The following is a 123,030-nucleotide window of genomic DNA, read 5'->3' as shown; positions in this document are numbered from 1 at the left end:
TGATGTAAATGCACATGTAACATATGTGGGTGTATTTACGACATGTAATGTCCAAAACATATCTATTTTATTCAAGAAACAGGCTTGATAACTGACATGACAATCATTTTTTTGCCCCATCCCTCCCTACATTCACGTACTGCACTCGTGTACATAATCTGCTAATGCTACTTTTACATAAATAAAAGGATTTAACTACTTTTTCCACCACCGCAATTACAGCAGAAGTATCAAAATGAAAAGCAATTATTATCATGATCCCCACCTGTAGTAATGATGACGCACAGCATTGGTATTTCACACTAAAGCTGGATAACAAGTTGTTTTTTGCAGCTGTGCTTTATTGTTAGTGCCTTATTCCTGAAAGTAACTGCATCTGTTTCATCCACACATTATCACATACATGCTGAAAGCCTCTTCTGTATCCCCACAGAGGGACATACTGAAGCTCAGCGAGCAAAAGATGTTCATTAATCTTTCAAGTGCATTTCCTGCTGACAGGCATGTAGCGTCAGAGACAGGTTGACAGACAGTTATAGCTTGGAGCGAGAGTTCAGTCCCCAAATCACAGTTCAATATTTAAAAGTAAGTGCTATAAATAAAATGCTTTAACCCGCAGGTCGTCCCACTTGAGTTTTTTTTAAATAATTCACTCAATATGGACTAGAGCGGTATCTCACACAAGGTTGTTGATTATACCAGCACAGCACTGAACCTTTCACATGATCTTTTCCATGAATTATCTATTGGTGGCCATCAGAATGAATAAAGTCTGAGATTTAATATTAAGATTAGGATTTTTAAGATTTAACATGCAGCATGCATATAGTGTCTTCTTTTAATCTGGACCCTGCATAGCTGCAAATCAGTGACCCAAATCTTGGTCCGTTTTATGAGCTCGACATTAAAGCTCGGCTGCACAATCGCTAAAATTTTTAGGCACCAGGTCAGACGGAAACTCACCCTTTCTGACGCTTTTTCAAAAACTCATCCTGGGAGAGGCTTTAATGTATCTCTGACCTTGTCATAATGCAGCACACTTACGAAAAATTCACAGCGATAGCCAATTTCAATCTAGGTCAATCAACACTTGACACACTGTCATATATCAATTATTTAAATACATCTGCATATCAATTACAACCAATTCTAATGCAAATGTAGCATAGTTTCACTTGTGTTTAATAGCATGTGGGTACATCTACAGATGAGCTTTAAAATACGGGCGACACTATTCAGTTTACTATCATAGAGGAGTAAAGATACTACTACTCAAAACGATTAATTAAAAACTTGACAACTAATTGATTAATCATTGCAGCTGGACTTTGAACAACCTTTTACTCGTCTGAATAAACACTTTCAAATCCGTGGCAGTTTCTATTTCTGGCAGGCACAGCAGCCTGTATTGTATCTGAAAATATTCTGACTGATCACAAAACATAAAATGAGATATTTGACAAGTTACATAACAGTAAATGTGACATCATAATTGGAGATATTTTGTGCAGTTATGAGTTTAGCATTGCAAAAATTAGTGTGTGGGAATCAAGAAGCAGCTTCAATGACAACAATGTGTATAATGGTTTAAGCCACTATCTTTTTATTAAATACAACATATTAGTGACATGTAGGAGATATACAACATGGAAAGCATTTACTTGGCTCCTTCATCCAGCTTGGGATCTGAAAAAAAAGTAAAGAGACAACCATTAGTGATAGTTGTTGATGACTGAATCCCCTAAAGTGAGACATACTGCGGCTGTACAATACCCTTGATATGAGAATTTACATGTAGACATGGGCTACAGCGATATACAGCAGCTAGCTAGATGTAGGTTCATCAAAAATGCAGTGAAGCTCAGAAATAAAGGCTTCCTGAACCAATTTCAAACAGAATGAGAAAATCATCTGGCTTTGATACATGTCACTATATATAGACACAGACAAAGCCCCAAATCACAGTGCATCTCTGCAGTGGCAAGGGATAAATATTTATGAGAGGGGAACTGTGTGAGAGCAAAGAATAACTTCAAAGCACACACAATCTTTTAATTATCATTCCGACTGTGTGGCACATCAAACGTCACAACTTTCCTTTGATGTGATGGACAATTTCTGTCCAATGTCTTGTTTTAGACATTTGCAGCTCTCAGCTTGGACTAAAACAATCAAGAAATAAAGTGTCTGTGTCACTGTGTCCTTCAAAAGCTCCTTTGTACATCAGTAAACCAAGGCCGCTGTTAAACCCTTGCTCATTGCTCTGGCAATGCTATGTTTAAAAATTAAATCAGTGATTCCTATACTCATATTTTCTAAGCAATGATCAGTAAGTTAAATGGAATTTTGTACGTGTTCCTGCCACTAACTATATGTAACAATTAGGCAGAAAACACACAAAGTACACAATGAAAACCAGCATAAGCTCAAACTAACCTGTGAACTTGAAGTCGGGGAACTTGACGAGGTCTCCTCCTCCATATAGCCTCTGCAGTTTGGTGACCTCTTCAGACACGTTCTTCTGGTATTCAGGACCTGCGTCCACGAGGCCACCTGAGGTCCTGGGAGAGCCGAGGCATCAAATATCATCACATGTTCGAGAGATGAGTGTGATGGCAGTGAGTGGAGGAGATGCCATGAATACAATGCAAACAACGTAGACTGAAATAACATTTAATGCTACAGAAGCCAGACAGTAGCTTCAAACAGCTTTCAAGGGCATACAGTTAATATGTCACTGGTGACTGAACTTCTATCTGGACTCTGATCTAAACTCAGCTGCCTAAACAAAGCAGGGACATTTAATGTGGGTGTATGACAGTAGTTGTGTATGATCCACTCACTTGCTCTTGTTGCTGTAGTCGCGGATCTTGTCCAGGAAGAGTTTCTGGACGGGGTCGAGCTCCTTGGCCCGCTGGAAGAGGATAGCAGACATGCCGATGTTCCTGCGCAGGGTGACGCTCACTGCGGAGCGCAGCATGGAGGACAGCAGGGATAGCCGGTGAAGTGCCATCTGAAGGAGCAAGGAGCCGTGTTGTCAGGACAATACACTGTGACTCTGTCTCCAGATCACACTTAAGTCAATAGGAAATGCGTAGTCTGGAATTGCGTTAGGAGGAAGTAGCTGATAATTCACAACTAGCTGGGGTTTGGAAACTTAATCCTGTATAATAAAATGCTAAATCATTTTAGTGTATCGAAACTTGAAGGACTCCGTCACCTACTAACCTTACAACATCACTAATATGGACGTGCTGCTGGTTAGCTGGAGCAAATTAATGCAGGCGCTAGCTAGCTTTCAAGTTAATACAACTTAGCTGCTGTCATCAACAACGCTTGCTTAGCTTAATGACATTGAGTTAGCTACATAATACACAGTTGCAGCATAACAAGCAATTTTGGAAAGCATAATGTAATTGTCAGTTTACTTCAATAAAGTCAAGACAGCTAGAATGTTTCATTGCAGCTTGCTAAGCTACATGTTTACAACTGCTATCGCTAACATGCTAAGCTACCTTTAGCTGACGCGACACAGCCTTCTAACTGTGTCCTCCGTCGTTTATTGAGCTACAATAAATTATTTCAACGTGTCACTCATTACAGAAATGAACATGCCTCTGTTAGTATGCACCGTTGTGACAGACAGAGCTAAGTTAAATGTTTGATAGCGTTTCTTTCAACAACGCAGTACTCACCTTGGATTTGACACTTTAGCAGAGGATCCAAATGTGGAGGACCGCGGTGGATTGTGGGATTGTGGAGGGGTGAAAAGGAGGCGTTCGCGGACGTCAAAATGGCGGCTCCTTTGCGCAGCGCTGCGCAGATTTAGGTTGACCTCACATAACACCAAACTGTCCTTAATCTACTACAGCAGCAAATCCTGTAAATGTATTTGAACAGGAAAAATGTTTTTTATGTTGTGTCATTATCTGTGGCTGTGTAATAATCACGACAGAGCAGAAGGCCCTCGTTGAGCTAAAGAATTTTATTTATTTATTTATGTATATTTTTTTACTTTTAACTACACTGTCATTGCAGTTTTCCTGGACTTACACTTTTTTAATATTACTTGAAAAAAAGGCACAAGTAGCTTTACAGATGTAGCTAAACATTCTCACTTGTTAGTCATTTTATATTTTAATTAACACCATTGTTAATTTGACTTTGGTTTTATTTCATTTAATAAAAGCATATATCATGTTGGTGTGACTGTGGACCAAAAACATTTTGTTGGGCTTCACTTTATTGCAGAATAATTCAACCTTTAGCGAGACGAGCCGGGTTCATCTGTGTCAGGAAGCCCTGTCAGCTCTACTCTGCTGTTCTCTGCCTCAGTCTGACCTCTGACCTCTTTTACATAAAGGGAAGAAAAAGAAAATTCCCCTTCAGAGTCAATTTTCACAATATTATCACCTGCCTGATATTAAAGACCATACATAGACACCGGTTATGAAAATATAATATGATGTGTTGTGATTTAAACGTCATAAAAACACAAAGACGCAGCATCTGTATGTACATTCAAAACTTTATTATGGAATACAGTGTAGAAAGCGTTTTCCCAGTCAATGCAAATGGCCTGCACAATATTACACAGTGGAAAACAAAACCAATATATAATCCACAGAAAAAGATAGAAAGAAAATCCTGCTTCCTCTTCTACTCTACTGCCCTCTGTTGGGCTTCTAATGAGCACCCTCTGAAAACCAAGGACCCACCCCACTGCAGCCTCCATATGTACACTTCACCCACCATTCCCTCGAAGATCTTACTCGCCATTAGCTCTAATAACAGAGTGAGAGGTCACGCCGTCTTTCTTTCGATGGTGGCAAACCTTGAGCCGACTGTATGAAGATGAACGGGGGGGTTCTTAACGTTTACCTCGATCCCTGCTTTCACGTCCCCCGCCTGCCTCTCAGCTCTCCCTCGATGGTGAACGCCTATCATCTATATACAGACTACCGTGCTCTGCCTCTGAGGAGTCAAGTGTGCGTTGATGGCAGAGAGGTGAGCAGCATGCCTGAGGGGAAGTGAAGGCAAAGGAGGGAGAGGGAAGGGAGGTGCTGTGGGGGGAGTGAAAATCCATTATATATATACAGACTGCCTGCCTGGCTGACTATCCATCCGGAACTGCAAGTCATTTCCTCTCTACCTCGCCCTCCTTCCTCCTCCTCCTCCTCCTCCTCCCAGTGCTCCACCTGTTCCATCAGCAGACGGCAAAATGATTACAAAAAATAGACAGCGTCGGCTTACAACTGGACGAAACACCAGACTGAAAATGACAAAACACATACAGGCAGAGATAATCCTAACCCATCCCCCCATACTGGATTCCTCCTATTTTTCACGTTCCCCTTCCCGCTCCCTTTAACCTTCAAGCCCACGACATGCCCTTTTAAAAAAAAAACAAAAAAAAAAAATACACAGTGACATGGATTGAACAAAGAAGCAAAAATGAAAGGGGATGATTTATAACACAATATATCTCAGTGAATAATATACAAACAGAGATGAAGCCAGCCCCCCTCCTGTAAGCTTCAGGAACGTAGCGTGGTTTTTAAAAATAAAAAAAAATGAATACAAGAAATGAGGAACACACTTAATTTCCAAAAATCACAGATCTTTTTTTTAAATGTGTATTTTACATGATATCAAAGCAGAGCCCGTTCATCTAGATTTATATATATTTTTCATCATTGTTTGAAGTCACGTGATCACGAGAAGATACTAAATGTACAATCTTGCTAGAATGACAATCTATACGTGAGAAAAGGATCTCGAGAGAGAGCAGCGGTAAGATCTTGACTTTTTTTTTTTTTTCTGTTTTTCCGAATCCTTGTTGTTGTCATTGTTGTCATGCACTACATAGGAACAGCTAAAGACTTCAGCATTACTTCAGTAACATTACACGCAATTTAAAAAAAGGACTTTACATCGGTTTTGACTTCTCTTCTTTTTTTTTTTTTCTCCGTTTTCATTCTTTTTTGAAAAACAAAACTGGAAACGAAAGAGGAAAAAAAAAATTAAAAACAGCTCATTCAGAATACATAATTACTACCGTCATCGTCAACATATTCGTTATCGTCAGCGTCTCCAGATATCCTTAAGAGCCTTGTGTGACTTAGCACAGCCCAGCTGTCGTAAGAATGCGTAAAGAAAAGAGGATGGAGGGAGGGATGATGGAGGAGGAGGAGGAGGAGGAGGATGGGGGGAGGGAGGGGAGGCTCACTTATACTCCAGTGTAGACTGTAGAGTGAGTGCAGTAGTGGTGCATCTTGTGGGGAAACGCTGGGCATCATTTATAAAAATCGTGCTGCTTGATTTAAGCCGTCATTTCGTTCTATAATCACTACAATATGAAGAATCAAATGATTTGAGATGATTTCTGATGATTCCAGTTTTTGTAAATGAGGCCCAGGTGAGCGTGTGCCAAAAAAATCCTACTGATCAGTGGTCAGATTTGCCTGCACAAGTCCACACCTTAAAACCATCCCAAGCCAAAAAAACCCAAGTATACACTGGCCCTGAATCAGTGTGGAGAGAGCACGCTTCTTCCCCCAGAGAGTGGGTTTGTTTCGATGCACTGGGCGGGGCCTTCTTTCCATACGTCAGCAGGCCCAGATGGAGCAAACGTATAAAAACACCTTCCTTTAACTAAAAGGCGTCCTGCTCCGATAAAGTGAACAAACTTGGTGCAAACTGGCCTCAGCCGCAGCGTCCGCCCAGGCATAAAAACCCTGGCTACAGTCGCTCTGTACGCTTGAGACCGACTATTTCAGTCACGCAAATCGTCTAAGCCACACTGCCTTTTGGAGACGTGGGACTCGTCTGGGAAGAGGAGGAGGAGGAGGAGGAGGGAGGAGGGAGAGGAGAGGAGAGGAGAGGAGAGGAGGTGCTTGATGTGTGGGGGAGGAGATGTTTGTGTGTGTTTATGCGTGTGGACGTGAGACATTCTCCTCAGTTCTGCATCTGCTCAAAGAACTTGTAGGTCGGGTTCTCGTAGCCGTTCTGCTGCATCTTGGACAGGTGGCGCTCCTCGGGGGTGACCGCAGCGTCCACCTGGAGGGGAGCCAGAGAGGGGGGAGGGGGAGGGTTACATCGGCACGCACGAATGTAAAGACAATCGACATTTTAAGACCTTTTGAATGCTTCCTCAAGTGATTTTTAATTGGATGCGGAAAGGCAGGAAATGAATCCTTTTATTATTTGTAAACAGATGCAGAGTGCAGAGTGTACAGTCAAATCCATACATACATATACATATATATAGCCTGATACAACAGATTGTACTCACACGTGCATGCATGTGCACAGCATCACCCCCCCCACACACCAGACTGCGTGCCGTATAGAACAGCTTGTCCACACACACACACACACACACAAACGCACAGGTCAGTCGTTTCTCACCTCGATGACTCCGTGGTGGATGGAGGTGTACTGCTTCTTCCTCAGCATCACCAAGGTGATGACGATCACGGTCGCTATGACGACGCCTCCGACCATCAGGCCGATGATGGCGCCCTTGTTGGAGCCCACATCCTCGGCGAAGAAGACCTGTGGGAGGCGAGGGACAGACAGTGGTCGGGCGACCTGTCAGTCACATGGACACGACCAATCGCAGCCAGCGGGGTGGTTTTTAATACATGGACAGTAGAAATGCGGCGCCAAGGTCTTTTCTGAGTGTATGAGTGTAGCGTTCAGCACAGCGGGGCAGACAGCTAACTGTGCTTAGAAATACTTTGCATGTCTCTTGCATGTCCAGTGAGCTCCAGTAGCTGCGACTACCACTGCTGGAATGTAACTGAGTACATTAACTCAGGTACAAATTTTAGGTACTTGTACTCTACATGAGTATTTTCTTTTCATGCCATTTTCTACTTGAGCTCCACTATATTTCAGAGGGGAATATTGTAATATGCAACATTTACCTGACAGCTTTAGTTACTCGTTACTTTACTGATTACAGTTGTAAATATGAAGTTTGTAAAATATGATGTTTTGTGATGCATTCAACTATCCAGCAGTTTTTTTAATCAATTTGTCAATTTACAGAAAATGAATTTTCAGTTAATTTGATGATGGTTTAAGTCTTTTTTAATTTTAAAACTTCGAAAATGTGATAATTTCCTGCTTTTCCTTTGAATGATTTGATCATTTGAATGTATTTGTAATAATTTTGCTATTAAAAGAAATAATAATTTTGAAAACAAAACAAACAAAATTTTAATTTATACTACTCCTGGGACTAAATAAGCATTGTGAAGGTGTCAGCGTGGGCCCTGAGTGACAGTATTTCTTACTAATTTTTAAGAATTGTAACAAACCATATGAAAATAATCATTACTGAGCTCCACCTCAACGTACTACAACTGTAAAATCCTGCTTCTGACATTAACGCATGACTCATAATAGACTGCTGTAGTCATGATTCCTAAAAGCCAGAAATCAGTTAGCATTTTTGGTCTTCTGGTTCCCTCGTCTCAAAGTCTGTGGGTTTTTTTTTAATTGATTCTCACTTAAATGCCTGAAACACAGTCCGTGGTTACCACAGGCTGAACATATTCACATGTTTTGTTCTATGACATAAAGTACATCATTAAATGTTCCATTATTTCATTATAAAGCACTTAAGTGTCTTATAAACAGCAGTTGCTAACAAGCAGCTAAATGGTAGTCAGGCACATTAAATGTCACCAACTCACTAGTCCGTCTTTACAGGTGGACTTTAGTTTCAAAGTATTCCAACTCTAACTTTACACCTGTTGATCAGTTCATAGAAAACGTGTGCAGTAATTGTGTAGTAAGACGCTGAGTGGTGGTGACAAAAATCATCTGTGAAGATAATGTTGCCGAATAAAACGTGTGAGTATCATAAACGTGTGTTCGTCACAGAGATTATTTTCGGCGATAATCCAAAATCCAATTGAAAAATCCCAAAGGCTTTTTGATGCTAACTTGCGGCTTAGCCTACAAAAATACGTCATCCTGACACCACTCTATAGTCTGATGACTGTACTATACTCGCATCATGTTCAATGCAGTACTAGGAGTATTAGCACTTTTACTGTGTCAAAGGATCTGAATACTTCCTCCATCACTGTCACTAACTCGGGGGGAGATTACTTGTGACATTCAGAGTTCCATCCCATTTATTTCCGCTTCCTTCCACTTTTCATTTGCTTAAATCACTTTGCAGTGCATGCTGTGTGTAATTTTTTTTTGTGTCATTTTTTGAAATAAAATCATTACAGAGTGAAATCTAGCGTGAAAATTACCACTTTGCTTCTGGGGGATAAAAAAGATGTGAAACAGAAACACGCATTAAAATAACTGTGGGGGGACTTCTGAGGGGTTATTTTTACTGGTGGTGATTTTAATTTCTTCCTGTGGCTGTCAGGTGATTTACAGGAAGGGGAGCAGAACATAAGGCAACAGTGATGCAGCATGACTCAGCTGCAAAACAATAAGATTAGGAAAAAAAAAAAATAAATCACAAAAAGCAAATGAAAGCTTCCTCCCTCTGTCACAGATTATGCTTCTCTGTCGAACAGAACAAAAAAAAGTGGAGGCAAATGGCTTCTGAAGGGAGGAAAACAACTCGTGATATCCACCTGTGCTGACTGGGGATAACGGGACAGAACCGCAGTCAGCTGGCACCGACTTCAAAACAGCACTAAACTGCAGATAATCTAACAGAAATGCGTGCTGACATCTCGCCGCTGCTACCCCTGCTGGTGTCAAACACTGCACAGAGTGGGGACTTAATTTGGGGCTGCTGAGCCTCCTCCAGAATAATCCTACAGAAAGCTGATTGGGGTTACCGTGAATATCAAATCAAGGAGTTAAGTTGAGGAGACCGCCGACACTCCGACTGCTCATTGTGAATGCAAGAAATGTGATATGTAATAAAATGTAGGGATTAAGAGATTAAAGCCTTTAGGTGAGAGGAATAAGGTACGCGGATTTGGATTTGACTGAGGATGGATTGAGGTTTTTGTGCTGGCATTACAATGCGGGATGAGATTAATGAATGAACGAATGCTGAAGTGGGTCAGAAAGCCGCGGAATGTCGAGCACAATAACCTGTGGCCGACCAGGAAAACACTTACAGACACAGACAGCACGCAACTTCACTCTGATCGGAGGACGGAGGAATTCAGAGAAGTGTGACGCACGCATTATCGCGGCCGTCTCCATGGACACCTGTCTCCATGGTGACAACCTTGGGAGTTTACCAAGAGGACAGAGTGGAGACATGGGCCTGACTGCGCGTGTGTGTGTGTGTGTGTGTGTGTGTGCTTGTGGATATGAGAGGGCAGAGTGCAAACTCCCATGTGTCAGTAAATGCATCTTTCTGTGTGTGTGTGCATGTTTGTGTCTATTTATGTATGAATCTGTGAATTTTAAATGAGTCTGCTTGTGTCAGAGTGAGCTGCTGCGTGCGTGTGTGTGTGTGTGTGTGTGTGTGTGTGTGTGTGTGTGTGTGTGTGTGTGTCTGTTTGTTTACCAATTTCTGGTGGTGAACTTCATATTCAGTGCTCTGTCTGTCCTCTGTCTCCATTCGCAGCTCAGGCATAGCTTCCATCTTCATTCCAGTCACTGGCAGGGGAAGGAAAAGTACCATCTATTATGGATGGTGACACTCAGCCGCTTTTTCTTTATCTCACAGACACACACACTCTTGCTGGACTCAAACTCGCCCACACAAGCCGGACAGACAGCGGAGAGTTGGCAGTAACAGTGGTATGAACTGAATATGGCACATATATATAGCACAGTAAGCATAGAGCCTGCAGCGGTGTCACAAGTCTCCTGACAAACACAACTGGCTCCTTCATGGAGGTCAAGTAGAGTTGGCTGTGTGCAAATAGAGTCCAGAAATACTGTCTTGACTTCACCACAAGAATCTACTTTAAAACGATCTTGTGATGGATTTTAAGGGAACAGACCTAACCTGAACAAATGTTAGTTTTTAGCCTGGAAGCTTCTTTAACAATCATTGTTGAACTTCAGTTATAATCTATAATAGATTACGACACATACTATTACCTATATATGCTTATATACTGTATGTTTTCATGACAATGCCTCCTAGCAAAGCAGATACTATCATTTACTGTCCAAATCAAACTACACATGTGGTGAGCACTCTCTTACAGAGCGCCCTTTATTTTGGGTTTATAAGTTACTAGTGAGTAAAAAATAAATGACTAATTATATAGAGCAGTAATAAGCCACCTATTAAGAACAACTTTTAGGTTGCCAGAGGGGGAAAAACACTATTTGCTGTTGAGCTGTAATAAATGCCAATAAGTCACTAATAAAGAGGAAATTTGCTTCCAATTCTGCACTCACACGTCTAAATAAAGTAATTATTAAATCTTAATGAATTTATCATGTTATTGTAAGCCATTTGCTAAAGTTATCAGCAATTATGACAGTCAATAAAAGATTTTTTACAACCTGGCAACAAAAAAGGTTTCACTGTGAGAGAGTGAGTAATGAATAAAGCTATTAGTTACAACTTGTACACCCTTAAAAGTTGATTCAAACATTTAACTCAGCCGTGTCCATAAAGCTAAATCTGACTGTGCGTTTATGATTAAACCAGCTGTTTAACTTTTATTGCCCTGTGGCTCATGTGTGGCCACCAAACCAAAGCTATAGGACCTCCAGTATTACCACCAGAGGGTGCATTGTTTCATATCAAGAACCATCTTTACACATAAATGAGCAAACAGTGATAATAGACCTGGAAGAAGGAGTCCTTACACTTTAGAGTTAGTAGCCTAGCAACAGACTAATATCTGCAGGCCATAGACCCCATCCATCTGGTTTCATAAATATATTAAAATATGCAATATTGGCACAGTTGTATAACAATAGCACCAACCTGGCCGTGTGGGAATGCCTCTGTCAAGACTGGGGCGAGAGTCCACTGGTTCAACTGGAGAGAGAGAGAGAGAGAGAGAGAGAGAGAGAGAGAGAGAATATTTTTATTTTAAGCACAAAACTGTGAAAAATGTGTTTGATCCTACAAAACAAAAATTAGATCTCTCATTCAGGGTTCATACAGCTTTTTAAAAATTCAAGCACTTTTCAAGCACTTTTCAGGTATCTAAACCAAAGGATTCTACACTCTCAAAGCCTTTATAATCACATCTGCATTGTTACTATAAATGCAATTGCGAAAAATACAGATTTTTGGGATTACATGATGTACATGTACATGGATGAAACAACTCTGGTAATGAAAATCAATATTTTTTCAGGGATTATCTTCAAATCCAGGCGAATTCCTTACCTTGAAAATACAACGATTAAAAATAAGCATTTCGAGAACCTTGTTCAGACCCTGCATGTTGCATTACAGCCTCAACTGTGAATCAAAGTGTAAGTGCTTCAGTAAGTACCCTGGTTCTCAGTGTTGGGCTGGTTGAAGCTCTCGGGGTGGACGAAGCCGACTCCCCCCAGGCCCAGCGTGTCCTCCTGGGGCAGCACGTCGGTCTGGTCGTCTCCCAGCTCCAGGTCGGGCATCAGGGCGTCGTTGCCGTAGCTCATTCTCACGTCCGTCTGCAGGTTGGCCAGCTGCTGGGCCATCTCCGCCTGCTCCCTCTGCAGGAGCTCTGGACGGAGACAACGAGGGAGGAGAGAGGTCAGAGGAGACGAGACGAAGGGAGAGGGAAGGGGACTCCCTTTATCTTTGCTTTGAATTATTTTTAACATTTCTTTCATAAAAAATATTGCTATAATAACTTCTTTGGATCTTTTTTGGATGGAATCTTTAAAGTTGCTAATGTGTTTATATTTGTGCTTGAAAAAAAAAAAGATCCCACACAATGTCGGCGAGGACAGACGGCCTCCAAGAAATGTTGTTTCGCTCTAATTTTGTAATAGACCTGGCACCCAGCAGTGACTGAATGGTGCCTTCTCTTCTGTGTATATTTGTTCCTGTGTGTGTGTGTGTGTGTGTTTTGCCGTGCAGCACAGAATGTGACAGTCTCCGAGACAGAGACACAGATGGCTGCGTGACGCATGCAACTCCAATAAACCCAAAAACCCACAGAAACCTCACAAAACGCAGGGGCTGGGAGGGGTGGAGGGAGGGAGGGAGGGGATTTATCTTCCCTACAAACAGTTTCATTTGACTCTGAGCGGAAGAATTAGGCCAAATGGCTCCAAAACCTTATCAACCAAAAAAAATAAATAAATTACATTTTTCGGCAGGCTGGAATTTAGAGCATTCAATCTCCCTGTTACATGCAGCACAATCAGGACAGTGTGTCTTCCCTCGTATCGCTCTCATGTCAGGGTCAGCAGGAAAGGCATCCAGAGCTCAGATTTACAGGATGTGGTTCGTGTCATTCTGTCAGATTTTTACCTGTTAACTGCTCTTTCAGCCAAAAACTCCTCTCTATGTTTCTCGGTTTAACTTCTGTAGTTATCTGACTGTATCCTGGAAGTTTTAAAGTCTCTAGTGTTTTACTTTCAGTGTCTACTATAAACTGGATTCTATGTTTGCGCTCAAATTAAGTCACCAAATGGCACCGGGTGAATTTTTAACTCACCAACTTGGTCCTGGATGTCGTCGGCCACACCGGGCACCTTGTAGAGGAGTCCCAGAGACTGGTTCATGCGCTCCTCGATGACGCGCAGGTGGGTCAGCACCTTTAACACATACAAACTGCATCAGCTTCTTCAGAAAAACAAAAAAAATTCATAATGTTACAAGAGTTAGCATAATGCGTCCGATGCTACCTGAGGTCTGATCTGCGCAGCCTTCTTGGGATCCACCATGCGGACGTGCTCGAAGTGTTTGAGGGTGTGCTGCCTGTCCTTCTGCTCGGCGCGCACGTACTTCTTCAACAGGCTGAAGACATGGCGAGGCTACAGGAGACACACAGAGAGGACAAGATGACACTGATGGTTAAGAGCAGAGGACAGGATTCGCATGGTGGGGTTTCAAGCCGAAGCCAACATTTGCATGATGCTGATCCAAATCCCCAAATCGGTCTGTGACAGTGACTGTGTTTACACTAACAGGACAATATAGGGGTCATGTAAACAGCTCATTCTGTATCAGGCTGCATTCCGACTGCAGCATTTTCCATTTTTTTTCCAGAGTTTGCGAGGAGAAACATACCTACTCTAAAACATTATGAAAGGCTTGGATATCAGAATGTTGTTGGATACGCGCAGCTATCACATCACTGACTCTTTCAAATAGGAATCATTTTAATTAACACTCGAGTAGAAACACTATTTTTCCGAATTAAAGGCAATAACCAAAATAATCTGTGCACGTACATTTTGTGTTTTTCTCCAATTCTATTCTCTTCTCCTCTGAGAAGATGAGGTTAATTCATATATTCAGAATGTTTATCAAACCTCACACATCCGTCAAATGCTTCAGAATGACGGTGCATTAGAGTTTAAGGACTGAGTTTAATGTGTGTATGAGTTTGGTGGCGTTTGATTTATTGTATTAATTAATTGGAAAAGTACAAGTCCAGCCAAGTTTCCTCCAAGGAGGAGAAAAACTGTGTTTTTATAGGTTGGAATCCAACACATTTGATCTGATTTAAAAGCATCTACTGTATGAAGGGCTCCATTAGCTGAGTGTATTTATACAGTGACAAAACGATTAAAATGCCTTTATTGTCACAGAATGTTAGGCCTTCGCCAGGGAGACGAGACTAGTCTACGGTCGACGTCCAACCGTGAAAATGACGGCATTTTAAAGGTTTAAAAGAGCTTGCTGTGGAGTGTTCTTGTGACTTTTATCTCTACATGCATCTCCAACTCAATTTGAGTCCAGAAAGCCCTCCTATCCTTAAAGTTTTTCGTGTTTTGCAGCAGATGAGCAGGTCAGATTAAGAGAATCATGAAAATATCTCACTTCAAATAAAAACAGAACAAGTATCTTGATGAGTAGCTGACGATCTTAAAAACACCAGCGACAAGGTTGGAAATGGCGGGACAAAGTTTAAAAAGTGCTGATAATCACAAGGGGAGAGACTTTGATAACGATTGTTTCGCTGCTGAACTGTTCGACATCGTACCCTGGGTGGGTCCTGCTGCAGCGCGGTCAGGTAGCTCTCCAGAGCCAGGCGGCGGCGGTCGTTGAGCAGAGCCTCCACCCGGGCCATGTGGGTCTCCACCAGCTGCTGCCGCTCGCTTGCCGCCTCCTGCTCCAGCGCCTCCACCTTCTCCTGGAAACGCTGCATGCACACATGCGCAAACATCCACGTTAATATCAACTAAAGGGGTTGAGGTGTTTCTGTACACATGTCCAGCGGGTCTCACCTGGATGACAGCTTTCTTGTCAGCCCGTGGAAGATTCTTGGCTTCCCTCTCAGCCTCCTCCCACTCTCTCATCACCTGAGCACAGGAAAAGGAAGGCAAACATTAATTATACCTGTCAATCTGCGTTATCGCTCCATATGTTTTAACACAGTCTGATTTTACACTTGAGTGAAACGTGTCAGCGCTCTTTGCGGCGCGGACGTGATGTTTGCGCGGCTGTCAGAAAGGAAGCTAATCTGACATTTTACAAGGCTATGAAACGTGTGGGCTGCAGGAGGGAATATCACATCCTTCCCGTCTGAGTATATAAATCCTTTCAGATTGAGAATGTTGATATGAGGGAGTTTCTGCTTTTCTAAAATCACAGGGGGGTTTACATGCTGGGTCAAAGTGAAGCATGACACAAATCAACAGATTCCATTCCCCTTTTTCTAGTTACATCTTCCTCTGAGAGATGACTGTACATCCTGCCTCAGTTCCGTCCTCCTTGAGTCACTCGGTGGCTTCTTTAATGCAACCGAGGACCTTACCAAAGACAATATTTCTGAGGGTGAAGCCAACTGTGTGAAATCGGACGACGCTGCGCCTGTAGCTACCCGTGCACAACAAACAGAGCTATCCAGAGAGGCGCACAAAAAACAAAAAACAAAAAACGGTGACGTTGCTGCGGACCATCTGGCTCTCTTCCGGAGAGCGAGCCCCTTGATTAAAGAATACAATTAAAGTTGAATTGGCTCGGTCGGCTCACCCGGGAGGGATTAACAAACACCTATTCGTTTTACTTGACACACCTCCGTTCTATTCATAGACATATCTTTGTCCTTCGCCTGCTCCCAAAGAAAATCCTGCTTTCTGTTCTCCCTGCTGATCAGCTTTCAGTCTGCTGAATTAACAGTAAAAGCATAAAATCATCCTTCCTCATTCATTTCCTTCGCCTCTTTCCATCAGTACCTGGGACATCCTCTCGCGGTGCTTGGCCTCCAGGCTCTCTTTGGCCTTCTGGAAGTGGGCGTGCTCGTTCTCGTCGGCGGGCGTCTCCAGGTAGTGGTCCACGGCGTCAGGGGAGCTAGGCGTGGCTGTGGGTACTGTAGAGAGAGGGGGGGAGGAAAAAAAAGGAGGCAGGGATGTGAAAAGACTTTCACTGCAGCAGCTTTTCATTTAGCTTATCTAGGACTGGCTGTGCTGCAGAGGCCCAGACAAAGACAAAAGGTCCAAAATGGGTTAATAGGGTTAGTGTTAGATCAGGAAAGAAAGAACACAAGATAGAAGCGGTAGCTGGAAGCCAGCACCCTCCAAAAGCAAACAAGTGAATGCCTCAGATGACCCTCAGTCCTTTGTGAAAGAGAGACAAAAACCGCTCTCTCATTTCTATAACTTTATTCAGCGCTGCTCTCGTGCATAAACACTGGCGCTGGAATATATCCTGTGGGCTCAAAAAGCAGACTGAACTGCGGTCGACTCAGCAGCGAGAAATATAAATGGGCCGCCAACTGCATGAAACCTGGGTTTAATCGGTGGAAAGTTGATTATCTTTCACAAGAGCTCTATCAAAAGTGGTCTGCGGTGCGCGTGTGAATCTGTGTGTGACGGCTGTGCATCATGTGAAATTGGTTATGTCGGATGAGAGCGCATGACTGCACCAGACAGAAAAACAACGGGGAGATGTTTTTTTTCCTTTGACCTGAGCTGAGTGTTTTGTTAGCCTCTGTTCCTTAAAATCACTCAAAAAGGATCAGTTCACCCAACATATGAGGCATTTTCCTGGTGATCACAGTCTTGGTGTTATTTACCCAGTTCAGAGATCTCTGAGATTTCTGCTTCCAACCAATATAACGGAGGTGAAGGGGATTTAGCAAGCGGTGCTCACAAAATTGAAAATCCTGATTAAAAAACGTGTGTTCTTGTTGCTGTGGATCATCCACAGAACACACTGAACCCTTTTCAAAGGGGCTATTTCTGCATGGTTGGATTAAATGAGAGGTAAGTGAGAATGTTCTTGTTTTGTAATTGGGTGAACTGATCCTGTACACTCCACTGCAAAGTGGTAATCCACTAATTCCTTGTTTAGATTTTCCCCTTTTCTTCCCCCACTGTTGTGTTTCTAGACTGTACATTTTTTCAAAAACTGAAGCACTGTGACATTTCTTCTTTTGTTATTCCGTTTGCTACCTGATCTCTTTCTCTCTTGTATCCAAGTTCCCCCAAGTGCATTAAAACAGCCTGAGGAGATAAAAATGCTGTATACATAAGCATATATACTACTTCTAGCTAAAAATCCCACAATGCAATGCCATAATTGTCTAAATTATAGTTAGGAGACACTTCAGCTGTCACTGTGCAATTTATTGATACGGCATAAGTGTTTTCTTTTCCTGTTTTTAAAGGCTTCACCACAGTTAAGTGATGCAATTTACTTAATGATACTTGCCTCTACCCACTTAGTCATCATATTACTGATGATTATTTATGAAAAATCCCATTGTGCTAATATTAAGTACCATTCCCTTCAATACTGTCGCACTATCGTCACTGAGATATATAAGATATGGGGGTATATGGTAGATTTTTTATGGAGATTTAAAAATACAGAGGCAAACGATATAAATACCAGGCTGTTATTTTAAGGCCATATTGCCCAGCACTGGTGCAAAGTGATGGAACTAAGGTTACTGTTTTGATACCATGTGTTTAAATGATACGATATCAGCATTCAGTAGTATCAAAAGCACCGTAGCTATAAAAGAAACAGATACAAAACCAGATTTTCAACCCAAGGCTGCACAGATATTAACATTATTACAAATGTGTTGCTATTTGTGGTCAGTCAGTGTTTCTGTGCCTGTTTATGTAATTATCATATGCTTGATATTTGCAAAAAGCTGCTTTAAACAATAGAACAGTTGTGAATCATTGTTAGTTAACCACACATGCGAGTGCAGTGTGTGTCCGTGTGTGTGTGTGTGTGTGTGTGTGTGTGTGTGCTGGCTCGGGGGATAAAAAAGACACTGCAGCACTTTCTCACCTCCACTATGCTCAGCAGAGCAGAAATCCCATCCCGAAAACACACACATGCACATGCACGCTCACACCTAAAACACACACACTCACACACACACACACTCACTCTGGATAAAATTAGATCAAAATATAGGGAGATGGAGATAGCAGGACTCCATTTTGCTGCGGGGCATATCATGCACTTCGTGACTCAGACGCACACACATTTGCACACACACACACACACACACACACCGAGCAAGGTCGCTGAACCTTACACAACACTAAAATCATCATCGGAGCTGAACACTTAAACTGCCTTCCTCTCCTCATCTGTAACGCACAACACCCCCCTCCCCTCTCTGCACACACACACACACACACACACACACACACACACACACACACACACACACACACACACACACACACACACACACACACACACACACACACACACACACACACACACACACACACACACACACACACACACACACACACACACACACACACACCTGGCAATAAAAACACAGGAGTTACTATTTGAAATCTAATCAGTTCAGTTTGTGACTGGATGATTGCGTCAAACTCAACAGGAAGTGGCGAGAAATGTTGTTTCTTTAAAGTCTAATGGCCACACGTAGTGACAAGGTGAGAGAACCGTCGAGCAAACTCCCCGTCCTCCGTGTTGCCACTGAAAATCAATCATCACAGCGTGATGTAGCAGGCAGGTGTGCGCCGAGAGCGTGTAATGATGTATTGATGAGCTTTTTCCCTACCGCTACCTTGGAAACGTTTCTTATTTTCACAAACCGCAGCACGGCAATTTAACATTAACCACAGCTGATTTCCTCGAGGAAGGAGTGATGTAAGCAAGGCGGCGACACGTCAGGGATGTGAAGGGAGGGTGTGCAGCCAGGTGAGGATTACTGCTACATAATATCTGCCTGGTTGATTTTACAGCTCATATTCATGTTAAAGTAATATGCGAGATGATGCCCATGAGGTGACTGCAATCATAGACGTTACAGTAGTTATCATACCTGCTCTTAACACTGTAAACCTGGCAATGTAAAGAGTGTACTCAGCCTTGAAGGCAAGTCTTCTGTATGCAGCTGTGGTTATCAGGGCATGCTGTGCAGTTTTTTGGTGCCATGTTTCACTACTAATGTGGATAGGAATCAGTCAATTTTAGGGTTTTAGTTATTTTCTTGATTAATTATCAGTAGTTGGTCTATTAAATGTCAGAAAAATGGTGGAAAATGTTCATCAGATAACGTCCTTAAATGTCTTGTTTTGTCCACAGCCCAAATATATTCAGTTCACTGTCATAGAGGAGTAAAGAAAACCAGGAAATATTCATGTTTAAGAAGCTGGAATCAAAGAATTTTGACTTTTCTTTCTTAAGAACTTAAACCGACTGATAGGTTATGAAAGCAGCTGTAAAAGTTGAGGACCAAACAATCCATCCTCGCAGCTCTAAGAAGTTTTACCTAATCTGGCAATCAGAAATATCAAACTCTAGGAGACTCCTTTACTCAATATTCAGAAAAAGCTTTTCATCGCTGTGGTTTTAACACAGCGACTGCTAAAACACCTCTGCAAGCTCTTTACAGCTTTCGAAACACAACTAGGTACAGTTTGGCTCAAGGGAACATGTGTTTCGCAAAACATCATATAGCTTTCTTACACGCTACGAGGATTCCACCTACAAAGCGTCAAACTGAGCGTGAATGCAGAGGGGAAAGTGAGACAATCAGGTTGGTGGCTTTACGAATCCACGAGGGATTACAAGAAAAGGTACAGTCTGTTTTTAGTGCAAACATTTATTTGTCTGACAGACGCACACAGAGGCGGTGAGTGAATAAGTAAAGGTTAGCCAGGAAAGGGAGCCGACAGGTCTGGAAGAGAAGCACACCAAGTGAGCAGCTGTTAAGGTCTGGCGGCGAGTGGAAAGACGGCCAGTAAACGTGAGGGTTAGAGACAAACCAGAGATTGAAACGACCGGCATTCAGAGCAGCGAGCTGCCGGTCGAGGTCAGGACTTACTGACGCTGCTGCAGACAGACAGGCAGTACTCCTCTGACTCAAAGTTATTCCTGTTGCCTCCGCAGCCGCCGTAGATAAACTGAGCACAGCGGCCCTCCTGGCGGTCAAAGTACCAGCGGGGCAGCATGGCCCGGCACGGACCGGTCTCCGCGTTGGCCCAGCACACATCTTGGAGAACACACACATATACACACTTGTCACAACACTCTTTAGCTCACCATAATCCCTTTCAGAGCGTCATCTTTTTGTGGCGCGTTCACCTATAAAACATGCCACTTCAATTCAGAGACACATTAAAATCAAAGACCTGATGTTACAGAACAGGGCAGCGGAATTTAGGAGCAATTTAACAACTGAAATGAAGAAACAAGGCTGGAACAACCAATCCCGCTTCTAATGGGACGTGGCTAATAGAAGCTCTGAGATGACAAATGAGCACAATAGGAAAAATGACGGCAGGAAATTAATTGTCGAGGAACGCGAGGTTCAGTTGTGTCTAGCAAAGCGTGAAAAATGGAGAGGAAAACATGTTCCGATGTTGTACCGCCGAGCTTGTTCCAAATTAATCTGAATGTGAAGAAACCTGTCGTCTGATTTTTTTCTTTAAAGCCTTAAATTTAAAACCATTCCAGAGCTTTTTCAAGGACCTCAAGGCAGCCTGATAAGTCTATATGTAAGATGAAGACCAAAACTCGTCTCGTGTTCCTCACCTCTGACAACCTCTTCCACCGACTCAGTGGTGGTGGTGGTGGTGGTGGTCGTCATGGCAACGTTGGTGGTGGGCTCGTCGTCGCCGTCGTCGAGCGTGTCGATGATGTGGTCGTCGTCGTCGTCTCCCTCCTCATCCTCCTCATCCTCCTCTTCCTCCTCCTCCACCGCCTCCTCGTCCTCCTCGCCGTCTCCGTCCTGGTCGTTGTCCAGCACGTCCTCCTCCTCCTCCTCCTCCTCCTCCTCTTCCTCGTTGTCTTCCTCGGGCACCTCCTCCTCTTCCTCCTCCTCCTCTACCACAGATGGCCTGGTTTCCTCTTGCTGCTCCGCTGGCTCAGGCTCCCGCACCATACTGAGAGAGGAGGAAAGGGAGGGGGGGGATGGAGGTAAGGGAGGGACAGGGTAAAGAGACATATGGAGAGAACATGAGCGATCGGGGGAAGGAAAGGTGACAGAGAAAGAGGGATGATGAAATGAGGAAGGCAGGGAGGATGAATGGGAGGGAGGGGAGGAAAGAGACTTTAAATTAGAACCAACCTGCAGTTTGCTTCCAAGGAGAGAAATTTGATCCTCACGGCAATGTTGAAAATGAAAGTGGCAGTATCTATGATCATCTGAGCGCTGATGTATTACTCTGCTGCCGCTGTGCCCTCATTTATCTGTGTGCGTGTGAATGTATGTTTGTGTGTGTGTGCGTGCGTACCTGTTGTCAGAGTAGTCGGTCTCCGCTCCACCCCACCAGACATCAGAATCATCGGCGTCCTGCTCGGCGCTGTCGGCGTCGCGCTCGGCCTCGGCGGGACAGCACACGAACTCCACGCCTCGGAAACGGTCGATGCCGCACGGCAGCAGCATGCCGTAGTCGTGGAGGTTCATGGCGCGGTCTCCGCAGGACTACGGAGACACAGAATACGTCAGTAGCTGGCTCTGATAAGTCTATCACTATGTTTCCACGGAAAGTACCCAGAACTTTTAGTCCCGGGAACTTGTTTTCAAGGAACTAAAAGGCTTGTTGTTGTCTGCATTTGCACATTTTGTTCTTGAATAACAACTCATTCAAAGAAATGGTGCAATAAAATGCTGCAAGTGCCCGCCCAATCAGAAATGTTCATCGCTGCAAGCCCCACCCTCACAGTTGCTGTACTTTTGGAAAGTAGTACCCCCCGCAGGGACTTTTTGGAGGGTTAAACAACACCCCTGGAACTTCATCTAGACCCTGATCCCTGCGGTGGAAACACACCGACTTCCTCCAAAGGTTCCTAGTCCCTGGGGAAAGTTCCTGCAGTGGAAACGGTGCTTATATGTGAGTGTGTGTGTGTGTGTGTGTGTGTACTCACCTCCTTGGCTACAGTGTGCCAGTGCAGGTGGCTCTCGCACTGGTTCATGCGCTCCTGGTGCAGGAACTTGCACTTGTCAGGCACGAGCAGGGCGTCGCTCACAAATTCTCCCACTGCAGCAAAAAAATAATATTCATATTTATAATTCATACACAATGGGCAGCTTCGGCGCGGCTTTCTGACGGCCCGAAGACACGCTTTAACCGACGCTGACAACTCCCATTAAGCAGAGCTGACTCCAGCTCTTGTAACCACAGCGAGATCCGGTCTTTTCATGTGTCTATTGCTTTTCCTAGAAATGCTTCACATAAGAGCTAAAACTGCAAATCAGTAGTAAAAAAAAAAACTATAGGGGACTCACCCAGGCAGCGGTAGGGCACCACAATGTGCATGTGACTGCGACACTGCTTGCGTCCCTTCTTGCACCAGCTCTGGATGCTGACTGGCTGGTTGGCCTCCACCACATTGGTAATCTGGAGCTCTGGGTACACCTGCACACACAGAATTAAATATTATAACAGTGTCGCATAGTCACAAGCATCTGAAAAGCTCTTAATAGTTTGTTTGAGACAGCTTTTCACCCTCTTCGTTTACATATTCTGCTCTGCTACTTCTGTAAATTTGTATTTTCTCCAAGATATTTCCATCTTTACATTACCGCGGTGTTCCCTGACGCCGGTTCCGCTCGGCGGACTCGGCTGTGTTTACCTCTATGTTCCTCTCAGCCATGCATGACATCTGCCTCTGCACAATATATTCCGAGTCGACGTGTCGTCCCTCCCCAAGTACCTCTTCCCCTCATTCTTTTTCATGACACCCCCTCTTCTGTTTTCTCTCCCTTCAAGCCTCTCCGAATGCAGATAATAATTCCCCCTCGGTTTCCTTGTCACTCTCACGTTTGCCAAAAATCGGCTTTTCCATTCAGCTCCGGGCAGGGAAAATCCTCACAGTTCTTCGTATCTCTGCTTTGGATTTTGATATAATAAGTTCAAAATGTTAAAACGTGTAAAGCTGGGACTTGTTTGTTATCACTGGATGTATTATCAGTGGTAACAACAGAAAGATAGCTTATCTTCCTTCGAGTCTCTCTTACATGCTTTTTCAGAGCAATCTTATTATGCATCACCTCTTATCAGACAACTTTTCAGACATAGTGCATTTGTTCAGCGAAAGCCTGCTGAAATATTCCCCCACAGACGTGTGGTGTTGCGGTTGACGACTACAGTAGCTGAAAGATCGCAGTTTCAGTCGCCACAACAGTTAATTCATGACCGTCAGCCATGAGTGGCGTCTTCAGAGCCTCGGTTTTTCTTTGGCCAAACAACGAGGTCACTGTGTGTCTTCCTGCCTTTGGTTTGGTAGCTTCACGCCGCCTAATTAAAAGCCGTCCAGAGCTTTTAAAATGAAGTCACAAGGACTTAAGCAGCTTGTTTACTGAGCGGAGTTTTGGCTTCGTGTCATCCTGCCAAATTGGGGGATTTTGGTGCGTAAAAACAAATCTGTTCGCAGACTCTGTAACCCACTCACTTTGCTGAGCTCTCATATTATCTCAAACGAGCGAGAACAAACTGTTCCGTCTGCCCTCTAATATCCACAGTAGTTTTCTTTTTGCTGAGTTGCTTGATTGCAGAGAGGAGAGTGGAACTTTTACTCCGGGGAACGTGATTTTAAGGAACTAAATGTTCTACCGACCCAAGAAGATGAGGCAAATTAGTCTATGAAAAGCTGTCTTTACATCATTTTAGCGCATGAGTATCCTGCAATGATGAAGTCCATAGATGTATGCTCTCTTCTGTAACTCCATATTGATGTGTCAAAGCGCAATAAATAAACTGGTTCGAGGGGGCAGATTTGATAAAATGGTTCCTGAAACAAAATACTGTGAGTACCCAACCAATAAGAAATGTTCAGCTGCAAGTTCCTGTACTTTTGAAAGTACCACCCCCTCAAGCAGGGACTTTTTGGGACTTTCAATCCACAGTCAATCGGTGGAAACACACTTAATGCCTCCAAAAGGTTCCTAGTCGTTGGGGAATGCTCCTGCGGTGAAAACTCAAATTTTGAGGTTTTTTTTTTGCCAAAATAAAATTGTGAAACTTCTAGAAAATAAAAAAAAAACCACAATCCAATTTTGCTTGCTGTGCACTCCCCCTAAAGTGTTCTCAATAAAGTATCTGCGCTGCTACCTGCTCAATCATTCTAATTTGCACCAAGAGTGTCAGCTTAACGGCTGAAATGTAAATTATCCGACCCAAAAATCCAACTAAAATGTCACAACTATAAAAATTTATCACCCGGGCTTATTGCTCTCTCAGAACAAAATAAACACTGGGTAATTACAGTTTAAGGATTCAATATATCACAGGACACGTAGCCAAATGAGAGCCGTTTGAGGGTATGACAGGCACTAAAAATGATGGTTACAAATGGTCAATAACCTAACTACCCCTACATTCTCTATCTATATATCTATACCCCTTTAGGCAGATTTAGTAGAATACACAATTATGATTCATATCGGCTCGAAAGGGTGGATTAATACGACTGTGTAATATCAGATTTAATTGATTCTACAGGGGAAATAAACAGTTGTACATATAAAAACACCCACACACTCCCCACACTTTACCTCCTGGCAGTACTCCAGGATGCCCTCCTTGGTGCCGATGCAGCTCTTGGTGCCCGAGGGGTCCGGCTCCCACTTGCCGCTCTGCACGTTGATGTGCATGTTGAGTTTGCCGCAAAACATGGCCACCTGGGGCTCCGCCAGCAGACCCATGGAAACGTCTGTAGGCACCTAGGAGTGAGGACACAGACGAGAGAGGGAGATTTAATGAGATATACCACTCATGTTAAACCTCCTTGAGCGCTGAACGCTGAAAAATGCAAGACGGATGCAATTAAATTTTATTGCTTAGATAGAGAGGGGGAGAGGAGAGGAGATTAGCGCGTTAGATGAAGAGTAAGATGAGAGGAGCGGAGGGAGGAGAAGACGAGGAGAGCCGAAGACGAGGTGCTGGCGATCCTCGCCCGATCTCTTCGACATTTCAGGTTCGATCTGCGCTTTCCTATCATCAAACTCTTAACCACTGCAGTGCTAGCATCATGCTCGATGCCTCTGCTCATATCTGGCGTTGGGAGTTGTCAAAGATCTTGTTGGAGAAATGCTGGAAAAACACTGTGATGGACACAAAAATCAATAGCTTCAGAGGAATAAATTGCCTCAAACAACAGGCCTGGAGCAATCCAATACACCCTCTGTTGTCTATGATGTTCATGCACAAGAACACACACCCACTCAGCTGCCCTGCGCAACACCATTTATGGGAATAGTGTACATCTCCGGGTCCATGCAGGCTTTTTAAAAAAGAGTGCTTCCAGGACAGTATAGTGTTTATGTAACCTCTGTTGATTTGTTTTTGGTTCATTTCTCTCTGTTAGTGCAGCACACAGTGAGCAGGTTGGCTGAAGGGAAGGAGAGAGTGTGTGTGTGTGTGTGTGTGTGTGTGTGTGTGTGTGTGTGCAAACATGCGAGTGTGTGTGTGAGACACAGAAAGTCGGCCTCTGGCATGAATATATTAATTTCTGTGTTAATTTACGCTCCTGTGTTGGTTTCTGCCTCTGCGTGTGTGTGTGTGTGTGTGTGTGTGTGTGTGTGTGTGTGTGTGTGTGTGTGTGTGTGTGTGTGTGTGTGTGTGTGTGTGCGCCACTGCTGTCTGCCTGCATAAGGAGGTTTTGTGCTGAACTTCCCTCAGGAGAGGAGGTGCAGACAAACCACTGAATGTCTGCATTGTACTGGCAAATGAGCGAGAACAAAATGGGAGGGAAAAGGAGGGGGGGGCAGAGAAGGAGACAGAGGGAGGGAGGAGAGGGACTGTTGCCATTGTGTGCTCCCTAATCTTGTTAATGGTTTTGAAGGCCCTGGCAGGCAAACAAATGCTGTTTTGTGAGATGGATAGCATATTTTTTCCTCCAGACTTGAAGCAGCCGGGGGGCATGAAGGCCTCCCTCCAATATGAGAATAGCTGCTGGGGGCCATCGGCTTGGATGCATATGAAGCTCAAAGCCTGAATCGATTTAGCAGGCGTCTACCTGCTCTATCAGTGGAAAGATGAACTTTATCAGCTTCTATTATTCACCATTTATACACATCAGCCGTATTTATACACTCGGTGGAAGAATAGGAAGAAGGCTCAGATCTGCAGAACAGGAGCTGCAGGTTCACATAAATCAACACCTGTGTGATTAATTCAGATGTGATGTGTTTATTGGGTGTTTCTTTATGCTCTGCGTTATATTTCAGAGTCATATTTTGTCTAGCCTCCAGAGGTGAGAGGTAGAGGTTGTGACAGATGCAAAATATTAATAAGATTCACAAACAAAGAATATATTGCGGGGATATCGTGCTGGATTGCCGGTGCGATCACCTGTGCATCATCCGATACTATTCCTGTCTTATAGATTCACACCTGAGACCGGCAGACATCACAATGTATTCCAGGTGATAACTTTGGATCTATACGAAATCGACTAACGCAACAGCCAATCACTCATTTGGTCGCGTTTCCCTCGATTCAGGGTGTCCACAGACATTACATTTTGAGACCTTTTCCAGTTCATTTCTCACCAAATTTAAGATGACTTGTGTTTTTCTTATTGATGCACAGTAAAAAGGTAAGTGGCCCTGCGTGTGCAGAATAAGGGTTTTTGTGGGAATACGGTTATCAGAGTGAGTTATGTTTATCTGCACCGGATAAGTGCTGATATGTGGTAAATAGACAGCATTAGGTTCAGTGTTATGTTTAAATTTGTAACATCAGAATTGTGGGCCTTAATGCAGAGGAGCTCGACTCATTTTGACAAAAGAGAAATACAAAGATGAATAAATGAGATTAGATTCAATGTTTGCACGGACTATTTAATGACTTTTAAGGCCTAATATTTATGAAATGGAATTCACCCTGTTGAAAGATTTTCTATTACTGAGCAGAGTTTTAAAATGTCTTGATGTCACCGTTCCATTGATACATTACATATTTGTCTAGGTTTATTCATATGACTTTTCCTTCTAACTTATTCATTTATTCAACATTGAAGACTGTCAGTGAGCAGATTCCTCCTGCTTACTTCAGCCTTTAAGAATGTCACCAGAAAATAACTCCAAAATGTGTTTCGAGTTTATTTTGCAAAACAGCCCTGGAGTTCATGAACTGGAGTCACACCTCTGCTGTTGAGAAATACACTCACTCAGGATGAGGGTGTGTTGGTTTATTTTCAACTATATGAGAGTTCATCAAGGTTTACATCTGCTAATGCTTCTGATTTTGTATTGTGGTCATCAGATATGGCTATTTATCTACTACTAGAGCTGCAAAACTAATTGATCAACTGGTTTGAGGGGTTTTGAGAAAAGAAAAGTTAAAATGATCTGATTCCAGATTCTTAAACGTGACTAATTTCTGGTTTTTTTACTCCTTTATGACAATAAACCTAATATCTTTAAGTTGTGGACAAAACAAGATATTTGAGGACATCGTTTTAGGCTCTGGGAAACACTGATTGACCAAACAACTAATTAATTCATTGACAAAACTATCAACAGCTTGCTTACATCCACTAACAGATGTAAGGAAGCCTTGTATCCGTATCATTTGGTCTATGTTAATGTGTCTCCTGGGGGCAGTTATCTTTCACTCTGAACTAATTTCCACTTAAAGAAAAGTCAGTCACCTAAACGTTTGACTGTAGTTTGGAGCCACGAGGATCATTCTCTCTCTCTCATCATTTCTGCTTCTCAATGAATAGCCATCATAACGGTGTTAAAATGTGTTCCTGGAGGTCCGACACCAACCGACCAACTGTCAGATGGGGGGTAGAAGCGGCACACAGACAGATCGGCGTAACCTGATTCCAGCGGTCAAATATGCACCTGCAAAGTTCACATCCGTCACAGGCCGACACGGTGAGCCGCAAGCTGTAGTGGCACGGAAATGAGTAAATCCCTCACGCACACGCACACGCACACACACAGAGTAGGTAAAATCCCCTCTTGCCCCCTCCTCAGCTCCAACACATGGCAACTTAACACTGGTGGTCATCAGTCTTGACACTGAGCCATCTGCACCACACAGGGTTATTTAGGGGGTTTTTGCCGCTCGATTCCCACACGGCCATCTGTGAGTGAGCAGCGCTAACGGGGGCATAGATCAAATCCCATCCTGCTCATTAAACCGAAGGCAAACGGAGAGCAGAAAGTTTTCAAATAATCTTTTAAAAAGTCGTTTTTGCATGCGAGCTATCTTTTAATTAACTTACTTTCTGGGTGCCCAGTTTCATTTTGACCTTATCTGCGCACCCTCTGGCCTCTCCCTGTCGCTTATTGAAAGAGATAACCGAGCTTCCCCTCTGCTCGAGGCACAGGTAGGCAAATCAGTGCCAAGTGCTCGCTGACATTCAAATTCTTTGTGTCATCCTCTTTTGGCTGGCAAATCATATCCTCGCCAAATCGCTCTGCCTTCTCCTTCCTGCCTCTCAGCCTCTCCACCGCTATCTCTCCACTGCTCTGTCTTCTGCTGAAGGAGAAGGAGGAGGAGGAGGAGGAGGAGGAGGAAGAGGAGGAGAAGGAGGTGGTGGAGGGGGAGGATCAGCCAAGCCTTCGCTGCAAGCTTATAAATCAGGGTCCCAGGATGATGGCGAAGGCTAGAGCGCGAGGAGAAAGTGAGAGAAAGAACAATAACCACAATGGCCGAGAGACGGAGAGAGATTGGAGAACAGATGAATTGGACAATAAGCCTTCGGGCGCGAGCAAGAAGGTCAAGCGCTCTGTAAAACAGAAAGGATGTGGGGACGCAGGGTGAGAGGCGGAGAGGGAGGCTGGAGGAAATCAGGCGGGGCAGAGTGGAGAAAGGATGGGGAATTCTGCTGTCGGGCAGAGGTAGTTTAGAGAAAAGGAATGACTGCATCTTTTCTCGGTTAAGTTCAGCGCCGGTTGCCATGAAATTATGAAAGATCTTCCAGACAAACAGCACCGCTGCCGATTATAGTGCGCGCAGGAAATAATCACAGCACTTCCCTTCTGCGTCTTCAAACGGCTGGAGAAATAAGGGATTGCATTCAATTTGCATTCTGCAAATCCTCCCCGTAAAAGAAGAGATAATGACAGCGAGAGTAAGAGGGTTGTTTTTTTGTTTTCTCCTGGCGGGGCTGGGAATCCACAACCAGGCGAGCAACAGATGGACTGGAAGAAAGGCAGACCGACAAATGGTGAGACACATCAGCAGCCGAGTGTTAGACAAATCTATATTATAGCAGGAGACGGCAGGCTTCCCTCATCTCCTTCCCTCTCCCCTCTCTCCATCTTTATCCGATCTCAGCTCTGGTTCACAGCGCTGCCAGTCTGCCAGCCTGGCCGTCCCGCAGGGAGGGGAGGGAGCGATAATCTGGGCACTGAGGATTAGGACGGCAGCCTGGTCAGGAGAAATATCCCCCTTTGGTCTCAATCTGGCATGATAGCCATCACCGTATCGACAGCGAATAAGCCAGGGGGAAAGGAGGCTGATGCTTTATGAGATTGACCCCGAGAAAGATAGCTGAATTAAAGTCAGCAGAAACCCTGCTCACATACTGCTTGGCGTGCTAATTCCCCCTCCCTCCCTCCCAACAGAAATTACAAGTGATGCAACTGAAGCAGTGATCCATCAAAAATGCTTCCCAGCTTCTTGCGGCTTTTTATTATCCACGCCGTCTGACGAAACGCTTCTATAGGCGGGAGCCGCGGACCAAACAGCTGCAGTCGAGGGAAGCTAGCAAACAAATTCCACAATAAAACAGAAAACATTCAGCCTTGTGTCCAAAATCGAGTCAGTCACGGAAAGAAAACACAGACCTAAGCTTCCAGGCCTGCTGACGCATATGGGACCACAAAATTAAATTGCACATAGACCATGTCTGAGTTGTTAAAGCTGGGCATGCAATGTTGGTTTATAAACTATACAAAGCAGTCAACATCGCCATAATAATTTGAGGATGAATGGAATTTGTTTTACCCGGAGGGCGGCACATAAGGAAGGAAAACACAAACGGACAGAGCAACAATCTAATAATGTAATACAACAACAATACAAGTTTGTGCAGCGATTAAAGGGAGATTATTTGCGAGGGCAATTTGATAGAGTGCTTTGCTACCCTAAGGAGGTTTGTGATGAGGGCGACGAGTTCGCTGCGGCGTTTCGCGTGAACTGTGCATGTGCGTTTAATGTTACACCACGAGTCGAAATCAAGGCTCCCGTCTGAGACAGGTGACCCATTTCCACAGCTGGAAACCACAACCTGCATCACATCCAGGCGAACCGAAGATATGACAGGCTGTCAAATGTTCTGCCTTGAAAATCAACTACACACATGTAGAGAAGGAAAGGTTCACTCAGATATGAAAATTGAGTCATTATATACATGCAGACGGAAAGTTGGGTGAAGCTTCATAGTTCACAGAACATTTCTGGAGCTTTACAGCACCGTGGGGCGTTGCAGCAAAAACTGAAGTAGCCGGGGACATGTTTCAAAACTTGAAAAAATGAAATAAAATGGCTCCATACAGCTCACCGGGCTTAATCCAACTCTTCGAAAGCCCTTAGATCCCAATTTGATTTGAAAAGATGCTATTTACACCTATTTTAGAACAAAATCTTCACTGTAGCTGCTACGCTAAAAGCGTTAGCGCAGCCCCTGTATGTAGTGGGTGTAAATAACGCCTTATCAAAATCAATTTGGGATCTTGGGGCTTCTGGAGACTTGGATTACGCTGAATGAGCTGTATGGGGCCGTTTCATGTTATGGGGTTTTTGTGGGTTGTTTGTTTTAAGTTTTCAAGTTCAACTTCAATCAAGTCCCCATGCTGCAGAATACTGCAGAATGCTTGCAAATGTTTTGTGGATCATGGACCTTTGTGTGTCTGACATGACTTTTGCAGGAAAGTATAATTACTACAATAAAATCCTCATTATCCCTCATTAAAATTTCCAGCTTTTCATCAGCATCATTTCCTTTCACAAGTGCTGGACACACGTTGTCTCCTACTTCCCTGTAAAGTCATCCTCAGCGTATATGCAGTGGAGGCCACAAATCCAGGCAAAAGTTCATTTTTAGTTCATTTATTTTTAAGATTAAAGATTAATTTATTAATTTTATTTTTTAATTGTTAATTAATTTTGCAACAGCGTTGTATAATGAGAAGAACTTTGTAATCCCTACATGCTACTCATAAAAAAATAAGTTATACAGATATGGAAGTCATGATAAACCAAACTATGTTTTCTATTTGAAGTGTGGATGAGTTAAGGAAGTGTTTTTCAACCCCGTTCCCGGGGACCCCCTGCCCTGCATGTTTCAGATGTTTCCCTGCTCCGACAAACCTGATTTGAATGATCAGCACGTCATCAAGCTCTGCTGAAGCCTGATAAGGACCCATTCATTTGAATCAGTGTGTTGGAGCAGGGAAACAGGCAGGGAAGGTGGGGCACCCAAGACCAGGATCGAAAAACACTGAGTTAAGGGCTTGATCAATAGAGAAAATCCTCAACCCAAGTCAAAATAATCTGGCTAATGGCCATCAGTCTTAAATGTTGGTTTGTTTACAACCTGTCTGATTGTCTGACTGCAACCAAGGTACCATGTCGTCATAACAGACAGAAAAGACTCCACATTAGGCTTGCAACTATCCATTACGTTTCATTAGAGATTAATCTGTCAGTCATTTTCACAATGATCTGATTAATCCAAAAAAAAGTGACCAACCAAAAGTCCAAAACACAAAGACTGTTCAGAGAACCGGCAAATACTTACTGGAACCAGCAAATGTTTGACATTTTGCTTGAAAACGATGAATTGATTATTGAAATAGCTGTCAACATTAATCAACTAATGGCTGCAGCTCTGCTCCACAGAAAGACCTCTCTTTGTTTGACTTTCAGCTCTTCTTTCTATGCAACTGCACAGCCCCTCTACATGTGTGGCTCTTTGTGAGACATAATAACTCCTCTTCCCCGTCATGGAAAATTGCCTAACCATTCCCATCCCAGAGTCATTGTGTAAAGGGACCGACACATTTGAGCGAACCCGCTTGTGGCTGGCACATTCGCAGATGTGATCTGTGGCACTAAAAAAGCAAAGAAAACGGCAGGAAAAGGTTTATCACCCATTAAATGTAAATGAGGATTGTCAGAAAGAGAAATATTGCGTCACACTTACAAACTGAAAACACACACGCACATGCGCGCATCCTCTCACTCACACACGGTTTAATGTGTTTGAGTGCACAGTAAGCACACACACACACACACGCAATCTTTGAAGTGTCCCCATGGGCGCTGGTCCTGCGGTGCTATTAATTGTACAGTCTTATCTGAGTGGCCCAGGCCTGCCATGGAGAGTTGGGTGAAGGTGGTGGAGGAGGGGGCGACGAGGGGGGAGGGTGTTTAAGATCAGCTCTCATCCCAGGGGGAGACTCCCTGGTGAGCAAGATGTGTCGCAGGAGCTCCACACACACACACACACACACACACACTCTCTCTCTCTCTGCTGGCACACATCTTTAACAGGAATCTGTGGCTACGTCCGGCTAGTCGCTAACAAGACAAGGCTTTATTGTCCAGGCTGAGGACACAATGCACCACGCCCAAGATACTGTCAACTGGTGACGGCTGACAATGGCTCCCAAGAGAGGAAAAAAAGGCATCTCTTTGCGAGAGGCAGTAACACAATGCAAATAAGGGTCTTAAAGAGTTATCCGGGGTAGCCTTTAAACATTTATGACCGGGATAACGTGTTATGCAATACAATAAACTTAGATTGCTTCCGCTTTGAGTCGTTAATCAATCACTCGCGGTGGAATCGAGCAGAAGCGCGGCTGACTGCGGGTTGTTTACAAGATGCATCACTGTGGGAATTTGTTTGCTTTAGCTCGGGAGGATGTGTGACGGCTGAATTAGATAAGACTGGCGAGGTGACAGAGAGGCTCGACGCTCGCGGCGGTGGCGACGCACACCCACACACACACACACACACACACACACAGACACACACACAGACACACTCTGGAGTCACCTTGGCAAGCAGACGTGGCTGTTACTTAAACCCCTCAGATCATCTTTGACTGGACTTTAAGTGTGGGTGCTAAATTATCCTGCTCCGGTGTGTGTGTGTGTGTGTGTGTGTGTGTGTGTGATGCTATCTGAGCCTGATGTTTGGGAAGCAGATCCAGTGGCTAGTGCGTTTCACTGATTACAGAGCAGACGGACCCTCTTCCCTCCCCCTCACACTCCCCCGCTGGCCGAACGTTCAATTACAGACCTGATGTAAAACCAGACGGAATGCCTTCATCAAATAAATAAATAAATACCGGGGCGAACGCAAGCTCTGAACCAAATGTGTGATGGAAAAAATGAGCTCCTGAGAGGTGGGACTGGTTGTCTGGCTCGTCCTCCTGCAGGCTGAAGTGAAGTCTGGGAGGTGGAACAGGTTATGATGAAACCCGAGCACCTGAAGAACCTTAGACTACATTGCATCATGTTCATTCGGGCATAAATCAATAGATCTGAGTCAGTGTGGGATAAATATTGATCTCCTGGATTATCGGGCATAAGAAGTTCAAAGTAACCCATTGCATTATTTCAGACTGTAAACATGCTGATTTGCCTCACATCTAAGATCAACCACGCCCGCCTGGTGCTGGCTCTCTTCGTGCTTGTCCCAGCAGTCCTCCCCTTCAAAAGTTTTCACGGAGTCAGGGAGGAAAAAAAAAAAGAAGTTTGTTTGAAGCATTATCTTCATTCATATGCAATGCGATTAAGCTTTGTCTCGGGGGGTTCCTCGGGAATTAGCATCGCAGACAAATCTGTTCCAAATCTGATTAGAAGTGTGTAAGAGAAATAGTTCTGACTTCTGCACACTTAATTCGTCTAGACGTGATGGAGGGACTCTTGGTTTCCTTAGTTATAATCGCCATGGAGATGGAGCCAGCTCTCAACCCTTGGGGGAACTGCCTGTTATAACCTCCCTCTGAGCGACACCCATTATCCAAGTCACCTGGGAGCAGGAATTTCATCATCGGGTCGGTTTGCTGACGCAAAGGAAGTGTGTGTGTGTGCAGGTGTTCCGAGTACCATAAGAATTCAGATTAAGCCGGTGTAATGGCCGACTCGTTCGGTACCAGACTGCTAAACTGACTCTGACCTCACTAGTGTTCGGCTTAGAGGCACCCTGCAGAGGACCGCCAACACACACAGATGGACGTGCACGCACACTGAGGAGGCACTCAGTGATCACACCATGAACTGTGGCCGCTCAGATCAGAATTTGGGAAAATCTGTTTACGATCGCACCTAAAAATATGTTGATGGCTGTTTTTGCCAAAACTGAAAAGATGCATCACTGTCCCTTGTCATGAGATAGCTGACTGATGATTGAGTCAGAGCCGATCCGTGATACGAGCTTGTTCTTTTAATGATGCTGATCTACAGTGAGGGGAGGAACGCAGCTGAAAACCTTGATGGATGAGTGAGATCAAATATTATTCCGCTTATTTTCCTGCAACTATTCCCGCCGTCTTCTGAAGATTTCTCTACCTCCAATACCCCCCCGCTTTACATCCTGTTACATCATCTTATGTTTGCAATGGGCTATGTCACAAAAACAAAAAAAATCCAGATAGAGTGCCACAGGAGTGAGTCCTTAAACATAGACATACGTTGGCGTTTGTGCAGTTCCAGTTCCCTTTTCTTAAAGTCAGTGGGTTTTTTTTTAAAGGGTTTTTTGGTTTGATGACTAAAATAAAGGCTGTGGTGGTCAGAAATCATGAAAGTGGAGATTACCACACTGGACAAAACATGCAAGTATCATAAACTTCCGCTTGCCACAGAGATTATTTTCTGCAATAATCCAAAATCCATCTGAAAAATCCTATTGGCTTTTTGTTGAGAGAACCAGAGCGATACTAACTTCCAGGTTTGCTTACAACAACACAACGTCCCTGGAGAACTCTATACTTGGCTAACCTTTTGTTGGGTGCGTACATGTCAACCCTTCCCCCATCCATGCATCTGTAGCAACAGCCTCTTCATTCTCTAATTGTAAGTGTGTCCTTTTACCCAACAGGAAACAATGAAAAGCGTTTGCTATCAGACAAAAATGCTGGAAAAAAAGCACAAAATAAACGACTCGCTTCAACTTAGCTATTTCCCCTAATGTGCTAACCACCATCAATCTCAGAAGAGGCTAAATGAAGCTGAAAGCAGCAATTTTCTGTCCTTGAAAAGACTCCATTTAAAAAAAAAAGGCAGAAATTAAATATGTATAAACTAGAAGCCAAATAACCATGTTTAAAGCGAAAAATATGATTGCGAGTCGAGGGAACGCCTAATCAGCGTCATTGTGAATCAGGGCCCCGGGGTGTTGATGGGTGTGTATGACTGGAATTATCATCAGTGGTTATGAGCACCGCCTCCACAGGACCGGCAGGTAAACTGGGAACACAGTCAGTATTTCCACCAGGATACTCATCAGCAACAAAGAGTAATTAGTCACTTACACTTGCTGTATTGAGAGGGTCCTACTTACCTACTTCAACATTAGTTTATTCATTAGTATTACTAAAATAATACAGTTTTGATTAATATTGGCTTAACAAGAAGACAACACGGTATTTCACACACACACACACACACACACACCTAGTTCTGCATCAAGCCTTTCCACTTCACAAACACAGGAAGTCCGCCTGTATCATGGCGACCAAACAGGAAACGGATCCAAAAATAGCAGGGCACGGTCAAGAATACCGGTCCATTTTCTGACGCAAATCTCCATCTCGCCCTCTCTCATTTACACCCACCCACCCACACACGCACTTATGCACACACACACACACACACACACACACACACACACACACACACACACGCACTCACACAACTTGGCATTTTAAACGAGTGTTCCAATTTCACACTTGGACTCCGAGAGGACTTGTCATCTACAATTGATGGTGTGTCGCCCGACACGAAGAGGTACTAGTTTCATAAACCCTCTGAACTGTGAATCTCAAGCCGAGGGCATGCAGCACATCAGTAACATACCGTATGGATGACACAGCGTTTTGGAGAAAAAAAGAAAAATGTGAGAAATCGCTCTGGTGGAAAATGGTAAAAGGAGGGAGAAAGGGAGGAATGGGTGTGAAGAACGACGGGAATAACACACAGCAGCCTAATTATAGTCCAAGTGCCAGGCACCTGGGGAAGACTCCAGTGCTATGGCAACCCTGAACACCCAGGACGATGAGGGGAGAGGAGACTGGGATGAGAGAAGTGAGAGGACGAGGTGATGAGATCATTTCTGAAATGGAGGAAAACAAGGGCCCTCATGGGCATTTCTGTGTGCTGGTGGAGTTGGTTAAACGAAAGAACTTCACCATCGAGGAGAAACTTTCTCAAAAAGAGCCCACATCTTTAAAGTAATGAGTCAGCAACCTCAGCAGGAATCAAAGATGTGCTGGGGCAAAGCGATTCTTGGTGTGAATCCATTTAATAAAAAAAATAAGAGTGCTGAGAAGATGAAAATATGAGAACGAAGGAAGTTAGTAAAAGGAAAAGGAGAGAACAGAGAGTCCAGCTCCACTGTGGTTCCAGGAAATATCTCTAAGGTTCATTAGGAGGAATTGGTTTGTACTGGTTCTGATGGAAAGATTGTGCTTTGAGCTTTGAGCTGTCACATTAAACTGCTGCAATAATATAAAGAATTCTAAATTAAATGTGTTTCTTTCAATTTAATTCAGCTCCAGCTGAAAACCAAGCAGATATTTAATCCAAAAACATCAAGGGACACACTTTTTTTTCCCCTCCCACTTCTGTGGTGCGTTTCTGAACTTTTCGTGGCTTTCTGACCTTTTGGTCACAAACCTCGACAGCCTCTGGCAACGTGTCTGGAGTTGGCAGTGGTCACTGAAAGTTGCATTAGAAGTACGCGCTCTTCATGAACTCTGCCTTACAAATTTAAACTAATACATTCATGAATTAAATATTAATTTATGGGAGATTTTTTTTATTAATTCAAAGTAGAAATATGTGCATGACAAATTTCTGACGCCTGCATACAACCTCTCTGGGCACTAATATAATTCTAATCTAATTCTTTTTTTATTTTTAATGTGAATGTGTTGTAATGGATAGCATAGGACTTGAGTCTGATTTCTAAATCCTGTCTGAATACACCCACTGTTTGGGGGATATTTCAGCCTGATATGATGATGATATGACATTTGTTGAGGTCTTTTTCCAAACAAACAGGTTTTTGTTAGAGGTCGGAGCATCTCTGCAGCACTACAGAACTTCATTACAATGCTGGTTTCTCACTCGTTTTACTTAGGAGAGATCGCAGATAGGATACACGGAGGGAAAAGGGGGCAGACATGCAACAAAGATCTGCTTGCAAACTCAATCTGGGATGTTGCGACTATATTGTATTCTCCTTAGCTACTAAACTGAAAATAGAGATGCATTTCTAACCCACTTTCGAGTACGCTTTTATAGGACAGAGGTATCAAATATGCTGCGTGCCACTCTGGTTTCATGGAGTCATCTCAAGGCCAGCCGCTTCATATCAGCCTTAATGCACTTCACCCTGAAATAAATATCAAAACTGGCACAGAGGTGCGGGCAGAACCTTTTCTCTCTTATAAGTGAGAGCTTAGAGGTGAGCCCGCCTTTCTTTGGTTCATTACACGACTCCAGTCTGGGATCCAACACAGAGCGGCCTGTTGAATGGGCTGCATCATTAAGTCAGATGCCTCTGAGGCGAGGCCGAGTCAGGATGCGTGTATAATATAATATACTGATTTCAACACCATCCACACCATCTACACATACACAGTTAAATTTATATACCGACTCATCCATCACACACTGACAGCATTGCATCTGTAAGGCCAAATCCATGATTAACACCTGATTGTATTGGCCTTGGTCAGATTATGACAGGCTGGGTCATATCTCAGGTCAGATGGAAGGTCAGTCACACACACACATACACACACAAACACAACACACCACAGCCTTGACTGGGACACCTGACACTTATGGAGACATATAGAGATGAGATGTACGTGAAAACTGTGTGTGCGGCTTCCTCGGTGATGAAGCGAAAGCTTGATGTGCCGCTGCCGCTGAGTAATTGCGCAGGTCAGAGCGACTTGTTTTCTCGGCTTATTATTCAGATTCTCTACCAACAGCTGCTTACTCAGCAGCAGCGGAAATGAAGTGTGTGTCTTCGTGGCGCACTGCTGATATTTACAGATGGAAATGACGCTCCGATGGTGATGAATGGTGCTGCCTGGTGCGAGATTCGCTCTAATATGAGAAGTGGGAGGGATAATGTTGGTTTCCCTGAAGACCGCCAGGCGGTAACGCCAGGGGTGTGTACATGTTTGACCTAATGGAGCTAATTACGAGCCAGTCATGAAGAGGTGAGCGTGCTGAAGAGGCTTTTCCTGGGACTGACTCGCAACTTCAAAGTAGCGAGTTGGAACATTCTGTACACAAGCTGTATCATTCACATTTTGTCTTGGCATGATTAATGCAACCAGACTTCAACTCTGCAGAAAACCATGTAGAAGCCATCTTTTACAACTTGGCAGTACTGTATCTGTACAGAACCGGTTTGCTCTTCATGGCAGTCAGAAAATTAGGCTTTTAAGGCTCAAAAATACTTTTACATAGCTTAATCTGTCTCAAATGATGTAACCGTAACTGCTCACGTTCATCCATGCATCCTTTATGTTGGCATGAATGCTCAGCAATACGTACACTAAAGGGCAGCTCAGAGTCAAGACCATTAAATACACCACAAATTGTGGACAGAGTATTATCTTCACCAGTATTACCAATGAGAGAAACCGACACAGAACATCGTTTCAAGTGCTTTCGGAAGACGCATTGTTCAAACCTCTTTCTCATGTCCTATGGTCGTCTTGCTTTAACTATTCGCCACACTATCCTGCACGATGGTACCGCTGTGTCGTCTGCATCCATACACATTCAGAAAATGGCCACAATATGGATGAAATGGTCACAGAGTAGAGACGGGGCTTCATCTGTATCCCTGTACGTATCTAACGTTGAGCACAAATGAGCCTTCGATCTGATCCCCAAACTGGCTAAAGAATAATTCTCACAGCAGTGGCTGAGTACCCTGTATGCCTGCTCAGTGGCCAGCATTTTTTCCTCTCAGTAAAGCATCTCAGCACAGACCTGCACCATAAATCAGAATGTTCTCTTCAGTCAACGTGCGAGGAAACCGTTTCTCCTGCCATCAGATACTTGTTGAATCTAATCAAACCTTCTGGCATCCAACCGTATCTCATTCAGAGACCTGGTTGCAAAACACAAAGCATGCCTTTGAGCGATGCACTGGTCTGTTACCACTGAAATCAGCACTACCAGATTCCTCGCATGCTTTCAAAGGGGGGATGCTACCTTTCAGTAGGAAAACACACAAAGAAGACTCAGGATTGAGGGAATTATGCAAAAATGGCCACAGAAATAGAGGCAAAGACTATTAGATAAAACTATTTTCAATGTTCATGAACAGCTTCCCATCACTACCAGGGAACTCTGAAGTGGTCTGAAGTGTCATTAGGTGGACAGAGAAGGGAAGCAGTGGACATGCAGCTCCAAAAAGACAGCAAACACATCAGTGTCATCCCTGTTTCCAGGGACCATGACAACAGAAACAACAGTATCAAAAGGTCAGGAATTCTTTTCTCCAGGACAGACAGAGGGGGATACAGAGGGGAACATTAATTGGGAGCGCTGCGGTGTCATTGTTGTTGTTGACACAACCAAGATGGACAATATGTGCCGTTTGAACAGGGGACGTTTCAACACTGGTTGGACATGAAGGTTAAGACAAAGGACGTAAGAGAAAAACAGGAAGTGCTGGAGACTAACTGCTTTCATGTCTCATTATGAAGAGGACATCCAGTCCTGCCACATGACAATATCCACTGTTTACAGAGAGGCACATAGAGAGCAAGCTAATATCACTACACTGACTGGCACGACCCGAACCCATTTTCTCATTTCTATGGCAGCTTTTTCATTTAAAAGACGAATCATGTGGTCAGAATGTCAATGACAAATTCTGAGAGCTGAAGGTGAAGAGTATGAATTGCTCATTTTGTCCAACCAACAGTCCAAAGCCGAAGTACACTCACTCTACAACGAGACACTGCGGGGAAAAGAGAATCTAGAATCTGAAACCAGCATGTCTGGCAGCTCTGAGTGCTTTTAAACTTGATTGTTTGTTAATAATCGAATGAGTGATCGGTCAACATGACGTTCCATGTATCAGAGGAGAGAGCGAGAAAGCTCAGCTGGTATGGGTTTATCAATACTGGAGAAAATGAGTATTGAAACCGTTTCGATGACAGATATATAGAGATTTTGACAACGCTGATGTCCAGTGCAGCCACTCGAGTTAGATATAGAAAAAGAGACAACAAACACAGCAGCAAACATCTGGTTTTTGGTGTCAAGTCTCTCAGAATCAGAGCAAAGGCGTCTGTTACCAGGTCAGCCCAACAGTCAACAATCAGAAATAAATCCACAGATTGAGAAACTGAATTATTCACCGACATTAGCCTCTGCTGACCTGAATACAGCACAGCCATAAGACGTGCTGCAGTCTGATTATGAGCTTTCTCACACCGGACAACGCTGGATTCTGCAAAATGGAAATTACAAACTGAAGCAGAAGTTTGGGGCGAGGCAGTCGAAAGTGGGCCCAGTAAAAAGTAAAATAAGAAAATGGAAAGCGAGAGGAGATATATTAGTGTCGGCTGGATTTTCTCCTTCAAAGAAATGAAACTGCAGCGTGAGCAGCGGAGAAGGTGCCAGAGAGAAACACTGGCAGTGCCAATAGGGATAATGGCATTAAACTCACTAATAAGGGGAGAGGGCTGGTCCGCCCCAGGCTGAAAGACTGCAGTATGCACACAAACAGACTGCCTGCGCCCATCCAAGAGCCATTTCCCAAGGATTTACAAATACACAAAGGCTGGTATCCAACTCCCACGCTCCACACCGCGGGCCCGTCAGGAAAAGCAGCTTCCTGGAGCCGTGTGTTCAAAAGAGTGTGTGTGTGCAGTGGCGAAAGGCTATAAACAGGCCCGAACAAGATCAAAAAACTTGCAACATCTAATTTTTAAGTCTGATTTAATCTTCCTTATATTACTCCCGAAACTTTTAAACAAAGTGTTCCATTGCATTTCATCACTTGTGCCTTTGATGCTTGTAATGTAAATACTGGAGTCCAAGGGTAAAGAGTGCCTTAAGTAAGCTAAGCGACGGATTATGAACAAAGCCAACGCTGTGCTTGATGAGGAGCCCAAACTATTCATTCCAAGCACTCTGATTATAGGCTGCGTGAGGGAGACAATGAAGGTCAGCTTCCACGTTTCACCTGATTCATCCGAGGAAAAAAAATAAAACAGGAGGCCTTCAAGGGGGTATGATCGCAATCGTTTGGCAGTGTGGATCTATTACGAGTAACACCTTTATCATAAACCAGCTGTAATTGCTTACAGCCAGGAATCCCACAAGAAAACACTGAACTGTAGCTGCTCCCTGACCACAACTGCAGGTCCCATCTGAAACAATGTGGCACCCGGCGGTCACACAGGAATGTGTCATTTCTCTCACAACAAAGCCACACTGTGAATATTTGAGGCAGCGCAGCCCACACCGACCTCCCCTCAGCAGCTCGACCTTAAGTGCTAAAATCATCCGTTATAATGGGTGAAACAAAAAAAAAAAACCCATGCGTCAAGTATTTCACTAGTGTTGGGAATTTTCCAGACGCAAAAAAAAATTGCAGCCTTCCACGAAAAGAGGAACTGAAGCACTGCCTAGATAATTACACAGTGATGTTATGACATCTGAATGTATCTATGCGCGTTAAAATGGCTGAATTTGGTGACATAAGGGGGATTTGAGTCATTTGAGTGACATGTCAGCACAGGACTAAATGGCGTGTTAAAAATAGATGGGCTATTTTTTGCAGTGTGTATCAACAAAGCGATATTCTTGGCTTGAAAAATGGATGAGCAGTGATTATGTGACGCTGTTAAGACATTGTTAAAGGACAGCGTGTATTCCTAACGTGGCTATTATCACGTTAACTCTGCCATAAATGAGGAAAAAAGGCAGCAAAGGCAGTCATAGCTCCTGTTGGGCTTCCCAGTTTCCCGACCCCTCGATAAATGCTGCAGTGCACCGCCGCCATCTTACTTCTCTATTCTCCTCTCTCCTCCTGGCTGAATTATGACGGAGAGCGATGATCGTGTTTGTTTTGCGAGGGATGGTGTCATCTTCACGGCTTCTTTCACTTGACCACAACAGAATGAGCCACCGGGTCTTCATTAATAAGCAACACAACGTTTTCTTAATATATTTGGGCTTATTTTCATTCCCAAAAACACGCCCACTCCCTTAAAACCAGCCCTGGGGATATGGAAAATGGGACTTTTATTCCCCGTAATGACTTTAGCTAGATTGAATTAGCCCGGATGACCGGTTAAAAACGCGTGTTGCGTTCAGGACCATTATCCCGCAGAATTACTGACGGTAAATCATTTGTTGACAAGCGCAGCTCGGTTGAAACGTTGAAATCAAGCAAAGGAGGCAAGTTGCTTCTGGGTTTTTACACAAAGGGAAAAGAAACACTGTGGGTGTAGCTTTAAATCAAGGGTGTCGGGACGTTCTCCCCATTGTCACACAGTCTCAATAAATCAGTTGCAACAGCCTTTTAAAGGGAGACTTTACCCGAGAGAAGGCATTACGGAGCATCGGAACAGGCTCGTTTATCAAATATGCGGTTATTAATCTGTATCTCGTGCTTCTGGGGGTGATTAATTACAAAACAAACGACGACTAATATTTAAAGAATGCCGTAATGGTTGTGTAATGTACAAAAATGTGTGTAGTGTCTGATTTAGAAATACCCAAGTGTTCACAATCAGGGTCAAGATGGCGAGGTTTTTTACACAAGACTTCCGGTTAAAACCTTCAAGATAAAACGACAGGCGAAAGACCTTGCTCTTTTTTTTCAGTTTTCACTTTGCTACGTAGCAATGTGGGAATTATACTGGCTTCAATTACTCGTGAAAATAACATTTTTGCTTTTATATAAGTCATTTTCGCATTATTAAGACCTTTATAGAATTGAGATGTAAATGGTTAACGTTAAATTCAAAGTAACACACGCAACAGACGATTTAAACAACAAACTTAACGCTGTTATATACAATTCCACTGCTTAATTTGATTTAATTCAGGTGACCTGCTTTTTTAAATCCCCCCTTCAAACACATTCTTAGCTTTAGCTCTGAAGCTGCAACCGATTAGCTTCCGGTCTCCTCGCGGCTAACGCCAGCTAGCTTGACTCAACAATATGGTGGAAAATACTACAAATTCTCGCACTTAAAAAAAGGGATTTTTCTTACCTCGGCAGCCAGGGCCGACGCCGCCACGGCCAGCAGCAGCAAAGCTACTCGGTCCCCCATGTCGTTTCGCTGACACGACGCTCCTGAAGGCAGCGTTTCACCGAACGGTTTGACGTTTGCGTACGGGCGAGAAGCGGAGTGTGTTCGGCGCCGGTGACTCCCGTTGTCTGATGGAGAGCGATACCGAGGCTGCACAGCTGCTCAGCGCCGGATCACCTGACCACAGCGGAGTGGGATTAACGCACACACACGCGCACGCTCTCTCTCTCTCTCTCACACACACACACTCAGTCTACCACGTTATCTCCCTGACACACACGTTTTTATCTCCTGTGCGCACTCACACGCACGCAGCCTCCATCAACACGCCTGTTTTTTACGCACCAAACATTCCCACAGTCAACGTTATTGATCATTCATGTGAAGAAATGGAGAGGAGACGTCACCGTTCATACTCAACAGCATCTTTTAATTTACAACACAGCCACTAAAAAAACAACGTGGAAACACTTGAAATCATTTATTAACAGTTAAATCCCTTCCATCAATCAGAGACATCCATCACATGAATCAGCCACAGCACTGTGAGCTCAGTTTCAACCTTAATCAGCCTGAAACTGCGATTCAAAAGATGGATGCTTCATCATTTTCATGAATTTTGCAAAAAAAAAAAAAGGAAAAGATTTACAATTAAAAAAACAAACATTTTAATAAAATCCACTTTGGGTCAAATGAACACGACCCCCCAGTTCAGTTTCACACTCATAGTTTCAAGTAAGGCAATTAAGAACAGTTCACTACCAACAGCACAGTCCTTTCAAGTCATCGATGCCATTAAAGGCGCACTATGTGGTTTTGGAGAAGGTATTCAAACATATTAACAATATTAATGAGGTGAGAATACAAACTCAGGATTATTTATTTTTTCTGGAATTGAATAAACAAGCTGTTCTCAGAGGGAAAGAGAGGCTAGAGAGGTGGCGGGGTCTGCCAAATATAAACAAAGTCAAACGGTATGAAATTGTTTTGTCCTTTAAGGTGGGTTGTTTATTTAGTTTACTCAGTCATAAAAACAAAGAGATTGTTTATTTAGACATTAGAAATGAGTCAATTGAATCTGATTTAAGTTTCTTCCCCAAAACTACATACAGCACCTTTAATGTCAGTGTTATTATGCATTATATTCAAGTCTTTGCGTCCACACATGACAGGTCCAGACCTGACTTGTTTTAATCCTCAACTCCCACCTCAGTCACTGACATAAATCAAGTTTTTAAAAATTGTTGGGGGACAAAAAAATAGATAACTTTCACTAAGTCTATCTCCATTGTGTCCTGGAAAGACTTCTGTCCTCCGGTGGTGTGAGGTGAGACAGCCATCCATGCTGACAAAAGTGGTCTTCACCTGCATCAAAGCGGCGCCGTCCCTTTGATGTGCACAGCCGGGGACGGCTAAAGATATCGGTTATTAGCGGGCGGGAAAAGTACCAGCTGCGGGGCTAGCATGGCTGCTAACAGGTGAGTCCGTCAGAACGTGGACGTGTCGGGCTGGTTCTCCTGCCAAACATCGTGTTAAATGTTATTTTATTTCCCCACCATTAGGTCCAGATTCAGACAGCAGAAATGCAGTGACATTTACACCCCTGCAGGCATGTCGCTGGAAACTCAGGCCTGCTGAACAATATTGCACTGGGCCACCCTTCTTGTGAAAAATATGGAGATTTCTGTGAGCCCCTTAAACTGTCTTTAACCCTGTTAGCAACAGCACTGCTTTAAAGGTCTGGAAAGCCACGCCAAGAGTTTCCTTTGAGCTGGCCGATGATCTGTGCCGCGGGGATTCACTTGCGAGCACAACCCGGGTAAGGAGGAGGCGGGGAGTAGTTGGCCGGCCGAGGCTGAGTTGGGGTGTAAGGCGGCGGGTGCAGCGCGGGAGGGTACATCTCGTAGTCGTAGGTGTATGGAGGCGGAGGACCTGAGTTCAAGAGAAAAGGCAGAAATGAAGAGGCGTGAGTTCAGATGGGAGGTCGAAGTCATTTCTTTCCTCCATTATTACAAACATGTTAGAATGTGAATGAGGCCCATTTAAGCTCAGGGAAACCTGGCCCCATTTCACAAGAGGGTTTGATAGGACAGCTGCGCCCTCTAGTGGTCGAGCTGAGACGCTGCACCCCCCCTGCAGAGAGGGACCAGCACTGTAGATCAAAAAATATGGCAGCAAAAAGTCCTTTTGTTGACCACAATGCATCAGTCTCACCAGGGGAACTTACATTATTCACTGAAACATCAAAGCGGCGGAGATGAAAAGAAAAGATGAATGGAGTTAGTCAGGCCTGGCTCCAAACCAAAGGGTTGCATCAGCTAAACCTCACATTTATGACACTATTATTATTAATAATAAGGCTCAGCCTGACAGGTAGCAGAGGGAGCTTTATTTTGAAATGTCCAGTGTTGACCTGAAACGAGATGCTTTTCAAAAATTAGACTTTGCAAACCGATGAAAAGGCTACTTGATAAATAATTTACATTTTCAGAACACTGTTACGTAAATACAGCGATTTGTGGGAAGCAAATACGTTGTTGAGATGAATATGTTCGTCTGGTATGCCTGACGGATTGATCCTTTATCTGACCCAAAAAAACACAAGAGCTTTATAGAATTGAGATGTTAGTTAGTTAGTTGCATTAAAAATCGACACATCACTTTCTGATCAAACCATCTATAAATACAGATCGACTCCGCTTTGTGGCAAGTTGACCGGGAAAATAAAAGCACAACTCCTCCTCGCATCCTTTGTCAAGACTGAAAGTAATTCATATCACTGCAGCGACATGCATATGCATCCATACTGCATCGCTTTGTGTGTTTGAGCGTCATGTTTATGAAACATGATCAGAGCTGCAGGAGAGAGCGAAGACTGCCGGTCCAGTGTAGCATGAAGGCGATACACCAAGGAGAATGAAACGTGATGAATAAATGATGATCCCCCAGAAAAAAAAACCCAGCATTCCTGTGGCTGGAGAGTGTCACAGAGTACAGAGTCACAGAGTCTGATGTGCAGACGATGTCTCCCGCGAGTACAATGTAGGCACAGGGTGGAACAGAAAAAAAATATCATGCTTGTGTAGGAGGCAGTAGGTAACAGATATCATGCTTATTTATGTGAATTTCTGTGTGTAAGATCATTGAGCTCATGGTTAAGTTGAGATGGCTGCACAGAAATAGCTCTCTTTGTGTTGCAAGTGAGGAATAGTGCTCAAGGCCAAGGTGGGCCATGCAACATAGTACGGCAATTCATCTTTTATAGCTGCCGTTTTCTTTTCATGTGGTTTCCTAAGGACAGGAGATGAGGCATCACTGTGGAAGTGTGTAACAGATCACTAGTAGTTAATCATTATGTAGACGATGATGATAATATGGGAGCCACTGATTAGTAATACTATGTGAAGTCCTAACTAAAGCTTTATTCATCAGTAATTTATAGATCAGTGAGAAATTATTACAAGGTAAAGCTTAATAAAAGCATTGTGGAAAGGATGCCAGGTATGGAAAGTTGTACCCTGTAATGCTTCACTAACATTAATGAATTATTAATGTATAAAATATCAGTGATAGAAATAATTTATATTGTGAAAAATAGCTTCGGCTGACTATATCATTAATAAAAAATGTGTGTGATAAGTTGGTACCGCTTTCTAATAAGTCACACTTGTCAGACTTACTCAAAAAGGGTTTTTAAAGTAAGTATATTAAATGTATTATAGGGTTATGATTAAGAGCAGTGGATTTTTCCAGACGATCATTGCCCAAACCACCTTTTGACCATTCAGCCACAGCAGCCGGCCCACCCAGGGAGGTGAGGACAGAGATCCAGGAAGGGTGCCAGTGTCTGGTCGCAGGAAAATTAACTGAACAAAATGGGTCTAATGCTGGACGAGCAACAGGAAATCAGAGATGGTTGTGCCCGCATGTTTACAGAGACCTGTCTCCACCGCACCATCCTGGATCACACTTTTGCACTCTACAGGTGGAGCGTGTTCCGAGGCCGATACGGTGCAGGACTCTGGCAGGACGAGGAGGTGGATTCTGTTTTTACATCATTGATGCTTGATGCTAAAACACAGTCAAAGTGGACGAGCAGAGTTTACCTCATGTTGAAGTTTTGATTTGAAGATGCCGACCATATTATCATCACCATCCTGTTGCTGCCGTTTACATTTATCCAGACGCAAATTAATGTGTGTATGATCCCTGGAGACCCACCTGGGTAACCCTGGGTCACAGTGTTGATGTAGGAGGTGCTGAAGACACCGACCCGCGCTCCCCGCCCGTTCTTCATGCACATACACACGCACAGGAACAAGGCCGCCACCGCCCCCATCAGGAACACCACGCCGAAAACGATACCGGAGATGGCAGTGCCTCTGGAACACACACAGACACACACACACACATACAAACAAACTGTGAGCCACCCAGTCAAGTGTGATGAGAGGCAGCTGTCTCAAACAGACATGCTACCAGTACTTCTTAGTCGCTGCCATGGAGATGGACTGCAGCATCTGATGTAAGCGAGCGGCGTGATGTGTGCATGTGCAAAAGTGTGTGACGATGTGACAGCTCGTGTGCACATTGGTGTGTGTCACTGCAGAGGAGTTTGTCAACTGGCACCAGAGGAAAACACTCATCATTAGCAGGTTTGTTGCGTCTTCATAGTCAGCGTTAGTCAGGATGTCAGATTCAGCCCAGGCTTCTTTCATGAGCAGCAAATCCTGACTTTGACTAAGTCATTCACCAGTTTACGTTAACAATATTAATACAAATATACAATTTTACAACCAGAGATTATAAATACACACATTATTCAAACGTATGTAAAAAAAGGCTATCCTATCTTAAAGGAAACAGAAGTCTGAGAACTGGGTGAAAGTGTTGAGGCAGCTGTGCTGAATCAAGCCAGGCAGAGGTCATAGGTCAGATCCTTTGAAGGGTCCTCTGGCATGCTAGAAGACAGCTGGTGTGCAAGTTAGTTGTTCTCTCTCATTTGAATCTTACCGCCGGACCCAGAACTGCAACAAACCAAAGGCTGTGTGTGCAAATAATAAAAGGAAATATTCATGTTTAATGGTGGTTGGTGCAAAATCACACTATCTGGTCAGAAGTCTGGCTGTACAGATGATTTTCACCAAAATGTGTCATGTGTTCTGTTGCTTCTGACAGTAAATCACACAACACAATGGGTTGTTTTGACATTTCTGTGTTGTTAAGACAACAGCGAAAGTATAAAAAATGTGATTTTCAGATCCCTGCAAATCCAAGGCTGGACAGCTGCACTGAGGCCTCGAGTCAGTCACGGTTTTGTCTTCACAAAGGACAAACAGATTTGTCAATGATGATGATGATTTAGACACAAAAAAGGGCTAGAACAGAACCAATAACAGGTGACACTTCATCACTTCTGAATGTGCAAAAGGATTAAATAAGGTTAGTTTTAGCATGGACTCCATGGCTCATGTGGCCCAGGACTAGAGAATAAGTGCATATTGAACCAGCTGCTTGGACACATGTACACCCACTTGCAGATCTAGATGGCCATGTAACTTGCCTCAGCCTTATTTATAAAAGTTTACCCTGTGGTAATCACATATCAAGCCTTTTCAAAAACAATAAAGAAAAGGTCACATTTTGATGACCTGTAATGTCAGCAAATAGCGGCAGGGTTGTGCGGCGGTCATTCCATGGCCCATTTGCTTATATATAATAAGACATATATAATTTCAGTGGGTTTTAAACTGGCGCACAAGACCGAACTTAGTGATTATAGGAAAAACTTTCCGTTACACAAAAGATGTCCACTGTGTTCCCCTTGTAGCATTTAGCCACACTACTAGCACGCCGGTGACCAACACATCCTTCTTTGCCTCTGATCTGCAGGCCATCTCTAGCATGCTGATCCAACAGCAACTGTCCGCCACATTGAGTAAATACACATGAAACACTACGTTACACACTACATGGAGTTTTTGCTCATTCACGCTGCTAGTCTGACCACCAGCTTGGCTTGTCCAGTCTGGATCGCTAGCTGCACAGCTAACTGAGCTAACGACAGCTACACTCCCACTAGTCTATTCTCTTTAATGTGCTTGTTCTTGTGTCCGGGCGCTAACTTACGAGAGGACGTCCCCCACGTAGGCGTAGTAGGAGCAGCAGAAGGGTGGCGTTCCATCGCAGCAGTACTCTATGCAGCCTTCACACTGGGCTTCGCTGCCACCTGCAACACACATCCACACATGCACACACTGTAAGAATCTGCTACTGGAGGGTGTTAAATTTTGCGGAAACAAAGATCACTTGAAAGTCCCCTGAGTGAGTGCTGGTACATAGAGTAGAAAACAGAAAAAGCCTGCGACAAAAACACTTTTTTTCAAGTTAAAGAGGGTTATTAAGAAAGAATCCTCAGCACTTGTATATTCGAAGCTGTTAAGAAGTCAGAAGTGTCCACTTATAAATAAAGAAGCCCTTCAAAGAAACTATTAAGTCACGTTTCGTTATCTGGGGAAACTTTTTTTTTTACCCGTCCCTTAGATGATGAAAAAAAAAAAATACCTTGAAAGCTATAATGAAAGCTTTCATGAACGAACCTCAAAGCACACATCCCTCAACCAGCAGCCTCTATTTATACCTTCAAAGACTGATTTAAAGGCACGAAGACAGTCGATTTATTATGAGCTCAGAGAACTGGAGAAGCACTCGCCTGTTTTAAAAAAGAAGCAAATCAATACCTGTGGAGCGTCGGGGGAAATGAGGAAGTTAAAGAAAAAAGATCTCTGCGGTGAACTTGAACAGGGACGTGGGGGTTCTGATCCAATAAACTCAGTCACCCCTGCGGGTCTGTACGGCGACATTGGAGATTTTTTAATCAGGAGCCAAAATAAAACCACTGGGAGGTTTAAATAAGTCTCCATCTACAGCAGCGGCAGGACGCTTTCTAATTGTCTTTCAATCAGAGATTTGTAAAGACGACAAGGTCCCGTTTGTGGGGATTTGATCCTGTCTTGAATTCACGAGTACAAATGGACTCAGAGTGGACATATTATACAAAACAAAGATTACATGGCAACGAGCGACCGCTGCCGTGTAAAAAGCCATGCACGCAGCATTTCGCTGAGTTAATAGCAGACATGCTTGATTTGTTTTCCCACAACCAGTCAGCACACATGGCCGAGCAGCTGAATCCAACATTATGACGGACGAGCGTTTGTCACAGCCTGAAAAATGAGTAATTTTCTTATAATAGCATGGCATTATTGATGAGCTTGGACCATATTTAGTCGCCAGGATTGCTTGCTGGAATCTGCTGACATAATAGCTGCTTTTTTTATGAAAGTTTGCATCCATCTGTTGATTAGTTTGTCTTGTCAGAAGGATAGTTGGATGACGGGATTTGGATAAAACTTGGCAGACAGATTCGGATCAAAAGGGATTTTGGTGGCCATTGATTTACGCTTTCATACCATTATGACAATTGTTAGAGATTTGAGCTGAAACAATCTGTCTATTAAATGATGAGTCAAGCCGCAGAAAAATGAACCGGCTTTAAAAATCGGTTAATCATCAAGCAAAAATGACAAACATTCACTGGCTCCAGCTTCTCAGATTAATCAGTGATGAAAATAATCATTAGTGCCACCCTAAGGGGGCCAGACGGACCCAACTGATATAAGAGAACTAGTCCTTTGAGGACAACAATGTAAACATCTTGGTCAGAGAAGACAGATGGTTTGGAAGAGGAGTAAAGGAATCCATCTATGTCACCTCCTCTTTGAACAGAGGAGGTGGCCTAAGACATTACTTGTCACCCACCTACAATGCTGTACTGAGTTCTCTCCCCAGACAGCTTGACAACCATTCACACCTGGGCTCACCTAGCCCTAGCAACCCACATGAAGACCGGTTTGATCAAAGATCCACAAGTGGCCCTAAAGACTCTGAAACTCAGAGCTCACACGTGTCCTTAACGACTCTGTAAGGACACTCCCACACAGAGTTTAAAGGCCTGCAACGTGACAAAGGCTGACTGTTGCGTCGTCTCAGGCGTCTGCCTGTGTCTCCACCATAAAGCTGGCATGAAACCAAACGCAAAGACCACAGCCGACGTCCGACTACCTGCGATTGTGTGAGAGGCAATACTCATGCACTAATTCAGACGCTCACTGAAGGCCCAAACATGGCCGACATCTAATGATCGCCTGGCGTGTGAGGTTCCTAACAGAAATATTTTCTCCAGGAGATCTTTGCAGGATTATCAAATAATTGAAAGTATGTCTTTATGTCTAAAAAGGGGCATTCCAATTTAACATACGAGGGTGAGTTTATTCCTCATGAGGGGACTTTATTATGAAAGAGCTTGGTAAAAACCACCTCCATGGCACTCAATGGTTTGTGGACCACCATTTTGAAGTCTCGGTTATGGCAATGTGGTTGTCGCCATCTTGGTTTTTTGGGGTCAGAAGTGACCATATTTGGACAAGAGGGTGGAGCTGAGGAGGATACTGACTATCACAAGGAAGCCACACCTTAAAGCAATGGGACCATAATCTACAGAATGAACTTCATGCTGTATTGAAGAAGACTTGTTACTAGAGATTGAGACCATAAAGTCATTGGGAGAAGGTTTAACGAGATAATAAATCAAGTAAAAAGTAGGGTCATTTTTTCATAAGCTTACATACAATCAGACTTCTTTTTGCAACCAATGGAGTAGCCCCTTAATGGCCATCAGAAAGAATGCAGTATTAAAAAGGGACGTCAGCATCTGCTTCACTTTTCAGACCTGGAAGCTCCATCCATATTTTATACAGTTAAAGGTCAATGCATTTACCAGGCAGCACTGCACTCTGGGACCTGTAGTTCCATTGTATCTCGTGTTTTGGGAGCTCGATGGAGGATGCTCTAAAACCTTGCCCAGAGATGGAGAGCGTGAAAACTGTGCGCCCGTGCTGCTGAATCGTGAGCCGCAGTGATCCAACGACTGAATTAATTACTTTTCGAGTGGGAGGTCATTGAAACAGGAGACAGGACGACTGCCGTGTGTTTGCGTGGGGGTCGTACGAAGACGATTCGAAGGGCCAACGTTTAACCACTCATGCACCAGCACGACCGTGTCACATGCAACATGCTTATTCCTGCCGCGAGCACACTGGATCTATTACACGCTTTTGTGTGTGTGTGATTAATGTGGTTCATTACACAAACCCCCACCTCTTCCTGCTCAGCCATATTCAAAAAAAAAAAAAAAAAAAGGCATTGTACACACAGCTGCGCTCCTCTGTGTACTCGTCTCAACCTGCTGCCACGACACAAGCCTTTTTGCACTGGAAGGCTTCTCACCACCACCTCGTGAGCTGACAATATTTCGAGCTGTTTCACAATCTGGAGAGCGTCAACGCGCGCTTCAAATGAGGGACACGCTGCAAAGAAAACAAGCTCTGTGCATATGTGTCAGTGTTTGCCGAGGATCTGCCTTCTCTCAGCAGTCACACACACTCAAATGATGTGTGCCCGGAGGCGTGTGTGCACATTTCCAGACATGGTGTCCACATAGAGGCTGAAAACTTGACACGGAAAACAAGTGATTTTCCAAAAAGTGGAGGAAAGTGAGTGTGCACACATTTTTCTGCACTTTCAACAGAGAAAACATGCTTTTTTGGGGGGTCCAAGCCAGCTCTGATGGATGCTTCCTCCATGATGGAGGTCAGAGAGTGAACACTACACCCCTGCATGTCAGCGCTGTGTAAATGCCTACAAGGAGGCAGACTTCTGGTGTTGCTCCGTCTGTCTGGGTGGTCCTCGGAGGTCCTGGCTCCTGTCTCTCCACACGCTTGGAGACAATGGCACCATGTCCTTCACCCCCACCCCCTTTTTTCTCTCTCTCTCACACCACCACCACCACCACCACCACCCTCTCTGGTCCTCTCCCCTGCCCCCCTCCACAGCACTGTACCACAAACTTGACTCAGATTTGTAAAGTTTGCAGCAGTGTTCAGGTTTGGTTTGTGTATTTGGAGGCTTTCAAACTGACTTTTAAGGAGTTTCTTGACTTTGTGAGAGTTGCTCTCTCCTGTTCTGAGGCTGCAGGAGTCACATCAGTAATAAAACATGACTGTGTGGTAAATAATGGACAGGGCTACGCGGACAGAAAACTCACCGGTGAGTAAACAGAGCAGCAGTGAGCTCCTCAGCAGTTTCCACCTCACCGCCTGCGTCCTCCACCTCCTCCCCCAGAGGGTTTCCATGAGCCCGCGGTCCCTGTGAGCCCTCTCTGCGGGCTGCTCGTGTGTCCTGACTCGGGGACAGAAGACGGCAGACTGCGCTCCTCTCCGGGGCTGGAACAAGTCACCTCCTCGGCTCTTCTTCCAGGAGCATTGCTGTGACCTCCTCCCCCCCCGGCCCACTACTGAACTCAGCCAACTGGTCTCCGTGACTTGGGCTCGTCTTCACATTGCCGTCAGCAGCAGTGGAGCTCCGGGTTCCTCCACGTGTGAGCCTCCTCTGAGCCGCTGCTCCGTCCTGTTCCCACACCTCCGACTGCCCGCTGGGCTTTTTATTCCCCTCCCCTCCCCTCCCCTCCCCCGCCCCGCCAGGCCCCGACTGCTCAGATTACCCGTCAGAGTTTACTCTGAGGGGAGAGAGAGAGAGGGAGAGGGGGAGACTGTGAGAGAGAGGGAGACAGAGAGGGGGAGAGGAAGAGAGAAAGGGGGAGACAGAGAGAGAGGGGGGAGAGAGACAAGGAGAAAGAGAGAGGGGGAGGGAGAGAGAGAGAGCAGTGTGAAGTGAGACACATTTGAAGAAAAGGCTTCTGGTCAATATTTTCAAAATAAGACTTTAATTGAGTCCTGTATGGTTAGTATTATTATTTGTATGTATCTCTAACCCATAATTATTATATTTTTTCATCTCATTTTCTAATATAAATCATATTAACAGGCCTATTTTGTTTATCTACCTCATATCTTTTTGCTTGAAAATATGTTTGTTGTATTCCTGTTATTTATATTATGTGGATTCAGTGGTTGCTCACACACTCGTGTGTTTCCTGTAAGTGTGTTGTCTTTGTTTTTTCTTCAAACAACAAATATTAAAACTAGTGTTTATGGCGATAATAGGTAGTTTGGGGAAATAATTCAGAATTCAGAAAATCTGAAAAATAATATTTACAATATTGATACGGTAATAATACAAACTCAGAAATATTTATTTTTTCCATAACTGAATAAACAAGATGTTCTTGGAGGAAAATAAGGTCCCCAGAACAGAAAGGTAGCAGGGTCCGCCACATATAAACAAAGTAAAACAGTATGAAATTGTGTTGTCCTTTAAGATCAGTTTGTTTATTCAGTCATGGAAACAAAGAGAGGTTATTTAGTGTGTTTAAGCATGAAAATCAATCAATGAAGACTTTTCTCTTCAGATTAAAATACCTTAATCTACATAGTGCACCTTTGACATGATTTTAAAAAAAAGTTTTCATTATTAAAAGCACACTGTTCAATTTTCTGAATCTTTCAGTATGACGTACATGTATGCCTATTGTTTCCTTAATAATGCTCTCAATATGGTACGTTTAGAGAGGACAGCTCACCCTAAACCAAAAATAAATCTTAACTGTAGTTATTTATCCATCCAGATTGTTTCTGGGTTTTGAAATTATTGGCCATAGAGATGTCTCAGTGACTTGCTCAAGGGGCTTTCCCTTTCTTTTCCCATTCTCCTCTTGTGCACTGATTGGCTAAGCTGATGGGCTTCAGATTCAACACGCTCAGTCGGCTGAAAACCCACCGACAAGGGGCCGACCAGTGCCAACAGTGCGGGAAGTCCTGCAAAAACTAACACCAGCAGCCACAACAGTTTTGGAGATGTGCTTTTATTTTGAAGGCTGAATTACCATACTTCAGGGCTTATTCTTGTTGTGTTTGTCAAACTCATTAAGACAAAACGCCTGTACACAGGCTTAACCCTAACCCTCCTATGTCCATGTCCACTGCTCTACGTGCTGCCGTCATATCACGACCTTTACTGCGATGAAAGAGGAGTCGGACTGAAATGACCCGATGTGACTCAGGGCTATTTTCAGGAACCAAAACAACATGAATCGCTCTGCTTTCTTGTTTGGTTTAATGTTTCCCGGAGCCACTGTGTCAGAGATCTGGTAACCTGAAAACATTAACACTAATGCAACACACAGCTTTTAGCCTTTGTGAAAAACAGGACACACGCCTGATGAGACTGGAGAGATTCTTTGTTGTTTTGATGTCACAAAGTTCTTCTTATCTCTGGTGAGGAGGGGCACAGACAAATAATCTAACCCCGACCTAGAGGGCCATACCCAACAGTAAATGGACCAGAGAGGGCACTGAAGGGGCAATATAGGGGGAAGACAACATCTAAAGTAAATGAATAAATAAAGCTTTGATTTACCTTTGAAACTGATGCTCTCACAACCTTGGCCGGGTTTCCAACTGGGCAAAGAGCGATAGGCTACTGCAACTTGGCACCAGGCTTATCAAACCCAGATGGATACCATCATTAAAGACTGCATGGATTCACTAAGTCATTACTTTTAGATACTAAGTCATTATTTCGAGATACAAACTGAATATTTTGAGATACTAAGTAATTATTAAGTGATACTGATTAACTGTTTTGAGATAATGTCATTATACGATAGGAAACAATATACTTTATTGTCCCCGTAAGGAAATTTGTCTTGGACTCGTACTCTTTGAGATACTAACTAATTTTTTTGAGCTACCAACTAAATATTCTGAGATACTTAGTCATTGTTAAGAGTTATTGTTATTGTTTTAAGATACTAACTCTTTTGAGATACTGAGTAATAATATAGAGATACTATGTAATAATTTTGAGAAAGTTTCTCATTGTAATGCCTCACAGGATCTTTGTTTTTTTTTCATCACATGGGCAGAAGTGGGCTTCCATACAGACGACACCCTTGCACCTATAGAGAAAAGGGGCAGCAGCAGACCACCAACCCCCACACCCCTCCCTCTGTGCTGGGAATACTTGGGATCAAAAAGGCGACTTGTGCTAACATGTAGGGACTTAACTACAGTCATTAAACTGATGATTAAAGAGCTAAATTACAATTCGGAAAAGGCCGGTGGTAGGCTGTGAACTTTAGTAACCATTACAGTTCACCATCCAAAAATGGTGTGCATTAAAGAATAGTATGTAAACTTGCTCTGATGATGATTTTGCAACCATACTTGATTTTAAGTTAAATAAGTACCAACCAGAGAGCAGCAATGTAAACACTCAGGATGCTTGGAGTCCTGACTGGACAATTACAATGGATTCTCTTGATATGATTTAATTATGAGATTTTATTGGTAGATTACACAAATGTGCGTAGGCATAATCAATATTTTGCTTGGACATTTATTGCACAAACACATTGAAGCTTTTGGTCACAATGGATTTAGACCTTTCAAACAGGAACACTGCTTCTTGTGGAGTTTGAAAACTGGATGAAATTTGCCACAATTCAAACAAACTTTTATGGGAAACCAAGGGTGGCAAAAGGAGGAAGATAATTCGGTCTCAGGAAATGCCACCCACATTGAGCAGCGATGATTCATAATGCCTTCCAGATGTTCCTTTTAAGCTGCAATCATGTGACGTTGAGAGATGGAAACACAAGCAGGTAAAAAAGTCGGCATGCAATTAGGCGTACATATTAATGAAGACATTTTCCTCACCTATTGTGTGTTTTTCTTTGTCAAATGTTAAAAATAAAAAAGACTCGGTATAGCCTACATTCGCGCCTACAGCAGTTGTTTAGATTTACAGAGTCTGCTGACACATTATGCTATTACGCAGATTACAGAGATGGCCAATCTTCTTCTTAACCATCTATAATTACAGGATAATGATTTCCTTTGTGCTGCAGTGGGAGCCAACAAGGCAGGAGATCATCTTCCTCGGGGCCCAACAGGAAGTGCCGCGCAGGCTTCAGCTTTTAGTGACAGTGCTGAGATATTTTTCCAGCCCCAGCTGGGGTCCAGAAAGTTCAGGGGCGATGCCCGACCACAGGGAATTTAAAACGAAGCTACAAAAGTGTCAAAGAGAAGAAAGCAGGGATGCATTTAGATAAAAATAAAACTCTGGCGTTCGAAAGGTAATTTGTGTGCTGTCCGGGAGGTTTCTATGTGTCTTTTGGAAGCAGAGGGACTCTTAAGTACATAAAGCCAGTCTTTTGAAAGAAAATCAAATATCACCTGGATGGGACAATTATATGACATTTTCTCAGGAGTTAATTGAGCGAGATATGAAGCGTCCATAGTGCAAAACGATAGAGATAAAACCCAGACCTCTATACACTCTCCTCTCTCCCCCACAGATTTCAATAGCTGTGCACTGCCACTGCTGTTTGTATCTAAGGAAAACACAGCACATATAGTCTAGACCGACATAAAAACTACATTAAAAGGGTTCATAAAGTTGGATCAATGTAACAAAAGGACATTAGAATCTGGCCCCATTGATTTGGGTGAGGAATGACAGGCTAATACCTCACAGTCTGGTGTGAGTCTGGCTGCAAGACATACGAGCAGAGCACAATTTAAAATGCAATTTTAGACTCAGGGCTGGTTTACAAACCTGGCAAACAGACTACCCCATAATCCTGAGACAGTATAGGGGCCCCGAAAAAAGTGATTATGAGCCCACAAGTTCAGTTTTACCCTCTAGCAGTTTGACACAGCTCTGACTGGAGTGCCCTTTTCATGAAATGTTGAGAGGTTGTGGAGGGACTTGGCATCCAAACTGTATGACATGCTGAAATACTCCCATCTAGTGGATGAAACCTGAATTAAAAGAATTGTGTTTACATTTTGGGTAGGTGCAGCACATCATTCCAAAACTATGCTAAGCTATCAAACAGCGTCCCCTAAACTCCCTCATAATTTTTGTTTTTGTGTGTATGAGTTCTTGTTTTGCTGTCTTTGAGAGGACCAGTTTCATACCATCTTTGTGAGGACATCTCTACATTGTGAGGACATTTTGGCCTGTCCTCACTATTTTTTTCCTTTTTTCAATTTAAAGGCAGCCGGAGGATTTACAAGAGACAATTACAGGGACTTTACGTCACCCCTGACTTGATAACTACATCTAGCAAACAAAAAACAATAGAAAATATTTGGCCTCAAATCAATTTCCATTAGATTAATCATCGTGTCCTCACTAATTAAAAGGACATTTCAGACATGTTTCTATGGTTAAAGTTAGAAACATCTTACATTAGTCATATGGTAAGGGTTGGTAGGCATTTTACTATGACGGTTAAGAGTTAAGGGTAGGGGCTAGTGAATGCATTTTATGAATGAGGGTCCTCGGTATAGAAAGTGTGCGTTAGTGTGAGTGGGCCTCTCTTAACTTTGTTCACCACAGTGTCTCATTAGATGTGCAGCTGTAGCTGAAGCCATTCACTGCTTTACCTTGAAAGCCATACTACTACTGTTGCCTAAGAAGTACATTGTGCTCTGGAAATAACCATCCTCATTGTGACATCGTGCTGTCAGAGAGGGGTTACCAAGAGACGATATCATGTACAAACACTCCTATGTGGTGTATGGATGGTTTAATGTTTCTCATTACCTGTTCCGTAGCATATCATACACTCCTGGTGTTGATTGATTTTCTGGATAAAAGCAGAAGTGTTAATCAGAGATAAGCTTTCAACTTGTGCATGGATGAAGCTTTTTCTGTTAGACTGATCAACAAATGTAAGTTGGCTACGAGATATGAATGTAGATTAGTGATACTGATATTTGGCAACCCTGGATATGTTCACAAACAGAATTTCAGTGGGTTATGACTGGATTTCCTACCAAAGAAAAGCTAGACAGATGGTGAAATTTGTTTGGCGTAGGTGGTGGTGTCCTGTATTACCCTTGAGCGCCAAAGAATATGTCAGACGTCTGTAAATATTCAAGTCCTGTAGACACTGTTAAGGCAATTGGTAGATTCACATAAAGGATTTAAAATGTGTGTGTGTGTTTGTTTGTGTGTGTGTGTGTGCATGTGTGTGCGCGCAATTCACTGCGCATTCCAACATCAAACAAACAAACCACTCTAGAGACATTAGCTGCACAAGTCAATGTGATACTTTATTCATGAACCTAGGACCATATATATATATATCAATATAACACTGTATAAATACTCTATATATTCTACTCCCTTCTGTGATCTCAATAACAAATAAAAAATAATATTAAAAAAAAAGCCACATGATTATATTTAACAGGCTGTACAAAAATAAATAATGTTTGGATATTCTGTACAAAAGGAAAAGACTTGATAGAAAAAAACAAGGTGCCTTCGCAGAAGGCAGGAGAGACTTACTTATGAAGTAGTAGCAGGAGACAAGTCCCTCTTTAGGTCTCCACACACGCACACACACACACTCACGCATGCACTCGCACACTCTCACACTCCTCTTTGGTCTTTGAAGAGTTCCCTCGTTGAAGGTTGTGTAGATGAGGGTAAGATATGGCTAAAGGATTAAGTACTGTGTACTGAGGCATTTAGAGACATCTGGGTGTTACAATGTGCCGCTGGCAAAAAAACAAAGATGAAGTGCTACAGGTTTGTGATAAATAAACGTAGACTGGCAAGTTTTAACATAAACACTCTGACTATAAGCTATGTTATTTTCCATACCTGATGGGGTGAGCAAGTAGAATATGAGCTATTCTCTTTCATTTGTTTCTTTATATACTCTGCAATAACCTCCCCCACCCCAACCCTTACATGTTGGTCCAGCCCAGCTTGGACAAACATCATATACATGCATTAAAAAAAATTTGACACACACAGTCTCACACTCACACACACAAAAGCATGACATTGGCACGGTAAGCAGCACGCTCCTTTCGGAAATCAGGAATGTCCATGCTTTCTTCCCCTAATGGGAGGCAAAATGTGCCACTGCTGCACTGAGGCCAGACAGGCAGCAAGCTGCTATCAGTCTTTATTGCTGCAACTTGGTGGCTTTGCCGCTGTGGTCCAACGTCTGGCTTCAAGATGGATGGAGGGAATGGATAAAAATTGGCCTTTACAGCCACAGTCGCTGTGGACCCATTGACATGTGGGACTGTCAGATGACCTGGAACCCCCTTTTTTGCAGCGATCTTGCTCTGGATGTAAACATTCATCAGCCTCTACTTGTCCATGGGAGAAAAGAGGCAATGAAGATCAGAGTCTTTTTCTGAAGTCTTTCTGAAAGCTGGTTGTATCAAAGGAGGTTAGATTGTGAAAGCAGTCCTTAACAGGCACCCTGATTGCACAGTTCCAGCAGGGGTCGCGGCCGGTCTTTGGGGTCACAGCTGTCATGGGTTAGTGTGCGCCCATCATGGCCGATGCAGCGCAGTTGGCGTTTGCGGAAGCCTCGGCCACAGGTTTTGGAGCATACCGACCATTCTCCAAGAAGCCAGGAGGGACATTGCTGAGTGGCGCAGGACCGAGAGGCCAAGGGGCGCAGCTCCTCAGGGCAATCTCTGGAGGGACGACCCTGGGGATCTAGACACACCACCTCTCTCTGCTGCGTACCCCCTCCACAGGTCTGGGAGCATGGCCCCCACTCCCTCAGGGTCCACTCAGCTCCACCCACCTCTCGGATGGCATTGATGGACTGGCGGCGGCCCCCGTTACTGTTGGATCCTGAAGCAGCATTGTTGGGTCTAGGTGCAAAGTAGCTGTACTTTACCCGGGGCCTTGGGGCTTCCCCCACAGAAAGCACCTGGATGGTGAGGGGCTCAGGAAGTGGGGCAAAGCTTCGGATGCGCTCCAGGGTGGCAGAGGAGCCGCTGTATCGCAATAGTGCCCCTCGCAAGGCGATGTCGGTCTCCATGGTCATCAGTTTGTATTCACCGTTTAACAGATAGCTTCCATCCTGGCGACGCACTGCCAGGTAGCTGTTATCATGGCGACCATTGCCTGGGGCACGTTGCTTGACGTCCACATGGGTGGCACCAGCAGGGATAGTTACAACATCCTGGTACCCAGGCCTGAAACAGAAACAGACGGAGGTCAGACTCAGCCATTACAATTATTTTGGCATATATGTAGTGAGGTTCAAGAAGATATTAACAAAAAAGGCTGTTGGATGCTTACCTGGCACGCTCCAGTGAGCCAGACACTTTCTTGCAGGTAGAACCATCTCCACCACACACACCGCATTTATCAAAGCGCCGGCTAGAGCCGATGATACGATCGCATCCAGCCTTGACACACTGGCCTTGAACACACACTGTGGTGGAGTCTGGGCTGCAGGGTGTGCCATCAGCCACCTGGGGGCAGCAGAGAAACACAAATGGAACTTTTAGATTTATGTCTAGTAAAGCTGTTACATAAGCGTCTGAGTCAAAGAGTAAAAAAGTAAAAGTCTTTCTCCCAGCAAGACTGTAGCCTAGGGGCTGAGAGAAATTACAATAACTGAACCTTCAACTTGCAGGTCTACACATGTAAGAGGACTGCTATGAGATAAAATAAGATCCCCAGGGTGTTTTATCACCATTCTAAAACAAAGTAATAAGAAGAGTTTATTAATCAAATCTAGCATCTAGCAACTCTCACCTTGGATTTGAGGACAAAGAAGTATCCAGTCCCCTTGGCCCGGCACACCAGCTTGCAGCGGTCTTTGGGTGAAACTCCAGCATACTTGGGCACCCACTCGACACCCTCGCCTGAACCCAGCGACACTTGGGCTGACATATCGTTGTGGGCCAGGCACTGTTCCTCACGGAATGACAGACCTGAGAAAGAGAGACAGAGAGATCAGATTTACTGCTTGGTCAGCCTGACCCGCATCGCTAACTTTCACACTAATGTGCAAGGTACATCAAAACCTGACTTCTAGACTCAAGCTAAAGAATAGACTTCCAAGAAAGTGTTAAGAACATTTCTCAAATCTTATCTGAGATGAATTATTTTCTAAACAAATATCTCTTACCATTAGTATCAGGGCAGGTCTCAGTGTTACAGGAGCGATACTGGATCCTCTTTCCCTCACAGTACTTGCCCCCGTTCTTAGGCAAAGGGTTGTCACAGGAACGAAACGAATACTGCACTCCTCCACCACAGGTCCTAGAGCAGTCACCCCAGGGACCCCACACTCCCCAGCCACCATTGACAGGAGTCTGAAAGCACAAGAGACATGACAGTTATAATTTTGAACTGGGTTGGAGTTAGCTGATCGATTCAAAGGTTAGGAGATGAATCATTAAATATGCAGGCTAAATAGAACAGGCACAAGACTTTGCTGTGTATTATGCCGCAATATTTTAACTACCTTATGATTATGCAAGTTTTTTGGGTGTTTTCAAGTGTAATTGGGTTGGGACTTGTTCCTACCTGGTGTTTGGCTGCTTGGCTCTTGGTGAGACATTGTCCAGCTAGGCAGTAGCTGTCGTGTCCGCATGATGTTCCATCAGCCCAGGGAAAATTCTTAGTCTGGCACACCAGCAAACCATTGGATGTAGTCACAGTGCACCACAGAGCTGCACATGTGGTACTCAGATCCGGGCAGTGCTGGGAGTCCTCGCCAAAGGTCAGTCGACACTGATGGTCAGCATCATAGACCGTCCCAGGCAGTGGCTGGGGCAGTGGCTGAGGTTTCACCGGTTTATCCAGCAGGCACTGACCATGGCCATTGTCCAGGAAGGTGGTGACCATGAGGGCGGAGCAAGGGGACCAAGGCTGCTGCTGGTCCAGGTTGGATAGGGTGGAGGCCATCATGTGGGAGCCCCAGTGGGCACCGTTGACGCCGGAGCACAGCTGTGCATCATCATGAGGCATGTTGAAGACGTGGCCTGCAGGACAAAGATGAAATAAGAGTTCTTTGAGCACTTCTAATCCAAGTGACATATAAAATGCATTTCAAAGGTTTATTACACACAGGAACATGGATTTTTCTCTACTTACCGAGTTCATGTGCCACAGTAAATGCTGCTTGCAGCCCATCATCCTCAATAATAGAGCAGCTTCTGTCAGGGTCGCACACTGTGCCAACATCAGCCATGCCCAAAGTGTCACATGAGTGGGCACCACACAGGTCCTAAACAGGAAGAGAGAGAATAAAGTTAATATTAGAATACTTTTGAATGCTGCGTCTCTTCCTCTTTTTCCATCTCTAACAAACTTCCTCTTCTTCCACTTCAACTTACCGTCCTGGTGAAGAGCACAGCAGTGTCATAATGCTCGGGGTGGCGGTCGCTCGGTGGGTTGTGCTGCCGCTGCCACTGGCAGAAGTTGCGGAGGGTCATGGCGGCGTTAGATGACACCTGAGGGCCTCGCTCCTCCTCGTACACCACCAGCAGCTTCACCACCGCCAGGCTGATGGAGTTGTGGATGCTGGGGTGGCGGTAGAGGCGGGATGCCACTGCCATGATGGTCAAGAGGTAGGGTTTGAGCCCGGCACCGTGGAACTCAGCCATGGACTGGTCGGCTACCAGCATGATCTCCAGGTAGCGAGGGGTGGAAACGAAACGCCTGGTCCTGTGGTGGGCTGAAGGGAGAGAAGAGAGGGAAGGTCAGACCAAACTAGGTTCATGGGCCATGTAGTTGATATCAGGTTTCAGTTGTGGTTCTATTGCAGTTTAACTTTTGGAGCATTTTTATAGAAATGGTTCATTTTTTTGATCACTCTGCCCACTGCAAAGCTCTGCCAGTGCTCTAAATAGCAGATACAAAGGATAGTTTTTGTTTTTTCAGGCTCCAAAAAGAGCTCCGGATGTGCCTGGAGGAGCCTGGCTGTGACTCAGCCTCACACCACCGGCGGCTCCTCCTCCTCAGGGTCCACATTCCTGTAATGACCTTCTCTGGTGGAAAATTATGCGAGTTATAGAGGGCGACGGGAGAAAATCCTTTCTGGGGAAAAATGTCTGCCGGTGCGAGTTGTACCAGGAGGCGAGTTTACACGTCTCAGCGCTGCCGGGCTCTGGCTGGTCCCAACCCCGCTGCTCCCCTCCCCTTCCTCCGTCACTCCTCCTCCTCCTCTTTCTCCTTGAAGAAGTTTGCCCCCCTCTCCCTGCTCTCCTCCCTCCCTTCCTCATCTCTGGTAACGCAAAGAGGCGCTGTCAAGAAAGGGAGTTCATTGCGCATGCTGTGCGCTCTGGCGCACGCACAACTTCATCTGACAGGAGTTTGGTTTGCATATTCACTATGGCCAGTGATTTATTTTATTTAGTGATATATTTTTGTTTGTGTTCAGCTATGGAAAAGCGGAGTACATTTCACGACACTTTATGACTGAAATAAATCACTTTCTTTGTTTCTTTGGCCAATTTTAAAGTTTTTGATCTGATAATTTAAGCTCAGTCTTTTTTTTTTTTGAGTGAAAAATGCGCATATGTGTTTCTCCAGCCTTACCTGTCTGGTCTGCGTTAGCGGCTCCCTGCCTGGCCTCTTTCTCCAGATTCTTTGGCACCCTCTCCTCGTCCTCGTTGACCCCGCACTTGGAGCTCCCCTCCTCAGCCAAAGCTGCCCGACCTCTCCGGCGGATGGAGTGGACATCCTCCTCGGTGCCAAGGAAGTCACTGGAGTTAAGGGGCTGAATAAAATACTCTTCACCGAGATAGTAGAATCCGCCCCTGAGTCCTTGGCACAGGTTGAGCGCAGCGGCAGAGTGCTCCTCTCCGTTCACCTTGCCCGAAAAGAAACAACCCGGCTCGGCTCCTGTCTTGGGTTCCTGCGTCGGTTCGGATTCGGGACTCCCCACAATGTGGAAGACAAAACCCGGTGCCAAGAAAGTCTGGTCAGGCTCTAGTGTCAGGACCAGCTCTTTTCCAAATACGTCCAACCGGTACACCCTCATCTCCGCCTCCTTCTCCCTCTCCTCAGGGGAGAGAGTCCGCCACGGTTCGGTTTCGCTCTCTGACCGGGCCGACGGGTCTAGTCTGACCGGCACCACGGTGCTCTCCTCCCAGGCGCTGTGCGCCATGCCGACGCACAGAGCGGCGATCACACCAATGGAAACTTGTAAAAACATCATCATATAACTGAAATCCGACAAGTGGAAATATAAATTGATAATAAAGTCTCTACGAGGAAGCAAGTAAATCCTTTAAAAGGTTTTCCACTATAAGCTACAAACCCCAAGTCTTTGAACTTCCACAAAACTGTCCCCAAAATTACGCACGCGTATAAAAATCTAAAAAAGGGATCAAATCCAGTGCAAAAGTCATTCAAAGTTATGTGCAGGTCTGACTTGCTGCAAAAAAAGTCATATCATGAAATGAAAATAAAAGCTGGTTCTCGGCAGTAAATTCCAACAGGTCTCCTTCTCTCCAAAACTCAGCAGATGTCTCAGTTTCTAGCTCTGTCTTTGAGTTTAGGGGGCAGGTTTTTCCTCTGCTGGCCCGTTTAGTCTGTTCTCTGCTCTTGCCTTGCAGTCAGAACACAGCCGGTGCCTCCTTTATATCCCCCTGCCTCGGGACCACCCCTTTCCTGAGGGCCCTTTGATGTGAGCCGGGCCAAATCCCGTGCGCAACGAAAACGCACCAGTGATCTGGAGCGTTTCGATAATAATCAATCATTGTGGAGGAAAGAAAGCTTTGGGCAGAGAAACGAGCTCTTCTTCAAACTCTGTTTGTGTGTCACAAGATGTGAACTACACACACTCACAACCTACACATATTATTAAAGAGTATATTCATATTTCTCATATAGCCTCAAAGATTTCTTACATGTGCCATGAGTGTATGTGTTTATTCACAGTTGTTCTACTTTCTAACTGTGTTAATGAGAGACAAAGCGCTTATTAAGCTCATTCCTGTCCCAACATAAATCAGGCTGACAGGCAGCAGTGGCTGATGTGGAGCAGTGTTGTAGTGTCAGTGCAACTGGAGAAGGGAGATGGCAGCGGGTCGGGAATGGTAACCATATCGTGTTGGCCGAGGCTCCGGGAGCCGTACTCACCTTCCCCGTGCCAAGCCGGCTGTGGTGCGCCGTGGCCGGGTTCCGCAGCTCTGCTCCCCGGGGAGAGGGAGCAGAGAGGGGCCGCCGAGGTCTTAAGGTGGAGCGGGCGCTCCATCGGGCTGCCTCCGCGCGCATATCCAGGCAGGCAGAGCCCCTGTCCTCCGGCATCTCACCCCGCCCGCCCGGGCTGTTCCCCCTCTCCAGAAGACAGGAAGAGTTTACGCTGGAGTTTCATTAAAAATAACTGGCAACACTGAATTTCCTATTATCAACTGCGCAGCCAGAGACATCAGAAATCAATTAAACTCCATTCACAGCAAATAAAAATAACATTTTCTGTGTAATTCAGACTGTTCTGGAACAATTTTATGGAAGTTAATAAATCTTTTGATATTTATTGTTATATGTTGAAAGGTAGAATATCACCTACACCCGAAACTAAACAAATAATGATATAATGAGTTATGATCAAAATATAAGAATATCATATAATAAGCCAAAACTGATGGTGATTTCCATTGTAGTGTAACTTTAGTCTCAGTGGAGCAAACCTCCCTGATCAGCCTCTGAAGGGACGGATTATGGAAGTCCACCTTAAAAGCAACAGGTCAGAAACAGTGAATAGATGTGATTTTGTAACTTTCCAGCAGATGGTAGGCATGAGTTTAGGAAACTACTGTGGAGATTTTCCATGACTTCATGGACCAATCACAAGTTCATCCGACAGGTGGCGCCTCGGCATCATATTTCGGAGCTTGTAAAGGTAAAAAGCTCCACAAGGGGGCAGCCATGCTTCACTCATGTGCTGTGTGGAGAATGGTGCCTCTGCTTGAGAGCGCTGATCCTGGGTCTGAACTGCAGGTTAGGGAGATGATGAAGAGGTGACAGTGGAAAGTATCTTTTCCATTTTATTTTAGGTCTGGATGAGGTGAATATACCTGCTCATTCTGCAAGGGGAAATGTATTTGTGTAAAGAAGTGTTATTATGTTAAGAGACGATCAAAATGGTGCACATTTATCCACTTTAGTCAGTAAGTAACTAACTGTATGAGTTGCATTTGGAGTTAAGGTCACTTTACTATCAGTGTAAAGAAACTAGCAAACTACAATAACCTTCAGGCAGTTTCTAACTGAGGCTTCTGGGTGAAATTAGATGAAGAGAAGACTGTTTTCCACCCTGACCTGTAAGATCAAACTATGACAGATATACTGCATGAAGCATGAGATACTGCAATTAATATATTTTCTAATAGATTATTTATCATAAATATTAAAGTAACAATCAATGTGATCGCCAAAATTGAGTGTTTCTGACGGGGGTGTAGAAGTCATGCTTCTGCTACTATAACATCTTTTTACATCCATTGCCAGTGGTGGAATATTTAAGTACATTTACTAAAGTATACTGTACTTAAGTACAATTCTTAAAGATTTGTAAGAATTGGCCACCTGTCAAATTCATACTCAAAACAAATCGAGGCAGAGAATTACCAGAGTAACTGCTGACTGTTGCTAACTATAGCCGCTGTTAGCTGGTTAGCTCAGTTAACCGTGTAGCTAGTGAGGACAAGGACAACCCTTGGTGTAAGCACAGGAGCTTTGAACCTGGACAGGCCGGGGCTAGCTGGTTAGCATGCTAACTTCAGTAGATATCTCTAAAACACAATACATAAACTGCTATTTATTTACATTATGTTGATGATTTTCGTTAATGGCTTGGATGTTTTTAACTGAATTTCTTGCATATTGCCCCTTTAAGTAATTCTACTTGTACTTCACTAACATTTGGGAGGGAAACATTGTACTGCTTACATCCCAGTACATCATCATTAATAACAATTCTATATATAGTGACAAATGGGCCAATGTTGATTATGAGTGCTTTTACTTGCAGATATGATATAAATATTTCTGTATTAAAATATCTAAAAATTACTAAACCTTTATTGATATTTTCATCAGCAACTGTGGTTGTTTAACAATGAAGACAGCAACTCCCATGATCCCACACTACTAACATATTTTAATTAGTTTTGACTGAGACCCTAGCTGCAGAAATTACATACTGTGCTCACTTGTAATGGAGTGTATTTATAAAAAGGTATTACTTTTCCATCTGTAGATTTGAGTACGTCTTTCACTACAGCATGATTTGATTTTCGATATGCTGAACATATTGACATCTTCCTGTTCCTGTCTTCTCTTCTCTGCATTGATATGATTATAGCCCTAATACAGTTAATCCAGTCCTGCTTCCTCAGCTTCAACTTTGCTGAGTGTGCATGTGACGACAGTGACTGTAACACATAAGGTCAGTACAATATAAATGCATGACAAAATGAACAACACACACACAAAGATATTTAAATATATAGATTTTATGTACATATATTCATGTGGATGACTAGAAAAGAAACACTATATTCTTACAAAGGAATGATTCTGCACAGTCATACTCCTAAGTTAAATAGTAATTTGATACAAAATTACTATAATAAATAAAACTCATCTCATTGTTTTTTTATTCACACATACCAGTTGTACAAACAATAAATTACAAGTTCAGTGCTGTGTTTCTGTCGTTCAGCGAGAGGGGTTTCCCCACTGGAAGAGTCAGAGTAGGTTGTGTGTTTGTGTTTGTGTGTGTGTGTATGGAGTGTGTGTGAGAGGTTTTTCTGAAATACAGAAATACTGCGTCAATGGATTGTTTCGATGGCGCGTGTTTGTGTGTGTGTGTACATTTCGGTGTAAATATGGTTGAATACTAACAAATATATGAACCATCTAGTCATTGTACAAAAATGTCTACATAATGTAAATAAATCTGAATGTGTGAGGGGAGAAAAGAGAACACTTTGTGAGTGGTTTGTTGACCCGGGTCATGTGAGAACCGTTCTCATGCTTTGTTCTCTCCTGCACAGACGGGTGAAGTTTACCACAGGAAAATGTAACAGGTGCCAGAAATGTAAACACAATTGCAGGAAGGTATTTTAAGTCCATTAGGTGTATGTAATTAAGGTCACATTGTAATGCTTGGAAAATTGAGGTAATACTCTTTCTTTAAGAGTACATTACATTTTTTATACGTTTACACAAATGTTATTTCATATTTTATCTCCAACAGGAGCTCTGTCTTGAGGCGTTCACTGTCTACCTTCTAAATGCCTTGCTTATTAAATAACCCAATTAAAGCTTTTGGAGGAGGACCTTAAAGGGTAAGTTCACCAAAATGACACAAAAAACACATTTTCACATTTAAACCCCACTGGTATATAGTGATGCAGATCATTCTATTCTTTCACTTAGAAGATTAATTAAACATTATAATTCACTGTCTTGAGAATTAGACAAGAAGATAGATACCTCACTCGTATATGTCTGTTCAACATTAAGCTAGAACAAGTAGCCTGTTAGCTTAGCATTAAGAGAGTAAACAGGAAAAATAGTAATTTTTACACTTTGATTTTACATTTTTTTCACTTTTGGTTAAAAAAAACAACATGTTAAGAGGTGTTGGCAAGTGTATTTTCAGTTTTTTGACCCAGCCAGGCAAGCTGTTTCCCTTTGCTTCAAGTCTTCATGCTAAGCTACGCTAACCATTGCCTGCCTCTGGACTCTTGTTTTTTATTTAAAGGACAGGTGTGAGAGTGGTATCAATCCTCTCATTTTTTTTCTCTGTAAAGGAACAAATAACTGTTTCTCAAAAATCTTAAACTATTTCTTTAAGCCAACCACAACATCACTTTCCAAAATCAGTGTCCTGCAGTCATCATAGGGACTTTTTTCAGTACAAAGTAGTTCCAAAGAGATTGTAAACAGTGAGGTCAGTGAATTGTCTGACCAAAGAAGGTATTTTTTTCCTGGAGTTGCAAATTTCTCCATTCATCTACTGGGGTTATATTTTGAGTGAAGTGACCCTTTAAAATCATCCAATCTGTGGCACAATTGATAATGTGGCAAACAGCACCCATCATGAAACAGATTAAAACAACCTTTTTTAAATCCTGGTTTGTAAAGTAGTAAAATACAGAATGAGTGATAAAATGAAAGAGGATGAAGAGAGAGTTGAATTGCAAAAGGACATTAATGAATGCATTAGTATCTCTCTTGCTGTTGTTGCGAGTATCCAGGGCACACATTGTCATATTAGCATCGTTTCCTACACAGATAAACAGACAAACAAACATATTGACCAACACAAAAGAAATGAGGACCGTAAACCTCCCAGCACCAGCTTAATGATTGATACAAATGGAACTGAGAGTGAAGTAAGCTTCAAGACGCAGAAGAGGACGAAAACATCATGTTCCTGGTACATACTGCAAGTGCTGACAAAACACAGGCCTGGACACATGAATGTGCTGGCACACACAAACACACACACACTTAACACAGACACACGCATAAAAATCAAGCATTGCCCCAAACCTGTGAGTCATCATTAACCTCCATAAAAGTTAAGGAGTGTCGTGGTTACTTTGCCCCTTTGTCAATTTAATTGTTGAAAAGTTTGTCCTCTGAAGGCCACCGTATGCTCCCTTTCCCATCCTATCACACCATTCATCTTTTTTTTTTTTTACACTGTACAGTTGATTATCAGTTTCAGCACAATCAATACTAGTTTTATTAGGAAGACTTTTCTTCTCAACTTCTCAAGGGCTTGAGAAAGAAGAAGTATCTGAACAGTTAAAGATTGGGTACAATCAATCTGTTTTGGTCGAGTCAACCTCCCATTAGGGTTCTTCCGATAGCAATACCATACATGCTGGAATCGGTTTCGGGCAGTCTATGCACCGATTCAATATCACATAATTTATTTATGAGAAATGGAGCCCTTTACGTCCAAACAGCGTCCTGTGCACCTGCATGCAAGCTGACAGATTTGTTACAGCACAAGTAGCCAGTAGCTGCTAAATTGGTACCTGCCATTGGCCAATACACAGGTAGTTCAGGTATCAGAATCAGTTTTGGGAAGTAACCAATGGTATCGGTACATCTCGACCTTCAACCATCTCCGTGGGCTCCTTTCTGGTTTTCAGCTGGACAGATCAGTCAGTTAAAGACATGACCATGTATAGTCAGGGCATAATGGTAGCCCTGATCCAGGACTGTCATACAAACGATGTACGTACATCTCCTGCAACTTGGACATTTTGGTCACTTAGTGGCTCAAGGGAGGATTTTTGGTTGGCAATCTTCTTAGCACCTGGAAGATAAGGAGACCACCATTCTCTTCAGTAATAACGCACACCCAAATACACCCTTTGGCAATCAGTAGTACCACTGACAGCACCGCTGCCGACATGCATCGAAGTTGGTCAACGAAAAATAATCCTGTGCAGCCTTTGACTTTGTCATGTTTTGAAAGACCTTTCTCGCATCCAGTGAGCCATTCATTCACCAAAATGTCCAAGTGCTGGGGAATTACAGTCCAGGACCATGGAATGTAGCATGACGGTGGTGGGGCAGGGCTACAAAACAGGCAGAAATTACGACACGGTGAATAACGAGTGCTTCCCATCGTTGGGGCTCTTGTCTCGGACACACACACAACAAAAGACAACAGGGGTGCGACTTTCAAATCCCCACAGTGATTAGAACACATGGAATAGCATAGAAAAAAAAAAAAAAAAACACGACACGCATGCCATTACAGGGCAACACAAACTAAGCCTCCGGCATCTGGAGACAGAAGTAAAGACAATCAGTTACTGTCCATGTGGAAATGACATGCAATTAAGTCCTTAGCTATGCCAGGCCCATACTTGTCATTATCATACGGAAACTGTCCTCCGTCCTACTTGTGCTCTGCATAGCCACTATGATTCCAGGACATTCCTCTGGCATATAGTCAGGCACATCCATGCCAATCTGTCTCTGAGTCTCTGTGTATCTGCTCTAGGCGCTTTCAGCCAACATTCACAGTCCTGTTGAAGGTTCTATGACCTAAATTCATTGGTCCACAGTCCTACTTCCAGCTCTTGAGACCTCTATCAAATGTACAGATTAAGGTTCTTCCAACAAAGTGTTTATTGTTTAACAAAAGTTTTTGCTCTCCTGCCGCCTCAACATTTCTTTACCAGACAGTGTTTGAAGGCAGAGGGGCGGGAACCCAGCAGGCAGCCCTTGGACAGTTTCCCGTCCCGGTCCTTACACTGCACTGTCCGGCTCTGCCAGCCAGTGTCACAAGTCCTAGAGCAGGTCATCCAGGTCCCCGTTACCCACTGGGGCCCTGGTGTTGGGGTGGAGGGACCTGGGGCTGTAGGTGGCCCCGGGAGGAGGCCGGGGGGAGCAGTTGTAGTGGTGCGACTGGTGGTGGTTGTGGTGGTTCTCGTCGTGGTTGAGACTGTTGTAGTGCTCTGCACAGGGATTGATTTTGGGTTGGGGATGAGCGGAGCTGATGGCTGCTGTGGGGCTGTCCGGCGAGGCATAAAGAAGCTATAACGAACATCCAGGGGCTTTTTAGCATCTGTCGCTAGAATCTGGACCACCAAGGCCTCTTGGAGGGCCCCTGGACCCATGCTATGAAGCCATTCGTCCCTTTGGCTCCAGCCACTGTAGTTGAGCACAGAACCGTTGAGTGGGATGATTGTCTCGGAGGTGGAGATCATGAACTTGCCATTTAGGAGGTACTCGTTGTTGGGGCGTCTGAGGGCCAGGTAGGCGGTGTAGCGGGTCTGGTCCTTGGCCTTGTGCTGACGAACCTTGATGTGGGTGGAGCCTGCAGGGATCTTCACAACATCAGTGTAGCCCTTACTGTTTGGCAAGAAAGAAAGTAGAAGAGAGGTCAGAATTATACGTAAAACAGTGTTGTCATGCTGTTAACTTCTTGCTGTTGGACCACTTTGTTATATTAGCTGGTTTGCTAATTTTGTTGCTGGCTTGGCTTTAGACCAAAATAGAAGCTAATATTAACACAAATAAAGCCGATTTAGCTAATTCAGATGCTGAGGTGGACTTCTTGCTGTTGAACTACTAAGTTCATTAAGTAAATTAGCTGGTTTGCTAATGTCTTGTGTTGTTGCACTTGCTTTTTCTTTGGCTTTGTTAGCAAAGTTGTCGACTCATCTGTTTTTGGAGACAATCCAAGCTAGCCCATTAAGACAGAGGTTTAGCTGGTAGCATGTTATAGCGAGGTGTTAGCAGCATATTGCCTCTGGTTCCGGTTATGTTAGCTTGGCATGCTACTGTTCTGACACTTGAGCTGACTTCGACTGAAAAAAAAATGTCTGAGCATGCATGTTTACGTTTGAAGTTAGCCCACCTGACATGTAGGCATAGAGGTGTTGCGCTCGGAAACGGGGACGCAAAATCACAAAAAATACAAATTTCAACTCAATGTTGCCTTAATAAAGAATTAGACACAGTTTGTTTGAATATGCTATCACTTGATAGCGAGTGAAACAAATCTTAGTATGTAGCATCACTCTGTTAGCAACACTCCGTTAGCGAATACAAAATGTAGGAAACTTGGAAGCCCTGCTGAATGGATTCATTACACCAAGACATATCAGAGACAATGTGAAGAAAGCTGTTGTATTGACACCATACATGGAAAATCCTTACATTAGCAATACCACCACAAATCTGAAGCGACCTGTTAGCTTTTTATTCAAGTGAGGAAGCAGAGGTGCTGTGAGCTAAGTGAACAACGTACCTACAAGGATAAGGCTATGCGGGTTGCATTCAAATAATTTCAAACAATATACGTGTCCTTGTCTCGGGAGCTTTTTCATGCTCTTCCCATTCTGCCCACATGAAATGAATGCAGCATTATCATGTCATCACACTGTGAAACCCATGAGATATCTCCTCTGAAAAATACTTTCAATATTTCTCCAAATTCTGCATGTGCTAACCTGCCTCCACTGGACTGAGACTCCTGCCTGTATGTGCATGTAATATAAAGACATACAATCCACGGTTCAGGCTCATTTTTCATACCTCTTCTTGGTGAAGTTGCCCACCACGCGTATACATCCCGTGCTGTCGCCTCCACATATGCCGCACTTGTCGAACTGGAGCTTGGAGCCGATGATGCCATCGCAGCCGGTCCGCACACATTTCCCTTTCACGCACACCGAGCTGCTGTAAGGACGACACTCGGTCCCGTCTACCACCTGAAGACGAGCAGTCACAAAATCAACACCTGCCATTTTTTCTCTCCATAAAATACACCGTACCCTTATTAAAAAACAACTAACTTACCCTCTGAGAGAACACCACATAGTATCCTGTTCCCTTTGCTCTGCAGGTCAGCTTGCACACATCTTTAGGGACGACTCCTGCATACTTTGGCACCCACTCAACAAAGGTCTTCACCCCTTTAGGATCTGTCTGGGGACCGTTGCGCACCTCACATTGCTCCTGCCGGAAACTCTTATCTGCAGAAATGTTCCATTAGAAAGGTTACAAATCAACCTCTGTATCCTGTATGATGAATAAACATTAGTACTATCATAAAGCTGTCACACTCACTTGATGGAGGACACTGTGTGACACTGCAGGACCGATAGATGGCTCTCTTGCCCGTGCAGTAGCGGCCGTTGTTCCGTGGCGGTGGATTGTTGCACAGACGCTGGGCGAACTGCACCCCGCCTCCGCACGTTCTGGAGCACGCACCCCAAGGACCCCAGGAACTCCAGCTGCCGTGGTTGGACGCCTGGGAGAGCGAGGAGAGGAGGAGGAGCGAAGAGGAGAGGAGGAGATGAAAGATGAGATAGGAGTTTGGGGGGGAGATGACAGCGGAGGAGAGATCAGAGAGTAGAGAGGGATGAAGAGAAAGGAAAGAGGAGATGAGAGAGGACAATTAGTGCTTATCATGCCGGGAGTCAGAGCGGTTGGCGGCCAAGCCACGTGTCACAGGGAAAGCCCTTTGGAGAGAGATTTGTGATAAAGAAAAATGTGGCAATAACTGTGGTGTGGAAGACAGAAAAGGAACGAGGCTCTCCTTATTAAGACAGCATGACTGGATCTGTGGCGTAACAGCTCACATGCTTCCCTTGAGGAAAACAGCCTGAATGAAATACTTCAGGTGATAAACTTATTTGTGTGCTTTTTTTTCCAACCAGTGCTACATGAGTCATCAGTGATAAAAACCACTGGATCAGTAGCGTTTAGTTCTGCAAAGCTTTTGGGAAAAAGGCTTTTCCATTTAGTTCCACTGCCGAGGCCTTTTTTTCTTTCCACAGTAAAAGGCTACTTAATCCGCAATCATACTACAAGAAATATATGGAGGTTTAAAGAGTCTGAGGTCTAAAATGGAGGGGCTTAACGTCGCTCCGAGCGGTAAACCGGTCGTCATACGAGGCAGTGGAAATGAAGCGTGTCAGTACTTGGGCCGGATCCACACAGAGCAGTCGTCTGCCAAGGATCGGGTCAGACCCATCAAACGTCATGTGACAAATAATCACAAAGAAAATACTTTTTCCTTCTCCCTCTCTCATTCTTTCTGACTTTCACTCTCTTTCCCTCCACAACACACACACACACACACACACACACACACACACACACACACACACACACCCACAGTGATGACAGCCTGCCAAGAACAGATCTGGTCCTTTAACTCATTATGGCCAAATTCAATTTAGATCTGTTTAAGTGAGGCCAAGAGCATAAATAGCACAGTTCAGCAGTGGCATAAATAACACAGACCACACAGTGAAGTCACATAAAGAACCCGAGACTTATTTTTCCTCTTCAAGTGTCTCTCTCTCTTTCTACTTCTTCTTTTCCTAGCTGCCCTGTGTTCTTTGTCTCCAGCAGACAAATTTGGACAATACGTGCTTAAAATATCAGTTTTTGAACTATAATAAGGAATCTATTTTAGATTTTTGTCTCTCTTTTTGTCTCACCGTCTACCTCCATGTCTTCTTCCAATCCTCACTCCTGCCAAGTCACATCAATACGGGGTTATACAGCAGGCACATATCATATTGACATTTCTGCAAGACTTGTCATATTATGTTCAAATCCCTCTGAGTGGACTTTCACAGGGCTCCAGACTAACTTTTCACACTGGTTGCACTGGTGCGCCTTACTTTTTTCCATTGGGTGCACCAGCACATCATTTAGGTGCACCCTAGTAATACATTTACATTTAATTTAACATATTACTCAAAAATGAATGTAAATGGGAATAAAGGTGCAGACAAATGTTTTTCATTCGTTTAAATCGCAGCAGAAATTGCAAGAACCTCAATTGAGGGGTCCAGACTGCAACCATTTAGTTGCATTTTGTTGCCATTTTTGGAGACAGTGCGACCCAGATGTTTAAGCTTTTTGTAAAGCAAAACTGCCCTTTTAGATGCCTCTATGGCAACAAACATGATGCTCTCCAGGGTACCCTTCCAGTTCTCTATAAACGTATCCCGACTTTCTGCACGCTGGTGCCCTTATTCTCCCCGCCCCTGCCCCTCAAACACCATGAGTCCTACACTGCAAAGCACGATTTTTCCTAACCCTAACCAAGGGCTTTTGTACCTAAACCTAACCAGGCCGTAAGCACAGTGTAACATAAAAACCTTATATTCTGATACTGTCCATCTGTCTTACCGAGTAGTGTCTCTTGCGGGTCTTGTCCACGCACTTCCCCTGCAGGCAGATGCGTCCCTTCCCGCAGGGCGTCCCCTCTACGGCCGGCAGCTTCTTGGTCAGACACACCATCTGGCCCTGGCGGATCACGGCGCACCACAGCCGAGAACACACGTCCATGCCCGGGCAGACCGTGTACTCGGGGCCGAAGGCCAGCCGACACTGGCGGACGGCGTCGTAGCTCTGCCCTGGGAGCTCCTCGGGGCCCAACAGGGGCTGACGAGGAGAGTCTAGGAGACACTCGGCTGTGGAAAAAAGAAGAGAGGGATTTTAAAAAAAAGGCTCTGCTACCTGAATACTCTGAGCTGGTGAGTGGCATATTAAAATCTATTTTAGTCTATAAGGTCACCAGAAGTGTTGGAGCTGCAGCGGTTGCACTATCAAGTTTGAAACAATGGTGTTGCCACATGAGTAATGCCAAACTCGTTTCTTAGCAAAATGTCAACAAGCGATGCTTTATGGCCCTGATGAATGAAACTACTTGATGAAACGGGAAAGCAAAGAATGACTCATCTAGATTTGCTGCCAGAGATCTGTCTTTGGCTGCACTGTAACTACATTTTTTGGGAAGTTAACAGGATTGTAAATAACTCTTTATTAGCAGAGATTAAAGCTTTGTTTCTTAGTAAACAGCTCTCAGTGACAGGTACTGTGGGAGAAAAGCAAATTCACATGGATGCAATTTGTACACTGAGAAAATAAAACTTATACTGGCTGGGAAAGAACCTTTCTGTTCCCATGCTAACTTTTTTCTCCCACACTCACCGTTTCCATCGTCGAAGAAGTCCGTGATGGTGGCCGAGGTGCAGCGGCTCCAGGGTTTGGAGGCGTCGATGGAGGTGAGGATGGACGACATGAGCCGCTTGTCGCTGTTCACGCCGAAGCGCTCCTCGCAGAACTTGGAGTCGTCGTGGGACAAACCGAGCAGGTGACCTGTGGCACAGAGAGGAGGTGAGAGATAAGTGATGGGTCCTGATGTGTCGTGTTTGCACATGCAGCACATGGGAAAAGAACATCAAGCGCTGAGGCGTATCAGGTGCATGACATCAGACATTACTCCCGTGATATTAATCAACAAGAGAGATGTGCTGACAGATGTGCATATGCACGTCCTGGCGTGCTTATATCTTTGCGTGCTTATGTGTGTGTTGTGTATCCATGCCTACCTATCTCGTGAGCGACGGTGAAGGCGGCGTGAAGGCCGTCGTCCTCGATGACGGCGCAGCTTCTCTCCGGAGAGCAGATGGTGCCGACGTCCGCCATGCCCAGGGTGTCGCAGGAGTGGTGGCCACAGAGGTCCTGGACAAAGGAAATACTGTAAGTTTAAATAAGAACTTAAATACAATCAGTCTTTTATCCAGATAGCCCCTCTCAAATGGTAAAACATGATTTTATGACAAGATAATCCTTTGTTTTATCCACAGAGGCGCTGGTGCCCCCATGTTCGAATAAATGCCTCCTTGATGCCCCTATGGGAGATAACACATGATAAAGTGCCCTCTAGGGTGCCCTTTCCACGTGCTGGTGCCCCACCACATACAAATCTGGGTGTTACAGCAGCACATAGACAGAATCAAGTACAGATATAATAAGAACTAATACAGGCAAGAGTAGTACACATACAGTACCTACAACTAGTGTTGTACCTTAAATTATGTGCAGTACTGTCTCAAGCGTCTCAATATCCCACCCTGATCCGATTGGTTACGCGTCACAACTTATAGCCTACATTATACAGAGTTTTATTAAGCCGAATTTCAACTTGCTATACACATTTTGTAAAACAGAGCGTCTCCGACAGAAGTTCTCCTGCAATTAAGTATTGCAATGCCATAAAGCTGGAGGGCTTGTGACGGACAGATTTAAACAGGACAGTCACGCCTCAAAAACAGTAGGTACACCTCCCATAATGCAATGCTTCAGAGCCTCCCTGCATTTCAAACTCCACAACCCCAGCTCGTCACACAGAAGCCCAAGCTGAGATATTCAAGTGATGTCAGTGGAGCGTCCCTTTAGATTTACTTCCTTCCTGTGCCTCCACCATCTCTCTGTCTGCCTCACGGGGTGCCACAGTACATACTATTGATCTTTGTTTGGATTCCCACACATGTCCATGCAGATGAGGCCTCGGGGTGCACTGTTCGGCCCCAGAGATCGATCACTTAATCACACCGGACTCACGCGCCTGCACACGGGCCCGTCTGTGTGCACACTCGGAGCATGCTTTGAATGCACACATTACAGACGTATGGAGACAAACATCCATGCAATGTGCACATGAGAACATCCAAAAAGGGGGGAACACACACACATCCCGCGGAGAGGATGGATCGTCATGTTAAGTGGCGCTGACAGGCCTGCTGGGTCGTGTGTGAGAGGCTCTCTGGGGAGGGTGTTTACCCGTTCAGGGCAGATCGGTTTGGAACAAACTGCCTTGTGTTCTGCGCTCACACACATGACTGACTGGGTGGGACCACCTCACACACACAACACACACATACATGCAAGCACACTCAGAAGAACGTACCTGCAAATACAAGCGCGTGCAACATAGACACACACATTCAGACACACACATACAGAGAGCAGGAAGAGAGTGCCAGCTCTTTGCCAAAAGTCTGCTGGATACACATGAAGCAAACAAAGAGCAAGTCAAACACACTCGCTGCATGGATGGCAGCTGATGTGGGCCAAACTGTGCTGAAGTCTCTCTGAACTTTTCCACACAAGCGCCAAAACTACAGAGGGAAGCCTGTTTGTTTTCACATGGAGAACGTATAGAGGCGTTTGTCTTCATATCTCGCCTGTTTCTCTTTCCCCCTGTTTCCCACACTCTTTCAACCCGACGTCCTCTACGCCTCCCTCCATTTTCATTTATTTATTCATTCACCCCCCTCCCACGCTCTCGTACGAGAAGTGTTTGGGTTTCGATCTTGCTCATCCACACGGCTTTCATTACTACAGCACAGTGTAAGGGGAGACACGTGGGTGAGAAGCAGAAAGTGGAAATCTCCCGTCGGAAATTAAACAGTGACATGAAAAATAAATGAAATTACCCCAAAACTCAAATCATAACTGTGTGATATTCACTCCCTTCCCTTAAGAGTCTTAATGCCTCTCAAGCACATACAAGGAGGGAGGGAGGGAGGGAGAGCTGTGCTCAGGAATGGTGGGTGGGGATGGAGGGCTGCAGGAAATTAAAGAGAAGAACTGAGAGAACAATGAGTTACAGAAATATTGGCAGAAATAACATGAGAACAGGTGGCAAGCTGGCTGCGAAGGTCAGGAGACTATCAGAGCTGTGTGTGTGTGTGTGTGTGTGTGTATGTGTGTGTGTGTGTTACAAGATCACTTACAATCCAAGCCAAGGCGTGTGTTAAACAAACAGCCAGCCAGACCCAGACACACACACACACACACACACACACACACACACACACACACACACACACACACACACACACACAAAACCTCTCGCAGAGTTTAGCTCAGTCTGTGTGATGGAAACACACTTCAGGCTGATTCAACAAACCTGCTAATCAAAGTCAACAAAACAGCTCTCTATCTCTTACTCATGATTGGTCTCCAGTGATTTACAGGTTGTCTGTACATTTCATTCCATGCATACTTGTATACTATTATATATCAGTAGGAAAGATCGCACTTTCTAGCCACGGCAGCTTCAGAGCTCCAGAGATGCAAATATGGACCGCTGGTCAACCACTATGATCCAGACTAAGCGTGCGCATTAAGCACGAGATGCAGCTGCTTAAATTCACTGATTGTTCAGATCCCCTGACAGGTTCAGTTAGGATCTAATTTCAATAAATGCTTTGTGGTCAACTACGCATCACAACCTCACACACACAGTGAAGATTTGGACAGTAAAATTGTTGGGACTAAAGCTCCATCAGAGTTCTGTTTCCTCTGTCCTGTCAAGTTTATAGCCAAAGTCTTTAGTTTTGCAGCTTAAATGGGCCACGATTTGTTACAGTGACATTCCTGCATGCATAGAAACGTTTAACATAACTGAAAGCAGCCTCTCCAATCATTAAATCAGATTGTGCGTGCATGGTTAACCTGCATGTGTAAGCGCATCTTACTATCTTAATAAAGAGCCCTTAAAATAGCAGGAAAACTGAAACTGAAAAACACCCCACCTCACTGTAAGACTAACACACTCATGGGTACACAGGTGGGTGCAAGTACATTTGCTATTCACACAACATGGGTGGTAAGCGTGAAAACGACAGCTGCGTCAGTCTGGGACTAGCAATGACACTTGAGCTGTGTGCCACTTTGCACCAGGCGTAAAATAGTGTAAATTTAGTGCTGTTGCTCCACGATTTCATCACACAGCTTAAGTTAGCAGTTACAATTCATATACCATTACAGCGGTCCCAGTGCTGATCCCTGAGGAACACCATATTTAACTTTAGAACGGGAGGTTATAACTGTGTTTAACAGTTTAAGTTCTGCAACTCAGATATGAGCTGAACCACTTAAACTCCAGCTTGAGATCCATGATGTTCCTAAAACACCCTAAAGCTGTGTTTCCACCAAACACTTTGAGTATAGTACCCTTGAAACCCGTACCGAAACCCGAGATCTATTTTGCGTTTCCACCGCAGGCAGTACTCTTATAGGTAAGCTTTTCCAGCAGTTTGGAAACAACACAAGACTTTTCTTGGTCTTGAGAAGCTGCAGTATGTATCGACTGACACTCTGTAATCTATACTACACATTACTGCCAGACTGACAACAGGCTGCGCGACAAGACTGCTGGAAAAAACAGGAGTTTGGGAAATCCTCCCTTACAGCACAAACGACAAGACGACTGTGCTCCAGTTCTTTTCAGACAAATCGGTGGTCTGCAGTGTTTTCAATTCACCTTTTAGCATCGTCTCAGCTTACTTGGAACCTCAACAGACGGGTCGTGAATAATGGCACGGAGCGGAGTCGTTCTATTGGTACCATCCAAAACTTTTGGCTGCTTTCTGTTTGAGCAAGGATCGAGTTTTTAAAAGCAGGAATGAAACCACTTACTAAGTCATTAAAAGTATGACTAGTTGAGCTGAGTTAATGGTGAGGAAACAGGCCCACCGTTACTGCTTAAATGGAAACCTGAGGTCATGACGGTAAACAGGAGTGCAGTTTACAGTCACTGATGCATCACAGTGTGAAAGAGGGTGAGGCTCATGTGTTGTTGCTGTCGGGCCAGTCGTGTCTGTCGACAGACCCGGGGCTGGGGTCGAGGCCTCGGGATCCGAGGGCTGTCTGCAGGTTGTCAACATATGCCAGTGGACGTATAGCACGTGTGAAATATCAAGAACAGTTACAACAAATAGAGGGACTAGCTGTGATGGGGGCGAGGGCTGGGAAATGTACACTTTAATGCACAGACGCACACAAACACATGGAAGAGAGGAGGAAGACAAGGTAGACAAGTGCACAGGAGTCCAGACTGTACACGTGCACATTCTGAATGACTTAACTATGTGTTTAACACGTGTGGAGGAAATTGATTGTGTATACGTACATGTTATGTCTACATCAATCATTATTACGCAAGGGCCATCGATGCGTTTCTGCAGTCTATTATCAGCTCTCAGTGGAATCATATGGCGAGAACACAGAATTATCTTATCGTGCCATCTGTTTTTCTTTGGGCTCATGTATCACATAGCTGTGGTATACAATAATGACTTTGGAAAATTTGATTTGACAGCTGAAGTAGATGGGGACTCGTTTGAAAACGTAAAAACAACCCGAAGAACATAAAATGGCTCTGTACAGATCGTTGGGTTAAGTCTCCAGAAGCCCAGAGACACCAATATATGTTATTTCGCAATTACTTTAGCGGCTAAGCTAAAAGCGTAAGTGTGTATGCCATCTGATTGGTGCACAAGCTCGACCAGGGTGTAAATAACATCAGCAAACGAGGAGCTGAAGTAGATGGCGACCTAAGACGTTTTTGATGTTTGATGATCCAAAAATATTTATTAAGCTCACTTCAAGTTCCTATTTAACCCCTGCACTAATGCATGCTCTAATTTTTTATTCACACTAGACAAGGCAGTCAGCTAAATGCCTAAAATGTAAAGAAAAAAAGCACCATAATTCACATGTATTATTACAAATCTGACAGCGTCCTGACCTCAGACCAGGTTGAAAAGGTGAGCACTTCAATATCTCTGGCATCGCAAGTACCTGATAGTTATGTCTATCCAAATATTTAAACTAAAGCTGCAAGAAGCGGATGAAAAAAAATTATCAATGGACGTAGACGTCAGTATGTCCGCAGCCCTGCAGCTCTCTCTGGCCACCTTACAGTAGGGCTTTGTCTACTGTCCGAGCTCACAACAACCGAACACAGCCATGCATAACACTTAATGTTCCCATATACACGAATGCACGCTCAGAACGCTCCCGAGTCCCTTCAATGTGCCCGTTGTTTTGTTCCGGTGCTGGTATGTGTGGAACAGGGTGACACCGCCACACGGGTCAGCTCACTGCGGGTACGGGGTGTTAGAGTAATTGGACCTGACCACAAAGAGACGAGTTCCCTCCAGCCCTGTCCACTCCTCCTCCCACCTCCCCATCTGGCAACAATGGGCTGGTCTGACTTCACAGTCACAAAGTCTTCAGTGGGCTTCAGTTCGAGCTCAGCGGACCGCTTCACAGCCGCTCAGAGTACACGGATGAAAAAGGTTATTTCTTTTCAGACATAATAAACTACTATTTGGTTACTCGACACCTCTGACTTTCAGTACAATGGAGGCAGACAGTTTCCCATAACACATCTGAACTGAATCTGCAGCACATCAGTGTTTGTCTTTCCCTGTTAGGATTCCATCAACCAAAGTTATTTTCCTGAGAGAGGCATGAGAGAATCACCGACACATTACAACGCCTCGTGCATCCAACTGCTTCTTCAGCGAGGTGTGACGCACCTGAGCAAAATCGAGTTATTTCCTGAGTGGCGTTCTGTCAGTGGAAACTCTAACGGCTGAGTCCTGTGATGAATTCCGTGCAGCTCTCGACACCGAGTCTTTTTCTCACAGCCGGTCTTTTAAAATGATTGATGGCAAAATGAAAGTGTGGTTCTCATAAAGGATGTCACCATCTTTCACATTCCACATTCGTTTCCTTTGCAGCACCGTTGCAAACACACATTCCTCGAGAAAATGAGTCAAGAATGTGACTCTTCAGATTTCACTTTCGCTCAATCACACAGTTGGAGGAGCGGGGCAGGCTCCTCTGGCATGTTGTGATGATCGACAAGGTGAAGTAAAACTACCTAAGCAGTCACAGAATCCTGAAAAAATGGCCTTTAACAGCAAGTTAAGGTAGGTAGTGTCTGCTTTTCTTGGCTCAATAAAGGTGCATTGTGTAGTTTGAGGGAAGAAATGTCAATATCAGAGGTCTGTACTGTGTTACAGTGCTATGGTAGATGATTATATGCTCTGTGCACATGAGAATGGGATCACCTGGTTCTACTGCTGACAGGTAACATCTACAGTATGACCTCCACGGTGGAGATGAGTCGTGTGTGAATGAAGGTCAGGAGACAGGTCAATGAATAATGCAAGTGCTGCGACAGGTGAGCCAGAAATTAAGTGCTGGTTAGGCCGATGTAGGGATATAAAACACAGTCTGCAAAACTTATATTTGAGTTACTCCACTGGTCATTTGTTGTTTTTTTAAACTCACTGTTAATTCTTCATCAAAAGGCCGGTAATATCTTTCTTCCATTCATTAAAACTGCAGGTTAAATTGTTTGTTCATGTGTCTGCATACAGTTTGAGGCTTTTCTCTCTTGAAAAACACAAAAATCACAAGGAAACTTTATAGACTTTAAAGGGACAGTTCACCCCAAATGCAAAAACACACATTTTCCCTCTTACCTGTAGCACTATGTATCCATCTAGTACACTGCATGTACTCACAGACAAGAGGCTCAAGTCTTGACAACTGGAGATGTAAACGTTAATGCCGTCCTCCTCAGCGTAACTGCAATGTTAGCTAGCTTAGTTCGTCTGCTTAATTAATGTCGTCTGCTAATACCCGATATGAGTGGCTGCTCCATCTGAGTAGCGCATGCACAGGTGTGTCCGCCATAGCTAGGTACGGCAACACCACTTGGACAATCACACATAAAACTCCACTAAAAACGGAAAATATAAGACAACTTGTCAAAATACTTTGACAATACACAATAATCGCAACATAAACATAGAGCAATATGCTATGCTACCGCTGCCCAAAATAATTGTTGGCAAATACAATACACTAGCTGTCAAAGATGGTGGATGAGCTACGCTACTCGCTACTCAAATCCAGCAGTGACTGTGTCCTCCTTGGCTGAGCTGTAATGTTAGCTAGCTAAGTTAGCTTAGTTAGTATCTGCACGCTTCCTTCTGCGTGTAATACGGTGCACTTCAGGGCTCCAACTGACGGTTATTTTTCGATTAACTTGTTGATTATTTTCTAACTAATTGGTTGTTTGGTCTATAAAACTTAAGAAAATGTTTATGAATGTTTACACTTCTAGCGTTCCGTATCACTGCGCAGCAGGAAGCGTGCATCATGGACGCGAGGATAGCTAACAGAGGCTAGCTAACGTTACAGCTCAGCCTTGGAGGACGCCATAAATATTTACACGTCATGCTAGCAAGAGCCACTCATCCATGAGTAGACGTGCGCTCCTTTCTGCGCAGTTACATTTAACGGGTGTAATTTGGTACAAAGGAAATAGTTCCGACATTAAACTGTGTACACAAGGTCCGTGGATTATCTTGAATAACCGGAGCGTCATTTCTGGAAAGAGACATTACTTTCGAGTTTTTTAAAAGTAACTCGGACCAAAACAATCAAGATGGATAAACAACGATACAGGTAAGAGGAAAAACATGTAGTTCTGATTTTATGGCGAGCTGTCCCTTTAAGGTTTTGGTATGAAAAGGGTCTAATATAATGATATCAGTATGAGATATTAAGTGTTCGGAGATGAAAAGGCCTTTTACGTCAACTGAAAGATAGAGTGTGGATTGCTTTGCCTGGGTCAGAATGGGTATTTTAATAGGATCACAGCCGAGGAATAATAGAGTAACATCAACAGTATACCACCTGTCATGTTTCATCAGTTTCCCGTCCATATTGACTTTTACCTTCCTGTCCTGAGGCTGCCTCAGAAGTATCTGGATAACTGTTTCCATGCCCGCCTGACCCCGCCAACCCTGCCAAAACCCAACCACCAGAGGATGGCACCGTCCTCTGCCCCGTCTTGCCCTTGCAGGTGTAGTGGCAACAGGGTTAGTAAGGTTGGCACACGAGAGCTGGGTGACTTCGCCAGCTCGCTGACCTCAGGTATGAACTACCGGCTGCCTTGCCAATGCATGACGGCGCCAGGCCACTGCCAAACGCCGAGGAGATCCGAGGTAATACCCCTGGCGCTCGCTTTTTTCCGCCCGAGGCCAGTGCGAGATCCTGCATGAGCTTAACACACCGCAGTCCAAGGCGAGCTATCTGACACGTCAACTGGAGCAAAACCACCATGAAGCCACACCCGAGGAGAGGTGAAAAATGCACGGAGATGTGCTGCTGCCCTGCAGGCTTTCCACCAGGGAAAGAAAGGGATGGAGGAGGAGGAGGAGGAGGAGGGATAAATGAGTGTGGTCTCGGTAAACGTACGGCTTCTCACAGGACGGATGTGTTTGTTTTTCTGACAGCTCCCCAGCCCCGGCTGACAGACGCTGGAGAAGTAACTGGGAAAAAATGTGCAGACTGGAGTGATGAGGGAGGGAGGGAGGGAAGGAGAGGCTGGGATGACTGCCTAATTAAGTGCAGTTTCAGGGGGAGTTTCAGGGATATTTCTGCAGTGCACCCAGCGGCTGATCTCGAACCTCCTGCCTTGAGAAGAATGTGCGTGCACGCGCCTCACATCACACACACACACACACACACACACACACACACACACTTGGAGGCTTTGGGGCTGTCAGGGGACTGGGAGGGGGAGGCTGGAGACAGAAGAGCCCGCCTAGAAAAAACACCAGGCGCAGGAAATACAGCCTTTTTGGAGCGCTGCGCTGCGTTACGCGCAGGATTCAAGAATGAGAAGGAGGGAGAGACAACGCATACAGAAGGGGTGGATGCATGCGTGGAGCAGGTGGAGCATGACCGTGTGTGAGCAGTCAGACTAAAGCAGATGATGTGTGTCACTCATTTTTCACTACAGTGTGTTTTGCCGGTTATAAGCTATTTGCATTAAGCCATGAGAGGCTTAATCTGCAGCCGCTTAGCTGCAGCCAGCCAGCTGCCACCGCGTGCACCATCAAAATAAAAACAAACCGTGGCGTCACACCGAGCCGCCGCGCGGGCAGCGCACAGGTGGAGGAGGAGGAAGGGAAGTCTGTTTACCTGCCTGGTGAAGAGGATGGCGGCGTCGTGGTGGTGCTGGTGGTCGTCGTCCAGCGGGTTCTGCTGGTTCTGCCACTTGCAGAAGCTCTTGAGCGTCGCCGCGGCGTTCTTGGACACCTCGAGCCCCTTCTCCTTCTCCGCCACCGTGGTCACTTTCACCACCGTCAGCCGGATGGGGTTCTCGATGCTGGCGTGCCCGTACAGCTTGGAGGCGATGGAGGCCAGCGTGAGCAGGTAGTGGTTCAGGTCCTTGCCGTACTTCTTGGCCATGGTGTCGTCGGCCACCAGGAGCAGCTCCACGTGCCTGGCGCGAGAGACCGACCTCTTGCGCCGCGCGCCGCGCTCCGGAGCGGCCGCCTCGGAGAGCTGGCTCCACCGCCTCCGCCCGCGCGCCCCGTGGTCATCTCCGTCCCGCGTCCCCTTCCCGCGACCTCTCTGCCGGCGTCTCCGCACCGCATCCCGGCGTCCTCTGCGCCCGTCGCGCGTCCCGCAGCTCTCGCGACCCTCGCGCGTGGCCTCGAAGCTGAAACTCTCGCGCGTGAACACGTGGAGCGCGCTCTCCGCGTCCTTGTCCTGCAGGGCGCGCACGTCGTGCTCGTGTCCCTTCGCCCTGATGATCGGCGTGATGGTGTAGCGCGCATGGCTCACGGCGAAGAAGCCCTCGAGACCCCCTCCGCAGAGGTTGAAGACCGCCAGGGACTCCGGGTTGGAGTCCACTGTCCCGCGGTACACGCACTCCCGCTGCAGAGGCGCGGGGCTGTCCCCCATCATAGCGAGCACATACTGGGGGCTGAAATGATGCGACAGCACCGACTCGTCCCGCTCCATGTCCAGCTGAAAGCGGCTCCCATCCAGGTACACCAGGTAGCCCACCTTCCCTCCTCCGTGGTAAATCCGGTCAATGGTCCGCACGACCCCGTCTGTCCTCCGGGCAGGTGCGAGGAGCGACCCGTTCGCAGGTGGAAGATAGAAACCCTGGAAAGTAGACAGCCCGGCTCCCAGCTCCAGCTCCACGACGCACAGCAACAGTAGCCGAAACCAGAGCATGCCCTCGGCCAGAGCACCAAGGAGCCGCACCATTGTTCATTCCAACCCGAAGAACATCTATGTATCCACTAAAACGAGCCGGGACCGGCCGGAGAGACAACTTTGAGCGTGCGTTCCTCCAAAAAGCGCATCCTCCGGGTGTCCAAATCCCCCATGAAAACACACACAGGAGTAACCAACAGGCGAGCAAACAAAACCATTGAGGAGGAGAGAGGGAGGAAAAAAAAAATGGAAAAAGAAAAAAGAGCAGCAGAGAGGAACTGTGTGCAGGCTGGAGAGCACTGAGCTGAACTTGGAGAACAAAAACACAAAGTTTGCTCTTAATAGGACCCGGAGAGAAAAAGTCCTGCCCCCTTTGCGCTCAATCACCACTCCTCCACCCCCCTCTCTCTCCTCTCTCTCCCCCCCCCCCCCTCTCTCTGTCTCTCTCTCTCTCTCTCCCTCTCTTCCTCAAATCAGAGTAAAGTCAAGTGCTGAAGGAGAGGAGAGAAAAACCTGAACAATGCTGTCACTGGAGGGTTTTCCCAGTGCCTCAGCGCAGGAAAGAGGAGTCCGGCACAAAATCATACCGAGAGCAAGAAGTCTGAGGGAATGAATCAGAAAGTCATGAGTGACTCACTGCATGGTATCAACAAAAACAAGCACCAGGTCCAACACCACTAATGTCAGCTCCAAACTGTTATTTTTAACACTTCTACCACTTCGACTCCTTTAATAATTGAAGGCTGAAAGTCCAACATGAATCGGGAGTTTCAGCAAACTAGAGGGGGAAATGGATAATTTATGGCCGTGCCTGTATAAGAGTTCTGGGAGTTCACCGTTCCTGTGTGAGACGTTTAATGGTGTGTGTGTGTGTGTGCATACAGTACCGCTGTATGAGAAAGTGTGTGTGTGTGTGTCTGCAGGTGTGTGACGGGAGCTGTCTCGGTTGTTTATCGTGCCTTTAGGGAAGCGTGTGTGCCGGTGCCAATGGGATGTCATACTTGTGCGCTGAGAGGGATTTAGCCATGCGTAGCTCACTCTGTGTCACACACACAAACACACTCTCAGAGGGCAGCCGAGTGGAGAGTGGCTTTTCTTGAAAGTCCTAAAAGTTCCGAGACACTGCTCATTTGCTGAGTCACCTAACAGCTATTACCTTTGCACACCACAGAGGGGGGTTTTCGGTGTGCGTCTGCATGCCGGGAGGGGAGGCCTCTCTTTGTGGACGCACTCGAGAACAGATATTACGTTTCAGCTTCGCGTCGGACAACAGTGACAGCCCACGGCGGCTCTCCCTAAAGCGCCGCGCTTAATCCAAAGCCCCTTCTACGTGACTGAGCGGTGTGGGTAGTATGGCCCGCTGCATGCGAGGGGGACGCAGCCAGGAGGTGGGCGTGAGAGCGCGTGGGCGGACGGCGGGGAGCGCATGCGGCCAAAAGCGGAACACGGTGTGCTGCCACCGTAAGCCTCGCCGCCCCTGTCAAATCCCACCGTGGTACGATCCACACACGAAACATCCCACACCGAGGGGACGAGCGCCGCAGTCGGATGAGCCTCCAGAGAGACGGCGACGGATCAGGTTCAGCCGACAGAAAACAGAAGCAGGTTTAGACATGTCAATTTCACTACCTTCAGGACTTAAAAAAAACATTTTATGTAGAGAGATCACATTTACAGGAAGTGTATCTGAACAGTGGGAATCCACATGATCAGAAAATTGTATGGACTTTTCTCTTGTGCCGGGAAACTAGGGGTCAGGTTGTGTTAGGGGCCTCAATCCCAATACACACCTTTACCCTAGCCCCTACCACTTAGCGCTAACTCTCTGTTTTGCGCTTCATGTCTAAGGGTAGGGTGTGTAAATTCTTGTTGGGAAGTGTCTTGGCTAGAACTCAGTCATTTCAATGCGTTATGGTCCTTTTCTTCATAACAAGCAGAAAACAATCGCCACTACTTTGCTGATGCCTCGATGGGGAGCTACTTAGCTAGCTCACGTTATCTTGGTATTGCTGCTTTGTGCACGACACTTCCGCATTTTGACGTTGAATTCCCCGTTTGATGACATGTGACGCCCCAAATTTAATGATGCAAGTGTTCTTTTTTATTTATTGACTTGCTTGATAGCGTGAAGTTGTGAAACAATTGCGAGCGTTCACATTGTTTCATCGTGATAATACCAGGATTGAAACAGTACATGTCCGGTCACGTCTATTTTCACAAAAGTCTTGGATCGCTGATGACATATGAGGGTCTTGAAGGGTGGTCCCATTTCCTAGGGGGATATTTCAACCACCACCTCTTGTTACTCTGTTCTGTTTTCAGGGGGGGCCTTTGAAAATGAGGGCTAGGGCCCCATTACCAAAGTCTCTGCTACGGCCCTGCTGCCCAGTATCAAACATTAAAATACCGTGCCCTCGTCTTCCAACAACTTCACGATGGTGGCCACTGCAGAGTGGATCCAGTATCGAGCTGAACTCCACGTCCATATCACCCTACTGTTATGCAACGCACCACCCGCCCCCACCACCCGCCTCTTTTCCTCTCTGTCCTCGAGTCTCGTCTCCAGCCGCCACCCCCCGCTGCCGCCTGCTTCTCCTTTACACCAAACTGTCAAGTGTATTACCTGCAGTAAAAAGAAAAAAATCCGGACGCCCGTAAAGCTGAAGCAAACCGGAGCCGTGTGTGAGAGAGGATGTTTGATCAGGACAGTGTGATGTCAAGACGGACCCCTCGTGTGACAGTGGTTCCTGACATGATTCAGACATGTGACTAAGTGTGATGTGTTCATATACACAAACAGGATTGTTAATGCATGTGGTGGAATGTATAGTGGCACAGCCTGAGCACAAATTAGGCAACTTTCCACAGAATCTTTCAATGCTATACTGGAACGACACACACACACACGCATGCATGCGTTGGCTCATACCCCTACAATGTCCTCCTCTCCCTCCCTCTTCCTCTCTCCCCTTTGAATCTCACACACTCAGCCCATTGGATCATTTTTAATCCCTATCATCTGAAACCGAGATGTATGCCAAAGCCACCATATGGACATAAACCGCCCCCGTTATCCACACACACACACACACACACACACACACACAATTACACAGTAACCCGGATCACACGTGCAGTCTGCATACAGTATTGAGCGTCACCAAAACAAGTTGTGTGTGCGAAACCCCGCGTGCCGAGCCACGTGTGTGGGGGACCGGCCCACTTCCTACGGCGGCTGGGAGGGGAGGGAATCCAATACGGTTAATTGACAAGCCGAGCCGTTTACATAACCGCCAGGCTATATCTAAGTGGCGGTGTCAGAATTCATCACCCCCGCGGCGCTGCAACTCTCCCTCCCGTTTTTAGTCTCCATGACTCCCTCTCCTCCTCTACAGACACACACACACACACACACACACACACACACACACACACACACACACACTCCATCCTCCTCTTGCTCCATCTCTCCCTCCGTCCTTCACTTCTGTCCCTTCATGGATGTTAAACCGGTAATTCCCATCAGGATGAAAACGCTTCAGATGAAGGCAATCACAGTGCTTGTTCTTGTGATGGTTGAATGGCTGATGGTGTGTGTGTGTGTGTGTGTGTGTGCAACCTCCCAACCCCTCTCTTCTCCATCGTTCTTATATATATATATACATGCCAGGTGTGTTCTTAGCATCTGTTACCATGGCGCTGAGGGAGCGGCGCAACGTCTCCTGGGGGACAGCCAGCGTCGACCGCAGGTATACTCTGTTCTCAAACACACACCTGCACACACACACGCGCGCACACACACAGCTTCTCACGCAACTTGAAAGAAATGACAACACAAACTCTTTTATCCACAATGTATATATATATATATTTAAAATTTAAAAAAAGAAAATAACAATAGTGCATACAAAAGAAGCCCATTTTCAAATAAAGAGGTGCATCTCTACACCTGTAAACAGAGACAACAACACACCTGGATCAACTGGAAGTAAATGAAAGCCTTTTAAAAGACACCAGATGGGTTTAGCACTTTGTTTCTCGTTAAATTAATCTCAGAGGAGCGTTTTGAAAGGATCTCAATTGAATGACAGTTTGAGGAAACACAGCAGCTTCAAGTTTGTATTATCAAACACATCACACCCAAGAAATATTCCCCATCCTTCAGCTTGTGGATATTAACATGTTTTCCCAGTGAAGAGTACATTCTGTCCTTGATTTAAAGTACAGTAAGTTCACGGTGATGTCATAACCTAAACCCCACTGAGACTCTGGAAGGACCTCATGGTGATGAAAAAAAAAAGCAAAGGCAAAGTCAGTTATTCAAAACGCCTTCTTTGCACAGCGTTTCCCCCTGGATGCATTTAACAGCAGCGCAGCACCACGGCTAAATGATTTGCTTCTATACGAGTCTCCATAAAGCGCAATAAACTCGCTATCTCTACTTAAACGGTGCAATATGTAATCATTTTAGATGAAAACATCGATGCATCAACAGAATGTGAAGAAATAACAGTTTTGATGTCATGACAAAGTTAGCATGCTAACTAGCTAGCCATGGCCCGTGGTGGTCAGAATGTTATGTGCTAGCAGCGTATGTAACAAAAATCCCCAAGCTCACAGTTCGGACCACCAGCTTCATGGCTAACTGAGCTAACTAACTAACAATAGCTACATTCCACAGCAGTGGGAGGTTATTCTTTTGATTTGCTGCCCGCCTATGTTTTGAGGATTAGTTAGACAGGATGCCATTTTTTACATGTTGCACCTTTAAAGAAGCAAGAGTCAGGGAAGGTCGGCCATTGCCACCATTTAGTCTGTTAGTATCCTATTCGTCTTTATGCATTGTTTGTAATTTAGCTAAATGCAGAGAGATAGAGCATATATCCAGAGCATCAGATATCTTAAAGGTACACTACACCCTACTTTCTAAAAATGCTGAATATGTTGTTCGGGATCTGAGACGGCATTGGAGGTAATAACGACGCCGAATCGACATCTGGGACGGAGAAAGGGACAGGGATGGGATGTTACGATGATGTGTTAAGTTTGCAACCCACCGCCGGGAGATTTACAAGGCAGCTAGCAGCAGTTAGCAGCTAACTGAAAGAACAACAGCAGAGGATTGAATCAGCTGCCACATAACAGAAAGAAAACAAATGTTGTTACTGTGTTTTGCCATTGTTTAGAGCTCTGGATGTGTAGCATGTGTAGAACGTCACACTGGACGCCATTGCTGTCCTGTCACACGCCTGCTTTGCTGGCGGAATGTGGCATGCTATCCAAAATCACATAATGGGTTGCCATCATACCGTCATTATTTTTTTTTCAGTGTAAATAAACAAACGCAGTTTATAGAGTGCACTCTTATGTGATCTCTGTGTAAAAAGGGCCACGGAGAGTTTTTATGTTTGGCAGCGGATGTGACTGGGAGTTCTTAATGCGAAGCAGGCATTGGTTTTGGCTGATTCATTGGCATAATTCTCAATAACGTCCACATTTTCAACACATGTTCATTAAAAAACGAATTTCAAACACATTTCAACTTATGTATTTATTTCAGATAGAAAATGTGAATGTAATTTTGGCTAGTGTTGACAGACCAACACTATAAATCCCTGTACACTTAGCTTGTTAATCAAATTATATATATATATTTCTTAATTTTCAGATGAGTTTGTTGAACTGGTTGGTAAGGAAAAGAAAGATTGGTGACGCTTTGATGACAGAGGGGAGGCAGGAATGTTGTGTTCTGAATGTGAAATATGAATTTTTTTCCTGTGTAGATTGCTTAAGTACTTCCACAGCCCTTCTCGTGTGAACGGACGCGCAAAATATTGGTGCAAAATAAAACACACACACATATTTCAGCACCGCTGCTGTTAAAATTCCCAGGGGAAACACTGCCTTCTGACATTTTAAAGCCTCTATAAAAGTGATATATGAAAAGGAACATTATGAACTGAAGTTGTTTTTATGTACAAGGTAAGGGGAGATTATTATAAACTAGAAGCAGATAGGTCTTTTATTTTGATAGAAACACAGCACTGTTCATTTTAATCTCTTATTTTCGTTCTGCATCAGAAGGTCAATGAAGGAAAAAAAGTGGTAACACATATCTATAAATCTGAACATGATTCTTCACTATCTTCTGAAAAATATAAACATCCATACTCTGCAGAGAGGTCTTTTCTGCATTTACTGCATGTCACCATTAAAAGACATTCTAATATCCTGTAAAAATGAATCACGTTGGAGTGATTAAGTTATTTTGCAATCATTTTCTCATTAAAACCGACTTTGAAATTTTAAGTTAAACATTTGTAGCATAGAATAAAAACTGTTTTGTCAACACGACAGCAGCAATATTGTGAAATTGTATGCTGGTTCAGATACTATGATTGCATGTTTCCCAGCTTGATAAGTTATAATTCTTTTTGGTACAGTACAAAGATATTCTAATAATGCTCTTTATTTTGCAGAAACTACACTTAAACGGATGCTAACAACTAAATAAAAAGTACTAACAACTTTCTTGCCCACTTTCTTTAACCAGGACAAATGGATAGAATGGATGAAAACAGCTACTGCACAGTTCAATCAGTTTGTCAGTGATAACATATAACCATGACACCAAGTTAAGCACTTGATATATTGGCAGTAAGAAGTTGTATTTGTCTAATGCAACTCTTGCATTAGCACCACTTGGTCTCACTGTAAGGCATGTTATGAACCATTTGAACTCCATGATATGCCAATCACAGATGGTGCAGCATACATACAAAAGACAAATGACTTTATAAAAACATGTCCGACTCACAGAGTCAGATGATACCAGAAATATTCAGTGGAGAGCCAACGCTAAGCACACAAGCTAACACACGCTGTCATCTCTCATAGAGAGTAAAGTGGTAGGCTAAGTTACCCTTACGCTGGCAAAATAAAGAAAAAGAAAACATTAGCGTTATTGTTTAGCTTGATGGCTAGAAGTGCTGTGATTAAATGGTCCACGAGTACAGTGATTTAACTGGTAAACAGAAACGTTTTGGATTTTAAGCAAAGTTGTCAAGATTGAGGAGTGTGTGCTGTCTAGAATAACTAACTCTGGTAGCCGGTAACAGGAGGTGGGGCAGGTCTTAAGGGTAAAGTAAACTGTCTCCCAATTTAGGTACCTTGTAAGAATCGCCTGAATGCGTCATTACACAATGGATCATTGAGGTGAAATCGGCATCTGCAGTCTATTACACCAAATTTAGTCTATAATAGTGGACCAAAGAGGATTTAGCCCCTTAAAGGAACAGATCGCTTGTAAAGTAATATTCAATACCTATTCAGCCCTATGCTGGTGGAAAGTCAGGTAAAGCTTTGCAGCTTCACAGCAAAACAGCGTAGCAGCATTGTCCTAAACAACTGACGCAGATGGGGACTGGCATTAATACGGGGTTTTTAAGATGGGGGGCATGCTAAATTTAGCTTAGCAGCTACAGTGAAGATTTAAAATCAATTTGGGATATTGGGGCTTCCAGAGACTTGGATTACACCGGGAAGCTATTTGGAGCCATTTTATGTCTATTTTTCTGTTGTTTTATAACTTCTGAAAGAGAAGTAAAAAAACAACAACATTATTTTTCTCATATGGTGCATTGTTGCAGCATCCCTTTTCACACCGTGTCTTAAACGCTCCGTTGTGAGACATCTGGCCTCTGTTCAATCATTGGTGAGAGCTGCACATGTGCATTACTTAACGGGCAGCATGTAGCCAATCAGAGACAGAGTAGGCCGGGTCATGCAGAGCAAGGTAGTGTGATCTAAAAAAATGCCGCTACAGCAGTAGCAACTGTGTGTCTGCTGACTGACTGGAGTGTAAATGTTTTGTAACATATATATAAATATATATATTTATATAACGCCTGTCACATAGTGACGCACAGAAGTTACGGAAGTAAATGTTTTGTGGACTATGAAACCTCACTCGACTTTCCATCAGCATGGGAGAGAATAGATAACGTCAGAATTTGCATTTTTGGGTGAGCTTATCCTTCAACTGGGACCTGTGGCGTTAACTCTAACCTCGACCCTCCCCTTTGCCACACCTGACTGGCTGACCAGCATCCAGTGTTACATCACCACTGACCATTATCAGGTCATATGATCCTGGATGATGTCAGTGATTGGCTGCTTTGGCTTCTCAGTCAGGGGCAGTACAGGGCCGTAGGGGAGAGCTGAGTTGTTGGTGGGGAAGTGGCGGGAGGGCAGCGATGAGGTTTTGGCAGGGCTGCACACACGTTTGAAGCGCTGGGGGGGCAAAAAAAAAATCACAGTTAGTTGATTATTTTTCAATCTTCATTACTGAGAAAAATCTCTTTTAAAAAAAAAACAAAAAAACAACCTTGCCTGAGTTAATCATTTATAATCAGTAGCACATGGTACTTAATTAATTAAAAAGAGTTCTTGTGTAACCTGTGGCAGGGTTCCCGGGGTGGTGGCCAGGGCATAGATAGCCCAGATGGGAATCAGGGAGACGGAGGAAAACGTAAGGACCCAGCCCAGTACGGTGGCCCAGGTTGGAGCGACCAAACCTTTGCCCAGGCTCAGTGGAGACCACTGCACCACGGAAAACAGAAAGGTAGCCTGTAGGAGATGGAAAGAAGGAGTGGGTCAGTTAGTCTTTGCAAGTACAATCTGAATCAATTCATGTTGACATGCACGTTAAGGCAGTTGATGTTCATACTCTCGTCAGGACTTGACTGTGTCCTGTTGTCCCAGGGATGATAGAAAACGTGTTTGGGACAAACAGAGATCTTCCCAGGAACGCCTCTTGGATGAAAGTTTTTGTTTTTGTATGTGTATATCTATAACTATCACTTTGTAAATGACAAACTTGAACCGAGCGCTGACTTCAAGGGAGTTACTATAGTTACTATCATTGCTGGCTGCTCATTGGGAGACCTGCAAATAATTTGGTGCGTAAAAATCCAAAAGGATGCAGAAAACTCGCTATAGACAGGAGACTCACCCCATTTTTTCCCTGATAATGTTACACTGTGAACAACAAATCTGTGTTGAAATCTGCAGGAGGAGAGCTAATTAGCTGTTAGCAGGCGGTGGGCAGCAGCGACCTGTCTGGCTAATGGAGCTGAGAGGTAACAGAGCTAAAAACACAGCAGGACTTAACACATTTTTCAGTAAAAATAGAAAAAATGAAAATATAAACATACCAAAGTACTTCAGCTGAGTACAGTTTGAAGGTTGAAGTACTCTGAATGCTAACATTTGATAACAACTTGGTAAAGAAGCAGCATTTTTTTGTTGGGATGGTTTACATTCACCTTGGGATGGTTACAAATGTCTTTTTTGGGATGGTTCTGGAATGGTGGTGGCCAGAAGTGCAAACAGTCATTGATTGGTATAACATAAGTATGTGGACACATGGAAAGACCACACGTGTCACGGGAGATTGTGCCTGATTGACAGGCACGAGCAGGAATTTGTATGCTATCCCAAACATGCGTTTATGTGTATACTATTTCACAGAAAGCAGGCACCAAACAGCGTGACAGCACGTCAGCAGGGAAGGGGGTCACTCACAGTGCACACAGCTGGGGTCAAGTACTTCCAGCACAGCTTGAAGACAGGCAGTGGGGTGTAGCCGGTCATGTCCCTGATGTTGGCACTGAAGCGGTCGGTTCCTGTGGGCAAGAACAACTACACCATGAGTGGTTGTGGCTCGGTTTGACATCATGGTTTGGTTTATTACTTGCTTGTTGTTTTTGGTGGCGGTGGCTGACTCTGGTTAGAATACTTTTACTTTGCCAGTATCCACCACAAGAGAGGAAGGTACTAGAGAAAGGTCTTGAAAAAGAAAACATTTATCTTTATCTGACATTGAATTGTTTCTGCTCTGTAGAACAAGTGCTAGGAGTTGTGTTTGTGATACGTAGCAATACAAATAGTGACAGAAGAGTTAAGTAGTAGTAGCAGTACTTGTAGTAGTAATGGCTAGAAAGAAGGAATCAGTTATCTAAAGTAAATGAAGACACGCAAACTTGCATACTTAATCGCCCACTGCTTTTAACAGAAAGAACTAAAACACACCATTCAAAATATAGATATATACAATAATAATTATATTTTATATTTTATTTAGAGACTGAACAAACTTGATCCACTGATAAAGATCACTGGATGTGGTTAGAAGCTGTAGGAGAAGCTAGTAAAGCAAACATTGTAGTAGTTCTACATCTCAGTCAAAACAGGAAGCAGCTCTGAAAGATTGAATGGACATTTACTTGAGACAGTTTGTGAAATAACATCAACATTCACTTTGGTTTTCACTTCCAATTACGTTGTTTTGAATTCAAGGATTTAATTATAGCCTGATGTCTGATGGCTTGCCCTAGTGACATCTATTGTGTTGACACTCTATGGCTCTATATCTCAGTTATTTTGTTGGCAAATATCAAAGGTATCACAAACGAGGATGCAAGAAAATTTCCTTAAAAAGGCGTACAATATAGAATATTTAATAAAATCATCAACAGAATGTGAAGAAATAACAGTTTTGACATTAACATAAACATAACATAACATAAAATCATCCTAAAAAAGCTGCCATAGGTAACTTATCTCTGCTGCTACATACAGCACTAACTGAAGTACTGGTAGTAAAGTAGTAATAAACCCTTTTCAGACATGGAGTAGGTGGAACTGATGGCTTCATCCAGTGTTAAAGTGATGGCTATTTGTCATTCAGACACGGCTGTCTTTGACATTAATGTGCTTTACAGTAAACACAGTGTCGTACGTCGCAAGACAAGAACCGGCATGCTCGCAAATTGTTTTTTCCCCCTTTTATCTCGATTTAATTAAGTTGCTCTCGAGAAAACATGAATTGTCTTCCCTTAGATAATGAAAAACACAAAGTGTCTTATTTATAGAAGCTAAGAACCACCACGCTTTCCCCCATTATCTCAAGATCATGAGTTAATTATCTCGTTTCCTCGAGAAAGCGTGATTTGTCTTCTGGAGATAATGAATCAACCCGTTAATCACGAGAAAACAAGAAGTCCTTTCCTCGTAATCATCGTAATGATCGGCAGTAAGTTAAAATACAAGTAATTACCCTTTCTGTATGTATTCTTTGTGAGCAGGTTTTAACGTTTTGATGGCTCACTGATTGACAGTAGGTGTCCCTTTTCTAAAACAACAGAACCTGTGGAGAGAAATTCCTTCAGGAGCACATAACCAGCGGCGGAGCAGAGGAGTGTCAGTGTATGTTAGAGTCCTTAGAAAACCGTGAAATCCCACAGTCATAAAAAGAGGGGAAAGGTGCACTGGAGTCCTGACCGCTGTGTTACCCGGTCCACTTAAAAACCCCTCTCCTCCACTCTGCTGCTCCACTCACCTACTGCTGGGAGAGCCGTAAAAACAGGCTTCCTTGGTATTCATATTCACCCCCCCACACACACACTCACACACACTCTCTGCTAATCTACTTGACATATTTGTTTTCACCTGTGATAGCACTACACTGCTTTTTTTTTATATCTCACAACCTTTCTGGGTCTTAATTCTTTACCAAACACGAAATTAGTTGTCCAAATGTTTGAGAACTGAATGTACTGTCCTGATGTACATACATGGCACATTCCACCCATCTAACACTTAAACAAACAATGTTTTTGTAAATGCTCTTGAGCCCCAGGTCTGGCTGGGATAGGGGCTCCCTGGGGCCGCCAGGCTGAGACTGAGAGGCGACGGGGCCCGGGGGCTGATTTAGGGCCCGGAGGAGACAGACAGGGGCCTGGCTAGGAGCCAGTCTCCTTACAACAGTGGGTAGCTGCAGCCATGTTAATATACTGTCTACTGACTCCAAGTGGAATGCAGGAGGAGGGGAGGAAGTGGACCGTTTGACTGGGTGTGTTTATCAGATGTTAGGAACTACTTTCATTAGTGGAGTGATAATAAAAGCTCTCCGTGCTGTTCTTTCTTTATATTTTCTTTATGTCCTGAAAACAATCAGCCTGAGATTTATTAAGGCATTTTCCAATTTAGCAGAATCTGGAGTCCTATTGTCAGACTAATGAGACTCAACTGAATTTCATTAAATTCAGACATGGGATGGGAGGGTGGGTTCATTTCTACAGATAAAATGGGTTAAGAAGCAACAGGATTCAGGGTAAAAAGACAAAAACAACAAAGTGACTGTGTGAGGCTGTAGAAGAGGAGATGACAGGAAAGGAAAGGAAAGGAAAGGAAAGGAAAGGATAAGAGGGAAGCGGAGGTAAGGACAAAGGAGGGAGAGGTGAAGGAAAGGCAAAGTGAAGAGGAGAGTATAGGAGAGGTTGAAAGGAAAGAAAAAAAGGAAAGGAGGAAATGAAATGAAAGGTAAGGTAAGAAGAGAGGAATTAGGAGGAGAGAAAGAAAAAAAAACAATGAAAACAAGGAATGACAGGAGAGAAAAGGGGAGAGGAAATTAGTGTAGATGGGAGGCAAGGAAGTGGAAATTAAGGAAAGGAAATTAGAGGAGATGAGAGGAAAGGATAAGGAGAGGAAAGAAGGAAGGAGAGGAGTTGGGATTGGTACCGTAAATCCAGCCGATGGCCACAGACTGGCAGATGGCGAGGAGCAGCAGGCTGGTTCCACTGCAGGAGAAGTGGTCGTAGATCTGGAACACGTACAGTCCACCCTACATCGGGTGGAGACAAACACGCGCACAAAAGACAGAAAATGACATTATTCCATGATAAATAAGTCGGAGGATCATTTACACCACATGCACACATCCGTCCACTTACCGGCGTGACCATGACCAGTCCGAGCAGGAAGCAGACGATGCAGACACACAGCAGCAGCAGCTCTCTGCGGTGGCCTCGCCGGATCAGATGAGGATACAGGTCAGACACCGACGTCATCAGGGCCTCCAGGCTCACAAACTGAGTGACAGAGGGGACGCGGGGTCGATACCTTTTACATGATACTACATCAATGCCAGCAAAAGTAATTCATCATAGTCGTGTGTTCGTCTCTACCTGTGTGTCCAGTCCCAGCATAATGATCATGAGGAAGAAGCAGACAGCCCAGAGTTGGGGTACAGGCATCATGGCTACAGCTCTCGGAAAGGCGATGAAGGCAAGGCCCGGCCCTGAGGGGACACGCCACCAGAGGAAAAACATGATGAAAATACATGTTTGTCAAACATATAATGTGAAATAGTAGTATTGTCTTGATTTTATCAGACCCAGGTATTATCGTTAGTTGATAGATTTTCTTAGTACAACCGAGTATGTATGAATACAGAAAATGTTTAGCCACACGAGGAGGTTTCTGTGTAAAATAAAGGAAAATATAAATATTATAAATATTTGCATTTGTAAGAAGAAGGCTGTATTTAAGTCAGTGGCGTGGCCTTTTCTTTGGGACTATTTTCAGCTGCGGAATAATACAGATGAAAGGTTTCTGGACATTTATGGAGCTCTATGGCACAGAGGAATGAGTTATTTCAGGCTTTGGACACACAGACGATACTCGCTGGTAGGATCAATTCATTTGTTGACTTTGGTCTTATACGTTTTTGACAATAAGACAATAAAAAGTTTTTGACAATGTTTTAAGTGGCTTAAAGTGACACAGTGACATTAATTTGCTGTCACAAATTAGGTGGCACTCCTTTAAATCATCTACTGATGGTATTAATTATCATTTGTACATTTTTTATTTTGGTGATATATTAAGTTCTGCGTCTGTATGCACAGATTCACTCCACTTTAGCGTTAGTGGGTCCTCTCATTAGCTGATTTTGTAACTTTAATAACATTTAAAACGCTTTTTTTTTTTTTACTTATTATTGATAGCAGGAAGTGCTTTCTCATAAAAAAACCTCCTGACTAGCATGAACTTATTTTGTGTGATTACATTTTGCTGTATCACTTTTTTTTTTTTCCAATGAGGCTTAGCTGGAATGCGGGACCTAGCAAAAACCCAGCCTCTGTGCCACCCGTGCACCCAGGGAAGCCTTTATCTAAGACTGCTGTGGCATGTGATAATACCTTCAACTAAGCCCTACAATTTTTAATCTTGCCTTGTTCTCATACTTCTAGATTAATTTTAGGTAAGGTCAGCATGAAGTACTGCAGTGGATTAATTCATTAGCTAAAAAGTTTAGCTTCTTGAGAGGAAAAAATCCTGGTTCAATCACCAACGCCGTTTTTTTTTTACCTGACTGGGCCACGGAGGATATGTCCACGCCCTGCTCCTCAGCCATGAAGCCCAGCACGGAGAAGATGGCAAAACCAGCCAGGAAGCTGGTGAAGCTGTTCAGGAGGCACAGGAGGAAAGAGTCCCTGGAAAGCCACACATACACAAAATATAAGAATTTGGATTTTACAGTTCAGAAAACGTGACACAAAAGCCAAAGAGTAGCAAGTGCCTTTAGCTGCACTGGCTTTGTAACAGAAACAAGTGAGGGCTTGATCTTGGTCTTTGGCCTTGTGTTGTACAGCTCTGGCCTGTTACTGTAAATACACATTAAGAGTAAGGCGCTCTTCCTATGTGTGTGTGGGAGCACCAGAGTGTGGGAAACATGGCAGCGAGGGCTTTTCTTTTGAGGTGTGGCTGTGTCAGTGTGTTTTCTCTGACCATTCCAGCCATTCCTCGTGGAAGCCATCTGACCGGTGGGAGCTCACATCGTACATTTCAGTGAACACGGTTTGTCTGGAGTGGAGTGTGAGGAGATGCTGAGTGGCTAAGGGACGGCTGTTGTGTGTTTCGTGCATGACAAAGTGTCTCACTTATAGCAGTCATTGTTGTATTTGTTGTAACTGCCAAGGGCTGTGAGACTTCCCAAACAGATCCCATATGAGAAAAATATCTGGGTACCTGCATCCATCCATACCTACAGAGAGAGACAGAGAGAGACACAGAGGGACAGAGAGAGACACAGAGGGACAGAGAGAGACACAGAGGGACTTATTTGGACTAAAGTAAAGCAAAAATATACAGGCAATATTTTATCAGACCATTACATTTCATTATGGTGATAATGATGCTCAATTTTGACCTTTAGTCGACTAAGCAAAGTTTAAACTGCCAGTCAAATGTCTGGGCAATTAGTCGACTAATCAGGACTATCCATAGTTAACTCCCATTCACTATTCTGTTAATGTGTGGACATATGAAGTACTAGGGGTGTCCTTGGTCTGCAAAACCAGGGTGCAGATGAAGATAATAATCTGTGTTTCATTGTAGTTTTGGCGTTTGCTCCTGTATCCTGACAAACACCAAATATATCTGTTTCTAATTCAAACGTCTTCAAGTATATTCAGCAAAAATGAAATGAAAATGAAATCAACTTATCATTTTATCCTATATGAGGAAATAATGTGTCTCTTACTAGCTCCCATTAATCAAAACTAAGGGCACGGGGTCTGTTATATCTGTTTTTTGTGATGAGAAACACTATCTTCACTATTTCGGGAGTAGAGACTGTCTGTGCATGGGGCGATGCTAAGACAAGAGTCCACAATTGTTTCCTAGACCTGACAATACACCTTCTCACCTGACAGGTTAGGCCCCCTGACTGTAGGAGCTGCTATACCACCTGGAAGAATGACTGGAAGAATTTCTCCAAAAGAGAGTTTTTTTTAGTGGCGCATAGTCTAAACACATTCAAAGCATGTGTGTGTTTGTGTGTGCGCCTGTACCTGTGGGTCCGCCAGGCGGGTGTGGTTGGGCTTGAGGTAGTAGATGATGCCCTGGGTCGCTCCAGGCAGGGTGGCACCGCGCACCAGCAGCACAAACAGCATGACATATGGGAAGGTGGCTGTCAGGTACACCACCTAGAATGTACACAGTGAGCGGGGGGGATGTGGTCAGGACGCCAGGGAGACAGGAGGGACACGTCTGTGATGTCCTCAAACAGAGCTAAAATACTACTAGAGGGAACCCTGGAAAGTTGGAGTCTTAAAAACTTGTTGACGGATGGTGGCAGTGACACAACAAACAAGCTCTACAGAATTACTGCAGTGCCCAGTCCCTCATTTCATTTACTAGCCATATGAAAGAAGAAGATTTATGTTCTGTTTTCCGCTTTGCCAACAGTCAGTGTTTTGGTATTTCCAAAAAAAGACTTCCTGTTGCACAAGTTTATGCTACTAGATGTGGCCTGGTTTAGAACAAATTAAAGGATTTCTCAATATCTAATCGTAAATCTCTGAAGAGTAATCATTCAATCAAATGACTTCCTTCATGGCCCTGTGTGCACATTCTCTTCACTCAAAGCGGAAACAGATCACTTATAATGAAAGGTACTAAAGTATAAAAAGTAATTGGAAAATAAGGCCTCCAGTAAAACAACATTTCCTGGTCGATACTTCCTGCACCAGTACTTTCTGATCACCTGGGAACTATTAGGACTACAGTTTCTCTACTGAGTGCTGAGTGTAAAAACTGCATCTCAAACAAATCAAGCCAAGCTTTCTACAGAGTTCTTGAGATCCGGTGAAAGCTCAGGTAGGAATACGCAAAAAAAGCAGGTCTTAGAGCGAGGAATGTTTTATCAAGACTCCAGCAATGCGCCGCAAGCATCTGCTTCTTTTCTGCTGAAAAGCCTTCGCGCAAGACACTGAGACGCTACCGGTTTCATGCACACTGCTGTTTATCTGACCTTGGGATCTCTGCTGTCTGAAGACTCAGGCAAACAAAAAGAGGATTCTGATTTTGATTTTGATTACTCTAACAGTACCCCTTGTCTATTTGGGGGATAATCATGCTCTAAATGTTGGAGCTACAGTTCCCATAATGCTTTGTGAGATGTTCTTATGGATTCAGTGAGTTACACTGTGGGCTTGCGCATGAGTTCTGTCATTTTACTTGTCGAGTTTACTGGTTTTTATATTGGCTTATTAGCCAAATTAGCGATAAGCAGTTTATTATGTTTTAGCTATCACTGGATTACTTTGTAAATGTGATGTTAAAAGTCATCTGTTTATTTATATTCTTAACTGCTTTACATACTTTTAATACATACAGAGATAATATCATTATAAAATGTGAACCTGTAAATATGTGCACTATGTCTGTGTGCTCAGATTAGACCTATTTATAGTTTTAGATGGAAATCTTCTTTGACCTCATGAACTTTCCATCACAGCCACTGTTGTAACCTCAGGCTGATAAGCACTGCAAAGCCACATTAACTGACTTCCTGTTGTTCTCAAAACGCCGGCATGCACCTGTCCCTGTCAACCGCCGCTAAACGTCCTTGCTGCAGCTAGGATGATGGTGAAATATTCATGTCAAATCTATTAACTAAAAGGGTAATTCCACCAGTTTAACACATTAAAGTGTGTTTACAGGTGTTGGGGAGTACTGCTGCATATGTGACAAAAACAAGTCTGAAGCCTTTTGTGGCTCAAGAGGAAGCTGCATGTAATCTGATAAATTGTCTCCATTGATTTCACTAAGTGGTGGTGCATTGTGGGTATTATAGGCACAATGTTTTGAAAAGCAGTCCACTTGTCTAGCATTGCACTCCTATAACACTGCTGGACTCATTAAGGACAGTTTGACTGAACCAGAGATATCAACTTCTGTATTTCATGCATTCTCTTTCCTTTTTAAAACCTGGTGCATACATTACCCACAATGCAACTTAGCCCTTGAGTGACATCACTGGAGGTAATTTATGAGATTACACGAACAAAAGGCTTCATGCTACTTTTTTCACATTCACAGTTGTACTCCACAAAGACCTGTAAACATGCTGTAATGTGTACAATTGGTGGAGTTACCCTTTAAGAAACCAGCCAGGAGACAACCTAGAAGCTGTGATGTCCCCAGACAAATAGGCAAGGCAGTTGTCATCCTGCATCGTGATGGTGTTGCTGTGTTTTCTGCTCACCTTTCCAGTGGACTTGACTCCCTTCCAGACGCAGAAGTAACAGATGAGCCAGACGACGGCCAGACACAGAGCCAGCTTATAGCTGATTGGACCCAGCTCGTCTAAATTGCTGGAGAGACGGAGCACCTCCCGCCTGGCGCACACAAACTGCTGTTAATGCATGATCAATACCACAAAAAACACTGATGAGAAACCAAGGATGCTACACTCACTCCCAAAACTCCATGACAGGGGAGGTGGCGTTCTCAGGCAGGCTGCTCACATTGCCTGTCTGATTGTGGTTAAACAGGACACAGGACTCTGCAGGTGAACACACACACACACACAATACATTCTAATTACCCCTTTAGGTTTACACAGCTGCCTCAAATTGCAAAGAGGACGTCTCTACTGACCGGTGTTCCATGTGTTGTTACAGTGCGACCAGGGCAGCTCCGCCTGGAAGCTGTAGGACAGGTAGAAGAGAGCCCAGGCCAGGATGACGATGTAGTACACACAAGCGTGAAGGATCGTCACCTGGCTGGCATAACCGAGACCTGCACAGACATAAGGAGACGCAAGACACACAGATATAAGGCGTGATCGCTGGCTGATGTACAGCAGGATAAACACAACCAGATATGTGGCAGTGACACAAATAAATCGCCTTCAAAGCACTCATGCACAAATAATCTATTATCACTTCCAAGTCACTTGAGTTTCAAATGAAAGCATCCATTGATTGAGACACTCCACTTGCAGCCCACAAAGACGTACGTCTTTATTAAGAATGAATGATGGTCTTATGATGCATCGAGTGGGTTTGAGGGTGTGGGCTGGAGACAAATAGCTGTTTGTGGTACCCTCTAATGAAATTCAAGCCATTATCTGATGACGCCACATGAAATGTGCAAACCAGGATGTCTGTATAGAACCACATGTGCCAGAGGCAGTGCTGCACAGTCTCTGCCACAGCAGAGTTTGTCCCTGTGCTAAACACATGGCCTTCACACGACTAGCTGTCAACAGAGCATTGGTAACACTGTGAGCATGTGCAAATGTGTGTGTGTATCTGCAGGCCATATGGACCGAGGGGCAGAGCAGCACATGTTGGCACACTCATAAATATTTGTCAATGAGTAGGGTGAAAAAACAAAGCAGTATGGAGCACACACATATGTGTTTCCCAGGTGGTCCGGCTAGCATGCTATTGGCGTTAGCTGCACCTGGACATGAGAATGTCAACGCCTGCTTTACAAGAGCTTTGAAACGGACAAAATGAGTTTAACTGGAACATTTTGTCTCCTGTAACCTCCTTGGGCCTCCTGAACGGCTGAACTGCATGGTAGCCAAGTGGCAAAAGTGAGTTCTTGTCGACTTAAAACTGGGCTGTTCTTGATAAAGGTCCAAATATCAAAATTGAAGAAAAGAATCTCACCACAAGATGATTTTAGTAGCTGTTCTGGCTATTCTCTCTCAATCATATGACCAGATTTTTATAAGCAGATTAAGTTTGCCCAGTTGTCATGGAAGATCATGTAACATAATGAAAAGCTCCAGCACAGCAGCTAAATGATCTTGTGGTGAGACTGTCTACAGAACTCCTGTTTTCAAAGTCGAGAACAAACTTTGAACATCGGCTTTTAAACATTAAAGCGGCTCCAGGGAACTTTCATTTTGTGTTGATTCTGGCGGCCCCTGTGGACAAAGGTGGTAAAGCACTCTCACTTTGTGTCCAAAGATCTTGATCTGGCTCGAATGTGCATTTGTTTTAAAAGCGGGTGAAAGAAAGAGGCAGTACTAGGTTTTGTAATTATCTATTCGTGGCTACGTAATATAAAAAACTGTAAAACAACAATGGTGAAACAGAGTAAACTTGTCTTACTGCCGTACCACCGGACGACAACTGGCAGCTTCTTTCCTCAGTCTTATTAAGGTAATATGAAAACGCCAGGCCTGGGATAGCAGGTTAGCATGCTAACTTCTGTAGATGCCTCCTCAACACAATAGATGGACGTCTTTGATACAACACCAAAACTTTTCTTCCTTCACATTGATAACTAGTTCATTTTCTAGTGTCGTCATCTATAATTCTTACATGTTGTGCCTTTAAACATCAACCAATCACAGCTCAGTCAGTCAACATATGGCAGCATGGATATCATCTAATGTTGTTTAAAGTCCTATAATTTACCCATTAATCAGTCATTGAGCTGTGTCTCTGCATAAATACAGCTGGACAGGTTGGTGGATCGAAGTCCACCACTGTGTCTTTACTAATGAGCGGTCCAGCTTGATATCCAGAAGAAAACTGAAAACAAAGAGTCTGCTGTATGGGTTTACTTTATGACTTTTCTTGATACTTCAATGTTTCCGCCATCCTAATGTTTAATGGTAAACCAACTTCCATCTCTGAAAGGTTTGGATCATCTGTGATAAGTTTATTTCTCTGAAAAATCATGACATTGATCTGAGCAGGTTCTGTTCCACCGGTTTCATTGTGTGCTGGTTAATACTTAACTAAAATCCTTTGTTTGGATAGCAGGATGATATGAAAACAAGAGTGTTTCTGTTGGCAGGCAGTGAGCCTGTTGCCTTCTGAACTTTTAAATTGTTTGATACGCAGACTGAAATTCAATATGGTCTGAACACGCAAGCAGCTGGCATGGCACGACAAAACTTCAGATTGCAGTCGGACTTGCTTTTATGTGTTTCTGCAATGTTTTGTATTGATGTCGACAAAGTAATGGAGAGAAAGATCAGGAAAAAAGACAAGGGGAAGTAAAGGAGAAAGTAGAGGGCAGAGGAAGTGAGAGTTAGAAGAAAGGAAATGCAGTCGAGCAGGGAGGAAAAGATGGAAAAGAAAACAGTGGCAGCAGGCAGGTTTAAAGCCCCGAGGCATGCCACCTCAAACCAAAAGCCACTATTACACTGCAGCTGTCTCCATGTGTGTTCAAGCCTTACCTTATCGCTGTGTTTTAGCTTAATCTTAATTTAATTGCTTTGCAAATATATTTGTCAGCTAGCACTGGGCCGTATGACCACAAAAACACTCCATAACTGCTAGGACTAGGCAACAAAATCAAAATCAAACAATATTTTTGACAAAATACCAATATGGTGACAATACTATAGGGATGACAATTGGTACTTTGACAAAATATACCAGTCCCCTTACATATTCTACATTCACATACAGTAACACTCCATTCAACATCAGTTGGTGCACCAAAATATGGCAATGTGAAAAATATAGCAATAACGAATAAGAACAACAAAAGAATAACGAAAATAGTCGTTAGCCTGGGCACACGTAACAATATGTAATGCAACACAACAACAACAGCACAATCTGCATCCAAAAATAGTCTACCGATGACCTAATAAGATAGGGGTACCTCCGAATAATGGGCAGATAGTCCTCCAGGCGCTGACCCCTCCCAGGCTAGTGAACTGTCCCAGTGAGGTCTCCATGAGAAACAGGGGGATGCCGCACAGCACCAGGAACAACATGTACGGTATGAAGAACACACCTGAAGAACACACAGAATGAATGAAGGTGCTGTTAGTGTGAGAACCTTCAGGGATTACAGTCAGTCAATTATCTAACGCTGAAACCCCATTTTATTATTATTGAAATCCAAACTTAATCTTTACACTGCTAGAGAACTTAACTTAAACTCCATTCCCAGTTCTCAGATGGAAGAAAGAAAGAGGAAGAAGATAAGGACAGATGATAGACAAGGGCAGAATTTACATCACACATTTTAGCTGAACCTTTCTCTCTTCCCTCCCCTCCTCTGCTCTCCCACACGATTTACCTCCTCCATTCTTGTAGCAGAGGTAAGGGAACCTCCAGACGTTTCCCAGGCCGATGATCTGCCCCGCCACGGCCAGGAGGAACTCAGCCTTGTTGGCCCACTGGCCTCTGGCTTGCAGGCCGTCTTCTTTGACGACTTCTTTCCCGTTGGGGAGGCTCCCTTGGTGGAACTTATTCAGCAGCGAGTCTCCTTGCTCTGGAGGCATTTTGTCTACCATCACTGGTTCTGGCAGAGACACACACACACCCCTGAGGAAAGACAAAGAGAAGAAATGTAGAGAAAAGTTAAGGGGCAGGCACCCGAACCAATACAATCCCTCAAGCGACAGATAGGTAACTTATTGTATAAAAGGAAGAGAGAGCGCAAATAAAGGTTCTCACATCTTCACAGCCGGGATTGAGTAACTAGAGTTTGGGTGTATTTTCTGACAGTTGGTTTGGTCGCCTCACTTATCTGTGATGTGTGTCTCAAGGACAGACTTACGTGGGTGTGAGTCCCTTATCTGTACCTCGCAAGCACGCTCAAGGACTTAAAACGTCGATTTCAGAATAGCTCCCGCTATTTTCTCACTATTTCACGAGAAAAGAAAAAAAAAGTAGCTCGAAGTACATCTTTTTCTATTCATGACTTTAATTCAAGAAAGACTTTATTGACAGTCTGACCTAAAACCGGATGACAAAGATTACATGACAACAATGTCTACTTAAAAGGGCGTCTTTGTGCATTGTAGTCCAACTCTTTGTTGGTAGTGATCTGCTCACACTTCTAATGTCATCTCATGTGGTATTATTGGATGACTTTATGGTGCATTTAGTACCAGACAGACATGTTTAGCTGTGATTTGTCTTTCTGTCATACAAACCCTGTACATGTCCACTCTTTCAAGATCATACCCCTCAGTTATAACACGGTTGGGGGGGGAGGTTGCTGCACTTGCTGCAGATGTGGCAGCAGGAGAACTTCTTTGCCTGATAGTTGGGACCATGACCTCAGTCCCACTCCTTCCTCCTCTTCCACATTGTCCCCCTGCTGTGCCGGCTGACACACAATACCAACGCAACGAGCACAAGCCAAACTGGCACTCAAGTGACGAATAAAAATAGCTTGAATAAAGAGGATAATGACATTGCAGAAACACACGGGCTAATTTATAGGTACGTCTGTCCCCTAAATTGAAGGCTACACATGTAACCGTCTCGTAAGAAAGGCAGCTACGCTATCTGTGAGGAAATTCAGGCAGGCGTGGTTCGAGGCTCGAGATGCTCTGTAATTGATGTCTCACGCGTAAAACCGCCAAACTGTACTTTAACCTTGTCCAGGTATGTCGTGTGAAAGGATAAATTGCGGAGAATTCGACGTTACGTTGCCTACCTCTGCGTTTCCTGTAGGTCTCTACCTCGCCGCCACCCCCGTGTCCGGGTGGTCGAATGGTTTGTTCCGGGCTGTGTGTGTGGAGCGGCTGGTGCAGCGCGAGCCTCACTCCAGAGACGTTATGTTGGGAGATAGAGCACCCCGCGCGTGTTTACTTCCCAGCAACGAGCGGGTTATGAAAGGACCCAGGAGATGATGTTACAAAACAGCGAGTTATTAATAATTTCAACAAAAGTTCTGACACGTACAGTGTATATTAGTAATGGAGCTTGAGACTTGTTATTAAAGTTACCTTCAACGTCATGATTTTAGACACTTTGACACGGCTGATGAGGATATTACAGTAGAATCGTGACTTTACTTCCGTTATGTATATTTCAACCTGCTGCTTTAAGTCGTGACGCCATCACGCACAGGACCAACAGGAATTTCAGCATTAAAGGTGCACGGTGTAGTTTTGGGGAAGACTGACACTAATCGGAAGAGAAAGATCTTCATTGGATGATTTTTTTTTTTTTTAATCCCTTAACAAACTGAACAAACAACCACAAATAACTGCTTAACAAAAATGTCACAAAATCAAAAATTGTCCTGGATCTGTCCCCTCCATTCAAGTTTCGTGGGGCTGAAGTAGATGGGGACCGCTTTTGAAACAACAAAACAAAATTCAATACAGCTCTTACAGTGTAATTCAAGTGTGAGCCCAAATTGATTTGAAAAGATGTTAATTACATCCTCGACAAACGGTTGTGCACCCACTTCAGACAGGGTATGCTGAGCTGTTAGCTTAGCAGCTACAGTCAAAATTTCAGACTTAAAGGAGCATTATGTAGTTTTGGGGAATACATTTAATCAGAAGAGAAAGATGTTCATGACTGGTTTTTTTTAATGACTAAACAAACTAAATAAATAAACTCTTTGTTTTTGTGACTGAATAAACAAACTGACCTTAAAGGACAACACAGTTTATACTGTTTTACTTTGTTTATATGTGGCGGACCCTGCCACATTTCTAGCCTCTAACAGTGCTCTGGGGACCTTATTTTCCTCTGAGAACAGCTTGTTTATTCACTTATGGAAAAAAAATATTTCTGAGTTTATATTATTACCTCATTAATATTATAAAGTTATTATAAAGAGTTTGAAACCACGTAGTGCCCCTTTAAAAAGAGTGTCAAACAAGTCCCAGTCTACTTCAGTTCCTCAGGAGAAGGACACTTTTTTTGCTGTGAAGCTCCAGAAATGTTTTGCGGACTACGAAACTTCACCTGACTTTCCATGGGCATGGGGGTGATTAGATAATGACTGAATATTTATATTTTGGGGTGAACTTATCCTTTAATATGGACACACTCATGTGAGAATATCTCCGCACAGAGGGACCCTGTCCTGTAAATGGTCTTAACCATTAGGGCCACCTCAAGCAGCTCTCAGCAAATTTTAACGGCCTGTGTCATTGCCTGAGCTCATTCAGCTGAGCATTTACAGCCTCAGTAAAAAGTCCAGGCTCCAGCTTACACTCTGCTCCAAGGACTTCATTCAGAAAAAAACTTGCATTCCACTGTATAATCCTATTAGGTTATATTACTAGATGTATAAATCACATGCTAAAGTGGAATTCATTGTACTTGCACTTGTGGATATATGCACACTTGCATACCTGTGTTATAGGTTATGAGGGGTGTGTGATATAGCAGTGACATTAATGATAGCACACAAGTGTTCTTAATTCTCATTGCTATTGTATTTAAAAGACACTTTACCTATCGATAGAACCATATAAATTACAGTGCTTCCATCCTAATCCTCCAATACTGATAAATTCATTCACAAACAACTGAAGATTTTTTCTTTATACACATACCTCTAGGCCACAACAAATCCCAGTTTCACTTCTGCTACTTACAGTAGCTCTTATCTATTGTCTTGGCAGGTCTGACTTGATCTGCTAAAAGGGGAAAGCTGGTTTTACAGGAAACAGACTCCTGATTTGGTTTCACCATATTTTCAGTGAGGACGTTGTGTCTCCTGATTACTGTGAATGTGGGCTCCTCAGTAATTACACCTGGGAGAGGGAGTACTGCTGCCGATGACAGAAGAAGATGTTTCTTCAGATTTGGATCAAACAGATTATACGAATGAAACAAAGAAGAAAAAATATTTTTTTCAAAAATAGATTTCTAAAAACTACACGTTGCTGATTACTGTGTATCAAATGAATGGTTTGAATCGAAACAGTTTTTATGTCACCAGTGTTGAATGCATGATCGCTCAAAGATAGCGGGAACAGGACCTCTTATCTTGTTTTTAATTCTGTGGACGGAAGCTCTTTATGGATATGTTGATAAGGGTTTATGAGTGGATACCCTTTCAAATATTAAATATAATGCATTCAGATCACATGACAAAAGGCAACGATAACACAAAAGCATGCATCTATACACTCTCACACCACACCCATAACTACATACACAAGTCCATACACATAGATGCATAACAAAACACCAGTGCGCATTGGAAAAACCCTATTATCTACCGGCCTGGGTGCATATACACGTCCCCATAACTACCTCAACCGAGGAGGTTATGTTTAGGCACGTGTCCTATTGTTTGTTGGTTGGTTGAATGGTTTGTGAGCAAGATTACACAAATAAAACTACAGAACAGATACCCACAAAACTTGAATGGAGGATGGGGTCTCAGCCCAGACGGATGGAACCAGGAATTTTGTTGAACTTCTTTTAATGTTGCGAGACGGGCGGCGTTTTTCGTTTAGCAGTTATGGTCGGTTTCAAATTTAGAGCGTACAGGTATGCACTTTACTGAGTGCCATTCTAGCATTAAAGGGGCATGCTTCCTAACTTATAAAACATTTCAAATAATAATATATATTAAAATATTTAAAGCAACATTATGTAGAAATTGGTATTTTGGGTGATTTTGCTCCCCCACAGTTTCTGAGTGCAACGCCACAGTTGTAAATACAAATCCCAATTCGTCAGACATAATGTAGGCACTATCTACAAACAAAATTCATTACACCACAACAATTTCATGTCTTAAAATCTTGTATCTTGACGTAAACATGTACGTGACGATGTGATTCCCTCTTACTGAAGTTACATAGAAACATAAGGGGGTCGAAGTGGCTGAGACGGAGACGGTATCCAGCCTGTTTTCAAGACACTGTACCATCAAAGTGATGTTGAAGCTGTTATTTTAAGGTAAAAAAGTTACACAATGCTACTTTAGTTACTGCAAATCTGAGAAATGTAATAAAATCACAAAATCCGCAAAGACACTGACATTCATCAAGCTAAAGAAAAGATTTACAGACCTGTTAAAATTACACTATTTCTATGTTCGGCTTAAGTCTGCAATTAAGTCCCTCATTAAATTATGTCAAAATTTACTTTAGTCGCCCTCATTAGTCGAGAACCACCTCTCTCACTCCCCCCACCTCTTAAAGAAAAAATCTAAAAGTCAAGGGTCAAGAGTCAGGAAGTGGTAAAAAGTCTAACAATCATATACAATGCACAAATTCCTCAACTTACACGCGCACACTCCACTTAAATAGGCCTGCACATGCACAGCCTGCATATCGTCTCTTTAAATTCAGACTCTGCTTTGCCTCCCAGGGGCCAAATAAAACTCCCAGCATTAAGGGTCCTTCAATACAGTCGCCATTGTTCTGTCCTGACAAACCTGTAGCCCCTGTAAATGTGGTGCCACGGCGTGTAACTCAGACCAGCCGTAGCTGTACACAGTTTCTGCATGCTTTACGGCTGCTTTTATTGGTGTCTGGCATCCAAGACAAGGTTAGTGGGTCACTGATATACAGTGGTAGGCATTGTGAAAGTCTTCCAGCCTGCATCTATCATGTTGTAAAGCTGCAAGGTTTTTAATAGGAAGCATCTCTGCAGCAGAAAAGGAAGTGGCAGAAATTCAGAAACATGAAAACACTATATGACTATAGCACTCAATGAAATACTTGCTCGTATTACACACACTTTTTGAGTCCAAATCAAATTCAGCTGCTAGATATGAAAACTTAGAAGTGAAATTAAAGGCGCAATATGTAAGAATTGGCCATCTGTTGAATTCATACTCAAAACATACATATGACCAGACTAAACGCTATCTGTAGCTGCCGTTAGCTAGTTAGCTCAGTTGGCAGTGCATTTAGCGGTCCAGACTGGGAGCTCAGAGCACAGGAATATTGGACTGAGACAGGCAGAGGCTAGTGGGTTAGCGTGATATTTCTGCAACATAGTACATAGATGTCGAAATGACAAAACTGTTATTTTCTTTAAGGTGCAATATGTAATTTTAGTAGAAAACATTCGAAATTTAAGATGATTACTGAAGTTAGCATGCTAACCAGCTAGCCCCAACCGTTCAGAAGTTCCTGTGCTAGGTCTCCAAAGTCTAACCAAGCTAAAGTTAGCAGGAGTTAGTGGTTACTCTAGAAATATGCTATTTGTTTTGAATCAACAGGTGGTCAGTTCTTACATATTGCACCTTTAAAGTGGTTTGACCTGAGTTGGTAAGCCATGACTTGTGTTTAATCATATCAAGTTAAAGGAATTGTGGGAATTGAGGTCTTTAAGTTACAGTTATCATCCGACCCCAACGCCTGCAAGTTTTGGGATTGGTTAAAGAGATCGTCTGACAAGCGGAAGGTCTCCGGTTCACTACGGTGTCCAGCAGTGATGTCTCATGATGTCGGGTGTTCAGAAAAGATATCCGACACCTGCTCATCCACTGTAAGCCAACCGCATGGCTGCCAGCCAGATGTCTAAGGTGACACGGCTATACAAACACACTCCTATGTAGGAACACTTTGGGCTCAGAGACATGATTACTGGTCACAGACTCACCCTTCTAGTGCTATAATGACCTTCAAGTTACAAGAGCTAATGGTACGTATGGCACAAAGGGTTGCATCAGTGTAAAGACAGCCGGACAGGCATGATTTTGCACTATGACAATCTTTTGAAAAAGATATAATCTGTTGGAACTCACTGCCAGATAAAATCTTAGCAAACTATCTCTAACATTTCACTTCCAGAAGCTAATGACGTATAAGTGTAGGGTGGTATGTGACAGTTTACCTGTCCAGTCGCGTGGGTAGCAGGATAAGATTGGTGAGCACATGTTTTGGTATAGGCCTCTGTGCAAATAGGCACGACTGTAACAAACAAACACATCCTAACAAACGTTACTGGCACCGTATCAACACGATTCTGCATTCACCGCATCCGCCTGTTAGCCAAAGAATACTTTATAGCATGAAGTTCCCCCCAAAATCACAATTTTCGACATTTCTGTTTAAGAACAAGCTAAACAAACAAGAAACACTGTGCTCTAGAGGTGTTAGGTATATGAACTTTGTGAAAGCCAGGCCAGCTTCCCCCGCTTCCGGCCTTAATGCTAAGCTAGGCTAAGCACATCCTGGCTCCAGCTAGTTAACGCACAGACATAGTTGATATTAAGCTTCTTATTTTATTATCAGAAAGGAAATTAATAAACGTGTTTCCTAAGATGTTTGACTCTTCGCAAGAAAACATTTCTTACTTTTCTTTTTCCGCCAAAACGCACAAAATTACTCAGATTAATCAAGTTTGACAGCTTTACACAGGATTTAACGAAATAATTATCATTTGTTACTTGACGGATTTTCTTTTTCTTTTCCGTCCTCGGATGAGATCGGAGGTCAGGGTCGGTACGGTGCAGCGACATCGCAGCTGACTTGCTCAAAAGCACCTCGATAGTGTAAATGTTAGACAAAACAAGACCATCCGTTTGATGCTAGTCTGCTAACTTTCACATCAGCCAGGTGAGTGCAGACACGTGCACAGATAGACCCCTCTTGTCTGGTGGTAATTGTTATAGGCTATTATTTTTCAACTAACATTATGAGGAAAACATGGTCTACAGCGGTATTAACAAAAACTGACACATATCAAAACTTGGCCACTCCTTGCGATTGTCATTTATCATCAAACCAGTAACGAAGGGACGCTCACTCCTAATTACCTAGTTCACTCAGATGGCGTGTCTGCAGGTTTGGGAATATTGTGGACTTGCCAGCATCGGGTGGGGTGCATGTCATCACTCAATCTTTGTTAGTGTATTCTGATGACAACCTCCTCAGATGATTTATTACAATCGACTTCATATCTTGTTTAGGCACGTTTTATCATCAAGTACACAGACTTCTTTGGTTTTGTACGCGCCAAACTGGTCGGCTATAACTTGAAAACATCTTCAGTCAACTGCCTTCGTCCTCTCTTTTATAATAGGTCTGGTTTCCTAAAAGCAGCTCCTGGGGCATGGTGCTTTTATTTCCAACAGAGAAAGGCCCTGGTCTGATAGTAGCAGACAAACTTGTGGTTTCTTATGAACAGTACGCCATTGTGAACGCCGTTTGGCAATATTGGAGTGGGTGGGGTGAGTGCCCCCTTTTTTCTCTTGAGCCTCTGCCCCTTCACAATGTCTATGTACATCCCTGGGTGAATGTAATTCAGTACTTGGAGGATGATTCCAACCTTCACATCAAACACACGGTACGAAATTGAAGTGCCTCCTTTGAACCCTTTGCAAGTGGAGGTCCTGATGTGGTCAACATCAGACCTCTAGATCCTTACCTCCTTCCCATACTCTACTTCCCATGTCCTAAATAGGTAAACATTCCTGTGGCTTCACCCCTTTCCTCTCCAACCTGCGTGAAAAGCATACCTTGTAAAAGAGGAGTCATTTAAATGTAACCTCTGGCCTTATGTCCACACTGTACAGTGCTCTCCTGAGGCCTGTGGTAGGCCAGATATTTGCTGCTGATAATCTTTCCTGTAGATTTTATGGGAATGTTTTGAGGGGCAAGTCCCTGCATGAGTCTTATAACCACAGTTGTTTGCCCCGTGATGTGTTAGTGCTGCTTTCAGAGCAGAAATTCAAAGGTAATGTTCATTTCCTTTTTGTTGTTGTTGTTTTTTTGGTCTTGATTCTTCTTTTGTACGGGTTGTGAGTTGAAACCTGCTCCACCACCACACTTAATATGTGAGTGTTATTCTGTGCCATAAAAGTTTGATCAGCAAGGTTGGTCAGTCTGCGCCTGTGGTTAAGTGCCTCAACAAACAATTTAAAGCACTTATGAATATTTCTTTGTGTATGTGCAGCTTAAGGAGTCTATTTCCCAGTCAACATCGGAGCAGTGATGATATGGAACAATGCCCATTTTACATTCTTTCATGCATTATCAGAGGTATTTGCTCTCTACGCCACTCAAAAGGACCAATAAGTGATTGCAACCCAATGCTAACCTACTCTAGTCAATTCACAGAAGGAACATTGTTATTCAGTGTGTACAGTAAATTTCCACCTGTGGAAATGCACACTCGACTATACGCAAAATAGTGCAAATTAGCTAAGTCATCTATCACCTAATGCAAATGATCAGCCAGTTTTGCTTAGTTAGCTTAGCTAAATCGGAAAACAGCAGGAGTGCCCAAAGCAATTTTTTTTTAGGTTGTACAAAAACTGAAATGTAAAGATAACATATAAAGGTGATTTAAAAAAAATAAATAAAAATCTTTTGACAGAGCCAGAGTAGTGGGTCCTCCTTTTTCCAGACCGCATGCCAAGCTAACAGTCTGCTGGCTTGCACAGACATGACAGTCTAAAGTTCAATTAAATTTGTTAAGCTGTAAAAAAAAAAATAAATAAAAAAATAAAAAAAAAAAAAATAAAAAAAAATAAAAATAAAAAGATATAACTTTGATTTTTCAAATCCTTTTGACAAAGCCAAGCTAGCAAGTTCCCCCCTTTTTCCAGTCCACTGAGCTAACAGTCGGCTGGCTCCAGCTGCATTTAGTGTCCAGCTATGACGGTAGTATCATTTTTTTTTCATCTGACTCTTGGCAAGAAAATATAAAATATCTGCCAACATCCCCACTGGGACAGAGCGTCATATCATGCTATAACCAGCATCTCAAACAAACAAAATACACAGAGAATGTGTTTTTAAATCAGTCTGAGCATCGTTTCATGGGACGGCAGCATTTTTCTACTGATGATGAATGTTAACTACATAGTTTAAAGACCTTACATCCTGGAATAGCCACTTGATTGACCGTATAGTCTGAAATGAGCCTCCGCAATGCACAGTCATTAGGATCGCACATTATAGTTACACATATTGCTTAAGAGTTACTCAATCATAGATACAATCAAGCTGAAACACTGATATCAAAGATTCAAAGTCTCGTCCGTGTGCTGAACTTACCTCTGTTCATGTGGATTCTCACTAAGCCTTCAGTGTTGCACCTTGATGTGATGTATTATTTACAACTGGTCATCGGGATCATTTTACAGACAAGCAAGTACAGCCCTGCCTCTCCCCCGCCTATCCAGCTTTCTGCCGAGTCAGGCTGACTGGGAAATCTAGGCGCTCTAAACAAACCTAACTCGTTTCACATCCTCTTTGTGTCGCCCAGGAAGCTGACCTTAACGCTGCAGCGAAGGTGGTGTTTTTTTATTTAGAATATATCATACAGGGCACGAGTACAATATTTGATACTTGTATCTGCGGTGCCGGACATACTCACGGGGCTGCTTAGATTGATTTTTTTACCAAAAGACGGATAAGAGTGAAAGTGTGGGCGAGGCTCCCAGACTTTCACACTCCGGGCTGAGGTTGCCCCAGGGAGGAATGCAGCGCTGGATTATCTCAAAACATCAAATAATAAGCCCCCCGTCCCGCTACCACTGACAGCAAACACAAAGACTCCTGTTTTTCATTCCCCACGGGAGAAAACTAAAGAAGAAAACCCTGCGGGAATCTAACTTTGTGGGCAGGTTGATGAATTAACTGGATGGAAGCTGCTAAGTCGTCAAAATAATAATTTGATTAATTTTCAGTGACTTCAACCCCACATATCTCAGTTCTTGCGCGCATGACAGCATTGCGGGGTACCTGCGAGGTAATTATATCATTACAGGCCATCGCTTCCATTATAACCTGATTTGATTATTTCATTACTGAGCTCTCTGCTCTCGCTGGCAAGGTACTGCATTCCACTGACAGCCGTTACGTACGCTCGGATGGCGAGAGACTTAATAGAGGTTAAGCACCGCGGTCAAGGGGCTCTGAGGGCCACTCTGCTCCACCGGGGATTTGTAGAGGGGCCCCTCGATTCTCTGAAAAAATGGCAGGGAAAGGTAGCGTGGCGCATTCAAAGTTCAAAAATTCATATCCTGTCATGTCTGTGCAATGTTAGGGAAAGTGGGTGTTTGAACAACTGTTGAACACTTAACATTAGTTAGCAACCCCTGCCTGAGAGTAACGTGTAAAAACTCATTATACTTCTTCATTTCCTTATTTACAAAATGCATGAAACTACATACACTTGCATAATCTCCAAATTTAGGTCTGTTATTCTGCGCAGACACCACAAACACTAGTAGAAACATTATCACTACGTAGATGATTCATCTTATTTTTGGGATATGACTGAGTGCAGGCCAGGAAACTGAATAGCAAGCAGCTAGCCTCAGTAGATAGCCTCTTTGACACACATTTCAAATTAAGTTCCTCATCCCACAGTGGGAGGATGACACAGATGAAAACTTTCTCTGATACAGAACAGAACAGCCTTCTACAGCTGTGTTAGCTCATTTGCACACAGCTATGATTCATAAACACACCGTAGCAACAAGTTCCTCCCTGTCCCATTGACATACAGTGGGTCTATGAGTGAATCTTGGCGACTGTTCAGTGCTGTCGGGGGGGAAACTGGGCCCATATGACTGCTTATGGTTTTTTTGTTCAATTCTCCTGAATTCTCCTCCCACACAGTGATGACAGAAAAGTGCATTTGCCAAATCCAAGTAGCTGCATCAGCGCTGTGGTTGGATCACAGATCCGTGGTCATATTGGCAGGCGTTACAAAGTCTATGAGGCGAATAAAACCCACTTGCTGTAACACAAATGACATCATACTGTAGTAGTACAAAGAGGTGAAGTATAGGTGAAGAAATTACTTACATGTGTTTTTATCTGTATAGATGTAGCAACCATGTTGTTGGCAAAACTGCACAACACTACATGCAGTGTTCCCACCAGCTATTCACAGCGCCCACAGGGCATGAGTAAGGATTCTTACTCAGGTAAACAAAGCCAGGTGGATTATGTCTATCTTAATAAATAAGATCTGACATAATCCATGTACTGGCAGAGGACCAGCAAAGTGTTCTTCTCAATATGTTGCTATTCATCATCATGCTTTACATATATCATAATCCCGCTGCTGATGATCTAACTCCTGATACACTGAAGTTTCGCTGAGTCATGCAGGTGTGGGGTTTGTGGTCACGGAGCACACGGAAGTCTTTCATACAATAGAGCAGTCAGACAGGAGAACACAGGGACTAGAGGTGCTCAAAAACAAACCTGCTAAACATATACACTGATAAAAAATCTCTCCCCTGATCTAAATAAAGGCAACTTTCCAGTAGATTATCAAACAGGTCAAGCGAGACTAGTCTGCACATAAACTACTCCGTTTTTTTTCAGAAAGTTCATGAAGAGTGAGTGCATTGACTTCTTTAAAGGTTAGACATGTTTCAACAGGAGGCACCCAATGAAGCTAAATCCCTAGCTAGCCAAGCTCAAAAGAAAGGTCATATTAAACTTTTTATTCATTATGAGAGCCCTGATGTAAAACTTTTCACAATGGTGGGACGGGGACTTTCTGGTTAGCACCATCAACCCTTAAATGACAACAATTTGTGCGATTTTTGGGAATTTCTGTGGGAAGAAAAGAAAGTTGTTTGTTTTCCCACAAAATCTGCAGAATAAATTAAAATCTAACTCATGACAGTTCCCAGAAAAGTAAAAAACCAACCAACCAAACAAACAAAAAAACACATGAAAGAAATACTGGGAACCTTAACACACCATTTAACCTTATCC

General features: G+C 43.9%; 6 protein-coding genes across 10 annotated transcripts; all 6 read right to left on the bottom strand.

Annotated features, from left to right (window-relative positions):
* Window positions 1-1,580: 1,580 nt before the first annotated feature.
* On the bottom strand, window positions 1,581-3,793 carry atp5pf (ATP synthase peripheral stalk subunit F6). Of its 2 annotated transcripts, none has more exons than XM_084347409.1 (4): window positions 3,696-3,793; window positions 2,844-3,013; window positions 2,437-2,561; window positions 1,581-1,686 (listed from the first exon to the last, which is right to left on the bottom strand). In XM_084347409.1, exons 2-4 carry the CDS (start codon window positions 3,011-3,013, stop codon window positions 1,658-1,660), a joined length of 324 nt encoding a protein of 107 aa, XP_084203535.1. In that variant the 5' UTR covers window positions 3,696-3,793; the 3' UTR covers window positions 1,581-1,657. The 2 variants fall into 2 exon arrangements, with proteins under 2 accessions (XP_084203535.1, XP_084203536.1); XM_084347410.1 differs by lacking the exon at window positions 3,696-3,793 and adding an exon at window positions 3,616-3,639.
* Window positions 3,794-4,510: 717 nt separating this feature from the next.
* Window positions 4,511-44,194, bottom strand: appa (amyloid beta (A4) precursor protein a). 2 transcript variants are annotated; one of them, XM_084347685.1, is made up of 17 exons: window positions 43,947-44,194; window positions 25,032-25,199; window positions 22,764-22,893; window positions 22,403-22,515; window positions 21,769-21,959; window positions 21,068-21,417; window positions 20,358-20,525; window positions 16,261-16,394; window positions 15,310-15,384; window positions 15,066-15,224; window positions 13,762-13,890; window positions 13,572-13,671; window positions 12,417-12,629; window positions 11,897-11,950; window positions 10,511-10,602; window positions 7,411-7,557; window positions 4,511-7,059 (listed from the first exon to the last, which is right to left on the bottom strand). In XM_084347685.1, the coding sequence occupies exons 1-17, from the start codon at window positions 44,004-44,006 to the stop codon at window positions 6,958-6,960; spliced, it is 2,385 nt and encodes a 794-aa protein (XP_084203811.1). In that variant the 5' UTR covers window positions 44,007-44,194; the 3' UTR covers window positions 4,511-6,957. The 2 variants fall into 2 exon arrangements, with proteins under 2 accessions (XP_084203811.1, XP_084203812.1); XM_084347686.1 differs by lacking the exon at window positions 20,358-20,525 and having other exon boundaries at window positions 43,947-44,192.
* An 847-nt stretch (window positions 44,195-45,041) lies between these two features.
* cyyr1 (cysteine/tyrosine-rich 1) lies at window positions 45,042-54,534 on the bottom strand. Its single transcript, XM_084346782.1, has 4 exons — window positions 54,151-54,534; window positions 50,115-50,214; window positions 48,207-48,367; window positions 45,042-45,917 (listed from the first exon to the last, which is right to left on the bottom strand). The coding sequence occupies exons 1-4, from the start codon at window positions 54,236-54,238 to the stop codon at window positions 45,784-45,786; spliced, it is 483 nt and encodes a 160-aa protein (XP_084202908.1). The 5' UTR covers window positions 54,239-54,534; the 3' UTR covers window positions 45,042-45,783.
* A 5,575-nt stretch (window positions 54,535-60,109) lies between these two features.
* On the bottom strand, window positions 60,110-66,389 carry adamts1 (ADAM metallopeptidase with thrombospondin type 1 motif, 1). Its single transcript, XM_084346810.1, has 8 exons — window positions 65,394-66,389; window positions 64,190-64,530; window positions 63,948-64,080; window positions 63,378-63,835; window positions 62,977-63,163; window positions 62,601-62,779; window positions 62,139-62,314; window positions 60,110-62,032 (listed from the first exon to the last, which is right to left on the bottom strand). The coding sequence occupies exons 1-8, from the start codon at window positions 66,016-66,018 to the stop codon at window positions 61,291-61,293; spliced, it is 2,841 nt and encodes a 946-aa protein (XP_084202936.1). The 5' UTR covers window positions 66,019-66,389; the 3' UTR covers window positions 60,110-61,290.
* Window positions 66,390-69,328: 2,939 nt separating this feature from the next.
* adamts5 (ADAM metallopeptidase with thrombospondin type 1 motif, 5 (aggrecanase-2)) lies at window positions 69,329-89,261 on the bottom strand. The gene is made up of 8 exons (XM_084346937.1): window positions 87,963-89,261; window positions 78,707-78,839; window positions 78,306-78,473; window positions 77,502-77,785; window positions 75,420-75,603; window positions 75,150-75,325; window positions 74,886-75,061; window positions 69,329-73,697 (listed from the first exon to the last, which is right to left on the bottom strand). The coding sequence occupies exons 1-8, from the start codon at window positions 89,040-89,042 to the stop codon at window positions 73,007-73,009; spliced, it is 2,892 nt and encodes a 963-aa protein (XP_084203063.1). The 5' UTR covers window positions 89,043-89,261; the 3' UTR covers window positions 69,329-73,006.
* A 3,584-nt stretch (window positions 89,262-92,845) lies between these two features.
* Window positions 92,846-120,403, bottom strand: LOC311253355 (sodium- and chloride-dependent GABA transporter 2-like). 3 transcript variants are annotated; one of them, XM_084347266.1, is made up of 16 exons: window positions 112,351-112,390; window positions 112,059-112,212; window positions 110,688-110,935; window positions 110,265-110,399; window positions 107,283-107,423; window positions 107,100-107,187; window positions 106,888-107,020; window positions 104,690-104,824; window positions 103,778-103,881; window positions 103,206-103,330; window positions 102,020-102,132; window positions 101,786-101,923; window positions 101,574-101,676; window positions 98,577-98,677; window positions 97,449-97,619; window positions 92,846-97,283 (listed from the first exon to the last, which is right to left on the bottom strand). In XM_084347266.1, exons 3-16 carry the CDS (start codon window positions 110,902-110,904, stop codon window positions 97,128-97,130), a joined length of 1,860 nt encoding a protein of 619 aa, XP_084203392.1. In that variant the 5' UTR covers window positions 110,905-110,935; window positions 112,059-112,212; window positions 112,351-112,390; the 3' UTR covers window positions 92,846-97,127. The 3 variants fall into 3 exon arrangements, with proteins under 3 accessions (XP_084203392.1, XP_084203393.1, XP_084203391.1); XM_084347267.1 differs by lacking the exons at window positions 112,059-112,212; window positions 112,351-112,390 and adding an exon at window positions 120,343-120,403; XM_084347265.1 differs by lacking the exons at window positions 112,059-112,212; window positions 112,351-112,390 and adding an exon at window positions 111,550-111,770.
* Between the last annotated feature and the right edge of the window lie 2,627 nt (window positions 120,404-123,030).

This window comes from Pagrus pagrus (genome assembly GCF_965226575.1).
Source record: "Pagrus pagrus genome assembly, chromosome: 24".
NCBI lineage: Eukaryota > Metazoa > Chordata > Actinopteri > Spariformes > Sparidae > Pagrus > Pagrus pagrus.
Note: the sequence above shows the minus strand (reverse complement) of the source record. Positions and strands in the feature narration are given on the sequence as shown.

Coding starts and splice junctions, on each gene's coding strand:
- atp5pf (XM_084347409.1), bottom strand. CDS start 3,013: ATGGCACTTCACCGGCTATCCCTGCTGTCCTCCATGCTGCGCTCCGCA. Junction 2,562..2,843: donor GACTACAGCAACAAGAGCAA/GTGAGTGGATCA, acceptor CGGCTCTCCCAG/GACCTCAGGTGGCCTCGTGG. Junction 1,687..2,436: donor CCCCGACTTCAAGTTCACAG/GTTAGTTTGAGC, acceptor CTTTTTTTTCAG/ATCCCAAGCTGGATGAAGGA.
- appa (XM_084347685.1), bottom strand. CDS start 44,006: ATGGGGGACCGAGTAGCTTTGCTGCTGCTGGCCGTGGCGGCGTCGGCC. Junction 22,516..22,763: donor GGTGCCCTACCGCTGCCTGG/GTGAGTCCCCTA, acceptor TTTTTGCTGCAG/TGGGAGAATTTGTGAGCGAC. Junction 15,225..15,309: donor ACAAGAAAGCTGTCATCCAG/GTGAGACCCGCT, acceptor GTGTGCATGCAG/CGTTTCCAGGAGAAGGTGGA.
- cyyr1 (XM_084346782.1), bottom strand. CDS start 54,238: ATGGAAACCCTCTGGGGGAGGAGGTGGAGGACGCAGGCGGTGAGGTGG. Junction 48,368..50,114: donor TACGTGGGGGACGTCCTCTC/GTAAGTTAGCGC, acceptor TGTGTGTTCCAG/AGGCACTGCCATCTCCGGTA. Junction 45,918..48,206: donor TGTGACCCAGGGTTACCCAG/GTGGGTCTCCAG, acceptor TCTTGAACTCAG/GTCCTCCGCCTCCATACACC.
- adamts1 (XM_084346810.1), bottom strand. CDS start 66,018: ATGATGATGTTTTTACAAGTTTCCATTGGTGTGATCGCCGCTCTGTGC. Junction 64,531..65,393: donor CGCTAACGCAGACCAGACAG/GTAAGGCTGGAG, acceptor CTCTCCCTTCAG/CCCACCACAGGACCAGGCGT. Junction 62,780..62,976: donor GACCTGCCCTGATACTAATG/GTAAGAGATATT, acceptor TCTCTTTCTCAG/GTCTGTCATTCCGTGAGGAA.
- adamts5 (XM_084346937.1), bottom strand. CDS start 89,042: ATGGTGCGGCTCCTTGGTGCTCTGGCCGAGGGCATGCTCTGGTTTCGG. Junction 75,062..75,149: donor ATGTGGTGTTCTCTCAGAGG/GTAAGTTAGTTG, acceptor GCTCGTCTTCAG/GTGGTAGACGGGACCGAGTG. Junction 73,698..74,885: donor GGCAACTTCACCAAGAAGAG/GTATGAAAAATG, acceptor CTTGCCAAACAG/TAAGGGCTACACTGATGTTG.
- LOC311253355 (XM_084347265.1), bottom strand. CDS start 111,578: ATGATCTTGAAAGAGTGGACATGTACAGG. Junction 110,936..111,549: donor AAAGAGTGGACATGTACAGG/GTTTGTATGACA, acceptor GTCTTTCCTCAG/GGGTGTGTGTGTGTCTCTGC. Junction 98,678..101,573: donor GGCCATCGGCTGGATTTACG/GTACCAATCCCA, acceptor TCTTGCCCACAG/GAACCGACCGCTTCAGTGCC.